The sequence below is a fragment of the Thamnophis sirtalis genome, unplaced genomic scaffold (assembly GCF_051295495.1).
Source record: "Thamnophis sirtalis isolate CommonGarterSnake01/CBP01778 unplaced genomic scaffold, rThaSir2_p1.2 scaffold_3, whole genome shotgun sequence".
Classification (NCBI taxonomy): Eukaryota; Metazoa; Chordata; class Lepidosauria; order Squamata; family Natricidae; genus Thamnophis; species Thamnophis sirtalis.
The window spans coordinates 160,183,646-160,327,824 of record NW_028261383.1 but is presented as its reverse complement, the minus strand read 5'-3'; the positions used below and the strand labels follow the sequence as shown (position 1 = coordinate 160,327,824).

General features: G+C 43.0%; 2 protein-coding genes across 2 annotated transcripts in view; both read left to right on the top strand.

Annotated features, from left to right (window-relative positions):
- The window catches only part of LRP1 (LDL receptor related protein 1), a 338,552-nt gene extending 336,925 nt beyond the window's left edge, over positions 1 to 1,627 (top strand). Inside the window, exon 90 of the mRNA XM_087710610.1 lies at positions 1 to 1,627. This exon is cut by the window's left edge and continues 404 nt beyond it. The gene's annotated coding sequence lies outside the window, so the exon portion shown is untranslated.
- Positions 1,628 to 28,199: 26,572 nt separating this feature from the next.
- Positions 28,200 to 135,164, top strand: NXPH4 (neurexophilin 4). Its single transcript, XM_014061738.2, has 2 exons — positions 28,200 to 28,401; positions 133,999 to 135,164. The coding sequence occupies exons 1-2, from the start codon at positions 28,348 to 28,350 to the stop codon at positions 134,764 to 134,766; spliced, it is 822 nt and encodes a 273-aa protein (XP_013917213.1). The 5' UTR covers positions 28,200 to 28,347; the 3' UTR covers positions 134,767 to 135,164.
- Positions 135,165 to 144,179: the final 9,015 nt, after the last annotated feature.

The following is a 144,179-nucleotide window of genomic DNA, read 5'->3' as shown; positions in this document are numbered from 1 at the left end:
TAAAGGGCTGGATCTTTTTGCTTGCTGCACAAAACAATCCACTTCTGCTTCTTCTTCTGCAGGCAGCTTTAGGTTGCTAGCCTTTTAAAAGTTTGGCAATAGTTTCCCACCCTTCTCAGGATGCTGTTGACGAATCCAGGGACATGTTTGGGGAAGACTTTCTCTTGCCACGAAGTTGGAGATGAACCATATTGAAAAGTGCATGTTTGAAACCTGTAGGGAAGGGGGAACGTCTTCCTTCCTTCTCATGCACACTGAAACTTGGTTTCGCTGAATGTGGATCCCAATATGATCCCAATGTTGACAATGGCTCAATGTAGGTTTGTTGGACAAGAGGCACCCATGACAGGCACACCAGTGATCCTTTAAATCTGGGGCACTGGGGGAGGGAACCATGATTTTAAGTTTGCTCATTTTCATTTGCCCCTAATGTGCAAGGCAACTTGAACATTGCTTTCTCCCCTCCCTTCGCAGATTGATCCATTTGGGGAAGAAAATGGGGAGTGGGTCAGTAGCTGCACATCCATCACAAACTTTTGGGTTGGGAAAATCCCAGAGTAACCTGTGGATGTAACCTACTTTATGCGAACAAATTCTTGTAAAAAAACAAACAAAAAACAAGCCTTATATCAGAATGTCTTAAGGAGCAGAGTTCTCTGCAGTGCGCAGATGTGGCAATAGCTTATCCTGGCCTGCTCCTCCTTCCCTTTCGTGCAGCAGTTCCATTTGCTCAGTGAGCAAAAGGAGCTGACTCTTAATTTGACCATTTGTCATTAAAAAGAGAAGAAAAACCCCAAACCAACCTTTCAACGTTCCCTGTGTTCCATCAGGCCCTTGCAGATCACCCGAAAGTCCACAAAAGGCCCTTTTGGCTACCTAAGAATTGAATTAAAGAACCACTGGTGTAAATGTTCTTCCCATCAAGTGCATTCTTATTCTTTTTCCCCCCCCCAGCAGTTTTTCCTGTGTATTTCCAACAATGGCCTTTTCTCTCTCAGCACCCAGCCAGTCTAATCTTCTCTTTGCAGCGCCTTAATCATTTTTTTTCTACCAGTATGATTTTAATCTACTCTTATCCCATCAGCCACCAACCAAACTGGTTTTCTCGTATCTTTTCACCTCTCCACTAATTTTTTTCCCCCCAAAAGCATTTTATTTCCAGAAATCGTATTCTTTTTGGAGAATTATTACTTTGACTGTATCTCACTTTATTTTAGTGTCTGTGTCTTAAGACTAAGCAGAGTTTACAAATTGTGAATTGCAACAAAGGTCCCATTTCTTCCCCCCTTTTCTGACCTTCCCCCCTCCTCCCTCCATCACCACAATTTCCATCATTCCTATTTCGGGAAAGAGGTTCAAATGTTATTTCAACTTTCATTTCTTTCCAACCTGTTTTTTTTTTTTAAAAAAAAGATGAAATCAGATCAGAAGTAAATAAGATGAACTAGCTTTTATAGTAGAAATTACATGCATGTAGGGGGGAGGGAAGGAGGTCTCCTCAACATTTTTTTCCCTGGGAAGGGGGCCCAAATGTTTTAATAATTTTTGCCAGATTACTTTACAACTAAAAACAAAACATTAAAAATAAAAAACAGATATTGTTATAAATAAAATTTTTAAAAACTAATGCTTTTAAACATTTTCTTTATTTCATTTGGGGCTGATTTTATTCCATGGGAAATTGCAAATTCTGAACAGTTTTGTCATGTGTTATCTAAACAACAGGAGAGCCAACTTGGTCCGGTAGTTAAAGAACGGGGCTAGAGACTGGGAGTTAGTGAGTTCTAGCCCCACCTTAGACACAGAGCCAGATGTTTGACCTTGGGCCAGTCACTCACTCTTAGCCCTAAGAAGGAGGCAAGCACAAACCACTTATGAAAAAACTTGCTAAGAAAACTGTAGGGACTTGTTTAGGCAGCTGCTAAGAGTCAACTTGAAGGCACAAAAAGAAAAAGGAAACCCAACTAAACAGCAGATGCGCCTATCTCTGCAAAGCAAGACGTCTGGGAAGCCTCAGCCTAGGAAAAGACCTTTCCAAAGTTTTGCTCTGCTTCAATTTGGCATCAGGCAGGCAGAGAAATTACCTTCCCAATTTTCCTATCCTTTCTCTTGAGTTGAGATTTAAACCACTTGCTGTAACCTTTTCTCCCTGTCCACAATTATTTAGAGAAGATTTTATAATTGTCAGGTTACTTTGTGGGGGTAATATGGGACTAAATTGAGAAGTCAGAAAGTATTCCAGAAAATGAAAAGACGCTTCTGCACTGTTGGCCATAACACACATACATACATACACACACATGTACATGCAGTTACCAAGAATCAACCAGGAGCGTCTACCTTTTGTGTGATTAATAGCATTCCTCCTCAACTTGGTGTCTTGTGTGTAGAGAAGCCACAATTCTCAGAATCCCCTGTCTAGTATAACAAACGTACCTGGAGATTGATGAAGGCTGTTTCACAGAACTTTGATTTCTTCTACAGATGGTATCCCCAAAGATGGTAGAAGGTTCAAACAGCTTTTATGAAGCTTCATACTACCTCATCTTAAATATGGATGGAGTATCCCAGTAAATTCAATATCCCCCCCCCCCCTTTTAACATCAGATTCTATGAGTGATTGCAAGAACAAGAAGCCAAGTGTAAAGAGACCACTCCAGCAAACAACGGCAAATTCTACTATAGCTCTACGAAATGCAAACCTGCCTTCTGCCTCTTGCCAGCTTGGTTTGAAAACTCCACCCTGCTAATCTAATAATATTCATGTTAATAGGCATTGTATTTTTCCCTTCATCTCTCTTAACAACCCATCACTTGCTTTAGATAAAATTAGATTCCTTTTGTAAGGCAAGCGGTAGTTAGGAAGGACAAAGTTGAGGGAAGAATTCTGCTATTGGCTACCACAGCTCACTTGGATGAAACTGATGGTGGGAAGATCACAAAAGGAATTTTGTCACAAAATGTAGGTTCTGAGCCGTATTCCTGTTGGACTCCTTAAAATGAGGTCTTTAAAAACCCTCTTAAGGTCCCTTCCAGCACAGTGATCCCCTGATTATGATCATGATGCATTCCTCCATTTCTAAATTTATTCTAGAGATTGAACTAAATCTTCAAACTAAATCTTGATAAATATTGACCCATGTTTTTGATTCACACCTCTGCCCCATATTTCCTCTATTTTGCATAAGCCTTATGGAAGATCAACATGATTTGAAGCTCCATATTGGTCACCAGGTGGCACTAACAACCAAATAAAGATTGTGGAGACCAAAGCTGAACCTAATAGGAAATTAAAGTTTACAGTTGCTTTGTTGAAAATAAGATCCTTATGTACAATATCCCCACAACGAAGAATTATCCAATTGAGTCAAATTTCTTAAATATGCTCCAAACTCTTTCATTTTCTGAGTGGTTAGTTTTGGTTCCTTTGAAAAAAGATATATCTCCACTCAAAACAACCATACTGAATTTATATGGCACTCCCAATTTTCAACTTTGCAATGGTGACATCCAAAATAAGAGGGGTTTGAGCAAGGAGACTTCTGCGAGGGCTTCCCTATTAATGGTAAGATGGCCATGTACATACAATTCACTTCCAGTTTTAGGGAATGACGAAGACAGCATCTCAGACATTTCCAGATAAGCTCGACTTCTGCAATAAAATCTAGGACTTCCCTGGTTCAGAAGTTGTCAAAGTTGGTAACTTTGCCATGCCTCATTACCTAGCATTGTATGAGTTGCCATCTTGGGGATTCGATTGTTCTTCATGCTGAGAATATGACCTGCAAATTGAAGCCAAATTAAGGAATTTGTCCTGATGTCAGTGAAAGAACTCTTCATCACTAAATAATAATCTCAGGAAAAAATGAGGCTAGAATCATCTGTTCTCAGCACCAAAGGAGTGTTGGATTTTTAATTGTCAAAATGGTAGCATCTCTCATCTGTGCAGTTGACTAACATCCTGAACCTTTACCATCTTCTAATCCAAGCACAAACCAGGTTTCAATCTGCACAATCTACCTTTTACGGGCTACTCAGGTCCACCAAGAATGTTCTTTCCAAATCATCATTAGAAATGCACCTCTAGACTACAAGCCCATCCAGGTAACAAAATTTTTATCATTCCATTTTTCTCCCCTCTTCTCACAATCTACATATACTGTAAATGCTTAATAGACCCCAATCCTTAACCAGGCCTTTTCTTAGCTTATAAAATCCCCAACATTCCTCATACAGTCTCTGGCAGTGATCCCACGCTTAATATGTATATTTAGAGATTTGCCTTATCTTTTCTGAACCTACAAATTCCCCAAAGACAACCCTGTTTTTATTCTCTCAACACCTACAACAAATCTCAAGATTACTGTTCACAAATTTTCAGACTAGAAAAGCAGAGCTGCCTTTGTACGATCAGATTACTTCTTACTGTGTCCTCAGTTCTGGCTGACAGTGTTAAATAGTAGAATATTGGAAGAAAATTGAGTAATTGGCTTCGCTGACAACCTATGATTCTATCAAAAAGGTTTGCAATTCTGTCAACAGATGATTACCCACATCTGCATGTTTGGTGAGGTGAGAATAAAACTCACTAGATGCTTTTCATTGTTATATTAAGGCATAGTTTGTTGAAAAATTAGGACTAGTATTACAGAATATGCTAATCACAGATGAGAAACCACAGGCAGTGATAAAGCAAGATGACACTATAACCTAGTTCAGAGGGGGACAGGCCATGAGTTATGTGTGCAGTGCTCCCCAATATGCATTCATTTTGTAGAAATTGTGTAGAACCCATTTTGCAGAACCCAAAGACCTGGAGTGAGCAAGAATAGAATAGAATAGAATAACAGAGTTGGAAGGGACCTTGGAGGTCTTCTAGTCCAACCCCCTGCTTAGGCAAGAAACCCTACACCACTTCAGACAAATGATTATCCAACATCTTCTTAAAAACTTCCAGTGTTGGAGCATTCACAACTTCTGCAGGCAAGTTGTTCCACTGATTAATTGGTCTAACTGTCAGGAAATTTCTCCTTAGTTCTAAGTTGCTTTTCTCCTTGATTAGTTTCCACCCATTGCTTCTTGTTCTACCCTCAGGTGGCTTGGAGAATTGTTTGACACCCTCTTCTTTGTGGCAACCCCTGAGATATTGGAACACTGCTATCATGTCACCCCCTAGCCCTTCTTTTCATTAAACTAGATATATCCAGTTCCTGCAACCGTTCTTCATATATTTTAGGCTCCGGTCCCCTGGAGTTAGAGGATGAGATTGTTGGTGACTTGGTTGATGCTTTGGAAATGTTCAAAGAATGAATTTGGTGCCCTAAAACTTGCAGCTTAAGTAATCTTCACGTCTATGTCCTCTGTCAAGAGTTGATGAGTTTAGTTTTTCCTGGGTTGGAGTGGTTTAAGAAGCAAAAAGGATATTTTAGGTATTTCCCCCCATTCCCAATTCCAATGATAACATGCTGTCCCCAGACACAGTGCCAATTTTTTAAAAAATAAATAAATACAATTCTTATCAGTATGAAGGTTCTCTATCCTTGACTTGTATGTTATGTCATGCAGGACATATTGTGAGAGCTTATGCATAGCAACAATCGTTGTTTGAAACACCTTCAAGGCAATATCTAGAATATAATATTTGTACTAATCCCACCTCAGCCGCTGCCAATTTATCATCGTGGACACAGTCAGTTGACCTTTTTCAACTGAAATGTTGTCCTGTGATGAATGCTTCATCCGCAATATTGTCAAATATTTTATATCCTTCTGTGTCTTCCTTACATATTCCAAGGCACGTGCAAAGTTGCTCTTCTTCAGCTTGCATAGTTGTTGTTTCCTACAATTCCCTCTTAAGTTAATATTTTATATGTTTGGTTATTGTGTTTGGCAGAGAGCCAACTTCCTCTACCAAGAAGCCCCCACAGGACCAACCCAAATCTGGAATATGGAGAAAGCCAATGCAGATCAGTCCAAGAGCTGGCGTTAGTGCTTTTCAGATGTTTTGGACCACAACTTCTAAAGTCTTATGAAATCTAGGGCTGATGGGTAGAGCATAGATAACTTAATAAACACTTAGTGTTTACTAATTGTCTATCTGTTCTTTAGAAGATTAGATCCTGAAGATGAAACTCAAATCCTTTACCCACCTAATGAGAAGGAAGGACTCACTGGAGAAGAGCCTAATGCTGGGAAAGACTGAGGGCAAAAGAAGAAGGGGACAACAGAGAATGAGGTGGCTGGATGGAGTCACCGAAGCAGTAGGCATGAGCTTAAATGGACTCCAGAGGATGGTAGAGGACAGGAAGGCCTGGAGGAACATTGTCCATGGGGTCACGATGGGTCAGACACAACTTTGCAATTAACAACAACAACAAGTTGTCTATACCTGGATCAAATCTAGATGGAAAGAAGTTTGGGGAGTAACAATAGTTGGACCATCTTGCCTGAAGTATAGATGGTTACATAATTCAGAGAGACATTCCCTGTTAGTGTATCAGAAGTTCCCTTCACTTATTTCAGTAGGATTTATTTTTAGGAAGTATGTATATAAAACTGTAGGCTACAATTGCCTTTCACAATCTGGATGATAGATGTAAACCTGAGAAACATTCTGCTTTCTGACAGGAAAAAAAAAAGATTCACTTTTTCAAGGGGAAAGACTCTGATGGAAAAAGGTGCTTAAGATTCTGTTGGAAGATGCCAGCTTCAGAGATCTGCAAATAACATTCCTCCCCTATATTTTTTTAAAATGGTATGAGGAAATGGGAGAGGGGAACTTATTTCCCCTTCATCCCCAGAAAATTCGGTTGTGTCACACAAATCCTGGCCTAATCTGACAAATCCTGGCCTAATCTGAATGCCTAATGGCTATGATCATTGCACCAGTGTGGTGCAACAGTCAACATGTTGTTCTAGCACCAGGGAAACTCTGGTTCAAACTCACCCTCAGCCACAGAACTCCCTGGTGGTTTTGGGCCACACACGCTCTCTTAGTCCCGATCACCTTGCAATGTGGCCAAATTGTGGGGAAAACGGGAGAAGAGAATGCTACCTGGGTAGCCTTGAGCTCTTGGAGGAAAGGCAGGACATAAATCTACCAAATAATTGAATAAAGACGGTGAATAGCCACAAGATGCATCAGGGAGACAATACAATGTCTGCGGGCCCCAGCTGGTGTTTTCACCCATGCTTTCTTTCCATCTAGGTCCACCTATGCCTGAGGTAAGCAAACAAGACAACTTTCCCCACTTCTCTTTTATAGCTGCCTCGCTTGAGAACCTGAAGGACAAGGACAAAGGGAATCTGGCTTTGTCAGTGGGGTGGATGGATAGCTCACAAAAGCCCAGAGGGGCGTGCTCCACCCTACAGGTCATTTATCTAGTTTCTGCTCCGTCCTCCTTGAAGAGGTTGTGCATCCCCGGTATACATCTTGCTCTCACATGACTCTGCAACTCGTAACAGCAAATTGTTTCCCACTGGAAGTTAAAAATCAATACATGATGGATTGGGTAGTGCTATATATTAATATGGAATGGTGTCTTGTCACTCCTGTTAAGGTGACCCTCCCAATATAAGTCCAGCAAAGCCAAGGAATCAGGAAGGTCACAAGAACCCTGATGTTAATTGTCCAAAAGGGATGTCTGGATGGAAGAAATGTGTCTCCTGCTAGCACAATGATCAGCCCAGATGGAAAATGAACAGCGAAGCAAATATTAACTCTGTAAAATCTGGGAAGGAAGGAAGGAAGCCTACTAGAGATCCTCATTGAATGAGAGAGCAGAATGAAAACTTCTAGATTTAATACAGTGTTTCTCAACCTTGGCGACTTTAAGTCCTGAGGACTTCAACTCCCAGAATTCCCCAGCCAGCTGTGCTGGCTGGGGGATTCTGGGAGTTGAAGTCCACAGGACTTAAAGTCGCCGAGGTTGAGAAACACTGATTTAATATAATGCTGCAATTAATAGGTGTAGTAAGAATCTTGTGCGTTCTGAACAAAACCTCTCCATCTTTTTGCTATTTTTCTTCTCCTGAAGTCTTCACCTCCCTCCAGAATCCAGCTTGGATCTTTATCAACATTGCACTTGAATTTTACACCTTTATGTATCCTCTCTACAATTTCTCCTCTCTCCCAACAGCCAACAGGCACCTGTTGCCTTTAACAGACAGAAGTTCAACAGCTGTTTCCTTTCTTAGTTAATGGTGTGACAGAAATGACAAGCGTGCCACCCAAAAAATCAGTCTGTCACGGAATTGCTAAAGGCACAACAGGTGGGTGTGTGATAAGAGCGTGACTGGGAGCAAGCAGGAGAAATGTGTGTCATCCTGAATCCCGCTCCAAAGTTTTAATTTCTTCACTTGTAAAGCAGGAAAAGAAAAGACAACCAATTTGAAATGCACCAACCACGTTCCGTAGCTGCCTGATTTCAGCATTTACAGTGTTGTCGGGTGGTGTAATATTCTTCTGAGGCATACATGCCAAGCCAAGATTGTATTTCCATAAAGGCTTTTTTTTAAAACATATTTGTGGATAAGGACTTTATTGTCCCCATATTCAGAGCCTATCCAGCTTCCATACGCAAACAAGTTAGACTACGGTTTCCCACATTCTCAATCAATAATCAAAACAGTGTGAGAAGGGACCTTGGAGGTTTTCTAGTCCAACCCCATTCTCAAGCAGGAGACCCTATATCATTTCACACAAGTGAAGAGGTCCAGTCTCTTCTTTAAAATCTCCAGTGATGGAGCACCCACAACTTCTGAAGGCAAGCCATCCTACTGGTTAATTGTTCTCACTGTTAGGAAGTTAGGAACCTTAATTCAGGTTGCTTCTCTCCTTGATTAGTTTCCATCCATTGTTTCTTGTCCTGCCCTTTAGTGCTTTGGAAAATAAATTAACCCCCTCCTTTTTGTGGCAACCTCTCAAATACTGGAATATTGCTATCATGTCCCACTCAATTCTTCTTTTCTCTAGACTAGCCAAACCCAAATCCTGCAATATTCTTCATACATTTTAGTCTCCACACTTTCAATCATCTTAGTTGCTCTTCTCTGCACTTTTCCCAAAGCCTCAACATCTTTTTTGTAAAGTGATCAAAACTGGATGCAGTATTCCAGGTGTGGCCTTATTAAGGCTTTATAAAGCGGTACTAATACTTCACATGGTTTTGATTCTATGCCTCTGTTTATACAACCAAGGATTGCATTAGCTTTTTTGGCTGCTGCCACACACTCTGGCTCATATTTAAGTGATTGTTCACTAGGACTCAAACCCTTTCAAGTGACTGTTTGGTTATTCCTGCCTAAGTGTAAAACCTTGCTTTTCTCCGATATAATCCATAAAACTACAACAACACAGTCACTCCAGATTTTAACCTTTTCCCAATGTGTAGATTTTGGCAAGACCTACTCAATACTTGCGGAAAAGACCTTACCGTTAAAATTGGGCTTTGCTTTTCCAGTTAAAAGCACAGGATAAAAATAAGTGACAGTCAGTGGGTCACTCTCTTAGCCTCTGAATGCAAAGCCTATGAAATTCTTCCCCTCTCCATGCAAGGGAAACATAGACTGTTCTAATCTTCACTCTTTTTCCCCCAGTGTGGGTAGATTAAATGAAAGGGGAAGGGTCAACAACGCCTAGCGTGCAGAAGGCATTAAATATGTGATTAAAAATCATAACAAAGGAAACTGATTTTGTCCAGAATGGAATCGTTTTCTATAAGTGTCCAAGAAGAAAGCTATCAGTTCTATGGATACTGTAAATAAAAGTTAACTATACTAGATATTAGTATAGAACAAAAATTATACAATAGCTGGAAGGAACATTTCCATAATTAGGGAATTGTTTTTTCCCTACTGAGGTAAATATAATTTAAGACAAAAAGAAGATGAATGGAAAAAAGAGAGAAGATAGATAGATAGATTGGATTGGATTTATTTCATTTATATGCCGCCCTTTTCCCCGAAGGGGACTCAGGGCGGCTCACAATTCGGTCAAGGAAGGGGGTACAGACAGGGGATAAAAAGACAAACATAAATATACAATTTAAAAACACACAACAACCATACCATTCGAGGAGGGGGGCAAAAGCTCTTTAGCCCCAGGCCTGTCGGAACAGCCAGGTTTTAAGGGCTTTGCGAAAGGCCTGGAGGGTGGTGAGGGTTCGAATCTCCACGGGGAGCTCGTTCCAGAGGGTCGGAGCAGCCACAGAGAAGGCTCTCCTCCGGGTAGTCGCCAGTCGGCATTGGCCGGCGGATGGAATTTGGAGGAGGCCTAATCTGTGAGATCTGATCGGTCTATTGGAGGCAATTGGCAGCAGGTGGTCTCTCAAGTACCCAGGTCCAATACCATGAAGGGCTTTATAAGTGATGACTAGCGCCTTGAAGTGCCTTGATAGATAGATAGATAGATAGATAGATAGACAGACAGACAGACAGACAGACAGACAGACAGACAGACGGATGATGGATGGATGTTTAGGCAGGCCAACAGACAGACAGACAGACAGCACCCCAGATAGAATCCAGAGTTGAAGAGTTCTTACACAATGAAGACCCAGATTGTTGGGGGCAATAGGCTGACTCTGTAAACCGCTTAGAGAGGGCTGTAAAAGCACTGTGAAGTGGTATATAAGTCTAAGGGCTATTGTTATTTGCTCTAAGATACCAGCCTTGGATCAGGTTGTTCGGCTTGATCTGACACAGCCAGGAAGTTATCGGGCATCATTCCATGGCTGACAGGATATAGCCATTTCTGGAGAAAGTTTTTATCTCCTCTGCCACAAACACACATCCAAACTTTCCACAGTAAACTGCCTCAAAGTCAAAGGCTTCTTCCCAGCAGTCTTTTCTAATGCGCCTCGCTTTGAACAGAGACAAGTTAAGCCAGCTTTCTTGAAATGGCTGGATGGGCTGGAGTATCACCATCACAATGGCAGCCTATCCATTAGTTGAAGAAACATGATGTAGGTAATATTGGGCTAGCTCACACAGCCCTGTGTGATGACACCTGGGACAAGGTGGACTCCTGAATTCATGCACCCCTCCCCAGTGCCGGCACCTTAAATCACCCCTCTAACTAGTTTCTCAGAGGGCTTGCATGGCCATGGAAAGGCAGATGGTGACAGCCAATCCCACAGGTAAATAATGACACTCTTGGAAATGAAGCTTGTCTGTATTCTCATTGCCCCTGAATGAACCTGCTTGGGTGAAATTGGGAAATTATACCTGTTATGTCGCCAACTGCAGCCTCCTGACTTGAGAAATCTGGTGAGATGAATTTGGAAGTTCTGACCAAGGACAACTACTTGAAGAACCACAAGAAATAAAACCTCAGGGGCTTTTCACCAGGTTCTCATTCTCCCATATTCTTGTGTGTGGAGGGGTTCGCAGGGGTTCGGGAGAATCTCTAGCTAAGATTCTGTGCAGTTCAGAGAACCCCCAAATCCCACTCCTGGCTGGCCCCGCCCATCCCACCCCTCCCAGAAGTCCCCATGAGGCCATTTTGGATGCAGGTAAGTGGAGGGTGTGCATGGAGGCTTGGGGAGAGAGTAAAATGGGCCTACCAGAAGTTTGGGAAGGCCGGAAATGGAGGCTTGAGTTTTGGTCCTCTGGGAGGCTCAAGAAAAGCCTCTGGAGCCCGGGGAGGGCAACCCCCCCTCCCACCATGGTACAGACCACCAATTACCAGTAGACCATCCCCACTATGGCCACCCAGCAACTGGGCAGAGGACCCCTTACTAAAAGTTTTGAAGCCCACCCCTGTGTGGAAGTGGCCTTGACAGAATTGAGGATTTAAGTCCCATTGTGTATCTTCTCTCAGAAATTGTCTATCTGGGGGCTCCCCAGATGAGGCCAAAGCAAGAAGCACGTGTCACATTTGTTGACCAGAAGAAGACTAGAACTGCACCATCACAAGTGAGACTAAATGCAGCGTGCAGCTCCCACCTCTGGTCTAGCGCCTTGGTTCCCACCTCTGTCTCCCTAACCTCAGCGTTTCCTGAGCTGAAGGTGGGTGAAAATTAAACATTTGTCTGCTGCTGCAATTCTTTGCCGCCTGAAACCCTGGAATATGCAATGAGGCTTTAATGTCACCGTAGCTTAATATTCCAAAAGAGGCTGGAGATTATTGAATTAAAAAGATTCTAAGAAAACATCTGAAGATTTAAAAAGGGAAGGAAATAAACGAGGAGGAGGAAAAATACGCAGTCTCTCTCTCCCCCCCATTTCCCCCTAAAATAAACCCTTTAAAAGAGATTTACAGAGCCGATAACCGAACAAAGAGCTGAGATGAAAATAGATCTGAGGCTCAGGGCTGCTGTCGATCCATTTAATATAAGTATTTGTTACTTTTGAAAGACAAGAGGGAAAGCTTCAGCAATGTATTAATGGGGTACCCAGTCAACCCAGAAAAAAAAATCAGGTGAGGGGAACCAAAAAACGAAGAGGTACCAAGCAGCCAACGCAACTGAGGCACTTGCTGAAATGCCAGGCAGCATTTTCGGCTCGCTGGAGATCAAATGATTGGGGGGGGGGGGATGCTATCAGAATGGAGATTGCAAGTATTTTCTTCCTCCGTTCCTTTCCCTAGGGTTTTTTTTGCGGGGGGGGGGGATTTCTGTTATTTGCTGGTTAACTCAGGGAAGCTGGCAAGGTCATGCTTGAGGAAAAGACAAGAACATAAATTGGCATCTCCTTTGCTGCCAAGGCATCTCACAAACGCTCACAAACAGCACTGTGGTTTGGATGCCCTTAGCCTGATATTTGAAAACGTCACACACTTATCTGGATCAGCAACCAGGCAAGCCCCGGGGTGAGCTCGGCCATAATTGCAAACAGGTCACAGGGCTTAATCAATATTGGTTACCTGAGTCATGCCTTGTGAGTTCAGCCCTTCTTATATGTTATAGCAATAGCACTTAGATTTATATACCGCTTCACAGTGCTTTACAGCCCTCTCTAAGTGGTTTTACAGAGTCAGTATACTGTCCCCAACAATTTGGGTTCTCATTTTACTGGTCTCGTAAGGATGGAAGGCGGAGTCAACCTTGAGGTGGTCAGGATCGAACTGCTGGCTGGCAGTCAGCAAAGTTAGCCTGCAATACTGCATTTTAACCACTGCTGCACCAGGGCTCTTACTCATTTAATAAAATGCCAATAAAATGCTTGTTCCTCTGTGATTCTTTCAACTGCATTCTTTTTTTAAAAAAAATAGTTTTTATTAAACATTTTCACCTTTAAAAACAGGAAAAAAAACACACACAAGAAAAAAAACCAAGACAAACATAACAATATAAAATAATTATACGGCCTTCTGTATCGGCCTTTATGTTTAGCCTTTGTAATTCTCCATTCTATATTGCCTTCCTATCAATTTTAACTTCTGTAACAGTGTAATAACAGCTTTCTACTGCATTCTTATTGGCTTGATTTTGATTGAAGGAATTGAACTGGCAATATGGACAGAGTTAGCCTGCAATACTGTATTCTAACCACTGCGCCACCACAGCTCATAAGTGTTCAATATAGATGTTTTAAAGAACACAGAGAATGCCATCTCTCCTTTTGTGCCATCTTGTCTAACAAAAATATTGCTCTTTTATGGCATCTTGTACTTTTGGCTGGGATATCCAAATCACCAGGACTTGATGAATTGAGAATCCGGGACTGTAAAGAGGAGGATGCTGGCCTGGACTCTAAGGAGACCAAGGTCAAATACACCTGCAGCAGTGGTGGGTTCCCGGTGCAACTGGTATGGTGCAACGGGGCCGGGCATCCCCCACATGCACGTGCGCAGCACGCACGCAGTACGCTCATGTATACTTACTGCCGGCGATGGTCCACAATGCTCCGCAACACTCCAGCTGCTCAGTGGAGCATCGCACAGGCACTGTACGCTCCGTGCGCGTGTGCTGAAGCCCCGATCGGCTCAAATACAGGTAAGGACGGCCGGCGGGCGGGTACCTGGTGCTCCCAGCATGCACCGGTATGCCTGTACCAGGGCGTACCGATTGTATCCCACCACTGACCTGCAGATTCTGAGCCAGCAAAGCTTTCTCAACACACTTTACTCATAAATTGTCATCACGGGATAAAATTAGAGGAGGGAGTGTTATCTATGCTATCTCAGCCTCCTGGTTGAAATCTCACATAGAAATGGTTCAGATCTTTTCAAGAGTGTATCTATAATCAGTGAATTCTATATGTGATAAAAATGTGCTTGCAATTCATTCTAATCTCATCTCGTGGACCTTAAGGAGCCCACCACACATCTGGCTTGAACTCCAACTTCTGTTATGTGTGAAATGCTGGAGAACCTAAGGCCTTGCTAAAGCGATGAAAGCCGGTCTGATTATTCTTGAAATCTCTTTTGAATGGGGTATCTTGCCTCAATATACCTACCTAATAAACATTTGGTGACTTCCTCTAATCAGTGATGTGGATGGACTTCCTTCTTCTGTTTTTTCTCACCCCACACAGGCCTTTCTATGTAGCAATTTCATGCTGCTCGCTCCTTTCCCATCTGTCACACCCAATTTGACATTGCTGCTTCCAGGGGAGAGATGCCCGCTATGATTTTTGTCTGCAGCTCCATCCGCAGCTTGTCCCCAAACTGAGATTCATCGTCACCCACCTACAGAGGCTGCAGCTGTCATGCTGAATTCCACTGCCCACACCGGCCAGGAAGTCAATTCAGAAGGAAGGTCAACAACAATCTTATCTCTTACCGTGGCGGGGCCACGACATTCAGTTGGCCAGGGCCGAGGACAAATTGGGCATGGGACAGAAGTTGATCAGACAGTTGACACTTTCTTCTGCTCAGTGGTGGGTTGATTCTTTCACTCCACCTGAGGCCACCTGAAGCCAATTGAGGAGATTCATGGGAGGCCCAAAACACACATAAATATACCCATCCCTAAAACCAAGTATACATATGAGCTGTGGTGGCACAATGGTTAGAATGCAGTACTGCAAGCTACTTCGGCTGATTGCTGTCTGTCTACAATTTGGCAGTTCAATTCTCACCAGCCCCAGGTTGACTCAGCCTTCCATCCTTCCAAGGTTGGTAAAATGAGGACCCAGATTGTTGGGGGTAATAGGCTGGCTCTGTAAACCTTTTAGAGAGGGCTGTAAAGCAGTAGATAAGTCTAAGTGCTATTGTTATTTCTATATTGGCATCTCAACAACCAGCATTGCAACCAATGCTGGCTAGGAATTCTGAATTCTAATAGCTGGTCTGGTCTTACTATCTCCTACATTGATATGTATTGATATTTATTTATTTATCACATTTATATATTTTTCAGTTGCATAAAATAAGAGACATATTGAAGTCAATATTTATCTAATGCAACCAGTTTTTAAGTCAATAATCCTTAATAGGTATCTGTTACAATTAAGAAACAACTCCCCCCCCCAAACTTTAGAAAAGTATTTATGGTATAATGCCCCTCACTGGCCCACCTTGAATATCATGTGTTCAGGTATGCTCTAGATTAGTCTTTTACCAAGTTACTTGGTAACTTAAAGTAGTTTTAAGGTATGTCCGCAATCTTAAAGTTGACAAGTAAAAAAAAAAACTGCTTTAGATGGATGCCAATATTTTTCTTTTTCTTTTCCCAGAGAAACTTCGAACACTTTCAAGGGTGGGGCCCAGAGGTGGCAAGGTAGAGCAAAACAAACAAAAACTGTCCCAAGTTTCTCACCCAACCCCAAACTCCAGAGTTCCTTTGGAAAGCTATGGTTGACAATGTCATATAACTTCTATGCACTGATGTGCTTGGACGCAAAATTCAGGTATCTCATTATTCATGAGTCCATGTTTTGAAGGCATTTCCTTTACCTTGGCACATTCAGAACTCTGATATACTTGCATTGCAAGACATCAAAGATACAATTTGAAAGGACCCCATATATAAATGAATCGTAAAGGAAGTTATTCAGAAAGTTATGAAACGGCGGGGCATTGTTAACTATATTATTTATTACTATTGCATTTTTACTGGCAGGGAGGGAAAGCGATGCTGCTTCAGAGCCAGAATAATTTCATTGGATTTAGCAGATGGGCATTTTTACGGGCTGGGATGACACCAAATGCCTGAGAAGCTCCTGCAATGCCTGCTACAATCCTCTCAACACCGTCGCTACCTGAGTCGCTGGAGGCATACAGCTGTGAAGGTTTTTTTTTTTAAAAAAATAATCAGATAATATGATCCACAGCTCTTTCCTTCGGGTAATTATTCCATTCATTGTAAAACACATCTGAGGACATATAGCAATAGCACTTAGACTTATACGCCGCTTCACAGTGCTTTACAGCCCTCTCTAAGCGGTTTTCAGAGTCAGCAATATTGCCCCCAACAATCTGGGTCCTCATTTTACCCACCTCGGAAGGATTGAAGGCTGAGTCAATCTTGAGCCTGGTGAGATTCGATCTGCCAAACTGCTGGCAGCCAGCAATCAGCAAAAGTAGCCTGCAATACTGCACTGCGCCACCGCGGCTCTCTATCTATATGCTACCACCACTTTGACTCTCTAAACCTGTGGAATTGGCTAAAACTCCCTTGCATGTTCTTGTGGTGCTTTCACCGCTGAAAATCTTAACAGCCAGAGAGCTGTCCCTCCAGCCAAGCAATTACAGAGAGGGAAAATTATAGGTAGTCCTCAACTTACGACCATAATTGAGCCCCAACATTTCTGTTGCTCAGTGAGATATTTGTTAAGTGAGTTTTGCTCTCATTTTTATGGCCTTTCTTGTGGTATTCAGCTGGTTCTCTCTAGTTCGGGTGAACTGGTAATGGCGACCATGGGAGGCTCCGCCCATCCACCCCAATGTAATGCGCAAACAATGCGCATGTGCAGAAATGTGTTCACATTTGTGAACCAGTAGGGAACGTAAGTGAATCCCATTGCTGCCGCAGTTGTTAAGTGAATCCCTGCAGTTGTTAATAACATGGTTGTTAAGTGAATCTGGCTTCTCCACTGACGTTGCTTGTCAGAAGGTCGTAAAAAGGGATCACAGGACCCTGGGAGATGCCAACCATCAGAAATGGGAGTCAGTTCCCAAACGTCTGAATCTTGATCGTTTGACCATGGGGATGCTGCAACAATTACACGCGTGGGAAAAAATGAACTGTTATAAGTTGAGGACTACCTGCATAGCACCTTTTGATCATCCCGCCTCCCTCCACATTGCTTTGGTTTTCTTTGGTGATTTTGAAAACATTAAATGCAGACGTTCTTGGGAGGAGGGGTCAGGGGGGCAAAGGGAATGGCACCATCTCCCTGCTTAGTACAGGACATTTCGGGGTGGGCTGCTATGAGTTCGGAAGAACCTGTAGCTAATGTTATGGCCGGTTCGGAGAACCTCCAAATCCCACCCCTGGCTGGACCTACCCACCACGTCCCACTGCTGCCACCCCTCCATGCCCATCCCAGGAGTCTCCACGCAGCCCATTTTTGATGCCAGGTAAGTGCAGGGCCCGCACGGAGGCTCGGGGAGGGGGGAAAATGGGCCTCCTGGAAGGCCCGGGAGAGGCAGTTTTTGCCCTCCCAGAGGCTCGAGGAAAGCCTCCGGAGCCTGGGGAAGGCGAAAATGCCCCACTTGCTGTGGTGCAGGAGGCCAACTAGGCCATGCCAGTTCGCTTGCTTGCACGCTTTGTGTGCAGTTCAGTTAAAATTGTTCTGCGCATGCGCAGATTCCAGTGACCTAGGCCGCCGTACCACTACCGGTTCAGCCGCCCAGGCTAAACTGGTAGGAACCCACCACTGATGCTCACCATGGCCACGCCCACCCAGCAACCATTGTTGAAGTCCACTCCTGACATGCATTCAAAAGGTGAGTGAAGTCTTTGTGGTGGTGGGGAGGCCTGGTGTTAGTCCTTCCTTTCCCAAAACTCTGAGGAATTCCAGTAACGCCCCTGCCCCTTCTTGTAATTTCTGTCACACCACAACTGCATTGCAAATAATTCAGCAGGGAAAGCAGAAATGGTAGTCAAAATCATAAACAGTAGGGGGAAAAAATTAAGATGCCCAGAGGGCTGCATCTATTCCTGAGCAGTGCAGTTCCAAAGGTCCCTGTGGAAGGACCTTCCCCCCAACCATCTCTTCCATTTCCTAAATGCTTCTGTGGCCTGTTGCATGCTTTTGGAGATCCGCTCGATTCAATAGGAATGGGAACGAAACCCAGATGTGGATCTGCAATATTCAATGCATATTTTTACGCCAATTTTACACAAGACAAGGCAGCCTGCAAAAATCTGTCTGGATGCAGAGAAGGGAAATTAAAATAACAACATCAATATAATCACCGTTGAAAGAGCAACATTGACTGTCCGAGACCAAAAATAGATTAAGCTGGAAAGAAAACAACACCTACCTACCTGTCTGTCAGCAGATCTTAAAGGTTGAAACTCACAAGAAGAACCATAATATATTATTTTTCAACAATCGCCACTCTGAAGTCAGCCCCTGTTCGTGATTTTAAGATTCTCCTTTAGCATCTTTATCTCTTTTAGCACACAAAAGCATTAATTCCCCCCCCCCTCCTTTTTCCTCTACTTTTGAATCAGGCCAAAGGGTCAAAGATAAAATCCTTGGCCTTTAGGCCTTGGGAATTCTGAACCTGTCCTCCTTTTACTAGGCTCTGTAGATTTATTTCAGTCATTACAATGTGCCGATCAGATGAACAAATGATTGAATAAAAGGAGACAGATGTCTCGGATTCTACAGCTACTTCAGCTGAAAACTCGCAGTGTGATTTTTGAACATGTCATCTTAGTTGCTGGAAGTAACACATCTTCCAATGTGTTTGGATGTCCAATGCATCATATGTCTGGTCAGGACTCAGTCTATGGAACTGTTGAAAAAGAGTGCTTTTGATATTTGGGGAAAGACTTCTGATTTATTGCTTTGGGGAAATTTACTCAAATTTACACTCAAGATGCACGATTACAGGGACAGAATTGTTTCAACAAGCATGTTTTCATTTGTAGGCAACAAGGAAGATCCAGTTTAAATAAATATCAACGTTTTGACAAGGTAAGCATGTTTCATGCAACACACATCATGATGAGGAGGTAGTCATTTCATTTGCAAAAATAAATAAATGAATAACTTCATTGACTCAGCCAGCAAATTACTTCTGTATCTCCTTACGTTGACAACAAAGATGGAACAGCATCTGCTGCGCATTGTGAGGAAGGTGAAGTTAGAGAAAGCCTGGGAGAGACAAACTAAGAGAAGCTTAGTTGCTCTGGAAAATATGTAACCGGGGAGCAAAATTAATAGACTTCTAGATGAGAAATAGAAGATGCCGAGCAAAAACTGGCTATAATTACTTATGCCAGAGAAATGCAACTTAATATCGTTTGGAGATCCCTGACTAAAAGTGAGCCTGACCTGTGACCCCACCAGCTGGCTTTGAGGAAACGTTTTCTATTCCATCCACAAAATGTATTTAGAATTTGAAAATGGAACCTCTAAGAAAATGGGGCAACAGCCAATCCCAAAGGGCAACTGGACTTAGGGCGCTGATGGCTAAGCTTTTTGTCACCGTGTGCCCATAATGCAATACGCGTGCAACACATCCCCGTACCCTGCCCCCCTGTGCATGCACACCTGACCCCCACCCCCGTGCCTCGTTTTGGGCCTAGTAGGCCTCCCTGCAGCCTCCTGCGACCAAAAATGGGCTGTGAGGGGGCATGCTTCCCCCTGCCCTCTGTACACGCATGTGTGACCCCCTGCCTCCCCCACGCATATGCATGTGTTTCATGCACGGCAGGGACCCGAAAATCAGCTGGCTGGCGGGAGGCACGCGCACATGTGTGGTGCAACTGACCTGGGGCAACAGCTTGCGTGCCCACAGAGAGGGCTCTGCGTGCCACCTGTGGCACGCGTGCCATAGGTTCGCCATCATAGATTTGTTTTGTTTTTTTAAAGTCTTTTCGCTTCTCAACCAAGAAGCTTCTTCAGTTCCAGTCAGAACTGAAGAAGCTTCTTGGATGTGAAGTGAAACGTCTTTAAAGAAAAAACAAAGTCCGGTCTCTTTTTGGAAAAAAAAAAGCATCTTTGGGACAATCATGACCTGGATGACTGAGAATCTTCATAGACACTTTTGACAACAATCAATGCTCTCCAGGATTCTTGCTCCCTTTTTTTCAGGCTATGCCACCCCCAATTTCCCTAGATTTTTTTTTGTGCCTTCCTTTACATCTTGTGCTATTTGTGACTAGTAACCATGGTTCAGCCTTCATTGGAATGTCCTGGGGTTTAAGAGGATTCCCACCCAGCCTCTCCTTTCGGCTCCTTATTTTGTTCTGTGATTTTGCAGACCTCAAATTTTCCCAAACACACACCGGTTCCCTCTTGTTCCTCGCTTATTCTTTCAGCTGCATTCTTATTGGCTTGTCTTACTACCTGACTTTGCAGGTATACAGTTAACACTGGCTCTTCCTAGGAGTTTATGAAAAGATTTGCTCAGTAGGGATGTATTTGAGCTCTTAACAGTACTGATTAATTTAATGTCTCTATTTTGTACGTATGTTATGTAGGTATTTCTACCACATTTTTTCCATTAGTAAATGCAATAATCCCAAAGTGACATAATTAAAAAAAACCAATGCATTATTTTTAAAAGATGCAAACTCAATAAAATAGCAATAGCACTTAAGACCTATATACTATACTGCTACAAAGTACTTTACAGCCCTCTTTAAGTGGTTTACAAAGTCAGCCTATTGCACCAGTGGTGGGATTCAGCTGGTTCGCACCTATTCGGGAGAACCGGTTGGTAACTTTCGGAGAACCGGTTGTTGGAAGAAATCTCCTTTTGTTTTTCCCCCCTTTACAGGGCTAATCCTGTAAGGAAGGCAGGAAGGAAACATTCTGGTGTTGTTTCTAGCCTCATCTTTGTTGACCTGCTTACAGAAACTGTCTCTCTGGTTAACCCTGATTACATTGTAAGAGCTAAGGCGAAGCACCCATCAACGGGAGTGATGTTGAGTTGGCCACACTCACCCAGTCACATGACCACTGAGCTCCGCCTATCCAACTGGCCATTAGGGCAGAGAACCGGTTGTTAAATTACTTGAATCCCACCACTGTACTGCACCCAATAATCTGGGCCTCATTTTACCAACTTCAGAAGGATCGAAGGCTGAGTCAACTTTGAGCCGGTCAGGATCAAACTGCTGGCAGTTGATTGGCAGTCAGCAGTTAGCTTGCAATACTGCATTCTAACCACTGCGCCACCGCGGCTCTTACTGTTTTAATAAAATGCCAATAAAATGTTTGTTCCTTAGTGATTCTTTCAGCTGCATTCTTATTGGCTCGACGTAATACTTGACTTTGCCTCTTCCTAAGAGGTTATGAGAAGATATAAGTAGGGATGCATTTGAGCTCTTAACAGTATTGATTAATTTAGACAATATGATTTAGTCAATACTTTATTTTGTATGTATGTATGTATTGTATATATTTATTTCTACCCAAAGGTGCTTTTTTTCAAAAGGAAACTGGAATTTCTGGACTTTTTCCAGAAACTCCAATTGCCTTTTGAAAAAAGCACCTTTGGGCAACCATGACCAGGATGACTGAGAATCTCCATAGATATGTATTTCTCCCATTTATACTGTATCTTTTCATTATTAAATGTAATAATCCCAAAGTGACATAATTTAAAAAAATAACTGCATTATTTTCAAAAGGTGCAAACCTGACAAAATAATCTTGGGTAAGATATCAAAACAGGTAGATGTACATTTATTTATTTGTTGATTGTTTCACTTTACTTAGCTGGCCATCGCAAATGCACGACTCTGGAAATGCATATTCAGCCTATGCTCGCAATACAGTTGTCGAAAAGTGGTGAGATTCAAAAATGTTTACTACTGGTTCTGTGGGCGTGGCAGGGGAAGGATACTGTAAAATTTCCATTCCTAACGCACTCCAGGGGAAGATTACTGCAAAATCCCCATTTCCTCCCGATCAGCTGGGACTCGGGAGGCAGAGAATAGATGGGGGCGGGGCCAGGCAGTGGTGGTATTTACTGGTTCTCCGAACTACTCAAAATTTCCACTACTGGTTCTCCAGAACTGGTCAGAATCTGGTGAATGCCACCTCTGTTGTCGACCCAGACAGAATTCCTGTCTTTTTAGATCTGGCAGGGCACAATCATTCTCACTGAAAAAGAGCAGTTTGGAAAACCAGAGTCTTCATGTTCTAAATTACTGCCGCATGAGCATCACTGCCCTTTTGCTTCTGCTGCTCTATACCTTTAATTTTCTGGGAGGAGTAATGAGACGAGGAGTGGATAGTTCAAAGTTAACTGAGGTTTGCACAAACCCTGCTGATGGGCCAGAGTAGTTTACAACTATCCTTCGATACAGGTATCCCTCGACTTATAACTGTTTATTTAATGACTGTTCAAAGTTAAAACGGTCCTGAAAAAAGGGACTTACGACAGTTTTTCACACTTATGACCATTGCAGCCTCCCCGTGGTGCAAAATTCAGGCACGGCAACTGTCTCCTATTTATGACGGTTGCAATGTCCCAGGATCATGGGATCCCCTTTTGCGACCTTCTGACCAGCAAAGTAATGAGGAAGCCTGATTCACTGAACAACGGTGTTAATTTATTTAGCAACTGCAGTGATTCACTTAACCACTGGGGCAAGAAAGATAGTAAAATGGGGCAAAATTCATTTAACAAACGTCCCACTGAACAACAGAAATTTTGGGCTCAGTTATGGTTGTAAGTCGAGGACTGTCTGTAGTTTAACATTATAACTGTACCCATCTCCTTGAATTCTTCGTATCTGCTCATTCTTTCATAGGACTATGATTCATGTTGTATGAATAAGAATGGAGAGGTTTTAGCCCACAGGCTTAATCTGATTGGCCAAGTTGTCCCACAGGGTTCCAAGTAACACCCCCAATGAAAGAAGACTCAAAGGCTTGAGGTTCCTCAAAGTTCCATTTTATTAGAGATGTCATATTGGCACATCTGGGAAAACCCAAATCTGAAAGCCCCTGGGTTTCCCCCACCCAAACCAAAGTCCAAGTCCCTGCCCAGCACCCACATGTCCATCACATAGTCCAATCAAGCACCCCCCCCACCTTACTGGAGATGCATCCCAATCATGCCACTCCAGGTGCAGGGCAAGATATCCTTGACTCACACAGAAAGGAATGTTATTTTGACTATATCTACCTCACTCCATACATTGCCCCCCCTCACAGCAAAAAATGTGGCAGGCCTGAAGGCCTAAACCAAAAGATGGTTTCCAGGCTTGAAAACCTGGCTCGCTAATTCAGGAAAGTTCTGACTTTTGAAATCCCGTCATTTCCTTTTAACCCAAAGAAAAATGAAATGGTTCTAATTTGGATTGCTTGTCAGCAGAATATAACTCTTTTCCACCCTCACAAAACAGGCTTCAAGAGTACTATAAAGAAAAGGTCCATCTAGGGATAGTCTTAGATCAAATACACCTGAGGCTGCCATCTTGAGGTTCGCCAAACTAAACTCATGTACAGGTGATCCTCGACTTACGATACCAATTGAGCCCCAATTTATGTTGCTAAGTGGGAAATGTGTTGTGAGTTTTGCCCCATTTTACGACTTTTCCTACCATATTTATTAAGTGAATCACTGCAGTTGATAAGTGAGTCATATGGTTGTTAAGTGAATCTGGCTTCCCCATTGACTTTGCTTGTCAGAAGATCGCATAGGGGGACACGGCCACCATCATAAATATGAACTGCTTGTCAAGCATCCAAATGTAAATCATGTGACCATGGGGGAACGGTCATAAGTGTGAAAAAGGGTGATAATTTTTCAGTGCCGTTGTTACATCAAACTGTCATTAAATGAACTGTTTGTAAGTCAAGGACTAACTGTACTTCTGTGGTGGACTAGAATACGAGTCTCCACTTAGCATGGTTAAGAAATAGGAAAGCACAAATGCAACAGGCTAGCTGGAGTCAAGGAGATCCCTGGGAAATTATTGGAAGAACTGTGGCTTATCATCAGAGAGACCAAGATTGCAGTCAAGAGTCAGGCATGACTTCGTGGCACCAAACAGCTTGCTCCTGGGGAGGAAAGCCATGGCAAAGCTAGACAGCATACTAAAAAGCAGAGATATTACCCTCACAACAAACATAATCACGGCTATGGTTTTCCCACTTGCAATGTATGGCTATGAAAGTTGGACCATAAGAAAGGCTGAGCGCCAAAGAATTGAGGCCTTTGAACTATGGTGCTGGAGAAGATTCCTGTGAGTCCCTTGGACTGCAAGGCGATTAAACCAGTCAATCCTAGAGGAGATCAACCCTGACTGCTCTTTGGAAGGCCAGATCCTGAAGATGAAACTCAAGTACTTTGGCCACCTAATGAGAAGGAAGGACTCACTGGAGAAGAGCCTAATACTGGGAAATATTAAGGGCAAAAGAAGAAGGGGACGGCAAAGAATGAGGTGGCTCGAGGGAGTCACCGAAACAGTAGGCATGAGCTTAAATGGACTCCAGAGGATGGTAGAGGACAGGAAGGCCTGGAGGAACATTGTCCAGACAGTCGCAATGGGTCAAACACGACTTCGTATCTAACAACAACAACAAACAGCTGTGATGAATAGTGGCTCCAGGGTCAGGCTGAGGTCTTTTGGGCACAGCCGCTTTTTTATCTAGTCATGCTAAGAGTCCCTCTGAATGCAAGGCATGTGCTGTATCCAAGCCCCAGCCCTGCCTTAGCTCAATATTTCATACTCGGGCTATTCATATGTATCTTTGGACAAAGGTCTCTCACGATCTTTATTGTATTTATATTCTTAGGCCTGCATTTGTAAGATTGACGCACGGCAATTAGCTCATCTATTCAGAGAGGAAAGCTGAGCTCCAAGCGAGCGAAACATCAATTTAATGTTATGTTTTCCACTCCGAATGGAATAAATATACCCCTGGCAAATGCAGAACGTTAAAAAAAAAAAGTAATACAAAACCCTTTGATATATATCCAGTGGCTACCAACTGAAATACATTCCTGCTTGGAAATTGTGGGAGCTGTAATTTCAAGGCATTTACAGGACCTCCGGTTTGGGATGGTTACTAGAATGCTATCCTGACCTACGGGCAGATTTCTAGACAATATCCGAGAGCAGAATTCAGTCTGTTTCAAGATATGTACCGTATCTTGAACTGCACCAAAGACTTTATAGATGGCTCATATTTTCCCAGGGCATTTAAATTTCATTAGATATGATCAAAAAGTTGGAACTTTATATCAAAAGCAATGCATGAGTAGGACCATACCTGAGACAGGCCTGGAATATAATGAGATCTCAATGTGAGGTCAATATCAACAAATTTGCTTCATTTACATTTTTTTTTGTATCCCTTCTGATAACGAGACACTTTAGATCAGTCTGTCCAACCTTGGCAGGTTAGACCACAGGTCTTTAAGTTGCCAAGGTTGGACACTCCTGCTTTAGATAGTGAGGATAAAGGCAATAAAATGAACTCCCAAGTAATAACTATGAATTAGGGTGAACTTTAGAAGTTTTAGAAGAAATGAAGAGGATGATAAAACCAAAACAAGAAGCATTTGTCGGTAGATGCCACAGCACTAGGAAAACATCTTAAGAGGCCATAATTCCACCAACAAAAAGGCCAGTTGCCTTTTGCCTTTCTTTCTCCTCCAGCTGTGCCCCTGGAAAGACGCAACTAACACTGCTCAAAGTGTGTGTCTCTTGCAACCAAGCCTTTCTGAGGGAAACAACTGAGATTTTAAAAAGAAAACACACTGAAGGATGTAAGGATTCACCTTGGCCATATTGTAACATGGAGATTCCAGCTGCCCAAGATGCAAATGTTAAATTCTTCCATCTGCCACTCTGCTGCTAGTGTGTCCCAAAAGTTGCTTTGCGGAAGTTTGTCATGGCCTCTTTTCCCCAAGGTCGGCTCAGTGAAACAAATAAGCAGCAAGTGAAATGGTCCACTGGCAGGATCCCTAATCTCTCCCAAACAATGTTCCGGATTAGATGAATAGCCAATCCTGATCACGTTAGACTCTGAATCTGGTTTGTACTGCACCCAGTAGCATTCGATACATGTCCATCCATCAGCTTTTTATTTTAGGAGCAGGTCATATTCCTCTCCAACAATTAAAGAAATAGAAATGCTGGATAACCTGGGTATTCAGTAAGAACACTAACAAACGTGGACAGTTTGATGATACTTGGAACCAGCTAAGCAAGTTCCCAGATCTAAAAGCATCCAGTTTTACCAATAGGAACACATTCATTCATTCATTCATTGGCTGCAATCAGATAGAACATCCAGTCCTTTTCTGTCTAGCGGATGGTTCATGACCCCCTGGGCTAAAAGCTAGTGATTTGCCACACAAAATACACCCAGCATTGAGAAAGTGAGTTGTTGCCACCTCAAGCTGCATCTGAGCTTTTTCTCGAGCTCCATGCTTTCCTTGCCTGGAAAACTGCTGAATGGGAGATCTATTGTTCAGCTTGGGCATGAGCTCCCCAACAAACATTTCCAAACGCCAAGCAGGTTGGACAGCCACCGTTGGGGTAACAGCATGCCTGCTGCACCAGCTGCCAACCAACCAGCTGGCCAATTAAAGGCTAAGCACCTGCTGGTGCCAGCAGCCAAAAGACCTGAGACTTGGGGGCAGAGGCTTCTCCGTCTTTCTGCCCCCCATTTCTATTTCCTTTCCCACCCTCCCAGTCACCCTCTGCCTCCGCTGCTTATGCACTCCAAACAGCCAAGTCAGCCTTCAAGGGGAGGGAAAAGAAAAATAACCCTTGAATACCTATTTGGGCTGAAATGAAAGAATTACTGCCTGCCAATGAGACAGCACCTTCCGCATATGCAAAAGGCAACCTTTTCATGCTGCTTGGAGGACAGGAATGGGCAGACTAAGAGTCTGCAATAATTATACTCTGAATTAGAAGGACTGGCATCTAAATACCTCTCTGTAGTACGTGTGTCTGCCTGCATTTGAAGATCCAGGGGGATGCCACATTCTTTATGTGACCTGGGGTATAACCAGGTGGATGTATAGTCACTTTGCTTTAAGCCTAAATATACCCCATTCTCTGCTGGGGAAGCTGAATTCCAGAATTTTTTTATAATATCTCAAAGGCGAAGGAAGCTCTCCACAAGCTGGAGAATACAGTTTGTTAACCGAGAGTCTGGTGGCAGATGAACAAATTTATCATAATGCCCTTCTGGTCATTGTTTTCTTAATTGTTACTCTTCTGAAATCTCAAATACGCCAGATGTTATAGAAAGTGAGGTGTGTGTCTCAAAGAGGCTTTGATTGAGTGCTGTTACTAAGGTAAAGTCTCCTTAAAATGTAGGGCTCTCTCTCTCACACACACACACACCTGAGTCAGGATAGAAGGCATGGGAGAAACTCATCCACAGTTTTCATACCCTGGAAAGAAAACCGGGATGAAAATGTGCTTTTATACATTTCTTTGATATGACCTTAGGCTGAAAACAGCCTCCAAAGCTCAAAGCCTACTTTTTTCTATTTGTGGATCCCTCTGACTCCCTCCAATATTTCTTCTGCCAGTTGGAATAAAGGGTTGGACACCAAGCAGTCTTCCCACCTCAGGCAAGAGTTATGCCAAGTATCCTATATATGGGTGAGGGTAAACTTTGACACACACACAGCCCTCCTTTGAGATCACATGTTCAGAACCAACCCAGCTACCTATAGATCTTCCTTTGCAAAATCCCCTACTGCTGCACCCCTTATCTTAAGAAACACCCCCTCCCCATTTTCTTGCTCTCACCCACCCGTGCCTCTTCTTAACAGGGTAAGAGAGGATCCTTTCCTTAATCCCTCCCCCTTCCAGATCGGCCGTGGGAAGTGGGAAGGGTGGGATTGGTGAAACTCGGGATTTTTAAGGTCCGCACCCCGCCCCTTTCTTTCCCTGGGCAGGGCACGTGGAACTCAACGCCCGCCTGTGCAGGCGCCCCCCCCCCGCTTCCCCCCCCAGTCCCCAATCAAGTGCAGAGTCAACTTTCTGCATTTGTCCCCCTCCCTTCCTGTCAGGGCTCGGTGCATCTTGGGCTGCTGCTCCGAGAACCTGCTGCTCATCCTTCTTCTCCCGCTCAGCTCTTTCGCGCTCCCCACCCCGAGGGTTGCTTCTCTCTCTCTCTTTTTTTGAGGAGGAGGGGGGGGTCTTTCTTAAGCAGCAGCGCTCGGCCTCCCCACATCTTTCCCTCCAACCTCTCCTTCTCTCTTCCTCCCTCCCTCTGGCTCTCCAGTTTTTCCTCCTCTCCTTCCCGCTCTCAATGCTGGTGAAAAGATCTCCATTCCCTTGAAACATGAAGGTCCTCAGCTGGGTACGGCTCGCCCTCAGCCAGTGGCTTGTGCGAGAGGTAAGGCGCGTCGGAGGACGACCGCGGGCGGGAGCCGACTGGCTGACGCGGGGAAGCGCCGGGCGAGGGAGGGGAAGTTGGCGGTGGCCGGGGACGGCAACCTCGCAGCGGGAGCAAAAGGGAGCGGGGCGTCGAGAAGCCGCGTACGATCGGGAACTAGCCGGCAGCTTTCCCCCGACGACACTCTTTTCCTAACTTTGACTCGACTCTGCGTTTGCTAAGAAGCGAACGGAGGAGACTCGACGCGACTCTCCAAAGTTCCGCGCGTGACGCTGATGTCTGGGGGGACCGGTCTGGCGGGAAGAAGCGCGTTTGGGTGGGAGAAGCGTATGTGTGTGGGGGGGGGGGGGAGTGCCGTTCCCTTCGCGCGGGGCGCAAACCGCCTAGGCAGCTAGCAAGCCGTCTGCTCCTCCGGCGCGATCCGAGCTGTTTAAAAAAAAACACCTCCTGGCGGGCGACGATCTGTCTGGCGGCTCGCGAAAACATCGCCTGGGCTGCCGGATCGGGTTTTCCTCCTCGCCTGCAGATCGGCGGGGCGTGGGGCAGTTGAGGTGGAAGCCCGGGTGGAAACGCGCTCTCTCCCCTCGCGTCTCTTGGCCGAAAGCAAAACACCCGCGCGTCCCCTTCGAGCAGCCGCGGCGGAAAGCCAGCCAACCGAGGGCGGCAATGCGACTTTTGCACGCCTTCGTGCCCCGGGACGTCCTCGTGGAGCGGCGGTCGGGTTCCGCTCGGCTGGGAATAGGCTACCGTTACTTTTCGGGCCCCGCGGGTACAACTGTTGAAGCTCGGCTGCGCCGTCACGTACTACTGGTTGTGTGTACAAACGCAGGCACGTGGCCGGTGCGCTTCCCGCTAGCTTGTTGTGCGGGCCTGGGTTGATCCGTGCCTTGTGGTAATGATAAGGCGGTGTTGATACGTGGGGAAATGACCGTTTTTGAGGTACCGTGGATGGCTCGTGTGCGTGAATATACCGTGCGGCGACCACGCAAGCTCATAGTGGACAGGCAGTGTGTGATATACTTGTATGGGTGAGCCCGCCCACCGAAATGCCAATCGATGTATTCTGGGGAAGGGTTGCGTGGAAGTGCCCTGCATCCCACATATATACATATAACGTGTAGTAGGATTTCCTAGGAGGTATGGAACGGATCACCTCGCCAGATCCCCAACGCAGTCCAAGACGTTGTTTAAATTCCAATTCGTGATTTATCAGACCATCACTTTTTCCCCCCCAGAGCAGAGCTCCAGCCAGGGGTTAGAAGAGGGGCGCAAGCTTTTTTCTGATGCCGTTCCTGGCCTTTCTCCAACCTAATAGTTATTCCTGGCATCCGAATTAAACAAGAGTAATTTTAAGCAAAGCATTGATCTTTCCTGCCTCTTTTTTTTTACTAATTGTGAATTTAGTTCTACCAGCCTCAGGTGTGGCGAAGCCTTTGATCCATTGTTTAGTCTCCCCAGGAGATTTTCCAGGCCAGCTCCTAGATTTCCTTAGGGAAGAATTTTGGCTAGGCAGAGACAAACAAATCAGGGGATCCAAGAGCTGGCTTTGTATATGCAAGCCTCTTCCTGGCACAAAACCTGGTTGCCTCCCTCCTGATCTTATGAGCCACTTGCGCCCATTTTCTGAAGCAACAGGGATGAAAAAGGAGATGCACCCCCCCTCCCTGAGCAAACCATTTCCTCTATTACACGCACACACACAAAAGAGAGGCGATTGTGTTGCTGCAGACAATATGCTTCCAGGTTAGTTTGCTTATAAGACAACACACCAAGTGCTTTATAAATAGGTTAGCCTGGAAATATTGTTCTGTTGTTGTTAAACCGAGGATATACTTTCCCCACTAACTGTTTACCTGGAGGCCTGTGCCTCCAATTTATCCAATTAAGCTGAATAAAGAAGCACTTAATGGAAGTGATATTAAATAATTGCAGGGGCCTTTTTACCCAGACTTTTTGCTTTTTTTCTGCCAACATCCCCATAGGCTTTGAATATTTTTCTTCCTTCCACCAAATCAGCTGCCATGTTTTTAAAAAGTATTTTTTTTAAAAAAAACAACGAACCAACTCTTATCTCGCACTCCTTTTCTGGTGGTGGTTTGGAACTTTATAAGTTCCTTATTTCTTCTTAGAACCGACAAATAATAACACCCAGAAAGGATCATAAAATTTTGATTCTTCTCCTCTGCCTGCTGCATCCACAGCTGCCTGTGTGCAAGATAATTCTTTCACAGGTAAATGGCATTGCCATTTTTAGTGCTTGCAAATCAGGAGTTGAAGCAGCGCCTCAGCTTCATTTTTAATTTTTCTCTCTGTGTGTCTTATTTTTCTTTTTACGGCATTATAATGTTGCAGGGAGGAATAAGGAATGGGCTCATTAAGCACTGGGCGGGTGAGAATCGGATTTCATAACAATCAATTTTTACTTTTCAACAATTTCATGAAGGCTGATTCGCTCCCCCCCTCCCCTTTCAAGGAATTGCATTTAGATTTCCAGAAGGTAAGATCTCACTACTAGGTTGAGGTTCTTTGGCTGATCCTGTTCTTTAAGGCAGGAAGAGGAGGAGAAAAATCTTGAGAGGCCACCTCTAGCCTTTTTCATTAGCAGAAGAGATTGCTTGTAAGGTGATAAAACCCTTTGTTTTAAGAAGATAATCAGTTATTTTTATTTTTTTGGAGGGGGCAGTGGTCTGAAAGGAAAGAGATCAAAGGAACAAGATCTGTGCTGGGTTTGAAAAAGAGATGTAGCTCCTAATGCAGACATTTATTATTTGCTTACTTCTTTTAGGATTTATTTCTTTATTTATACCTTGCATTAAAAAAAGAGCATCCAAGGGAAAGTGTGAATGAGATTATTTTCCTGCTTTTCAAACCAGCTTGTGTATATGGGTGTAGAAACACAAACTATTAGCTCAGACACCCTCTCCCCTTTCCTGGCAAGGGGACCCACCTTCCCCACGTACATCTAATTAAATTGGAAAATGGCTGGCAACTGGTTCTTATTTTAAACCAAGTTATAAGAAATGGAAAAAAAGCCCTGCTAGATATTGAAACATTCGTGAATATGTTTGGTCTGCATGACCTTTCTTAGTTGTAATCCTCAATCTAATTTTTGTAAAGGTGTGTTATGAAGACATTGTTTATTTCCTTTCTAGCGGCCAATCCCCTGTATTCCAATTCTCTGCATTTTTCCTGTCTTCCATATTTTTGGGGGGGAACAAATAAGTGGGGGTCCTCACCTAAGAAAAAGGAGATGCTTTTGTCTGAGAATACAGTTGCTGTTCAAATCCACTGGAACCCCATCTAACAATAATGAAGGAAGAATGTAAAGCCTCAGTCTTGCATTGTAGAATCTAAAACAGTCCAATATGATCATGTGGAATCCAGTAGTTTTCACACAATGTTGACAATCTATAATGACATCTCCTTTCGGTCCATGTAAGAAAAAGACCAACTTTTTAGTCTTCAGGAAGTAGAATCCATCCTTAAAACAGTATATTGGCATCTACCTATTTCCTCTTAGTTAATAATTTTGTTATTAATTTTCATTAAGAAGATAATTTTCAATAACCACTTTTTCTTTTACAAAAAGTCTAGAACAACGTCCATGGGAGGTGATGTCTCTTTTAAGGCACATGAGGTGATAAACTGAACTCAGTGCAGTGAACTCAGAATTTGGGTTTCTGGGTTCTGGAGTGCTCCCTTCCTGTTCAATTCAAAAATTCCAATTACTTTTATGTAGAGTTTGATGTGGGTTTTGTTTTGTTTAGATTACCGATGAATGAGTCAGAACCAGTTTCATGCATTATAAATCTAGGAGGCTAACTTGTATTAGATTTGACTATATGGCCACCATGGAGTGCCAGAATGTCAGCTTTTTCTATATCATTCCTACGTTTTTAAAAACAAAAATGAGAGTCAACCAGCTTAGAATCTTTGGCATGCAAAGTGTGTTATCTTCTATTGATCAGTAGTCACTCTGCTGGCTACATCTGTTGACTAATATAAAAGATAGAACTTACTTTTTATTCCAGTGATGAAGTAAAGCTAAATTTTATTAATGATATTGCTCAAAAGAGATCATTTGCAAAACTCAAGATGACTCTCTAGGATTTATCCTCTGTCTCAAATAAGCCCCGTAACAGTGCCTTGTTACAAACGCCCCGTTCTTTACCTGGCACAAAAGTGTGTTGCTGAGAGAAGGGCAGAGGGGGTACTACAAGGCAATTGCTAACAAGCAGATGTCCATCCACTTTCCAAAGAGGGCAGCAGCATCCTGGCATAACTGCAAGGTGATTCTGCTGGACGCCTTTTGACTCTGAGCCCAGGGTCCAATTGCCATCGTGATCTGCCTTCAAACTGAGATGAAATGGGTAGACCAACTGGCAATCATACACTGATCATAGGGAATCGGGCAGTTTAGAAATATGAAATAAATAAAAACTAAATTAGGCATTTTTGCTATACGATTGGGTGCTGTTTTGCAAGCTGTTCAGGTGAGGTTTACTTTATACCCAGTTGGTTACTTAACCAGGGAATCAACTTTTGAAAAGTTTCTAATTTTACTTATGTCAGCTGGTAGTTAAAGAAAGTATGTGACAGCCTTAGTTCTCTCAGGGTTCTGCATCTTTAGGTGTTTTTTTTTTAAACGTACCTTGATTTTGTGCAGCTACTGTCAGCAGATGTTTGCAGACTATGAGAGAAAGATCCAGAGCTTGTGGCTAATAAAATAAATTTAAAACACCCCAAACACTACAAAGAGAAAGAAGCATGCAGTTTTGCTTTATAGCACATACTTTGTACGTGTAGTGGAGACTACCCAATTTTGAATTTACTTAGCCAGGCAATGCTGTGGGGAGGGGATATTAGTGACTGATTAAGTAAAGAAGAGCCAAGGTGGCGCAGTGGGTAGAGTGCAGTACTGCAGGCCACTTCAGCTGACTGCTATCTGCAGTTCAGCGGTTCAAATCTCACCTGCTCAGGGTTGACTCAGCCTTCCATCCTTCCAAGGTGGGTAAAATGAGGACCCAGATTGTGGGGGCGATATGCTGACTCTGTAAACCGCTTAGAGAGGGCTGAAAGCCCTATGAAGCGGTATATAAGTCTAACTGCTATTGCTATTGCTATAAAGGCCTCAGAAAGGGCATGATTAGAAGATGTGTGGCTGAGCTTTTAGAAAAAGGCATTTGTTTTTACATAATAGAGAACATTATCTGGGTAGTGGATCTGGGTACTTGAGAGACCGCCTCCTGCCAATTACCTCCTCACCACCGATTAGATCACACAGATTAGGCCTCCTCCGAGTTCCATCTGCCAGCCAGTGCCGACTGGCAACTACGCGGAGGAGAGCCTTTTCAGTAGTAGCTCCGACCCTTTGGAACGACCTCCCCGTGGAGATTCGTACCCTCACCACCCTCCAGACCTTCCGCACAGCCCTTAAGATCTGGCTATCCCGCCAGGCCTGGGGTTAAAGATTAGGATCTGTCCCCACCCGAATGATGAATGTTGCTTCTATTTTTTAATTATGTATTGTCTGTATATGTCATTACGTGTATCCCCTCCCTATAGGTTGTAAGCCGCCCTGAGTCCCCTCAGGGAAAAGGGCGGCCTATAAATAAAAGCAATCTAATCTGATCTGATCTAATCTAATCTATCTGTGTTTGGAGGAATGTCATTATTATTTTTTGCAAAATAAAGGCATAGTTGAACTAAAAGCAAGCCAGTTTGGTCTAGTTCAGTGTTTCTCAACCTTGTCAACTTGAAGATGTCTGGACTTCAACTCCCAGAATTCCCCAGCCAGCATTCGCTGGCTGGGGAATTCTGGGAGTTGAAGTCCAGACATCTTCAAGTTGACAAGGTTGAGAAACACTGGTCTAGTTAATGGGCCAGCCTAGAAACCAGGAGAGTGTAAATTCTAGGCCTTTCTTAGTCATGAAAACCACTTGGGTGACTTCACCCTCTCACAGCCCAACCAAGCCTCGCAGGGCTGTTGTGTAGAAAATGGAGGAGGAAAGAGTATTAGGTATGTTTGCCACCTTGAGGTGTTTATAAAAATAATAAAGGTAGGATTTTAAAAAAAAATCTTAAAAAAGAAGAAACACTCCAGAAAACCTAGTTCTATACCTGCAGTGAAGCCGTTTTCTGAAATCTGTCCTCATGTATATTAACTCAACATTATGAGACAGCGTTATAAGAGAACTGCCTTAAGAAAAGAAAAAAAAAACAAGCCAAGTTAAACCAGAGACATTTGCAGCTGGTCCATTACTTTGATTCTGCTACACCAAGTCCTCCCCCCCACCCTTGAATCCAGCTTCCTGTGACCCTCTTCCTCCCTGTAATCACATTTAAGTGTCGAAGGTGTGATGGACTGAGACACTCTTGGCATGGCTGGGAAGAATGAGTAAGCTCTTGTCTCAATTGCATCGAAGCGCCTTGGTGATACAATTTGAATTTGCATCAAAGCAGACTGGCACGCTTCCAATCTTGCTCTGCAAGGGGAATTTTTGATGCTGTTGCCTGATTGCATTTCTCGCTCTCCCCTGTATCCCCTTGGTGAGCGTTTGGGGGGGGGGGCTTTAGATACATTGATACCCCAATTCATCAGGCAGAGCATAACTTGGAGGGAAAGGTTAATTTTATCTTCAGTTCTCAAGGGCGAGGGAGGGCTGTAACTGATCTTGAGTTTCTTGGGGTTTCTTCTTCCTGGTTCCACTTAAACAGGTTCCATCCTGGGGCAGCCTCTACAGCTGGGCCTTGACTCATGAGTACAGTGGAGCCCAGAATTTCGATTGCTGAGACATTTGTTAAATGAGTTGCTCCATTTAACGAACCTTCTTGCCACAGTTGTTAAATGAATGCCTGAAGTTGTTAAATTAGTAACACGGCTGTCAAGTGAACTACGCTGACTTTGCTTGCCAAAAGGTCGCCAAAGGGGATCCCGGGACACTACGGCCATCATAAATATGAGTCGGTTGCCAAGCATCTGAATTTTGATCCCGGGGATGCTGCAAAGGTCGTAACTTTGAAAAAACGGGGTCCCGAGTCACTTTTTTCAGTGCCGGTGTAAGTACAAATGGCCACTAAGTGAACTGTTCTAAGTCGAGGACTGCCTGTATTGAGGCTTGTGAATTTGCTGCAAGACCTGTTTTTCGGAAAGCAGGTTTTCTCCCTATGAAAATGGGGCAGTCTGCACTTACTGGCCATGAAGTAAACTTTCTAAAATCGTGGCAAATAGCCATCTTTGTCTACTTCTGATCCTTGGACAAGGACATATGTCCTCCTTCCCAGATAATTCAGCTTGTCCTCTTCCTGAGTCTGCTCACTTGCTGCGTTCAGCACTGCCCTGTTCTGGGGGGAAAGAACTGGCTCTCGTCTTTTTCCCCCATTTATTATGCTCAATAGCCACTTAAAGTAGCTGATGGGTGCCTGGAGCCCCTTTTGGCCCTGCTGCTTCACAGGGTCAGGCGACTGCCAGATGTTCCTGCATTTAAACAGCTGTCATAGCCTCATTTTGATAAAATAGTAAATTCCCCCCTCTTTAGCTTTTAACTACTTCCTGGCTCTTTCTGCTCTCAGCCATGGCTATGGAAGAGCATGATTGCAACCACATATACACACTGCACTGCAAAGGGTCCTGGAGAGGCAGAGGGTTTTTTTTTTTAAAGAAACCCATAGAAAAAAATGGGGCTGGTTTTTAACTGGATGAATCGAGGCACTGAAGTTGGCAGGTGCACCATAAGACGCGGTATAGGGGCCTTGACGTATGTAATGTGGTGAAGGTGGTTGTATAGAAACGTCCATCGCTGTCCCCCATTTCGGTAGTATTAGATCCGTTAAAATTATTCTGCCCCTAATGCAGGGGCCCTTTCTGAACTGGGCTGCTTGCCGAATTGTGCGGCTCTCGTCTACAAGCTCCCAAGTTCACACACACCCTGCTTGGGAGGGAAGCCACGTTTGACACAACTACATTAGAATGACGATTGTCAAGAAAACAGCACCCAGCAAGCAGCTCTTAGCTGGAGGAGAGGGGCACTTATGTCCCATATAAAGCAACCTTGTTAACCGAGTGGTTTCAGCCTGTTCGGATGATGAGGAAAAGGAGAAGAATAAGGGGAGGGGGGACTTAGTTTTAAGCCAGGATGTGACTAGTGCCTCCTATTGGGCAGGCTGACTGTATATGCATGGCCTAGGACAGGGATGGCTAAGCTTTTTGTCCTTGCGTGCCGAAGGCGTGTGTGTGCGTGTGTGATAATGTCCATGCGTGTGCCCACACCCACAATGCAATGTGCCCTGTGCATGCAACCTCCACACATGTGCGCACAAACTCTCCCCCCCCCCCCATGGCAGACAGGGCATTTTCGCCTTCCCCAGGTTTCAGAGGCCCTGCCTGAAGCATCCTGGCACCAAAAATGGAGTGTAGGGAGGCGCCGCATCCCCCACGCTTCACCCGTGCATGGGCGTATGCCCCCCCTGTGTATGCATGCGTGTCTCCCGCATACACGGTAGAGACTCGGCGGGACAGTTTGCGTGCCTGCAGAGAGGGCTCCTCGTGCCACTTGTGGCACTCATGCCATAGATTCACCATCACGGGCCTAGAATTAATCTCTGCACATTGGGCATCTTATTCAAACAGCACTTCTTGCTCAAAAGAGTTTTCACTCTCCTAATGTTTGTTCTGTTGCTTCAAATTCTTCACCTTGAGCAAATGTCAACCCTGTAGAACATGGATGTCAAACAGGCGGCAGACATCAACTCCGGGAATGGGAAAAACATTGGGAAACATCGCATGATGACAACGTGACACGGCGAGTTTGATACCCGTGCTGCAGAACAATGCTTCTCAATCTTGGGCTTCTTTAAGATATGTGGACTTCAACTCCCAGAATTCCATGGTGGCTAGGGAATCCTGGGAACTGAAGTCCGCATATCTTAAAATAGCTAGCCGTAGTTGAGAAGCACCTCTGTAGAAAATGGAGGTCTGTAGGATACAGAGGCTGAATTAAAATCCAGCTTAATTGCGGAGAGATGACTGGTGGGGCTTTGGTGCTAGATTCTTTTTTCAGACTCAGGATCCATTCCAAATAACCATTAATGATACCTTGTTCTGAAGGGTTATTGGGAGGACTGGAATAAAGACAGAGACGGCTTCGTGTTTGAAATAAACACTGCATTGTAAAATAATTACTAGAAAAGGAGATAGTCCTGAATTTAAGATGGCCCCCTGCCAGAGGAAGATTAGTTTTTTTTTTTTTTTTTAAATAGCCTCCTTTCCTCCCTTGCTATATTTTCGGTGAATTTAAGACAATCCTCCCATTTTAATGATAAAGTATTTAGAACAAAACAGCTTGCCTTCCTTTCAGGTAAATACAATGCGCGCATTTAGGAAGCATAATGGGCTTTCAGCCGAATTTAGTCCACCCTCTTTCCAGCCTGATCTTGGAGTTCATTTCTCATCTTAGTCTCTCTGTTAGATCATCAGTGAGCAGAAGGTAGATTGAGGTTTACCATAATAATAGTCTTGGGAGGGATTTGCAATTCTTAAGCAGGCTTTTCTGACTCCCTAGTTTCTTTGAGCACTTGCAACAGCAACAAAGAGAACCCCCAAATGCTACTCACAAATTATGTTGTTGAAATACATTTTTAAAGGCACAGTTAGCCAGAAGTATTTTTTTTTAAACTTGCAATTCATTTAACGTTCCAAAATACAGTCCTGGGCTTTGCAGTTCTTTACTTATTAGTGTGTTTCTTGATCCAGGCTCGCCTTGGGGCATCTTGGGATCCAGGTAAAAAAATAAAATGGGACCTGTATATTTGTAATTTGATCAACCCGCACTTGACCTGAATTCATGCAAATGTACTGCTAAAGAAAATAAGAATACATATGTGTCTAGGATGAGTTAGGAGATAACACTGTGAAATGGCTTCTTCACCCTTGAAACCCAGGAGCTGCTAACCGAAGCCACCCCTGTTCTTTAGATTAGCCAAGATTTAAGCCATTGTCTCTCTAGTTACTGAGAAGGTTCCTCTTTGAGTTTCTTTTCCATTATGCACTGTTCCCTGCCTGCTCCGTGTCTGTCCATTAGGGGGAGCTCTTGATTTCCATTCCTTTCAATCTTCATTCCAGCCTCTCTCTCTCCCCCCTCCCGCCCCTCTTTAACTTTTTCCCTAGAAGTTTCTTGAGAATAATTTTCCATTTTTCCCCCCAATATGGAATATAGATACATGGATACTAAATAGAATATACGTAAATTCTGAATAGAATATAATGAGAGTTGATTCTAATATAACATTGTTACATAACACATTTTAAAAATAAATTTCTAGCCCCCATGAGGTTTGAAAGAAATGCTTCAAAGCATATTGGCCTTCAGAAGGAAAGCAACCTCTCCCCCCATTTCCTGTGCATGTATTTTTAATTGGCCTTAGTTGTTCTCTTGCCCCTGCCCTACAGTGAAGTTTTCTATCCAAAATATAATTGATTCCGAATTGAACAAATATCGAATTTCTGTTGTGTGCACAGATTACTATCAAATTTGGCAATAAGCTGAGTTTAAAAGTTATCCAGTTGACTGAATAACTGTGGAATTGGTCTCTTCTCCATTGCCAGATTACCTCAGTGCCTATCTGGGATTGCCAAATATGTCAGGTATATTCAATTGGGGGGGGGGAGCTATCCATTTAGATAAATAAATAAATAAACAATAGCAGCTAATTTAAGGAGAATATTCTTTTGTAGATCTGATTTTATTTATTTGTTTATTTAAAAAAAACCTTTTATTAGTTTTAAAAATATGTGTATGTGTGGTGAACATATTCAACCCACACCATCCTCCCCCACTTTTCCCACCTCAATTCTGTGAGGTGAGTAGGGCTGAGAGTGATGGGTCCAAGACCCCCCAGGTGCCTTTCATAGCTAAAGCCAGACTTGCACTCAAGGGGTCCTATTTTCCAGCCTAGTGCCATAACTCTTAGACCAGATTGGCTTTCTCAATCAGTAGTGGGATTCAAAATTTTTTACTACCGGTTCTGTGGGCATGGCTTGGTGGGCATGGCAGAGGAAGGATACTATAAATTCCCCATTTCCTCCCAATCATCTGGGACTCGGGAGGCAGAGAATAGATGGGGGCAGGCCAGTCAGAGGTGGTATTTACTGGTTCTCAGAACTACTCAAACTTTCTGCCACTGGTTCCCTAGAACTGGTCAGAACCTGCTGAATACCACCTCTGCTCTCAATCCAAGTTACAGAGTAGCCTGTTGGGGCATCTCTTAACACACTGGCATCCTGGGAAATAATGACAAACAGCAACTGAATGTTGCCAAATCTTTACCGACTCTTGCAACTTCTTGCCTCTCCGGTTTCAGGTTTTTTCCTCTGCGTCTTGCACATAACTAGACTTCTAAAGATAAAATCTGTTTGCAGGGTAAGCGAAATGATTGGTTCCTGAGGATATACCCGTTTCATTCTGTGTAGCCGTTGCTTTCTTATCCCACTACTTTCCCTAGATTGTGTTCCTAAAAGAGAGAGAATGTTGTTGACTTTTCCATTCCAAGAGGGTCTCTTGGTAAGCCCCTGCCCATTTCCTGGAGCAGGAAATACCTAACTTCACTCAGCTGGTATGTTTTCCCTCTCTCTGACAAAAAAGAGACAATTCATAACAAAGAGTAATAAACTATTTAAATCTGTTATTTAATAAATAGATATATAAAGGTAGAGGTTCCCCTCGCACATATGTGCTAGTCATTCCCAACTCTAGGGGCCGGTGCTCATCTCCATTTCTAAATCAAAGAGCCAGCGCTGTCTGAAGATGTCTCTGAGGTCATGTGGCCGGCATGACTAAACGCCAAAGGTGCATGGAACGCTGTTACCTTCCCACCAAAGGCGGTCCCTATTTTTCTGCTTGCATTTTTATATGCTTTCAAACTGCGAGGTTAGCAGAAGCTGGGCCAAGTAACGGGAGCTCACTCTGTTACGTGGCGCTAGGGATTTAAACTGCCGAACTGCCGACCTTTCTGATCGACAAGCTCAGCATCTTAGCCACTGAGCCACCGTGTCCCTTAAATAAATACATCATTGTAAATTATTTTCAATTTATCTGTTTCTCAAGAAAAAAGAAATGCCTATCCGAGGCAGCTCTGGGTTGTCCAAGGTCTGGAAACTTCAATGAATGCTCTTGTGTGGTCTTTCAGCCTCCAGAAAATATGATCCATTCATGTTTGATTTTCAGACATTCCCAAGGTGGCATCTTTTCCTATACCTTCTAGAGGTTCTGTAGGTATGGCATGTCACCAAAAATGACATGGTGTGTCATCTGTGACATGCATGTCATAGGTTCACCATCACTATCCAAAAGGAATGACCGGAGGAACAACTTTTATAGATAAATATATTGATAATGAAGTTATATAACGGAGGGCTGGATTTCAGTTTTTACCTTAAAAACAGCTGAGTACTGCGGAATTATTTACAAAGAAAATTCTGAGGATACTTCTAAGTTCAGTGCTGAAAGTGTATAATGTTTGGGAATCATAGTTGCTGACTGTGCCATGAATTCCCTGCTGGTCTTAGTGAGGCAACTGTCCCCTGAGGCATTTTTGTAAATGATTCAACAAGTATTTGAGTCTCCATATTCTAATGGATGTGGATTTGGTTAGTACTCAGTAAAATAATAATAATTAATAAATAATAATAACAACAACAACAACAATAATATCAAGAGCACAATGTTGAAAACTTACTTACATTCTAAGCGATGTTAGTTTAATACTGACATTGCAGACAAAGGACACAGAACAAATGTATTTACTGTATTGGAAAAATGCCTATATAGTAAAAAAAACACACCCTGCAATCCTTCTGGTTTAAGTTGGAGATTTCTTGTGAGAATGAAAAACATGGAAAATGCTTCTACCCTTATTGATGGGCATAGGAAGTCTGGGGTAGGAGAAGTTCCATGAATATTTATTTATTTAGAAAATTTATATTTCCACCTATTCACACTTGGGAATTCAAGGAGGCTTACAGGACATTTCACAAAAGCATAAATTTGTGCAGAATTTACTATCCTCTATTTTTTAAAAAATGTTTAAAGCATGTTTCTAGCCCTCAGGGTTGATAGTGCATGGGTAGCACTAGGTAAAATCTCATAGGTTAAAGCAGCGCCCCCTAACCTTTTGGGCACCGGGGATTGGTTCTGTGGAGAGAGGTTTTTCGTAGACTGGAAAGGGTGTGCTGCCTGCAGATGGGGCTTCGCTGGTTTGTGTGGCCCAGTTCTGACATGCTGTGGACTGGTGTTGGTCCACAGGCTGGGGGTTGGGAATCCCCGAGGTAAAGGATAGCAGTTTAAATAAAATTCGACCTAGTCAAGCTTTCTAGTCAATGCCTATTTTATTTCTCCTTTCCATCATTAAACAAAAAAAATAATAATACAAAAGACCTAAATGTATTATGCAAATAAGGTCAAATAGGCAAAACTAACCACATTTGTATAAATTTATTCTGATTAGAGAATCTTTGTTTTGTTGGTGGGGATTTTCTTTTCTTTTTTGACCAACTATGCTTGCAAGCAAAGGAATACAACAGGCCCTGGGCCCTGTTACATACTCAGTAAATAATAATTATTTTTCTAAGCAGTGCATGCTGCCTTGATTTCTGCCTCTGTGGGTGCTGGCCAAGGTGCTGATGCGAAGGGCTACTCTTGATTGAAAAGTTGTCTCTAAGAGACTCCAGCGCTGAATCTCTTTTCAGGTTCTCTCCAGAGCTAATATATTGCCGAACAAACACACTTTAATTCAGATTGAAGCTTTCCAATATGACTCATTTCCCTCCTTTAATAATACTCCCCCTGCTGTGGCCTTTAAACCCTTGGCTGCAAGCAATTCAATAAAGAGGCACAGGACCCCGTCTGCTACATTCATTGAGAATGGAAATGAACTACTAGCTAACGTGGGGAGGGGGCTGCCTACGCCGGGGCAAAATAATCTCTCCCGTGAAAAACACGGTGGGCTTTTTAATAAGAAGGAAATATACTCCCTTCGCTGCTGCTCCCCCCTTGTTCCCCCTTCCTTCTGCAGCTGATTATATTTGAAAGCAATTCAGGAATCGGAATCAGCAGGGAGGCTGGAGGTCAGAGCTGAGGAGACCCATCTGAAGGAGGTTATGAAAAGTTGCAGCAAGAGATTGACAGCACGGAGGATGTGGTGGGAAGCAGAGCACGGTAGCTTGGGGCAGGCCATCAGGCAGTATAGTCCACAGTGGCTGTTTGGCTTACTCCATAATGTGGCAACATCATAGGCATGATTTCCAGCATCCCTGAGGGGAGCTGGTGAGAAAAGCCAAACATTCAGACAGAATGGTTTAAATTTCCTGGAAGAATTTGGGAAAAAACAAGAATGGGGACTGGTGTTGTTGTGCCATTCCAGCCACCCATCTATCCATTGTGCTTTGGCGTTAAGATTTGCTAATGATTGAGACTATCAGTCACATCATTTTTATTGAAGATGGTTCAGGAAAAGTTCTTTAGATATTAATCTGGACTTCTGTTGTCCATGAATGGGTGCTGTTCATTTAGAGAAGCTGTAGAAGAAAAGTTTATGAGGGGAAAACAAGTGTGTTTGTGCTGTGTGTATATGTATACATACAGACTATATATATGTATATAGTATATGTATATGTATACATACAGACTATTTACGTACAGCCAGCATATTTCCCCCAACAATCTGAGTCCTCATTTTAGCACTCTCCGAAGGATAGAAGGCTGAGTCAACCTTGACTCGGTCAGGATCAAACTCCTGGCAGTGGAATGCAGAATTCGCCTGCAATACTGCAATCTAACCACTGCGCCATCATGGCTCTCATATATAGTGACTACTTAAGTATATATGCTAGATATTTCACAAAATAATGATGCTTTTTTCTCTATAAGCATATTCACCTAAGAGCTCTCCAGTTTCTTAAATAAGAAGTGAGAAACTTAGGTTTGGTATATATCGTGCGCAAAAAAAGATTTGAGTTGATTCTGGACAGTAGTAAGAGCATTTAATTAATGACACACAACCAGCACTGCAGTGAACAGCTAACTACTCTGCACCTTCTAGGAAACAGGCCAAAATACACTATAATTGTGAGTACAGGACAGGAGTTAGGCAAAAGTCCTCTGCACTTTTTCCGTATTGCAGTGACTCGGCTTGCTTCTATTTCTTCTGTAAAGATATTCATGGATTCCAGCTTTCTTTGATTTATATGGTTTGGAAACAATAATTTCTGCACACCTGGAGAGTACAACCATGGAATAGGTAGATGCATAGGATGAAACCTGACTGGCAGTTCCTCTGTGAGGCTCATTTAGGTGGCTTCTTGGTTCTGCCAACATTTATAAGGCTGTCTTGCCAGGTTCCTTTTCTGAGCAGCATGATCATCAGCCACAAATGAATTTTGAAGGTAAAATTATTATCCCTCTTTAGCAAAATCTTGTGCATTGGTGACACCAGCTTTTAAAGGTCACACACATCGGTGTGAGAGACCCTTAGAACAAATGACCCAATGTCTCCTTTCCTGTGTAGTTATTGGAAAGCTGTTCCTTCTCCTTCTCTCTCTCTCTCCCCCACCCCAATTGCTTCTCCTGTTCAGCATTCTCCTCTGTCTCTAAAGCCTAAATGGCCCTGGGAAGATGAAAACTTTTCTCCGCGCCTGGCTGGATTGATGCTAAAGAAATAATCAACCCTCAGATTGCTGGGTGAAAAGCCATTCGGCAAAAAACAAGAGCAAGAATTAGAGGAAAATATGGGAATGCAAATAGTAAAAAAAGTAAAATATTTAGGAATTTGGCTGACAGGGAAATACTCAACAATTAGGGAAGATAATTATGTTAAAATGATTCAGAAAATTAAGAAAGATCTGGAAAATTGGAGGAAACTACAAATATCATTAATGGGAAGAATTGCCAGCATTAAAATGAATATACTACCAAAATTTTTATTTTTATTTCAAGTGGTAGCAATTAGCCTAGGGAAAAACTTTTGTATAGATTTAAAATTTAAACAAATTAATTGCACATTTTATTTGGTCAGGGGAAAAAACCACAAATTAAATTGAAATTGCTACAGGACAGTAGAGAAAGAGGAGGATTTGGACTTCCTGATTGGGAGATTTATTATCAAGCAGCGGCTCTCACCTGGATAAGGGACTGGATCAATTTAAAAAACAGAAGATTATTAACAATAGGAGGTTATAATTTGGAACTGGGCTGGCACGCCTTCATCTGGGATGGAAAAGACAAAATTCATAGCAATTTCCAAAAACATTTAATTAGAAAAGCTCTACTACAAACTTGGTTAAAAATCAAAACAAAACACTACAACAAAATCCCAATCTGGCTATCCACCATGGAAGCTCTGATATACCCGAACGTATTTGACATAAGCAAGCTAATAAGATATAAAGATATATTAGACAACCAAGAAAGACTGAAAACAAGGCAAGAACTGAAAGATGAGGGAATAGATATAGGCTGGTGGCCCTATTTACAAATACAATATAAAAAAAGACAGGGAAAGGGATGGATTCTATAAGGAGCTGCAAGAGCTGGATAAAATTCTACAGGGAACCGAAGAAAAATTGATTAAAAATATATATCACAATTTATTAAAATTCAAAATGGAAGAAGAAAATGTGAAAGAAACGATGATAAAATGGGCGATAAATTTTGGGTATAGTATAGAATTGGCGGAATGGGGAAAAAATTGGGAAATAAATTACAAATTTACGATGGCAATGACATATAGAGAAAACATGTACAAGATGTTCTACAGATGGCACCTTCCACCAGCGAAAATTGCGAAAATGTTCCCGGAGCGTTCACCTATCTATTGGAAATACAACAAACGACATGGAACCTACTACCATATGTGGTGGATGTGCACATCTGCGAAAAAGTATTGGAAAAAAATTAATGATTGGCTAGAGGAGATTATTAAACACCAAATTGCACTAAAACCTGAACTATTTTTTGTTAGGAATAATAAAAGGAAATTATGAAAAAAAAATTAGATACTTCTACACATAATTACGGCAGCGAGAATTACATTCGCTCAAAACTGAAAAAATAATTACACACCAACAAAAGAAAACGTAATAAAAAAATATTGGAATGTGCAGAGATGGATAGGCTCATGAAAGAACTAAAAGAGAAAGAAGAATCAGAATACGACTCCGTATGGGATTTATTGTACAATTGGCTAGAGGAAAGGGGGTGGGGAAAGCCGGAAAGCCAAAAAGAAAGGAAGAAAGATTAACAAATCAATAGACAATGACAAAATCGGAAAATGATTAAAAGATAGAAATATAAGATAGACTATTCCAAATAAATAATATACAAAACAACTTAAATGTAGTAAAAAATTGTTATATATAGAATATATAGATTATTACATATAGAATGAAAAAATGTATGAAATAATGTAAATGCACAAATATACAAAGCTATAGTTATAAAATACTTACTTGTATAAATTTTAAAAAATCACAACAGATGTGTAAAAAAATGTCATGTGTTGCAAAGATGTGAAGTTTGTACAAACAATTAAAAAAAAAAAAGCCATTCGGCAGAACGAGTGCCGAGACTGCAATCTTGGCTATTAAGAGCTGCCAAGCCCTATTCTTGGATTGGAATTAATTTTCCTCTTCTTCCTCTCATGGTGGGGGTGCCATAAAAACTGCTGCTTTCGCTCTTGAGGGATTGGGGGATGATGCAGTAGGGACTGCCCCGTTGCAGCCCAACGTATCCCAGGTACCAGCTGGAGGCAGCTGGGTTCACATTTGTCCTTCACAGTGGACAAATCCATCTTTCTTTTGTTCAGTGGAAGAGAAGAAAAATATGTGCCCCCTCCCACGCCTCATATATGCTGAGCAGACTAGATTTTGAAAGCCTCAGGCTACCATAGGGATGTGCAAATTTTTCTATGCACAGACCATTCCATGCCTGGAACAGCTGGCCTGTGCCTGAACTGAAATGTCTGTGTTTTGCACAGTTTGGCATACATATGGAATAAAATAGTTTGGTTGTGTTCCAGGTATTAGATTCTGGGCGGAAATAATGGTGGGGGAGAAGACCGGGAAAAACTCATGTCTTCATGACACTGGCGGTGGCTCAAGATAAAAAGGTAAAGAAAAAAAAGCATTGGAATTTATGGGATGGGTGAGCTGCACAGGTCAGGAAGAAGTGTGGCAAGACAGATCAAGATACACTGTCCTAGGTAAAGATAAAGGTTTCCCTGCACATGCATGCTAGTTGTTCCCAACTCTAGGGGGCGGTGCTCATCTCCGTTTCAAAGCCGACGAGCAAGCGCTGTCCAAAGACGTCTCTGTGGTCATGTGACTGGCATGACTAAATATCAAAGGCGCACGGAAAACTGTTACCTTCTCGCCAAAGTGGTCCCTGTTTTTCTACTTGCATTTTTTACATGCTTTTTGAACTGCTAGGTTAGCAGAAGCTGGGACAAATAACGGGAGTTCACCCTGTTACACAGCACTAGGGATTTGAAACTGCCAATCTTCTGATCGACAAGCTCAGCGACTTAGCCATTGAGCCACTGCATCCCATTCCCCCTCTAATATCCCCCCAGGACCCTTTTAGAGTTTGTTTCAGTCAGGACCAGGAACAAAACCTTTTCTAGCACTGATGATGTTAGCTAGTTTGGATAATGAAACGTCTGTAAGAAAACAACCAAGCTCAGAGAGCACCAAGGATCCCTCAAAACCTTTCCAGATTTTATTTCTGCCAAGCCATAGCCAACCAAAAAAGATTCCACAGGACTTCAAGAACACAATGGCTTTAGAAATAAGAAATAGGTTAGAAATAAAGCACATTTTCTATTTCATACTTACTCCTAAGCTTCCATTTGGTTGCTCAAAATTCAGATGGCAGCAAGAGTCTCTTATCATTTTAGTGCTAGCTAGTGGACCCCTGCAGTTTTGCAGGCCTGATTTGGTAGCCCCGTGTAAGGCAATTTCTTAGTATCCAGTATGGTAAGGAATGTGATGGGGGTAACGAGTAGATTTCTTTGTGTGTATATTTTGGAATAGTATATGGCAGGGGTGAAATCAACTCACTTTCGCTACCGGTTTGCTTCGCTTAGCTCGCACGTGCCACCTCAGCGCATGCGCAGGACCTTCCGTGCATGCACAGAGCTTCAAAGACGGGGCATGATGACGTCTGGGTGGATGGGTGGAGCCTGCTACCGAGTGCGCCTGCAAAGGTAAATAGAAAGGTAGGGGGGGAAAATCCGCTGTGCCATGCAATTTAGATTAACTAGAAAGCAGGAAATCCGATGATTCTAGCTAATATAAATCGTGCGTCACAGCCGATCGTCGGAAATACTGGTTCACCCGAACTGGTAGCATTTTTACTACTGGTTTGAGTGTCCAAACTGGTAGTATTTCACCCCTGGTATAAGGTTACATGTTTTGCTTTTGAAAGGTATCACAAGCTTTCTCTCAACCAGGAGATTCTCAAGGTAGTGAATTACCTTCTATAAGCATTTCTACTCAACAAAGTCAAATCTGAATTGCAATAGGCTGGATGCGTCACCCACAGGCCATGGCCACCCCAGCTCCGTGAAGGGGGAAAACATCGTGATACATCACGTGATGGCAATGTGACACCGAGTGTTTGATGCCCGTTTACTAGACTACCATATAAGGGTGACCTGTAAAGGGGAAATTTAGCTGTCAGGATATCCAACCTGATTGAGGTGAAAAGTCCAGACTGGTCTGTTGCATCAAATCTCATTATGTCCAACCGACATCTCTGCCCATATAACGTAGCCATTTCCTCATTTCAATCCATCAGTGCTGTCAACGAATAAAGGGACATGTTGTTAGAGAGGGCCACTAGTAAGTGCCAAGCAACAGATCAGTTTTGAGAAGTTCCCCTTTAGAGCATTTCAAGGGAAGAGTAGAGCTGGAAGGTTGATCTGGCCCTCAAGACATAAAAAGCTAAAGGAACAATTTCTCCCTTGGAGCTTGATGAACTTGTCAAGATCAGCTAAGACATTATTAAAAGTTTGCTACTTTGTGCTTGGAAAGAATTTGCCTATATTGTTTTGAGACCCCATCTGATAGTATTTAGGAAGCTTAAACTAAGGATGCGAGAGAATTTTGTGCAGGCAAACTTCCTACCAATTTATAAAAATAAAATGAGTGTGGGGAGTATAATCTCCAAATGCCCCCATTCATATCTTTGCTTTGCTATGAATCAAGAGTAGATGAATCTGGTGGATCAGTTATCATTGCTCAGCCCAATTCACTTCATGCATTTATTTTGTAGATAAAAAAAGAAAGTTGTACTTTTAAGTGCTATCTCGTAGAAAAATTGAGATGGGGAAAAATAAGGGAATAAACTTTTTTTGTTGAGCCCAACTCTACAAATAAAATATCAATGAAGATACCAATGAATTGCATATTACTCTTCCAATGCTTCTGTGCTTCAGGCGGGCGATCCATCTTATTTTTAAAAGAGCTGCAAAATAACATTTATGTATGCATCTATTTATTCCTTTGCCCTGCCTTCTTTCCTTCGTTATTACACATTGGCGACAGATGTTGTCAGCAGAATCAGTTATATTTCAGAATTTGACTTTTTATTATCATTGTTTTTTTTTTTAAAAAAAAATCACAACCAATCACATGGATTCGAGATTCGAATATGCAGAATCATTCTTTCCTTCCCTCCTTCTGCCCTGGAATCACATCGCCTGGGGTAAAACATTCCACAAGGTGTGGCTAGGATAATGCACACATTAGAATTAGGTTAGGCAAACTTACGAATGCAATGAATACACTTTTTTGGGGGGGTCAGTGGAAGTCATGCAAAATAAATAAGTAGCTCACAAATATTTCATTTCAAAATGTTTTGAGGTCGAAATTTTGTGAAATGGGTCGCCCGAAGCTTTTTGGAATGATCTCGAGCTCAAAACCAAGCGCTTGGAACGCTCTAGCTTGTGATCTGAAACGCTTTCAATATTCTTGAAATGGTTGGTATCACACTTGAAACGAGACATTTTGCAAGCGCTGTGCTTGATATGCCAAATGTTTGGCAGTCTCTAATGGAGAAAATCTCTGTGATTGCGATGAATTGAGAATAACTTGATGGCACATAATCAAACCATCAATAGTTAAGATATATGGATTTGGATTTGTTTCCCATAATCTTTTGCCTTTGATATTTCCAGGTTACTCAGTGTTCTGGGCTGACTTAGCTCACACTGAGCACACATCCCTCTGTTCAGACCCCTCTTCCTGGCCTGTAACTATGAGATTACTAATACCATTTCATGCTTTATTTAAGTCCACAAGACATAAGGCCTATTGCCTTGAGCTAACACAAGATGCCTTTTCTCTATTCGATAAACACATGACAAATGAATAGAAACATGTCTTATGGTCATAGTCACTAATATTGTAGCAATATGCTCGCTGGTAACATCTCCCCAAGCCCAATCTCTGCATTAGTATTATTGTGAAGAGGGTCTTTCAGACTATCTGACAAAGGTAGAACTATTGAAACTGTGGCCAATTGGCATGCTGGTGTCTCCTTGTATGCTCAAACCGCGTATATACTTAACACTTTTGGTTCGGATGATAATGCAAGTGTAGAGTTAAGCTGTGGGAGAGAAAGAAAGGAACGCAAACTCTTGGCAGAGAGTTTGTGAAGCTCAGCATTTTTCAAACTTGGCAACTTTTAAGACGTATGGACTTCAGTTACCAGAATTCCTCAGTAGGTATGCTCACTGAGGTATTCTGGGAGTTGAAGTCCATCTTAAAGTTGCTAAATTTGTAAAATAGGGATGCAGCCCAATGGTAGAAATAAAGCTCAGGCTCATCTCTAGCCTCTCCAAATGAATAAGGAGAGGCCAGGTGATGGTAAGAAAGCCTGGAAGCCTTTGCAAATCAGAGTGAACAATATTGACCTAAATAGGCAAGGGGAGTCTGACCTGGTATAAGAAGAATTTGGATCCCATGATATGGAGTACCTCATTATCCTTGCTTGAGTCCTCTCTTATCTGTCATCACTTTACTCTTCATGGAAGGTCTAGATCTCTGAGACTTTGTCAGGGATTAGAATAATCCATGGCTTATTTTCCAAATCAGGAAGGGAATGTTTCTGTATACAAAAGCAGCAGCCAGAAATCAGCCCCCATCTATTCGCTGCAGACTGGATTACTTTGGCTGAACAAACCTTGGGGACGGAATTCAGTCTGGATAGATGGGGAAACCATGAGGCTGAATCACCCCCTTTGAAAGGTTTGGACCTGTGCAGTGCCCAGGTGACCCCTTTGGTATTCAGCTTCCTTACTGAAATGCTCATAGGAACCTTTTTCCAAGGAACCAGGATAAACATTAAAGGTTCACAATAAGGTAAAGGTTCCCCTTGCACATATGTGCTAGTCGTTCCCGACTCTAGTGGGGCGGTGCTCATCTCCGTTTCAAAGCTGAAGAGCCAGTGCTGTCTGAAGATGTCTCTGTGGTCATGTGGCCGGCATGACTAAACGCCAAGAACGATTACCTTCCCACCAAAGGTGGTCCCTATTTTTCTACTTGCATTTTTTACGTGCTTTCGAACTGCTAGGTTGGCAGAAGCTGGGACAAGTAACGGGAGCTCACTTTGTTATGCGGCGCTAGGGATTCGAACTGCCAACCTTTCTGATCGACAAGCTCAGCCTCTGAGCCACCGTGTCCCTTAAAGGTTCACAATGCAGCTGGACAATTGCAGAATCTGGTCCTCTGCTTATCCTGCCTAGAAAATAGCACAGAAACCATCCCATTCTGCAAAGAGAACTTTGAACCACTAAGGGATGCACATGCATTCTGGCATATATTCAGTCCAGGATTGCTTATTTGTACCACACAAGCAGCCTATCTTCAGCCACAGACGACAGAGTGGCCTTCTTTTAACCCCAGATGCATCCTCTTCTTTCGACAGAATCCATTAAGAGAAATTCCAGTCACATCCAGGCCCGGTGGGCTTAATTTCTTCCATTCCTTGGATCCTGGCCTATGTTAGGCTCCAGTAACCTAGCAACCGCAATCCCTCTATGGGCACCCTTCTGAACATCCATTTGAGAACCTTTCTATAGATGCTTCTTTCTTTAGGGCTTGAGACTGAAACCTGGTTGTATCAGATCAGGGGCAAGAAAGTTTGAAGAGACTGTCTTACAACTTGTCCTTAACCGGAATAGAAAAAAAAGGAGATTTTTTTTCTGCCAATGTGGGCCTGTGCCTCAAAAAACCCTGGGCCTGTTTTGTTGGAATAATGGGACCTGCGTAGTTTAATACAGCTCACTTGTCTACCTCGAATATGTTTGCCAAACATATGGCCTTGTGTTCCCAGAGTCATTGTTTGCAATTTCATCTAGTGAAGGCTCCATTTCTCAGACAGCAAAATAGAGGCTTTGGGTCCCTACCACCACTTTGAGTTTTGAGCAAAATGCTTCCAGGCTGATTGGTGAGAAATGATTGTATTACAGTGTTGGGACTGGTTCCCTGAGGCGGGCTTCTGGCTGATGTAGGAGCTAATTATGTCAGCCTTGTCATTTCATTGTCCCTTTCCTCTCTAATCCTGCAGTATCACGGGAAGCAACCCTGAGGGGGGGGGAGAGACACTCCTGTAACATCTTATTTAATATGAAGCGTCTGCATCAGAGAACCTTTCAGTTTTTCACTTCTAGTAATTCTTGAACTTTTCCTGCAAAGGCTAATGAAATGAAGCCAATTCCTATGACTTTGTTTGCACTATCACGAGTTCAAAAACTCCACTGAATTTGGTGGGGCTTCTGGGTGGGTGGAATAATTTGCTCTTTCCATTGCAGATCCCTCCCTGCTGTCAATAAGGCAAGGGCCACCTGCAGCATACATGCTGGAAGGGAACGCAACTCTCTGACACCATCGTGAGTTTCAGGGGGAGAGAATCAGAACAGTTGGGCTTTCCAGCCCCTTCCACAACATTTCACTGTTTTAGTTAAACATATTATGTCCTGAAGGTGTTACCTTAAGGAGAGTCCTCCTTTGGCTGAGGGATTAATCTGTAGAAGTTGGTCCTAAGATTTATAGAGACTTGTGATGGATTGTTGCTGTTATTTGTTTCTGACATGAGAGCGTGCAGAGATCTGTTCTTCTTATTTTGGCCAGTGGGAAGATCAAACAGAAGCATTGATAAATCCAGGCAAGGGCATTTATCTTGTTGTGGGATCTATCTATCTATCTATCTATCTATCTATCTATCTATCTATCTATCTATCTATCTATCTATCTATCTCTATCCATCACTCACTCACTCACTCACTCACTCACTCTATCTATCTATCTATCTATCTATCTATCTATCTATCTATCTATCTATCTCTATCCATCACTCACTCACTCACTCTATCTATCTATCTATCTATCTATCTATCTATCTATCTATCTATCTATCTATCTATCTCCATCCATCTGTCACTTTCTCTCATCTATTTATCTATCTAGCTATCCCTATCCATCAATCTCTCTCTCCCTCTTTTTTCTATTTATCGGTCTATCTATCCATCTATCTATCTCTATTCATCCATCTCTCACTTTCTCTCATCCAATTAGCTATCTAGCTATCTAGCTATTCCTATCCATCAATCTCTCTCTTTTTTCTATTTATCTGTCTATCTATCCATCTATCTACCTCTATCTATCTATCTATCTATCTATCTATCTATCTATCTATCTATCTATCTATCTATCATCTATCTATCATCTATCTATCTATCTATCTATCTATTTATCTATCTATCATCTATCTATCATCTATCTATCTATCTATCTATCTATCTATCTATCTATCTATCTATCTATCTCCATCCATCTCTCTCTCCCTCCCTCCCTCCCTCCCTCCCTCCCTCTCTACATTTTCTCTACCTACCTACCTACTACCTACCTACCTATCTACCTAATTTAGAAACCATCCATCTCCCTCACTTAGCAACTCTGAGTGGTTTAAAAATTCAGAAACAAATCACAGCTGTATGCAGACAATAACTTTTTTCTTCCACCTTTCATCTTAGGATTCTGTTCCATCATAATATTTGGTCTTGCCATGAGAATAAGAAAGTTCCCTTTATTTCCTCACTATCTTTCCAGCATCTTCTAAAACTCTCATTTCATTCTAGGAGCAAAGCAGGGAGAAATAACAAACAAACAAAGACAAGGTAACAGCACTGTCCCCTGCCTCATTTTCCCAAATGCCTCAGGCTCCACCCCTTCCCATTCTTTCAAACTCAGCCATTTTTGTTTTGACTATATTTTCAGCAAAACAAATTCTCCCTCTGGCTCCTCTGCTTTGATTGTCTTTTTAGCAAGACTTCTCCCATGGTGATTTTCATCTGTGTTCCTATTTTCCTTCCTCCTGCCCCAAGGGAGAGCGGGTTATATAGACAGAAGGTGTGCAAATATTTCAGTCCACCTATGCAAGCAAATTTATGTTCCCTAACAGGCCTTTACAATGCAACGGGCTCAGAAATATTCTCCCACCCTTCCAAGCTGCTGGCACAGAAACCTTTCATCACAATGGGCAAACATGGTTGGATGAGGTCTCACATCAGGGGCTGCGTTATACTGACCTTTAGCCCAGCTTTTCCCAATCCACACCCTTCCGAATGTCTTTAGATTGTATCCCTTAGAAAGACCAGCCAGCTTGGCTTTTGCCAACCCAATGCATCTAGAGGGCATCAAATTTACTTTAGCTACTAGCAATGGCTCTCTTATATTTTGTGTATAGGTTTTTCCCAGCCCTGCTCCTATTATGTGGAGTGGGAAATGCAAGGGTCTGATCCTGAGATCTTTTGCAGGCAAAGTATGTTCTCTGCGATTGATAATCAGTCCTTCCTTAGCGGAATAAAAGATGGAGACAGAATGCAGGGCAAACAGTGGAGTATAGATAATCCTTGAGTTAGGACCTTACTTGACTTCCCCACAATTACAGTCGTACGTTGTGACAGCGATAAAGTGGGTCACCGTGTGATCACAGGTGATTTTACAACCTGTTTTTGTGGTGGCTTTAAAGTGAATGCCACAGTCATTAAGTGAACATTGCAGTTGTTAAGTCGACCCCTTGTTCACAGTGGCACATTCCTTATCAGAAACTGGAAGGAAATGCTGGTTTCCAGCAAAACCATGATAAATCACAGTCACATCTTCAGAAGGGGCTGAAAATTGCTATAAATGTGAACTGATTGCCAAAGGCCCAAAATGCAATGCAGTCACGTGAACATGGGTGGGGGGAGGCATGTTGGATTTTTGAAACCAGGTCGTAAGTAGCCTTTGGGGAAATCAGTCATAACTTTAAATGGTCACTAAGAGGCTGGTCATAAGTTGAAGATTTATGGGCAACCCATCGAAAATAATGTGTGAGAAGTTAATCTGGCTAGATTTCCAGGATTATTTGGGGCAAAGGTGCTGCAGTTACAGCATTTAATTTGTTCCTCATCTTGAAATTCTTTAGGGAATAGGAGGCAGCTGATGCCCCTTTTCATCCCCACTGTTTCATTCCCACATCTAAGCTTATATATACCATCCACAGTCGGCTTTCGGACAAATCAAGGGACGTGCAGCATGATGCGAGGAAAGGCAACTCAGAAATGCAATTTATGATCCTTCCTGATAAGATCTTATAAAATTTCCTGGGCACAGTTGAAATTACATTTCCATAGCTCTCTCGCACTGATCTCCTTGAGTAGATGATACTTGCCATTTTTACGGCTACATTTATTGCAATAATAAAATGAAAGGGTGAGCTTGGTGATACAACAGAGAAAACCAGAAACACTGGGGCATTTGTCCCCCCACCAAAACCCTTTTAGCACCAGGCAAAAGTTTGGCGTTTCCTTGGCAAGAATGACCCAGGTGTTGGGCACAGAGGTGCCTTATATTGGAGAAAAATGCTTTTGCATTCCAAGGCACTTGCTGTTCCTTATCACAATTGTTGTTTAATGGTTTGCAAAAATGAAGGTGACAAAGAGGAGAAGCGCTGCTTTTATTTTCCTGGGTTTTTCCCTGAGCCTTTAGTGGTAAGACAATTGCGGAGAACCAGGAGCACGGGCAGTTTCTGTTCAGTCTTGCTGCAAATTGGTGCTAGGGGCTATTCATTAATGTCTACTTATTAAACTTGCACTCGGTCTGCCCAACATGTGATCCAATGCAATCATGAAAAGAGTGCTCTTTAGCATATGCAGAGCTCATTTTCCATTGCCAAGCGACCAGAATTTGACAGCTAGAACCTGGGATTAGCGACAGCTAGTGTGCGCCTTCAGTAAAGGATTGTTGTGTATTTCGGATATCGATGCACATCACAGTATTTAAACTTATAAATTAGGTTGAATACAAAGTCTGGCATTCAATAGCAATAGCACTTAGACCAGGCCTGTTGGATGCGTCACACGCAGGCCACGCACACTCCAGCTCTGCAAAGGCAAAAAATATCACGTCACATGTTGTGATCGAATTTGACACCTGTGACTTAGACTTTATTATTATTTTTTTAGTATATTTTTTATTTTATTTTCATTTTCATACACCATACATGTATACACCATACAGTATTAAACAATAATTGCATCAATTCCTCTTGTCAACAATGCTCCAGAAAATAAAAGCCCAATATACCTCTTCCATTCTCCATACACCTCTTTCTTCCACCACCCTCCTACTCTCCATCATCCCCCTCTACCCTACTTCCCCTCCCCCTCTACCACTCCTCTCTCCAGATCCGCTCCCCACCTTCCTTTTTACCTCCCTCCCCACCCTCTCTCCCATCCCTCTCTACCCATCTTTCTTCTTTCCTCCTCCTCCTCCCCTTGGTGTATTTCCACTATATGTTAATGTACTTGGCTTATCCTATTTTTAAAGAAAAATTAAAGAAAAACAGTATACATGTGAAGTCACATTGCATTGAGATCTAACACATCGTGTCTAGCCTAATATATATCCCTCCCTCCCCCCCCGACCCTCTGACCCCCCACCTCCTCCCCCCCCGACTTCCCAGAACCCATACACAGTGTAGATTTTTAACAAACACAATCTAAAATCTATTGAGAAAAAAGAAATAAAAAAATTAATAACAAAAAAAAATATCACGTCACATATCGTGATCGAATTTGACACCTGTGACTTAGACTTATATACCGCTTCACAGTGCTTTATATCCCTCTCTAAGTGGTTTACAGAGTAATTGCCCCCAACAATCTGGGTCCTTATTTTACCAACCTTGGAAGGATGGAAGACTAAATCAACCTTGAGCTGATCTGGAATGAACTGCTGGCAGTCGGCAGAGTTAGCCTGCAATACTGTATTCTAATCACTGCGCTACTCTGGCTCATCCACAAGGAGGTTGCCGATTTATAGTTTGGTCTTAGATCATATGCCAACTTCTGGTTTGAATACTGGAAGAGGCAGCCCATCTACATTCAAGAAGATGCAAGCTGAGATTGTAGAATGCTTGATTTTTGTTAGCAATTGGGCTTTGGGAACAAACTGAAGTACATGGGGTGCTTTATTTACTATCATTCAAAGGGGCACTGAAAAAAGTGGTTGGTTTGGTTTGGTTTATTGGCTTTGTATGCCGCCCACTCCCGAAGGACTCCGGGCGGCTCACAATAAACAGGGGAGGGAATAAATAAGACAGTACAATGGTGTATAACTGGTCTTTGCACTTACAATATAATTACTACATCCCACAGTCACATGATCAAAATTTGGGCCTTGGGCAATCTGTGTGTATATACAAGAGTTGCAGCATCCTGCAGTCGTGTGATTGCCATTTACAATCTTCCCAGCCAATTTCCAAAAAGCAAAGTCACTGAGGGAAACTGGATTTGTTTAACAACCACGAGATTCACTGAACAATTGCAGTGATTCACTTAACGGTGGTTAAAAAAAAGATTGTGAAATTGGGTGCGACTCACTTAACAACCACCTTGCTTAGCAATGGAAATTCTGATCCCCAAATGTTGGTTGTAAATTGAGAACTACTTGTTGTCCAGCTTTGCCAAACTCTCAGCCCCATTTATGGTCTACAATACCATAGACTGGAATATTATCAGCAGTGACTCTCTCAACAAAGCAGTGCAACTTCTGAAATGGCTACAGCAGTAAAATAAGGGTAATCCTCGACATGACCACAATTGAGGCCAAAATTTATGTTGCTAAGTCAGACATTTGTTAAGTGAGTTTTGCCCCATTTAACGACCATTCTTGGCACATTTGCTGAGTGAATCACTGCAGTTGTTAAATTGGTAACACCGTTGTTAAATGAATCTGGTTCCCCATTGATTTTGCTTGTCAGGAGGTCGCAAAAGGGGATCACATGACCCCAGGGCACTGCAACCGTCATAAAAGTGAGTCAGTTGCCAAGCATCAAAATGTAAATCACATGACCACGGGGATGCTGCCACTGTCATAAGTGTGAAAAACAGGCATAAGTCACTTTTTTCAGTGTCTTTGTAACTTCCAATGGTCACTAAATGGACTGTTGGAAGTCGAGGACCATCTGTAAGCTCTTTGGCCCAGGCTGTAGCACAGAGACAGAAATAATATGTCAACATTGCTTCACTCTTTCATCTTCAGTCAATCCCTGACTTTTAACTGGACAACACTCTAGAATTATGGAAAAGGAATTGGAGACTCATCTCCTGTGTTTGGTATATGTAGCAGCCAAAAGTTGTTAATTTGCAAAAACCCAGGCAATCTGTAGGTGGCAGCAAAGGCGATATATGACAGGGGTGGGCTTCAAAATTTTTAGCAAGGGGTTCTCTGCCTGGGTGTTGGGTGGGTGTGGCCATGGTGGGCATGGCCTAGTCGCCTCCTGCAGTCGGCAGGAGGTGGTGTCAGTTTTGGTCTCTCTGAGCTCCAGAGGCTTTCCATGAGCGTCTCCAGAAAGGCTAAAACGGCCTCCCCAGCCTCTGGAGACCCTCTGGAGGCTGGAAATGGGGTCATTTCTGAACCCCCGGTAGGTCCAGTTTTTGCCCCCCTTAAACAATTAAAATTAAAAATTAAAATTGTTCTGTGCATGTGCAAAACTGAAAAACAAGATGGCGGCGCCTATGGCGCTGTCTGGAAAACCAATTTGAGGCATGGCAGGCCAAACCACTAACAGTTTGGCCGAACCGGTAGCAACCCACACTGGTGCACACCCTGCATTTACCTGCATCCAAAAAGGGCCATGTGGGACTCCTGGTAGGGGCGGGGTAGGGCCAGCCAGGAGCGGGATTTGGGGGTTCTTTGAACTGCACAGAATCTTAGCTAGAGGTTCTCCCAAACCCCTGGGAACCCCCAGCAGCCCACTCCTGGAAACCAACTTGTTTTCTATCCCTGATCTGGTAGCTGCTTATTAGTGTACCTACTCTAATTTCTCTGCTCTGGTCCTTTCCACTCTTCAGTATCAAGAATGCCTTGAATTTTCTTTTTAGACCATGCACTGGCCTTTCATTAAGAATCTTTTTGCCTTAAAGAATGGAGTGAAAAAGAGCTTCAATGCTACCACCATTGAGGGGTGAGTGGAGGCATTGATTTCTTCACTGTAGTCAGAGGCACTGTGAGCGTCGGTCTCTGAGATATTAGTGCAAGACAGGAAATTAGCTATCCGGATAATAAGGTGCTTCAGTCTATCTGTTTTATTTCTGTTTCTTTTTCCTCTCCATTTTGCGCCAGTTCAGTCAATTATCCCTTCTATTCAGAGTGGCCCCTCACCCCATTGCCTCATGATCAGTCTTCCATTTTAGAAATAAAAGATGTTCCCTGTTAGCATTCAGCCTAGAGATCTTTCTGTTCCACCCTGCTTCATGTGCTTCATTCTCTTTTTAAAAAAACTTAGGCTTAAAAATCATTGGGAAATGAAGTTTAACATTTACATAGGCTGTCAGAAAGTTTAGAGTGTTCTGATCTCTTGAGAGGCATAATCTTGGTGGTCCTTTCCTGCGGTCAGCATTCCTTCCTTCTCCATATTTAAGTTTTCTGGATTAGGCATCACATCATCCTCACAGTGGCCAGTAAGAATTCCACAAGCAAGAATATTTCAGGATCCAATCTGGATCGGTCCCTGGGAACAGAGGTTTAGAATAGAATAGAATAACAGAGTTGAAAGGGACCTTGGAGGTCTTCTAGTCCAACCCCCTACTTAGGTAGGAAACACTACACCACTTCAGATAAATGGTTATCCAACAACTTCTTAAAAACTTCCAATGTTGGAGCATTCACAACTTCTGGAAGCAAGTTGTTCCACTGATTAATTGTTCTGTCAGGAAATTTCTCCTTAGTTCTAAGTTGCTTCTCTCCTTGATTACTTTCCACCCATTGCTTCTTGTTCTACCCTCAGGTGCCTTGGAGAATAGTTTGACTCCCTCTTCTTTGGGGCAGCTCCTGAGATATTGGAACACTGCTATCATTTCTCCCCTAATCCTTTTTTCTATTAAACTAGACATACCCAGTTCCTGCAACCGTTCTTCATATGTTTTAGTCTCTGGTCCCCTAATAATCTTTGTTGCTCTTCTCTGCATTCTTTCTAGAGTCTCCACATCTTTACTACATCGTGGTGACCCAAACTGGATGCAGTTTTAGTCATCCAAACTTTGGGATTCGTGCTGGAGCCCATGGGCTCTAGCACGAGTCAGAAAACTCAGTTGTCAACATCTCTGGTTCTGGTGACCGACCCAGGTTGGATTCTGCAACATTATCCTGGCATATATATTTGCCTTCATTTGTAAGAATGTTTCAGATGGGATCCCAAAGGTGCTTTTTCAGGAGGCACCTGGATTTCCTAGTTTTTTTTTTTTGAAGACGTTTTGCTTCTCATCCAAGAAGCTTCTTCAGCTCTGACAGAATAGTGGGGAGTAGAAGGATTTCTATTCCATGCAGACAGCTGGTAATTACCAGGGTTACCTTTAGAGGGTGGTTGAAACACTTGGAGGTTTATCTGTGTCCTCAGGGTCACCTCTGTAGCGCTCCTGGTTCCTGTAGTCTGCAATTTCTTTCTCTGGAAATCCATTCCCACTCCCACACACCATTCAAAGGGTGTTCATCCCAAATTGATTCTCAGTCATCCAGGTCATGGTTGTTCCTAAGGAGTTTTTTTCTGGAGGCAACTGGACTTTCTTGGTTTTTTTCCCCTCTTTTCTTTACAGACTTTCAGATGGGGAGGCAAACACTCTGCTAAATTTGGTGAAGATTACCAGCCTATCTCATACCTGTGTAGCATTAAGTCTTCTTGATTGCAAAGGGGTTTATTTTTATTCCCCGGAAAATGTGTGCAAGATTGCAACCTGATATGGTTATGCTTGTTTCCAGATGCCATTTTTTCTGTTAGCTTTCCAACTCAAGTACATGGCTGGGCTGTTGATGAGAGAGTTGGCTCTAGTGAAGCACACAGTCATGATTGCTTCTCAAATCATCTGACTCCTGGATATTCAACTCACAGCAGGGAAACTTGCCCGAAGGAGATTAAGGTCCCGCTTTGGCAACTCCAGAATCAAGCCGGGATGAATCAGGCCATTGCCTCCTTGCCTTCTCACAAGGATAAGCAAAAGTCTTAAGAAGCTTCCAAGGTGTGCGCACAGAGGAGAGGGTGGATTTATAAGTGATGAGACTCACATTACTACTGGGGATAAAGGGACAGAGGAGGCCTGCTTTCTGGAACCTACCCACGACCATCAGACAGGAGACCTGGTTTAGGGGATTCTCTTCCCTCCTTTTTCAGCCATCCACATTAGCTGAGGATTCACACAGCCGCTTTCATCTCTGATGCTTTCACATGTTTAGCCCTGAGTTTTCCTGTCATTTCCAGCTTTGATATCCTTTCTCCCATCTCCAGGTAGAACATTGTAGAAATGGATACCCCGAATTCCTCCATTCCAATAGGGCCACGTCCACTTGACAGATCAAAGAAATCTGGAGTGGAAGAACATTTCCCACATTAAAGCAGGAATTTGCTGCTTTAAGGCACGTGCAGCTTGAATTGCCTTGCAATTCAAGGATTAATTCTGTGCCTATTATTAAACTTCGCTTAAAGTAAAGCCATTCTAAGAAATCTGCTCTCCCAGTCATACGATTTGAACCATGAAAAAAAGGTTGGCTCCCAATTACTATTTTTTTGCTTCTATAATGTTTTAGGAATTAAGATCAGGATTCAAAACCTGCAAAGAATCACCTGAGGATGTTGAAATGTACTAGATAGACATTTTAACCTTTGTAAGTAATGGTTCTTGTCTCCATCACCCATACAGACCCTACATTCTCAAAAGCTGCTAATGGGATATGGATATTCTCAGTCATCCCGGTCATAGTTGTCCCAAAGGTGCTTTTTCAAAAGACCACCGAACTTCCTTGTTTTTCTTTGAAGACGTTTCACTTCTCATCCAAGAAGCTTCTTCAGCTCTGGGATGCTAATGGGATAGCTCTTGTTTTGGGGCCAGTGGAGCTCTTGAGTCCCCTTCCGTTTCTGATTTACCAATTTTTACCAATCCATGAAGTTCAGTTAGATTAGCCAATTAACATGCCCATGGTACTTAACATTTTGATCTTGATTTACAGGTGCCTCTTTTCAATTAGTTATGAGTCTATTTACTCACCCAGATAGTACAATACAGCACATTCGGTTCATTTGCTTTGCAATCCCTTTGGCCTGGTTTTCTTGTTTCATTATGTTGATTGATTGATTGATTGATTGATTACATTTATATGCCGCCCTTTTCCCCGAAGGGGACTCAGGGCGGCTCACAATTCAATCAGGGAAGGAGGTACAGACAGGGGGATAAAAAAGACGAGACATAACAATACAAAATTTACAAACACACAACAACCATACCATTCGAGAAGGGGGGCAACAGCTCTTTAGCCCCAGGCCTGTCGGAACAGCCAGGTTTTAAGGGCTTTGCGGAATGCCTGGAGGGTGGTGAGGGTTCGAATCTCCACGGGGAGCTCGTTCCAGAGGGTCGGAGCAGCCACAGAGAAGGCTCTCCTCCGGGTAGTCGCCAGTCGGCATTGGCCGGCGGATGGAATTCGGAGGAGGCCTAATCTGTGGGATCTGATCGGTCTATTGGAGGTAATTGGCAGCAGGCGGTCTCTCATGTTACCACTGAATCTGTGTTAATAGTTGTGGTATTTCTTATGTGATCAAGTCACTGATGATGTGTATATGGTCTCACTGATATGGAAGCATACTCCTAACCAAGACTGACACGCTACTATTTTTAGGAGATGCATGAGAAAAATGTGGCATCATGTTAGCTAAAATGCAGGCCTTTAATTTCTCATTAGATTTCCTCTTAATCCCCTAACACTTAATAAAAGTACAAAGGATTGCAAACAATATGCTTCCCTCTTTTTTAAGTACACTAAATTATAATACTGTGATAGTGTACTGTATATACTCCAGTTTAGACCTTTGTAGTAGTTCTCAAAGAAGGACTCAGCTGGTCAACCCTGCAAATAAGGAATCCTGAACAGAACAAAGAAAAACAGAAGAGGATATTAGAATCCTATAGCCATAGTTTCAGTAAGATAGTTCAAATTAGTTAAGTGAGATTTGGCACCCCTTCTTGCTGCCTTTTTAATATTGGATTTCTAGCTCTCTATCTGCAGTGACAGCAGAAGCCACATCATCAGATGCTCTTTTTATATTATTACAGACATAAGACTTTTATTATTCCTTTATCTCATTTCCCTGCTCAGTTTTCCCTTTCTTTCATCTTGGCTCATGAATAGTTGAAATGTTTTAAGACCATCCCTTTCTATCACACCAGCTCAATCAGTGTTCGTTTCTTTAATGGGGTAAATGCCTTATAATATAGGTTTAATCTATATTCCTTTGAATTTTAGTCATAGGGGTGGGAGCCATATCAGTCACTAGAGGCATTTCAGAAATTTTAACCGCGATCAGCCGAGAGATTGGAGAAGTTGATTTTTCATACGGAATTGGATTATCTCTTCCTGCGGGTAATCAACTAACATAAAAATTTAGAAAACACCTCTGGCTGGCTGGATATAGGCTTCTTCCCCTACTTATGCAAATGGATGTCTGGGACCAAACCTTAATCTATGGTATTGCTTTTAGTGTCTATCACACTGTCTTGTAGAAATGTGACAAATTTTTCCATCTCCCTTATTTTGTGTGCTATTTCCGATTGGGTGTTAAGCAGATTCATAGCAACTGTTAGGTAAGCTCCCCGTTGGGAGACCGAGTACGTTCAGAGAAGCATTGTGAGAGTGTTGTTGGAGAACACACAAACCAGCATACAGAGACACTGCAGTTTAAATAGGCTTTTACTTTCGTGGAAATAGAGGTATCAGAGTCGATCAAACAGTCCAGGTCATACACAGATAAGACAGTCAGTCATCAATGTCTTTCAGTTAAGGGATAATCCAAATAACATTGTCCATAATCATACAAACAGTCCGGTACTCAAAGTTTGCTAGCAGTTGCAAAACTTACAATAGCTCACGGCACTTTCTAACAGCCAGCTTCCAAAACACTCAGATCAGATCAGCCCAGCCCAGCATCTAACAAACAGAGAGCTAACAGTCATTCTGCTCCCTCTTATGGCCGATTGAGGAAAACAGCAACCAATCACATTTTACAGTATGATTTAAAGAAACAGGTACAGCATTGCTATATGATTTATATATTGCCAACCCAACCATTAGATTATATTCCTAACAGCAACCTCTCTTATCTTGAAAGTGTCCATGAGGACCTTGCGCTGTGTTGTTCTTTCTACATGTGGGAGGCGTAAGTACGCCTCGATTTAACAACAGTTCGTTTACTGACTATTCAAAGTTACAACAGCACTGAAAAAAGTGACTTGGGACCATTTTTCACAGCTATGATCTTTGAAGCATCCAGAGGAGGGCGGCACTTAAGTTCACAAGTAATTCGCTGGTTGTGAATGCGCGTGCATGTGCGCGCTAGCTTCGCACACGCCCCTTTGAGAGTGAAATGGAGCTTCAAAGAAGCAGGTAATCAATTCAGGCAGATCCGGTGAGTAAAGCAGGGTGGCATGAAACTCAGCTGGGCAGCGAGGGTGGAGGGAACGAGCCAGAAAGTTAGTTATAAATGGATAACTTAACACAAGGGCAGGTGGATGGGCCCAGCCAGCAATCAAAGCTAAGGGTTCGCCCGAACCCATGCGATCACCCAGCAGCCTACCATTGGCAGCATCCCCATGCCCATGTGATCAAAATTCAAATGCTTGGCCACTGGTTCATATTTATGACTATTGCAGAGTCCCAAGGTCACGTGTTCCCCTTTTGCCACCTCCTGACAAGCAAAGTCAATGGGGAAGCCAGATTCGCTTAACAATTGGATTACCAGCTTATCAACCGCAGAGGTTCAGTTGGAAGTGAGGCAAGGAAGTTTGTAAAATGGGGCAAGACTCCTTTAACAAATGTCTCACTTAACGACAGAAAATTGAGGCTCAATTATGGTTGGAAGTCAATGACTTCCTGTACTACCCTTCTTCTCTGGTTTACTAGGCTTACTGACCATATATGTCATGGTTTTTCTATATAAATTTACCAAATAAAACTTACAGAAATGGCCAGTGGACACCTACTACATCTGTATATCTGTAGCTTTTCCATGCACAAAGAGAGCCATCATTGACTGAGTTTTCTCCTCAAAAAATCCTTTTCAATTATATTTCAAAATATATTCTCTTGACTTGTCTGATTCATGTGAAGTGCATCACTTATCCCCAAATACTAGGCACATTTCCCCCACTACCTAAAGAGCATAAAATAATTATTTGGCGACCCACCAATATGTTTTCCCCCAGCATAATACGACACGGGATTAGCTGGGATGTGCTGCCTGCATGCATATGCATGTTGGACCATGCATGAATATTCAGAGACAGCCTGTAATAGCTCACCTAATTCTTTGTCCCTCTAATGTGCGCTGACATGAATTGAAAGATTAATGAACCACCTAATATTTATTTACTTTAGATATATAACCTGCCTTTCTTTCAGGAATTTAAATTGGCATACTTAGCATCACCACCACCAAGAACCCTCAGAAGTAGCTTGGGTTAAGAGTGTGACTGGTCTAAATTTAACCAATAAGGATCAGTGGCTAAGGAGGGATTTGAACCAGGCTTTCTGTGGTCATAGTCCAATATGGGACTTCAGAAATTTTCTTATGTATTGATTAAGACTCACCAGTGTTTGGTCAGAAAAAGAAGCTACTTGATTCTAACAGTTGTATAAAACCCTTGGCCTTGGCCAAGATGGTTCTTCTTTCATATAGGAGACAAAAATGGTGTTGTTTTCTTGGGAAAAGACAATATAGTTAATTGTTCTGTCTCCCTAGGTCAGTGATGGCTAACCTTTTTGCCATTATGTGTCAAAAGCGGGGGGAGCATGGGGGGGCATGCGCGGGCATGCTCAGATTCATAATTCTATGCGCACAACCCCCTCCCTGTGAATACAGATGTGACCCCCACCCTTCTCTTGCTTTTGCCATGCGATAGACCCATTTTTTGACAAGGGGAAAACGGCCTGCTCCGTGCCCCTGGAGGCCTTCAGGAGGCTTCCCTGAAGCCCCCGGAGGGAGAAAAACGTCCCAATGCACAAACAGGAAGTCTGTTCCCGAACTTCCTCTTTGTGCGTTGGGTTGTTTTTAACCCCCGGAGGTTTCAGGGAAGTCTTCAGAGGGCGAAAAACAGCCGAAAAGGAAGGCCGAAGTCAGCTGGCCAGCGCGTGCATGTGTGCTGTAGCTGACCGGGCAACGCTTTGCGTGCCCTAATAAATGGCTCCATCTGCCACCTGTGGCATGCATGCCATAGGTTCGCCATCACAACCCTAGATTCGGCCAGGCAAACTAGCTGCCCCCTTATAGTCCCCAAATTTGTACATATCTTCTTTGCCTTGCAAATTCCTTACAAAAGACTGTTCGGGAAGGTTAGGGCTCCTTCTCTTTGTCTAGAAAATTACCTTTGAAACAGGTTATGGGTTCAGCAAGGTTGCTTAAGACATGCAGGATAGATTACATAGTACCAGGCTGGCTTTGAAAAAAGGCTAAGCATGTTCAGGCCAAATTAAGCTGTATGAATGGGCACCACTAGGATATCTAAGGGCTACATAAAGGCTGGACTTGGACATTTAAAAATTTAAAAGAATCCCATTAGTACTGCAGGAAAAAAAAACCCATGGATGTGCCCAAATATTCATCCAGAGCTGAAGTTGACTCAAGCAAAGTCTTATCTTTATTTGGCTGCGGGCCTTGCTTCACTTAGACCCATAATAAGGCAGATCCCAGGAGTATCTGTAGGGTATGGCTGAAAATGCCAAGTTGATAACTGTGATTCACCATCAAATGCACGCTGGACAAAAGCGCGCTGACGAAACTGTGGGGAAAAAACCCACGAGTTCAAAATCGCGCTGACGAATGAGCCCAGAATCGCGCCGACAACCGCACGCCGACAGAAGTGCACTCTAAATCTAACCGTAAAGGTAACCCTAACCCTAAACCTAAATCTAACCCTAAACCTAACCTTAAACCTAACCCTGAACCTAAACCTAACCCTTACCCTTACCTTAACTGTAATCACGCTTCTGTCACCGCTCTTTTGTCGGCGTGCCTTTGTGGGCGCGCTGTCGATGTCGCGGTTTTATCACCGCGGTTTTGTCGGTGTGCTGTTGTCGGGTGCGCATTTGTCGGGTCACGGATGACTGTGGCTATCTGACCAAAGCCGGGCCTGTTTTTATGCACAGCGTTTCCATAACACCTGCCCAGTCTCCATCTTGACTTTTTTTATTATTATTATGGCTGATCCTATTTACTTTTGAGCCAAGGGGCCTCTTTTCGGTCAGCCAAGGCCACTTCCCCAATACGGATTTCCCGTCATCTATTTGACAACCTGAAGCTGCAAAGCTCCCCTGATGAGTCAAACTGGGATCCCCATTGGAGCTTTAAATTAAAAACAAAAAAACAGGAAGAAATTGTGTTTTCCTCAGCCTACTTAAATCTGGGCTCCAGTTCTCCTGTTTCTGTGGGAGGAGGCGTGCCTGTAGCCAAACATACCACGCTTCTTTTGACCCGTTGCCCGCTCGCTCTTGCCAGCTTCGGCGTATCCCGTCCCTGCCTTTCTTCTACCGCCGTTGACTGTACATTTATTCCTTATATTTTTCTCCTTTATGTCTTCATTTTTTTTTTTAAAAGCACCCAATGAGTCACCCAGCCCCAGCCCAGATTCATTGTCCTCTTTGTGACTGCATTTCCTCCGCTCGCCCACCCCAATTTTCCATTTCCAGACTTTGGTGCTTGATAATGTTGAGGAGGGGGGGGGGAGTTAAATCAAGCGCTGCTTCCCCCCTCCTCCTTCTCCCCGAGTTACCTCCCAGCCACGATGTTCAAACAGAGAGAGAGAGAGAGAAATAAAGGGAAAGGAAAGAGGCAGAAAACGAGTGGCAGAAATAAAGCGCTGGAGAAATTGGGGAGCGGGGTGGGAGTAGAGATGAAATATTTATTAGCTGGCGTGCGTGCCGGGCACATTAATAACAGTGCCACTTTGGGGCTCCTGTCGGAGATGCTGCCGTGTGTATATATGGGGTGGAGGGCAGGGGGAGAATGGCAATACATTCAGATGGAGTCCAGGAGGGGGAGAGGCCACTTCTGCACTGGAGTGGATAGGAAAATTGCTTTGCCAACAGTGCAGCAGGCTGGTGGATGGATGGCTCTCCGGCCTACAGGCTTTGTGGAAGCTGGAGCCTCAGTAAGCCATTTAATATGAGGTGCGGAGGGATAACATATGACTGAGAGGCCTCTGGTTTGTCCCTGGGGAAATAGGTTCTAGGTTAGGCCGGTTTTGTGTGTGATTCATTACATCAGTGGTTCCCAAACTTGGCTACTTTAAGACTTGTGGACTTCAACACCCAGAATTCTCCAGCCAGCTCTGCTGGCTGGAGAATTCTGGGAGTTGAAGTCCACAAGTCTTAAAGTGGCCAAGTTTGGGAATCACTGCATTACATCTTATAAGTGGGCGGGGCTTGTTCTGAAGCAGCATTCTGTAGCTTTTTTTGGAGAGGTGCCTTCAAGTCATTGTCGACTCCTGGCAACTGCCTGGATACATTAACAGATTAACCGAGTTGGAAGGGACCTTGCAGGCCATCTAGTCCAACCCCCAAAGCCAAGCAGGAGATTCTACATCTGCCTCTACTTAGGATCGAACTCACAACCTCCTGCACCATCTCTAAGCCACAGCAGCAAGTGCAACCACATCACTGCGGTTTTCTTGGCAAGCTTTTTCACAAGTGGTTTGCCCTTGCCTCCTTCTTAGGACTGAAGAGAGAGGGACTTGTCCAAGGTCACCCGGCTATAGCTTTGTGCCTGAGGTGGGACTAGAATCCCCTGTCTCTAGCCTGGTGATTTAATCACTTGTAATAATATGTGGGAATGACGCCAGCTGATGGGAGAGCCATTGTCTGGATAACCAGTTTGTAAGAGGTAGCCTATAGAAAGAAGGAGGGTGTGAGAAACTTTTCAGAACAGACCCTCCCTAATTTTCCAGGCATTAAAAAAAAAAGAGGGGGAGAAATACTTTTGGTCTTGCAAGATTAGTTAATATAACCTTACAATAAAGGTAGAGTTAGTATTGCTGGTCGTGCTTCTTGCCTGGACTACCTCACAGGGCTAACACCACACCAACCTGACTCAGTTTCCCAATTTGAGTGCCTTTAAATGTGACATCGCCGGGCTCCGTCTGGAGTGTTCTGAGCATTGGAAGACTTCATGTTTGTGGGGCATGGACAAGGGAAGGGAGAATACAAGCAAATGGGAGAGTTGGAATTTTTTCCCCAAAATGGTCCTTTGCTCTCTGAAAATAAGCATGTTCTGCTGGCAGAGTTCATGCACTATTATCATTCATGGGCTTTAGTGCATAGATTTCACAGGTAATTCAAAGCATGCAGGTTCCTTCAGGTGCCTCCCAAATAGCCGAAAAAGCTTTATGAAATTTGACCCATTTCCTAGGTAAAGGAAAGGGTAGAGATTACTACCGTAGCAGAAATCCTAAAGAAATGAACCAACAAAATGATAATCAATACAATTGTATTATAGTAATAGAACACCTGCAATTTCAGCCCCTTCAAGGGGGGCTGTTTTCAGCATCTGATCTCTGGCAGGACTAGCCACAGAACACGCCTCTCCCCATACACATGTTTCTTATCTGGAACCCAAGTGTGGGAAGGAGGTGGGGACGAGTAGAAGAGTTTGTTTGTTTGATTAAACCAGGGCTGTCCAACCTTAGCAACTTTAAAACATTTGTATGGCCTCCCCTTTAAAAACAAATCTCTGGCTGGCTCACAGGCAGTCTACACAAGGAGAGGCAACATGTTTCCAAAGATTCTGCCTTAATTGGCTTAGTATAAAATCTGTCTAGGAATTTACTCTTAAAGGTAAATTATGTCTTAAAGGTGAATTATATCTCTTAAAGGTTATGTTTTGACCCCAACTAGCATTGAAGTTGCCTTTCTGAAACTTGTACAGTTCTTGCACCAGTGTTGGAAATGAAAATCTCCATACTTTACGATTATTGTTCAGCATCATGACTTGATTATCATATATCAAAATTATATTCCAAAACTATTATATTTCCAAAATGATATTGCTGTGTAGTATGATTTTGAAAACAAAAAACAAATGTATAGCTGAATAAGACTATCAATTTGAGTTAGAGATTTCAATGTTTTTAAAATGCCAGTACACATACAAAAAATAAATAAATCTAATGTTGAACAATTTTTAAACACTTTTTGAGGAGCTCAGTAGATGTGAAACAACATTTTGATGAATTCATTTCATTTTAAAATGAAACAGGTCTGTTTCGTGTTTTTAAAAACTTGGACCCTTTTGATTTTCTGAAATTCAATACTCCAAGTCTTCATTCTACAATACAGTCATTGAATTAATTATAGAATTGATGCTAACTTTTATTCTGCCTTATAGTTTCCTATAAAATTAGATTGTTGTTTTCAGTTCAAGGGCTGCATCTCTTAAAGATTCTAAGATTGCAGGTACCTCTGAGGCTATTAAGCATCCGAGCCACACTGTTTAGTCAGTCCATATTTCAGTTTTATGTATTGAAAAGCAGATATTACAGGTAAATCATATTCATAGCACAATCTCTCAAAAATCTTTAAAGCAACCATAATAAATCAAATAGTTCAAAGTATTGATCTCTTGTTTGTCCCAAACATTCCAATAAAACCCCTACTCCACTCCTTTCAAATTTAAGTTATTTCACAGCATCAGTTTCTCATGTGATCTGGATCAAATTTTAACACCTTATCCATTAATAACCAACTGCATCTGGCAGCTTTCAAGGTGGAACATAAAGATCCATATTTAATATATTTGGACCTAAACTTTGCTAAGATTTCAGAAGGGTTGCAAACTTGTTCTCCACAAACTTGCTCTCCATATTCCTAAAAATCCCCCCCCCTTCCCACTCCTACAAAACAGATTCAAAAACAGCCAAAGCAGAAATAACCACTCTAGGGGGACAAAGCGCCCCAGTAGGAGGGGGCAGTCTTGCAATCAGCCAGTTGGAACCTGGACTGTCATTTTGTGTTTAGAGCAGAGTGGAGACCACGCCCATTCTCTGCAGATGTCCTGGATTGAGAACCCAGGAATCCTTTCAATTAATTAATTAAAAGTATATGCTACCCATCTCACTGTCACACAACTCTGGGCACCGACATTACAAAGTAATAAAAACAGTATTATAAAACAATAAATGTAGGAGCTCTGGTGGTGCAGCGGTTAGAATGAAGTATTGCAGGCTAACTCTGCCCAGAGTCTGGAATTCAATCCTCATGGAGCTTGAATTTGATTCAGTCTTCCATCTTTGTGAGGTAGGTAAAATCTAGATTGTTGGGGGCAATAAGCTGACATTGTAAACCGCCCAGAGAATGCTGTAAACAAGGGTCCCCAACTCCCAGGCCACGGACTGGTGCCGGTCTGATGGTCCTTGGCCTTTTAGGAATGGGCTGCACAGCTGGAGTTGAGTGATGGGCAAGCGAGTGAAGCTTCATCTATATTTGCAGCAGCTCCCTATAGCGCTAGCATCATTGCCTCAGCTGCACCTCAGATCATTAGGCATTAGATTCTCATAGGAGCGCAGACCCTACTATAAACTGTGCCTGTGAGGGATGTAGGTTGCGTGCATCTTCCCCTTCCCCCCTCCCCAGTCTGTGGAAAAACTGTCTTCCACGAAACCGGTCCCTGGTGCCAAAAAGGTTGGGGGACTGCTGCTGTAAAACACTATGGGACAATCTTTCAAAGTCTTTGAAGTTGGGGTCTGCCATGGTTGTGAATAAGCAGATCCAGCACTCAATGGCGAGGCCATGCTTCTTGGCAAGAAGCGATTAAAATATTGACATGGAATGGGGAGTTGAAGTAGATGACTGGTTCCATACATACCCAGAGGCTGACTACCTATCAAATGTCTTTGATTGCAGATGTACTTTACTAGGGATTAGCTCTGTGTCTGTATTTTTAGCCCCCCCCCCCCAATTTAATTATGTTGCATCTGCCTCTCCCACTTTTTTTGTTTTTAGATAGTAAGCTTTTTCTCACTTCCTGCAAAACCCAGTAAACTGGCTACCCTGAACTGAGAATTTTTGTGTGTGCCTTTTGCCAAGCAGGCTCTGAGATGATGTCCCAATGGTCTGTCTTGGGGGCGGGAGGGAATGGAGGGGATCATGCAAGAGGATCTTTGGGATGAGGGGATGGAGAACTGAAAGTTTTGTATAGGGGAAGCTGATCAGAGGGAAACTTTGAGAATAGACCAGTGGTTCCCAAACTTGGCAACTTTAAGACTTGTGGACTTCAACTCCCAGAATTCTCCAGCCAGCAGAGCTGGCTGGAGAATTCTGGGAGTTGAAGTCCACAAGTCTTAAAGTTACCAAGTTTGGGAACCACTGATGTAATGAATCACACACAAAACCGGCCTAACCTAGAACCTATTTCCCCAGGGACAAACCAGAGGTCTCTCAGTCATATGTTATCCCTCCGCACCTCATATTAAATGGCTTACTGAGGCTCCAGAGCTGGCTGGAGAATTCTGGGAGTTGAAGTCCACAAGTCTTAAAGTTGCCAAGTTTGGGAACCACTGGAATAGACTGAAGTGCAGGAAATCTGTAGCTATTGCTGTTAACACCAAGGAGTTTAAGATGTAGGAAAAGCTGAAGAGGGTTTCCCAAAGAATAAGCGTGTGAAGTTTACAAATAGCTCTCTGGGTTGGGCTTGCATGCCTTTGTTGTGGCCATACAAAGTGCTGCACGCAGCAAGTGAAGGGAAGCCTTCAAGAAGTAGGCTGGATCTACAATAAATCTTTAATCCACTCTTCAGGGCTAGCAGATTTGAGCTGCAAAGGTGTGAGTCAGCACTAGAAGGCAGCAAGAAGACAGAGAAAACTATTTAACTCTTTGCTGCCCTCTAGTAATTGTAAACTGTTTTCGACCCAGAACTTTTCCCTTTGAACATATTCCAAGAAAAGAATTTACTTTCACTTACTGGAGCTGTGTTTACTGTTCATTCATTTGTGAAGAAACTTATTCACTGTTATGCTATCTAAAATCTAGCAGTAGATCCCAATCTCAATTCTGCTCATTCTGGTTTCAAAGGGCTGAGCTTTTAGGTTGTTTGTTTGTTTGTTTGTTTGCTTAGGTATCACAACTTTGTTGCTCCACAGTCCCAATTCACTGAAAGTGAAGCCCTGCCCTGACTGAGGCAGCTTCTCTTTATGCACTCTGGTTCTGGGCCTCATGCTTGTCTAAAAGTGAATATTAAAGAAGAAAAAAACCTCTGTGTAAACTCAGAGGCACTCTGCAACACTTTGTTAGTAAACCCACAAGCTTGTCCCTAGCCACAGCAAACACTTAAATCAAACTGTTTTCTTAAGAAGTATTATCTTTGGGTAAATGTTCATAATTGTTCTAACTAGAATGACTTTGGAAGGGTAATTAAAAACTGGAAATAAAGCAGGCATCAGATGCTGAAAGTCTTCTCAGATGGTCCTATCTCAGATTATGGCCCCATCTAGCCAACGTTCTCCTCCTCCTCCTCTACTTCCGCTTCCACTCTCTTTGCTTGGGAATGTTCTTCCTTTAGTGTCATCTTTCCCATAGATCACAATATAGGACACTCCTATTTTTTGTGATACAGATCTCCTGCTTCTTTCCCTGACTCCTTCACAATTTCCAGGCCAAGTTCTAAACCTGATGAGCTTGTCAGGCCACAGCCTCTGCTGAATGGCAATTAACTGTGAATATTGCGTAGATGAAATAAATATTTGGCCCTGGTAATGGACTGGGTTGGTTTAATCTATAATTTACCACAGAAGGTGATTATAAGTATTATAACATATCATCAACTCCCCCGTGTAGCTTTTATTCTGTGATTGCTTTGCATTGTGTTCTTCCTGTTTTACTCTTCTGTTTTATTTTCACCCCGAAAGAAAGAGAGAAATAACATAATCGCTCCATAATGTCTTTTTCCAAAGAGTTCAAAGAACCTTCCATTTCAAATTTGCAATATTTTTTATGTACTAGAATTCTCCCCTCTTAGAAGACTGGCCCTATCTTTTAGCATAGGGAGGCAGCTGCCCTAAGAATTAAGATATAGAGAAATCACAAGGTTTTAAAGAACCAAATCTTATCCTGGGTTTCTGTGATACCCAGCATTAAGTAATAGTCAGTTGTTGCTGACTTTTTTCTCTCAGGAAAGTTGGTTGCCTGGCTGATGTCCCAGAGTCATTTGTCGCCTTGAAGGCAACTTCCAACTTGGCAGTAAGTTGGGATTTTCTATTTGATGGAAGGGGAAAATTATTAAATACGTATGTGGAACTGAATGATTATTTCAAGTCTTGAAAAAACGCACACACACCTTTTAGGAAGAAATGGGTGGGTGTTAATTGTAGGAGATATATTAAAATGCAGTAATGGTACACAAATTGCTATATACCCAAAAGGACCGATTTGTGGTTGTGTGCTCCTTTTGGGAATACAGCAATTTTACATTCATTTTCTTTGGGAAGACTTGCTGAACTGAAGTTGTTTAGAAGAAATGGGATAGATATATACAGCAGTATTAGCAATATTGTACACTGTGGTTTCAAAACAAAATAAAGATAGACAGAAAGAAAGAAAGGACAGAAAGAAAAACAGAAAAGTAAAATTCTTGAAAATTGTATTACAAACAGAATAATTGAAAAACATTTAACCATACTGCTGTTCCTTGGTCCATCGTTGAAAAACAAATTACAGTATTCAGACATGAGCAAACAGTGCATCTCAGCAATTCACTGCTGCACATCAAATGTCAATCACTTTTACAATAATTCTTTCAGCCATTTTCATCACCAAAAAAACCCATTGGTAGCTTCCAAATGCAAGGAATATGTCAAAAATTCTGGTTTGCATCTATGCCTGTGATCTTTTGAATTTCATACCAACATTTTGGAAAACAACATGAATGGACACTACACATTTTTATGATGGCAGATATGGATGAGAAAGATACTTGATAGTAATAAAATCTGAAGAACTCTCTCCTTTTGGCATATTAGAATAAGGATTGTATTGAGTAGTTTCAGGATTATTTAGAATTTTGGACTGTATAAAAGGTAAAGGTAAAGGTTCCCTTTGCAAATATGTGCTGTCATTCTCGACTCTAGGGGGCGGTGTTCATCTCCGTTTCAAAGCCAAAGAGCCGGCGCTGTCTGAAGACATCTCTGTGGTCATGTGACTGGCATGACTAAACGGCAAAGGTGCACAGAACTCTGTTACCTACCTACCAAAGGTGGTCCCTATTTTTCTACTTGCATTTTTACATGCTTTCGAACTACTAGGTTGGCAGAAGCTGGGACAAGTAATGGGAGCTCACTCTGTTACACGGCGCTAGGGATTCGAACCACCGACCTTTTTGATCAACAAGCTCAGCGTTCTTAAACCAATTTTAGAGAATGTCATGAAGATAAGTAAAACTAGTTTTATTTTGTATGTAGGAGATGTAGGTTTTTGTGGCCTTTGCCCTCTTGTTTTCTTTTCTTTCTCTGTAATACAATAAATAGGTTGGGAGTACTCTATTAAATTTAATACATTTATTTTTAATTACTTAACAAATGCATCTTTATACAGGTAATCCTTGATTTATGACCACAATTGGGAATAGAATTTCCATTGCTAAGCAAGGCAGTTTTTAAACGAGTTGTACCTGATTTTACAACTTTTAACCGAATCACTCTAGTTCTTAAATGAACCACATGGTTGTTAAGCAAACCCAGCTTCTCCCATTGACTTTGCTTGTCGGAATCCAGCTGGCAAGGTCACTCATGACCCAAGGATGCTGAAATTGTTGTAAATACATGCTGGTTGCCAAGCAACCAACTTTTGATCACATGACTGTGGGGTTGTGAATCATAAATCATTTTTTTTCAGTGACGTTGTAACTTTGAACGGTCATTAAAAGGATGGATGTAAGTCGATGACATTGATACTTGGCTGATTTCATCCTGTCCTCATGACGAAGGATTATTTTGCAATGAAAAAAAACAAGTATGCAAAGTTGATTTTCAGTGTTCTTATTCTTTCTTTGACTTATCGTTTCAACGTTCCGTTTTCTTCTAAGAGATGGTATATTGAAATAAAATGTAGCTCACTCATATAGTACTAACATTTGAAAGGTATTATCTTCAGTAAATATGAAAAGGCCTTTGTGTTCAGATCAGCTCCTTACCTAATAAAAATATTGAAATGGTTTACCATTGCATTGTCGGGAAACCTTTTATCTTCCTAGCTTAGTCTACTACAAGCCTGAGATTTCCTGGTAGTGTTCCTTCCCATGACTAAAAGGTGATGGGAAGGAACAGCTCTCTACAGTAGTCCTTTTCAAAGCTTGTTACACCCAGCTGTACACTGCCATCCACCCAAATGCTGTCCAGGAGAATGATTAAGAAACAATGCTTAGAGAGAGCCGAGGTGGCGCAGTGGTTAGGGTGCAGTACTGCAGCCATTTCAGCTGACTGCTAGTTCTGCAGCTCGGCGGTTCAAATCTCACCGACTCAGAGTTGACTCAGCCTTCCATCCTTCCAAGGTGGGTAAAATGAGGACCCAGATTGTGGGGGCAATATGCCAACTCTGTAAACCGCTTAGAGAGGGCTGAAAGCCCTATGAAGCGGTATATAAGTCTAACTGCTAACTGCTAACTAACTTAGACATGATTTAATCATTAGAAAAAGGAAAAGTAAATAAACTATAATATTGGATAGGAAGAAATGCTTAAATGGTTTTCTGTGTTACCGGAAAACAACCCGCAAGTAGAAAAAAAGGCAGACTTGGAGAAAATCTTTCTCTTTGATGTGTAAATTATGCTTGTTTTTTTCTGGAATCTGTTTTTCTGAAGCATCCTGAAGTGGGACAGTCCAGCTCAGCATTTATTAATGTTTATTTCTTTATCTTTTGCTAGTGTAAATCAGATCTTATAGTCAGATTAGATGTTTGGTTATAAGTCAGGAATCTAAGAAACCTCTGTAAACCCAGAAATGAATAGGTCAGATCAGTCCCCTTTCTTGTTGCTTAGCAGGCTCCAGGCAATATTTGAATTATTTTAGAGTCTTTTAAATTCCCCCCCCCCAAAAAAAAATATCCCAGGAAATCCGTATTTTTCTGAAGCAAAGCACCAGTCTTTAGCATCATCTTTATTTACATCTCCGGGACCTACATACCTCTTTAGGCATGATTGGAAACAGAAAATGGTAATTGGCTGCAGCTCCATGCTCTGTTTAAAAATGGGCCTCCTTGCCCAGAAACAAACGTCAAAAAGACAGAAAGTTACAGTATATATTTTTGTTGTTGTTGAAAGGGCATTTTGTGACATAACATCCATTTTTTTTAAATTAGCACTCCCACCTCCCCATACTTATCAAAGCTGTTTTTTTTAAAGAAATACCCACAACATACTCTCCGAATTCCCCATCTCTTTGCCAGTCCCAAGAGGCCGTGCAGAACTGAGAGCAGAATGGGCCCATTTTTTTTTCCTTGCATCCCCATCCATCTAACCAAGAATTTCAGACATATTTGCTGAGGTAAGAACAAAATATGGTTTTTAAAGGAGGGGAGAGAGAACGGTGTTCGTGCTTGTTTGCAGAAAGGCTTAAGGGATCTTCCCAAGCCTGTCACCTCCAAATGGCAAGTTTTCCAGGTAGCTTTTGAGACGGATGACAAACACCTGTATTCCTAGCCCTGAGTCCCTGGAGACATCTGTTTCAACCTCAGAAGGTCTTATCTTAGGATGCACATTTCAACCAGCAGGAAAATGTGTCCTGATTTCAGGAGACCCCAATATAAATGTGCCTGGTTGGGAGTGTGTGTGTGTGTGTGTGTGTGTGTGTGTGTGTGTGTGATTTGTGTGCACACACTTTGTACCTAGATAATTTAGACAGCTTTCCTGGGTTGCTAATGTATCTCTTCAGTGAATTCTACAAAGACCCAATGCCTGCATGAAACTTCCAGGAGCATAGAGTGAGAGCTAATGAAATATCTTTCTTTTCCTGCTTTTCTGCATGTTTCCTGATCTTTGATGGGATGTATACATCGGGGTATCTTGACACAAGCTGCTGATGTACGAAGCGTGCATTAGCTGATTGCCAGGCACTGAAATGGCAAGTCAGGATTGACAAGCCTGCTAGGGTGGCTGAAAACCAAAATGAATTACGAGGAATTCATTGCATAGCAATATCCCTTTGCAAAGAAGCTCTTATCACGGTCTTGCTTTATCACAACATGGGTTCTCGGCTTGGGACACTGTGCTTCCTTCACGCTGATGCCCATGTTCTATACCAGCTTAGCATGATAAATGTCCCCCATGAAAAATAATTAAAAAACCCTCCATGCTCTCAGAAGACTAGCTTGCCAACAAGATGGTTAACACTTCCGAACTATGCCCCTTGGACTACCTGTAGGCCTTTGGGAGTTTTTCTGCTGTGTTAGAGTTGCTCATTCCAAAATTGGGTATTTGCAGTTCCCTCCCTCTCCACCACCTTGGAAAATGCATAAGGTTCTGTCAAGATTTGATAGAGTAAATGTTTATGGGGGAGAAATAATTCAACTCTGGAGTACCCTTTGATTTCAATCACTTTGAGCCCATGTTGAAATTCCTTCAATCTCTCTTCTTGTTCCTGGAGGAGTGTACCATCTCCTTTCCCTGAGCTATGCTCGGGATTTCTGGTGTACCATCCCAGACCCTCTCTTTTGATTGACATGGCTACGCTGACTTGCATTGATGTCCCCTCTTGGTGGACAGTCCCCAGTCTGGAAGTCTTTGCTGCAGTCCTGCATTTAAAACTGCAAGGCTTCTGCACCTTATTTCCTTCTTTGGGTGGGGGGCATTGGGCCGTCAAGAGAGCAGATATCAGCCTTACTTTGGTTCTTTCCGGGTGTACCCACAACAGGACTCCCCTCTGTCTTACTCCTTTCTTCCTCCTCCCCTGGTTCCATATCTCACCAAGGCTTGTTCTTGGTCTGCTCTTGTCAGGCCCTGACAGATGTGCCTTGTTGTGCCATTTCTTCTGGCCTCATTGAGGCGATCGCATTAAAGCACTCTCTGGCGTCCTTGCTCGAGCCAAGATAAATGGTATCTGTCAACTGTTGTGTGTTCACTCCTAACCTTTGGATCTACCACAGTGCTTGGCTCTGAATTGCGCCTGAAGCCACAGGGAGTGGAGGGGGGGGGGCAGGCAGAAGAAAGGACCAAACAGAGCAGGGGGCTTGGATTGTGAGGGATTTCTCCTTGCAAGCCTCAATTAATTTAATCACACTAATTTAGGGAGAAGTATTAAGGTTCCACTGGCTTAGGATGAAAACTAATCTAAGTTTTTGTATAGTGCCCGGGAATGGAGTGTGCAGCCATTTGGGGGAAACAGTCTTGTAAAATGTGTCTAAAATTGCACTCAAAAACATATCTGGGGGGCAGGAGTGGGGGGAGGGAATGAAAGCAAATGGCAAAATCTGTCCTATGGTGTCTCAACAAAACCCCGTTCTATATATTTAGTGGGACATTCAGCCATCGGTTACATTACAACATGTTTCATCTTCATAGTTTGTACTGAGACCTATGTCCAAAAGTGGGTGGGGCATAAAAGGAGGAAATGGGTGTTAAGCCCCACCCAGCTGGGCAAAATTAAGGAAGCAAACACTACATGTAGTCCTGTTAGAAATTCTGTATATAGCTCTACAGAATAAACAGTGCACTGTCCACATGTGCTTTTCTGCTTAACTGGGACCAGGAAGAGAAAACTTTTATACAGAGAAAAAGCGTAGCCATAGAGTGTATACTATAGATGCAACTACCAACTCATAAACACTGCATTGCCATCTATTGGTTGAGGAATATTGCTGTAGTTGTACAAAATACATGAACGCTGTATTCCAACAGGTCATTGACTTACAACCACAACTGATTCCAGAATTAGAATCATAAAGTTGTCGCTGTCATTAAGCAAGACACTCTGCAATCCCTGATCTCCCCTTTGCAGTCATTATGTGGAGCATAGAGTGCCTCAGGAAGGTGGAAGAGGCTCTGGGTTCCTGAATGAATGGTCATAATTTGAGAGCTCCCTGTAATCAGATTTCGGTCAGACATCTTTAATGCTAGTCTGTGGTAACTGGAAAAACCTGGAAACTTTTAAGAATTTTCCATCTTCCTTTGAGGGCAGTAGATGAAGGCTGAGTCTCTGATTGTTCTGAGCTGCTTCTCCACAGGTTCCTTGGTACCTGGGCTGAATTGTTGCTTGTGAGATAAGCTGCCAACTGACTCAGCCTCTTTCTCCTGATTGCTTATCTGTACTTACCCTTTTGTTCCTTTTTCCACCCCTCCACCCATCCCTGAAAACAAGGCCAAAGTCGCTTTTAAAAGGATAGAGATGAATATTTAGTTCACTAAAGATTAGGGCTAGGTGGCACCGTAGATTTGAAAGGAAAAAGCAGATTTCAGTGTGCAGGGATGCCTGCTTAGCTAACATTTGTCCCCAATGCCTTGGAACAGCTGCATCTTAACCTGGGATCAGGCACCTGCTTTTTGCAGTTTGATCCCTGGAAAAGACACTTTTGGTTTGAGGAGATATTAGCAAATGCTTCATATGTGGACTGAACCTCCTTTTTCTGTTCAAACTCCAACTGCTGCACAATCTTATTAGGTATGCAAATAAACCAAATAAATATTCTGTCTTACCCACACCACAGCCTTCTAAGAAGTCATGAAAAAGACACTGGGAACCTCATAAATACTTTTTGCTGTTTTGCTCATTCCCTCCCACCCTGCCCGTAAGATACAACGAAGCACATACACATACATATACATTTTGTGAGCAACCTTCTTCCTCTTTGAGATTTCAGTGAGGCCCTGAAATCTCAAGAGAGAGAGGATACATTGCTCAGAGAGGCAATGTGTTGCTCAGAAAATCTAGACTCCCTCCATTGTGTTGAAAAAGAGAGAACTCTATAAGGGAGAAGATTGTATGGAGACAAGGATGAAAGGAAAAAGTCAATGAAATACCCGTTTGATATCTGGAGCTAATAATTTTCACGCGTACACATACACACACACACACACACACAAACACACAAACACACAAACACACACACACCTGTCACTATTAGTCTGTGTTGCCATCTGCCAAACAACTGACTAGTGTCCTGGTAGCAGTGACCCAACTCCACAACTGACACCAACTCTTTAGATGGCCTCTTTGTTGTCCCCAAGTCATTTGACAATGCACCTCTTGTCTAAATTCAGGGCTGATCACCCTGCTTTTGCTACACCACTCTATATTTGAATTATTTTCTTCAAAATTGAGCCTGTACATTACATACATGCTTAGATAGATCTATTCCCATGGAGCTGATTTTTTGAGAATTATAGCTCCCATCATCCCTGGCCATCGTTTAAAATGATGTCCAACCTGGTGTTCAACTTATTCAGAAAATTAATACAGAATAAGAATGTGCTTCGTTCTGCATTTTTCTGCCCACGGACAGAAAAGCAAGATAAAAAAAATAAGCAACACCTAAGCAGCCACCTAGGTCAAGAAAATATCCATATTGGATAAGAAACATAGCCTTGATCTGCTTTGTGTGTGTGTGTGTGTGTGTGTGTGTGTGTGTGTTTTACAACTGAAATTTGCAAGTGCCAAAGCCATGGTTAGGATCACCATTCCTTGTCTTTTTCTTCCCCGTAACCGATGCTTAGAAACACAATCCCATTTGAGTGTGGATGTTTGTATAACAGCGTGCTATGTCTATATTATCGTAATAAGCAGAGCGTTACAAATTATTGATTGAAAAGCCTATTACAGAACTTACAGGCATTAAATTCCGTTCTGTGAGCGAGTGGAGCCAGCAGTTTTACTATAACGAGGTTACCCAATCAGGACAGGAAAAAACAGAATGTGGTTTTTATGTGTTTGATTATGTTATAAAATAGGGGACTTTGCACTCTTTTATTATTAATTTTAATCAAAAAGAAATTTGCAGAATAAAAACTATAAATTTTAAAAAAGGAAAATAAGGTAAAAAGTAAATAAGAGATAAAAGGAAGAAAAAGAAAAGAATAAAAGATACAAAGAGCAGCTTCTGATCTTCTTTACCGCAGTCATAAATGCATTTTATTTTATCCCCCCCTCCTCTCTAAGGTTACTGTACATCGTGGCTCTCTTCTTTCCATCTAGAACCCTTTCTAATCATCAGTTCCATAAATCACAAGTCCCTTTTTTCCCCTTTTTCAGCAAAAAGTCTGCAAAGGATTTCCAATCACTAAGAAATGTAGTTGTTGTCTTTTCCCTAATCAGGCAAGTCAGTTTTGCCACCTCTGCAAATTCTGTCACCTTCAGCAACCATTGTGGGTATTTCGGAGTCTTTCCATTGTTGTGCACATAATAATCTCGCTCCAATTGTCATGTACAAAAACAATATTCTGCCAGTCTTTTCTACTTGCCTGTCAAATAGTCTCAGCAACCAAGTTCTGGTTTCAGGTAATATTTAAAATTATTAGTATCGCTGTAGGGATTTTACACTTTTGAAGCCCCCTGCCCTTTTAATGAGGGAATAAGCACCTCCTCAAAACAGTAGCATCCATATACCTGAGGAAGCATATGCAAAAATCTGCAATTTGTTCAGGGTAAGAAAAGTTCTGTGTCCAAGTTTCCAGGCCATTTTACTAAGTAGGAACTTTCCTACTTTATAGGAATTCTAATATGAAGATTCTAGACTTTATATAAAGATCCTGCCAGCATCCTTAACCTGTTGAAACGTTCAGCAGAAATTTGACCTGCTTAGGACCCATTTGGTTATCAGGATGTAGTGGTTAGAGAGGCTACAGGGCTCATAACACTCCTGTGAGTAGTTGCACTTAACAGAATAACAGAGTTAAAAGGGACCTTGGAGGTCTTCTAGTCCAACCCCATTCTCAAGCAGGAGGCCTTATACCATTTTAGACAAGTGGCTATCCAGTCTCTTCTTAAAAGCCTCCAGTGTTGGAGCACCCACAACCTCTAGAGGCAAGCTGTTCCACTGATTAATTGTTCTCAGTGATAGGAAATTTCTCCTTAGTTGTAGGTTGTCCTCTCTTTGGTTAGTTTCCATCCATTGTTTCATGTCTGGCCTTCTGGTGCTTTGGAGAATACTGTCGGTTGTCGCCCTCTTCAAGCAAAGGGTAGAACTGCTTATCTAACCAGTTCTGTTTTCCAGTTGTTCATTAAAAATGCAGATCACTTTTAGGACACTCAGACAAAAGAGGAGCCTAACCTTAAAACTAACAACCACAACAAAATTAATTGGTGGTGACTCTTCCAAAATGGAAGATGTCAGCACGTGGTGGCTTCCTAGTTCAGAAGGTAAATGTGGTGTGAGAGCAGTGGTGGGTTGCAAATCCCGTTCCAATCAGTACTGTTGGAACGAGGCTGTCAATGTCCTCATGGACGTGCACAGTGCTCCGCGACACTCCAGCTGCTCCATGGAGCATCGCGCAGGCACTGTATGCACCATGCACCTGCGCGGAAGCCTTTAAACACTGGTACGGAGCGCACCCTCGGCGGGCCCTCCGGAGCACCATACTGGAACGGTATTCTGTGCTCCGGGCTGGCTCCGGTATGCCCGTACCGGGGCGTACCGCCTCTAACCCACCATTGTGTGAGAGATAAGATAGCTTCTTGGCTAGTAGTAATAGATGAGTAAAAAAAAAAGCTTTGGTTCTTAAATGAAACTTATTTTTTTTAAGATTCATTTTATTTTAAATGTCACCTTTATTATTTTTATAAACAACTCAAGATGGTGAATATCTAATAATACTCCTCCCTCCTCCTATTTTCATTACAGCAATAGTCCTCTGAGGTGAGTTGGGCTGAGAAAAAGTGACTGGCCCAAACTCCCTCAGCTGGCTCTCCTGTCCATGGTGGAACTAGAACTCCCAATCCCCTGGTTTCTAGCCACTAGACCAAACTGCCTTTTGAATTGTCCTGATTCTTCTAACTACAGCCCCATTCAATTCAAGCACCAACACCTAATCTTCTAAGTCTCAGCCAAAACATACATAGCAGATATTTAAGGATCAGCTCTATGTTAAAAAAGGTGATATATTAAAAATGTGCAAGCAACAGCATCAACCTTTCATGAGCTCTGCTGGCCAGGCAATTAGGACTTTCCACCCGCCTTCTTCAATAACATTGGAGCACTGATACATTTGCATATGCCATGGAATCTCAAAGCGCATGGTTTTTTTTACTCAGAAAGAGTGGCAAAGGCAGAGTTTGTGAACAAAGCCACCATAACTCTTAAGGAAAGTGGCTCTTCATTGTCCACGTAGTGAGCTTCACTGGATTAAATATTGAAGTGGGTTGTAGTCTTGTGGTAGAGGTTGGTGAGCTTTGAGATCAATTCCTGTCACTGGTGAACAGGTGTGTGTGCACAGCCATAGTTTTTAAGAGGCTTAACTCTGTTTTAACAACCCTTTAGAATGCTTTAATAAAATCAATATGATGTGGGAGTTAAATACAGGGACTTTGAGCATAACAGATCCTTCTGGAGTGGGCTTGCTCAGGGAAAAAAGTACATGGGTGAAAAGCATATCCGACTCAGTGTTGTGAGTGGAGGAAGAGGCTGGAAATTTGCAGCGTTTGCTAATTTGGGGACTGAGTAGAGCAGGCAGTCACATCTGTTTTTTCCACAAGCTTGTAGCCTGGCAGTTTCCCCCAAGGCTGCTGCTTGTCATCCAGATGCAAAGCCCAAGCATGATTTTTTTCCCCACTCTGTCTGGCTTGGTGCCAAACTGCCAAATTGCTGCTTTCAGATCTACTCACAAGCAGATGGGAGAAGCTGGTAGTTACCAGACTTCAAAGGCTGTTAGGCAAATGTCTTCCACTAGAAAAGGTGACATTTTAAGATGGCTCCATCATTAATATCGACTCTCTCCTGCGCCTGGTGGTTTCTATTTTTTAAAAAAATGACTTTTATATTTTAATAATGATTGTTTTATATGTTTATTTTTTATTTAATTGTTGCATACCAGCCATAGTCACTTTAATTTTTTAAATTAAATAAGCGTTAAGGAAAAAAACTTGAGAGATGATAACTTTGTGCATCTCCAAGAATATGCTTGCATTGCTATGCTGCTATTTTCTGAAAACACATGAAGGGTAATAGGCAAATATAGTTATGAGTGGCTTTCTTTGGAATGAAAGAATGGTGTGTGTATGTAGATACATTATTTATTCAAAAATATTTTAGTGTGAAAGCAAAGTGATAATAATGAATTCTGATATGAATTATCACATCAGCTCCTTCTTTGGCTTCATAGTGGGGTATCCTAGCTTTTTCGTCTTCTATGTTAATATCTGGGGTTTCATCCTGTGGTCCTCAGTGACCTATGTTTATCAAGCATTATTGAAGGAAAGTATCTTTTACTGTCCATCTCAAATCTGCTACCAACTCATTTCATTGAGTGGCCTTGAGGTCTATGTAATGTATGTGAGAATCACCTTGGGAGACAGGAGGAAGAGCTGCAATCTAGACATTGGTCTGATAAATGAAATCTAAGTCCAGAGGAGAGGTGTGGATGGATAAAGTGTCTTGGACTCTCCCTAGTTTTCAAGAGAGTAAAAGCAAGAACAGAGAGAGATACTTTCAGACTTGAAAGATTGTTTTCTTCCTTCAATATAGTCCAGAAGAGAAACATCAAACATGAATATTTACACTACTTTGGGTGGGTGGCAGAGTTGGGTTCCTACCAGTTCGCACCTATTCGGTAGAACCTGTTCATCAAATCTACCGAACCGTTTAGAAGAGGTTCCACCAGTGGATCCAGAAAGCAGGCCACGCCTACAGAAGAGGTTCCAAAAATTTTTGAAACCCACCACTGGTCCTTGGATATGATTATTCTACACTATCATGCACATATATATAAAACTCAGGGCCTCTGTGAAAGGTAAGGATGACTACTGCGTTTGTGGTGAAATCAGAACATTGCGTGTGTTGAAGTTGTTTTAACGCAAACCAAAGATGCCTTTTAAAAAACAAGTTTCCATCATATTCTTATGCATGCCAGTGCTGTGTGTTGGGTAATTTAAGGTGGTTCAGACAAGTGTCGTCGGCATCTTCATATCTGGTCACATGGGCGGCAAGCCACTCCCATCTGGTCACATGGGTGGCAAGCCACTCTCACAAAGGAGGCCACACCCACAGAGTAGTTCGAACAATTTTTGACACCCACCACTGGTGGGGGGGGGGGGGAGTCTGGTCTGGTTCCAAGGCAGGAGAAAGGCGCTGGGAATAAAATGGAAGCTGACTGCAAGGAAAGAAGGTTTATTTGGCTTCCAGAAACTTCAGTGAGAGCAGCACGTTTCTGGGGTGGCTGACCAAATGGCTGAGTGATTAGATGGATCTTTATAAGGTGATTGAGATGCTCCAGGGGGTTGTGCAATATAATGAGCATTGTGCCTTTTACTATTTCAATGGTGGTGGGTTAATCCTATTATATCCTAAAGGTTATGACCTGTCCTTAGAATTTAGGTGTGGTGTGTAAATTCTTAATCCCATCAGCTCAGCCTGGTTGAAAGTGGTTTTTTAATGAATATATTGGCCCAGTCTTTCTTAATAAGTACAAAATATCCATTTCTAAATATTTGAGGCTATTAAGAAAGACTGGGGCTGCTTTCTGCCTTTGTTAAGATTTTTCTCTATTTCTCCTTTGCGGAAATATAATATTCTAACTCATTTAATATTCCCCAAAATGTGTCTTTTTTGGAGGGGGGGCTTCCCACACTACCTTTATTATAAGGTTGCAGTAAAAGAATCATAGTTTAACTCTCCCAACCTTCTCAAGCACTTCCTCCACCCACCTTCTCCTTCAGATTCAGATTTTGTATATCAGACTGTGGTATAGGCTGCAATTCTTCCACCTGTCTACCAAGGTCATTCCTACATACCATTATGGGCTAGTATTAAAAAGAGGAAAACCTTGTCCTAAATCCCTATTCCACACTGTTCATAATTTTACTGAGCCCAACAGTATCTCTCTCATAACTGCCTTTACTTTTTTAACCTTCAGAAGTTAAAAAAAAAAGTTTGCCCCCAAATGTCAGCCTTTCTTTGCAGAGAAGAGGCTATAATTCTATTCTTTTTGTGACCTTTCCAGCATTATGATACTTTCGGGGAGGCTAAGCAGAATATTCTCAATTATTGCCGCGTAGCAACCCTAAAACTCTGGCATGGAATTTAACTTCTGTTCTCATCGCCATTGCATGCTATCTTGATTGATCTCGCCATCAAACAATTAAACAAAAAACAATAACAGCATAAAGCAGGATGACATACGATTAAAAGCACAGAAAAAGGTACAGTGGTAAAACAAATTGATTGTGCCATCAATATCTTGTGGAAAAAAATTGTCAGTAGAAAATAGACCAGAGGGTTTAACAGATAGACAGGCTGAGATTTTGTAATTTTGGTGGGACCTCCAAGAAGGGCCTTTTTCATGTCCCAGCTCACCTGTGCTCTTCCACCAAGAAGAGGGGGCTGATAAATGAAATCTCCCATGGGGAAGGAGCTGTGCACTGCTTTTGCTCAGTTTAAAAGGGTAGGAGGAAGGGGTTACCAACACAAAAGTAGGAGAATGCTTATATATGGCTAAAATCTCTCTTTGTGTTAAGAAAGCAAGCAACCACGATTTCTCGTATTCCTCCTTCTTTCCTCCCGTCATTCACCCCACCCCCTGTGCCCAACCATTTCTAATGGGAGGGTGACAGTTGCCACAAAGCAGGAGAGGGAATTGGCAGAAGAACCGATGCCTCCCTTGCTTTGGTGCTTCTGATAGTGAATATGGGTATGGATTTCCCAGTCTTCCCTCCATGTCTGAGGTTTCCATGAATTGAGTGATATCCACCAAGGGCCAGTTCATACTATCTGGCAAAGAAACGTATGGAATATCAGGAAGCAAATGCCATCTTTCCTGAAGAACGGAGAGCCATCCCATCATTACTGGGCTTTTGGATTATGGTAGCCAAGATAAGATCTCCACCATGTTAAATCGGCCCTTCCCAAATGATGCCGTCCAGATGCATTGCATGACATAATCCAGGCTGGCCATGACAGTACTGGAATTAGGGGGTTTGTGGTCCAATATATGTCAAGAGCACTGAGTTGGGGAAGACTGATATAGGAATATACGCAATAGACAGGTGGCCGAGGTGCCTGCCAAGAAAAAAAGGACGGCAGGCCTGGCTGGGAAGCTGACTTAGCCAGCATTGCCATCTGTCCTGTTGAACTGCCAGTCTTCGGCCTCCCAGGGTTCTCTAAGAAGATACAGCACAGATACAGCTATTGTCTCCACCAATATGATGCATTTTAAGCGAGAAAGGCCCTGGATAACGGAAGCCTTGATCGCATATCAGCGCCAATGCTAATTTCCTGGTAATTTCCTGTGCTGTTGGCAGGGTCCCCTGCACCAGGTATTGAAAAGGCCCCATAAATATGCATAAACGGGAACTTTAATAACTGCAGAAAGATTACGGCAGATTATCTTTCTAGTCCCTGCTCATCCACTTTATTATTTGTTCACATGGTGAGTCTGCTTTTTTCAAGCTTTCGGCTGACAGTTACGCCTGCTTGTTGCCTCAGGCAGAGAAAGATCTGTGGTCACCAGCCTTCTTAAACTCGCCAGGCCAGGCCTATATAATTTGTCACCCAGCAAGTGAAAGGCAGCTCTGCCACCATATATTGCAGCCTGTCAAATATTTGCTGCCCTCTGCTTTGCACTGCCAGGCTGGTAGATTGATTTAGCCACCAAGAGCACTGCATACAAAATGGCCGAAGTTTTGCAGGGCCAAGCTTCTTTTTTTCTGTCTCCACAGCTAAAACAAGCTCAGCAGCTCTGCTTCAGCCCATGTGTTCAGATCTTCCTGCTTTCTCTTCGAGCAATAGCCTTAAGAGGAAGACCTCCGATATCAAGCTCAGCTTGATGGGGATTGCCATAAACTTCTTCTTCAGTGTTTGTCTTGACTTTCCCGCTTAGCCTGAAACCCTGAGATGTTAGTGCTGCTGGTTCTGCAAGTCCACATCTGAGATGGCATGTGATTCTTCACTGCAAACCATAGCAGCACCAAGCCAAGTTCTGCCCCTTAGCAGAGTCAGCAACAATCCTTTCTGAAGACATTCATTGACTCTTTGATATAACCAAATTACAGGATTTATTGTGTGCAGTTGTTCTGGAAGCCCTGCTTTGTCCACAGTGGCTAGTCCTGAGCTCAAGAAACTGTCCTTTAATCCCCACCCCCACCCAATAAGATTCTTTGTCAACTTTCCCCCCCCTTATTCCTATCCACAACACTACTTTCAATGTCTCTGCTGACAACTCAAACCAACATGGAGGTCTAAGAGACATGTCCACTCCCTTCACGGATCTAGTTAGACACAGGAGATTTCTAGTTACGAAGAAAAGACACAGCTTTTCTTTCCAGCATTGAAAGCCAAAGGCTGAAAGCTTTGCTTTGCTACTTGTGTTAGACAATTAACAATACGGAACCTGTCACCGAAACTGCGCAAATGCGAGAATAATTTCATGCAGTCGTTCAAGAACCTGGAATCTCAATGACTGTAGATTTGCTCAATGTCTCTGTCGCTCCACAATTTTCTGAAATAGGAAATATTGGTAATCCTCAACTTATGACCACAACTGAGCCCAAAGTTTCTGTTGCTAAGTGAGACATTTGTTCAGTGAGTTTTGCCCTAGATTATGACCTTTGTCGCCATAGGTGAATCAATGTAGTTGTTAAGTTAGTAACATGGTTGTTAAGTGAATCTGGCTTCCCCATTGACTTTGCTTGTCAGAAGGTCATAAAAGATAAACGCATGACACCGGGACACTGTAATGGTCATAAATATGAGTCAGTTACCAAGCACCTGAATTTTGTTCATATGACCATGGGGATAGCGCAACAGTTGTAAGTGTGAAAAACAGCAATGAGTTACCTTTTTCAGTGCTGTTGTAACTTTGCTCATTAAACGAATTATTGTACCTGTAGGTTTTCCAGCACGCAAGTATATACACAGCAATCCATCTCTTCACCTAGCTAGATGGCTCAGCCATAGCTGTTTTGCAAAAAAAAAAAAAAAAAAAGTCTATCTTTTAGTGATCTGAAAATTCTTGGAACTACTTGCTGCTTCTGGCCCCAACCTGCTCACCTGCTCCTTGTCTTTAACAATTCAAACTGCCCTCTCAGCTATTGCACAAAGGACATGTAGCCTTCAGTTTTCTCCCAGCCTGGGGTGGGATTCAGCCTGTTCAGACTGGTTCGGGCAAACCGGTAGCTCCGACGATCAGCCCGCCGACCCGCCCCTGCGCTTTATTGACCTATATTCACTCAGCTGATTCACCTGGCAGAGCAGATTGCCGCACCTCAGCTGTTACACCCCAAAAGTGACGTGGAAGGTAAGTTTTGTTAAAACTGAGCATGCATGGGATCACCGAACCAGTTGTTAAACTGGCAGGATCCCACCACTGCTCCCAGCCAACATACTGACCAGTTCCCTCCACAGGGTGAGCTTGCTAGGATGCCACCAGGGTCCATAGGTCAGTGAGGAGGAATACCTCTTGAATGTTTTCTTTTTTCTTCCTGCTCAAAAATTGTCCTTCTGACTCTCTCTGAAGTCTGAACTCAAGCACTTTGTTTCTTATCTCCCTTTTTCCCCCCTTCTTAAGCTACCTAACCTTTTCCTTTGCCTCTTTCCTCTCTTATTCTCATGCCCTCTTATCTCCTGAAGAGGCTTTCCTACACTAGCCAATTCCTTTCCTTTCTCCCATTCTGGGCTGCAATCTCCGAATCAAAAGTGTCTAGCACAATTAGAGCAACATGGTCTGACTCCTGCTCTTTCATTTGGGTTTCCACATCTCATTGCGTCACATCTTTTGTTTCTTCTATGCTTCCCCTTCCCAAGGTCCCCAATTATGTTTTTTATGCTGACTCCACTTGGCTACGAAAAAGCACCTGGTCTTCTCCTCTGACTTAATTATCTTAGTTTCCCCCAATTATATTTACATTTGCCTTGCACATCCATTTTGGGCTTTTAAATTCCTAGCACCCCCGTTATTTCCTTGTGTCTCATAGCAAACCTCTGCATCTCATATCATCATATTATTTTGCCAACTTACTGTAGCCCCCTAGATTGTTTAGGCAGCGATTCCGAGAGTCGAAGTCCACATATCTTAAAAGTTACTAGGTTTGTGAAACCCAGCGTAAGCCTACATGTTTTGTAGTGTATATGAAAGCTGGTGTAATGTAGTGGTTAATGTGCTGGACTAGGAGGAGGGAGATCTTCTTTTCTTAGGATGGAAGCCAGCCGGATCACTCTGGACCAATAAAAAATGTCTTAATCTTCGCTGAATCATCTAATTATAATCAACAGTGAGAGTCATAAGCAGATTATGACCCATTATTCTCAGTGGCGAGGCCTTCTTCCTATATGGATTGATTTTTCCTGCAGTTAGCAATGATACGTTAGGGGCTAACTCAGAAGAGGAAAAAAGTATTTGGGAGAATAAAGTTGGCAGCTGCTACAAAATTGTCCAGCTCAATAATGCTGTGTTCAGGACCAAACCTTTGAAAGAAAGAAAGAAAAAAAGATGAGCTATAACAACATTCCTAAGTTAATTGTTTAACTAATTTAAAATCCCTTTTTTTGCTCAATTCTTATTACTCATGAATGTTGTTGGAAACGGTGACTGTGTGTATGTGTGTTTGCATTGCTTTCTTGTTGTCAGCTCCACTAGGTAGATTGGACCATGAACACAACTCCACAGGAAGACTAAACTTATTTTTATTGAGCTTGATTATAATAACAGACTCTCATCAGCAGGGGTGTCAAACTCGATTTCATTGAAGGGGCCGCATCACAGTTGTGTTTGACCTCAGGGGTGGCTGTGGCCTGGGTGGGCGTGTCCAGCTTTACATCACTCATGTTGGGGGTGCCTACGGGGGCCTGATACTCTGCCAGCAAAAACAGCAGCCCTCCCGAGCTCTGTTTTTCCTGGCAGAGGGTTGCAGGAGGCCGTCACAGCCAAAAACGGAGCTCAGGAGCCCATTTTCGCTAGTAGAGGCATTGCGGGCCAGTCTGCTGTTTCCAGGGTAGCCCTGAGAACCAGATCTAAGCACCCTGCAGGCTGGATCCGGCCCCTGAGCCTTGAGTTTGACATTCCTGCTCATAAGCCTAACTGTGCTTTATCTCCTCCTGCTTCTTACACTCCTGTGAATTAGGGAGGCAGCTGTCTGAGCTACTTCTGAATGTCATTGTGATGTTCTGGACTTTAGAAATGTTTCATGCCCCCCCCCCTTTTTTTTTTTGCCTAAATAAGAGTTCCGGCATACAGTCCTCGACCTTCAAAAATTCATTTAGTGACATTTCAAAATTGCAACAGCACTGAAAAAAGTAACGGATGACCGTTCTCCTTACTTACGACTGTTGCGGTATCTCCGTGCAGACGCTTGGCCAATGACTCTCATTTATGACAGCTGCTGTGTTCCCAAGGTCACATGATCCCCTTTTGCGACCTCCTGACAAGCAAAATCAATGGGGAAGCCCGATTCACTTAACAACCGTGTTGCTAACTGAACAACTGCAGTGATTCACTTAACAATGGTGGCAAGGAAAATCGTAAGATGGGGCAAAGTTCACTTAACAACTGTCTCACTTAGCAGCAGAAACGTTGGGCTCAGTTGTGGTTGTAAGTTGAGGAGTACTAGTGTTTCCATCAAGGCCGTTCGTTTTTCTTACTCTCCGCACCTGTCTGGAGTCTCCAGACTCTGTTTGTGGGTCTAATTCACCCTCCTCTTTGATCTCTCTCTATCCTTATGGAACATGAAGGTAAGGATAATGGTCCCCTGCTCATCCAGCTCTGTTTTTGGATGAACCCACATATTTTTGTCCTTTTCCCTCCAAGTGAGTATTGGAAAGACAGCAGCTACAACACAGTCTTCCTGCTTCTCTCCGTTTCTCTTACATTTGGCTCTTTTCTCTGTTCCTAATCAGTTTTGCTGTACCGTATTTTTCTCTTCCACTTTCCCTCGGCATAATTAAATTCTTTTCTCAGCTCTTCAATTAGCTATTAACCTCGCCTGCACCCCCTTCTCCCCACTCCTTTATCTCTCTCTATCTTCCAAACTGCCTCTCTCTTCAGACACCTGCCTTTGAAGATGCATTGAAATATAGATAAGGCCCAGTGCAGCAGAGGGAGAGAACATGCAGAAAAGCAGAAATGGAAAGAGATGGGCAGAGAGCAGGCTTAGTGGGGAACTCTCTGTACTTGGTTGGCCTGCTTAGTGCCACGATCCCCGACTCCCATCGTTCCTTCATAAACGCCTTAGAATAATAGCCAGTCCCTAAACAATTCGGTAGAGTACAAGCCGAGGTTCCTGGGTTACTGTGCGAGACTGCGTGGAGGCTGGAAAGGAATGGAAGGAAGCAGGCTTATCAATAAGAAATAGAGGGTGAGCCAGTTGACAGCTGATCTCACGAATGGCATCTCAGCCCAGGTGGGAAGAAACCTGCGAAGAAGCGTTTCAAATCTTCCAAAGAGGCTCCACCTTAACGAGCACAGCGATAAACGAAGGCTGCAGATTCCTCTTGCTTTTCCAAAGTTCGGTATTTATCTATAATCCTAGTCTCGGTGGTCCTCGATTTACGACCACTTTTGAGCCCAAAGTTTTTGTTGCTAAGTATGACCTTTGTTAAGTGAATTTTGCCCCATTTTACGACCTTGTCACAATTGTTAAGGGAATCACTGCAGTTGTAAAGTTAGCAACTTAAGTTGAATCTGGCTTCCCCATTGACTTTGATTGTCAGAAGCTCGCAAAAGGGGATCACATGACCTTGGGAACACAGCAACGATCATGAATATGAACCAGTTGCCAAGCATATGAATTTTGATCACATGATCATAGGGATGCTGTAAAAGTTATAATTGTTTTTGTTGTTAGTTACGAAGTTGTGTCCGACCCATCACAACCCCATGGTCAACATTCTTCCAGGCCTTCCTGTCCTCTACCGTCCCCCGGAGTCCATTTAAGCTGATCCCTACGGCTTCGGTGACTCCATCCAGCCACCTCATTCTCTGTCGTCCCCTTCTTCTTTTGCCCTCAATCGTTCCCAGCATTAGGCTCTTCTCCAGTGAGTCCTTCCTTCTCATTAGGTGGTCAAGGTAGTTGAGTTGTTATAACTATAACTGTAAAAAAAACCCGCCCATGTCACTTTTTTCATTGCCATTGTAAGTTTGAAGGGTCGCTAAATGAACGGTTGTAAGTTGAGTCCTACCTGTATTAAAACCCCTTCCCTGGAGACGGCATCGTTTTTGTTCCCCTGATCTTGCCCAACTGAGTATCTCACCTAGAAATGGATGGCTTTTAATTGATGAAGAAATTATTACATGGAGGACAACGATGCCAACGTTATAATTTCATTGTGTCGTAACCCCCCCCCCCTTTTTTTTTTCCTGGATCTGCCCATTTGTGGGAATGTTCCTTCCCTGATCCTTAAAAGTCTGGTGTTGCCCTCAGTCTGAAAAACATGCTGGGCCTCTGCTGTCTTGTGGACAAGCAACTCTGTAAGCCTTTGTTCTTTCATGGAGTAGGAAGCTGGATATGCTGGAGGGTTGTACTCATCTCCTGTCCTTCCTCTAGGACAGTGTTTTTCAACCACTGTGCTGTGGCACACTAGTGTGCCGTGACATAGTGTAAGGTGTGCCGTGGGAAAAACACTTTATATATAGTCAATATAGGCACAGTTAAATTTTTTTAACATTTTCTAATGGTGGTGTGCCTCGTGATTTTTTTCATGAAAAAAGTGTGCCTTTGCACAAAAAAGGTTGAAAAACACTGCTCTAGGATCCATAGAGGTCCTATCAGTGCTGGGAATAAAAAAAAAATATTGCTAGTTCTGTGAGTGTGGCTTGGTGGCTTGGTGCACTGGCTGCCTATTGGTCTTCGGATACGCTTCAAGGCGCTAGTCGTCACTTATAAAGCCCTTCATGGTATTGGGCCTGGGTACTTGAGAGACCGCCTACTGCCAATTACCTCCAATAGACCGATTAGATCCCACAGATTAGGCCTCCTCCGAATTCCATCTACTGGCCAATGCCGACTGGCGACCACTCGGAGGAGGGCCTTCTCTGTGGCTGCTCCGGCCCTCTGGAACGAGCTCCCCGTGGAGATTCGGACCCTCACCACCCTCCAGGCCTTCCGCAAAGCCCTTAAAACCTGGCTGTTCCGACAGGCCTGGGGCTAATGAGTTTTTTGTCCGCTCTCGAATGGTATGGTTGCTGAGTGTTTTAAATTGTAGTATTGTTTTGTTTGTGTTCTTTTTTTCTTATTTGTACCCCCCCCCCCCCCGACTTGGTTGTGAGCCACCCTGAGTCCCCTCCGGGGAATAGGGCGGCATAGAAATATAATAAACTCAACTCAACTCAACTCATGGCAGGGGAAGGATACTGTAAAATCACAATTCCCACCCCACTCCAGGGGAAGGTTACTGCAAAATCCCCATTCCCTCCCAATGAGCTGGGACTCAGGAGGCAGAGAATAGATGGGGGCGGAGCCAGTCAGAGGTGGTATTTCCCGGTTCTTCTAACTACTCAAAATTTCTGCTACTGGTTCTCCAGAACTGGTCAGAACCTGCTGAATACCACCTCTGGGTCCTATGATGAAAGGCTGGCCTTCTCTTCCATGGGAAGAAGACACAATGTCCATATGGACGGATGCTGAGAAGAACCCAACTTCTCCTGTGTGGCTTGACCTGCATTGCAATGGACACAGTGGTATCAGAACATGGAGCATGCAAAGCATATTATGCCACTCCCTGAAAACTCTTGTAACATAGTGCCTTTCCTCCTCATCACCTACTTTAATGAAGGACATTTTGCAGCCAAAAGAATACGAAAGCAAATGGCTCTTTTGATCGTATGCAGTGCTTATTTCTCCCAAGTACCACCCGCTTGCTTTTGCACAGAAAAGCTTACACTTCAGCGCCGGTATCTCATTTTAATGTATTTAAAGAAATTGGCCTCTTCAAGAAGCTCAGGTTCTGTGATCAGAAGGAATCACAGAGATTAAATATATATGCATACATTTACCTGGCTGTGAATGATTCATTGTGCTTCCATTCGTCGGGTTTTCAATCAGAAGTTTTTATTTTATGTTATTAGGGTGTTTGCCAAGAGAAACACGTCAAAAGGAAAGGCCACAATCGATTCAGAATGAAATCCCAAGCCCCCCAAGAGCCATAGTTGCCTTTGTTGTAACAAATAAATAGCCACAATCAGAGTATGCATAGCCACATTCATTGGCAAATGGGAGAGAGAGGATCTCTGTCCTTCACAGAGTGGCCTTAGGCTGTCCAGCAAACTCATGCTCTAGTCTCCAGTCATCATTACCTCGGATTGGAGGAAGGACCGTATAAATACCATAGTTTTTGGAATATTAGACCTTCTCCCCCCCCCCAAAAGAAGGGGAAAATGTGGGTGCGTCTTATACACAGAATGTAGCCTTGCCCACCCACTGGCCTCCACCCTTTGGCCTCTGCCTCCCAGCAGTTTGCCTCCTTGCAGCAAACAGCAAACAGCCTGTTTCAGTTTCAGCACAGCCTGATTAACACAAGCAGCTGATTGTCGGTTGGATTGGCCTCCCGACCAAGGGATTGCCATGGCAGGGATTGCCATTGCCTATTGCTGTCTCTGTGTGCCCTATTTTTGGCCCATTCTGATCCCCGCTTCCTGGAATGGGCAGAAAATGGGGCATGTGGAGGTGGCAATAGGCTGTGGCAATCCCTGCAGCCTGAAACAGCTGAGGCCAATCCAACCGACAATCAGCTGCCTGTGTTAATCAGGCTGTGCTGAAACTGAAATGGACTGTTTGCTGCAAGGAGGCAAATTGCTGGGAGGCAGATTTTTTTTCTTGTTTTCCTCCCCAAAAGCTAGGTGCATCTTATACTTCGGAACGTCTTATACTCTGAAAAATACGGTAAATCCATCTGTTTGTTTAATCCATCCATTTATAAGGTTTTTCTACCACTTCTTGGCTGATGCTCTCCAAGTGGCCTACAAGTTATATAAAGCGTATTTAGAATCAATATCCGTGTGCCATTAACACTGTGTTCTAAATCAATAAAAAGAACTTAAAAACAACAAGCAATGAAAGTAGAAGAAAGCTGGCTATAACCGGCTAGTACCTCAAAGTTAAACCAAACGGAACAAAAGAAAGAGATTTTATGTTTAAATACTTACTTACTTGACTTTTAAAGCCGCCTATTTCTTACAGTGATTTGTAAATGTAAAGAACCACCTGGAAAAGATGAAGGGCTATTGAGAGAGATTGCATATTGCTAATACAATCTGGTTACTCTCTTCCTTCATAAAAGTGCTTAATTCAAAGCTACTTGGCTTGGAGGCCTGTTCACTACAGGAAAGGCGGGGTGGGTGGGTTGCACATTGTCCTTAGTTGGTCAGTTACAAGGGAGCAAAGAAATTTGCCACAGGAACATCTCATCAAACTTAGAAGGTAGAAATCCTCCACCAGCATTAGTTCCACCAGTGAAATATACCATTAGGCTCCAAAATAGAGCATTATTGGGGCTTAGCTATTTGGTATATTAATATAAATGTTCCACCAATGAAGGCAAATATCCATGTCCCAGGTTAATGATGTGAGATCGAATTTGGTTCACCAGAAATTTACTCTTTTCCGGAGTGAGGGACAGGAGGCTCCAGTTGTGGTATTATCACGCCCAATTGGCCTGAGACTGGGATGAAGCTGAAGCCACGCCTCTGTGCTCCACCCTGCTGACTTCCAGTTTCATCTCAGTCTGGCCAGTCTGAAGAGACGCATTTTACTACTTCGTGATTATCACACTTCTGGACCCTCCTCACCTTTATCTCGAGCCTCTCTTCCAAGTCCTTCCCTCCTTTCTGTAAGTTCCCTGAGGGTGCCTGCCTTGGCTGGCCACTAGGTAGAAGCAGACTGCTGCTGGAGGCTCGGGAGGCCCGGTCGCAACTTCAGTGGCCATTTTGAGCCGCGCTGGCCATATGGAACCAGCTACAGCGGGCGAAGAAGCTGGGGGGCTAAGGGGCTTCCCAAAGGGCTCCGAAGACTACGGGCTGCATCGGCGGCTGGAATCGAGCCACGGCGTCCACGGGAGCACTAGGAAGAGCACAAAGAGTTTTTTCACGGCGAGGCGAGCTGCGGAGACGACATGAGGGCTTGAAGCAACTGGGAGCCAGAGGAAGTGGTTGCAGTGGTCTCTGGAGCGCACTGAGCTTGGTGTTTGCATGGGGGGCTCCCTGCAAGGTGTGGAACAGACTTTTTCCTTTGGTTTTTCTTGTTGCTGCAGCCGAAGAGGAGGTGAGGAGGATCTTGCTGAGGCGTTTCAGAGGAGGGTCATGAGTATAAGGGTGCACGTGGCTTCCAAGATGGCGGAGGGTGCTGGGAGGTCCCCTTCTCCACTTTCACCTGGGAAGGTTCCTCTTCTAGGCAGCGCCCCAATGCTTCTGCCAGGAGGCAAAAGGCTTCTGCTGCCACCCGCCCTTCCCGGGCCACCCAGAGGGATGAACTTAGGAGGCATAAGGCTCTCACTAAGACCTTCTCCAGGGCAGAGGAGCTGCGGGCCCAACAGGGCAGGCTCAGTTCTTCCCCCTCTCGCTCGAGATCTGGAGGTTTCTGCAATGGAGGTTTCTGCAATGCAGGAGGGTGCACTTAGGGATCTGGCCTCGCCTAGGCCTCCTTTAGCTCCCCAGGCCGGGGGGGATACGGCCCCAGAGAATTCCGGCTGGGATTCACTGGATGTGGATATCTACCCGTGGGGTTGCAGAACCTCATTGAGAGGGCCATTTCCAATGGCATTGCCGCAGGTTTGCAGCAGCAGGCCGCTCGGGCCTTAGCGTTTGATAAGAACAGGGCTCCTGGCGTCACTTCTTCTCAGGGACACCCTCTCTCACGCTCTGTTAGCCGTCCTGTGTTACCTTCACTGGCTAGTGAGGGTTCAATCTTAGGGGATAAGGCTCAGAGGGACCCTGATCTGTCTGAAGATGAGGAAGATTCCAAACCGGATCCCCCAGCTTTCACTGGTTTATTTCCCCCAAATTTTTTCCAGTCCCTCCTGCGCAAGGCGAGGGCCACTGTGCAGCCTGGGGGGGGCGGGGGGGCTAGGGGATTATGGAGGGGACTAAGGAGGGGTCTGTACCAGAGAGCCAACTCCAGCAACTCCGTCCAAGATCCCTGCCACCCCACAGATACTGGTTTCTATCAAGTGGTAGCCGTGTTCAAGGGTTGCGACTTCAGGGACCAGGAACACCTGGTCCTCACCATGGACGCCAGTCTGTTTGGCTGTGGGGCGAGCCTGGAGTCGCAGTTAGCACAAGGCAGATGGACATGGAGAGATCTCCAATACAACATCAATTGGCTGGAGCTGTGGGCGGTCCACCTGGCTCTGAGACACTTCCAGAGCACGGTCGAGGGTCATCACATCCTGGTCTTGACTGACAACACGGCGGCAAAGGCCCACATAAATCGGCAGGGCGGCACCCTCCTGTCCCAACTCCTAAAATAACAGTTCAGATAAGACCAACTGCCATTCTGAGCTTTCAGACTCACACTAGAGCCCAACTTCAGGGAATTTCTCTACTGGAATACGTGCTTTGGGCTGTTCTGTGACTCATGCTTATGTGCTGCTTTCTTATTGGCTGATTAGTGTGTTGATGGCTGGTGATTGGCTGTCATTCCCTTGCACTGCCAAGCCCTTTGCTCCTAAGTATTTTATAAGCTGGTGGTAAATCAGCATTCCTGTTAACTGACAAGGGGCCCATTTCCCAGGCTTCAATCATTTCTCTGGCTATCTTTGTACCCCCATAGCCAATGATCTTAGTTGCTGCAAAATTAAATGTGTGTCCTTGTTCATTGCAATGTGAGGCTATCAATAAGATCAGGTCTCCTCATCTGACTGCTCGCTTGTATTTTTGCAATCTGGTGATTAGCTTCCTCCCCGTTTGTCCTATGCAGTCACAGGGGCAATCCATGCAAGAGATCCAGTAGATTACATTGGAAGTATCACACACCTCCAAACGATTTTTACAATGCATAATTTGTCCTCTATTGGTAGCCTCTAGGCAGTGTGCAATGCCTACTTGCAGGCCTCGAAAGCTGAGCTTGGGCCTCTTCAGAGGTAGATTTCAAATCATGGCGCTACCGGTTCACTTGTGCTCGTGTGCGCACAAGTGTCCAGGCAGATGGGCAGAGCCTCCCGCCACCGCCACTACCAGTTCGGACAAACCAGGAGCAACCCACCTTTGGGCCTCTTTTCAGTTAATAGGAGTGCTGGGCTCCAGTATGAGTCTGAAAGCTCGGAAGAATAAACCTCTAGACCCGGTGACTTGAACCAAATTCGATCTCGTATAAATCTTCCCTCTAAAAGAGAAGATAAAAATTAATGCAAATTAATATAAACTAAGAGGGAAAAAATAAAAGAAACAGCAAAATAAAATGGAAAATAGAAAAGAAAAAAGATATAAAGAAATAACTAATATTCTTCCTGGCACTAATAAGTCCAAGTATATTTCAACTTCTTTCTAAAGTTAAATCATGATACTTTTATTTTTATAATCTATCCTGTCTATTCATCAAAGCCATAAATTATACGTTGTTTTTTTTCATTTTTATGCAAAAAGTCCATAAGAGGTTTCCAGGCACTAATATAGATAATGTCTTTTCTCTATTTAAAGAAGTTAGTTTACCCATCTCCATCAGTTTCACATTCTTCCACTGTAGGTAGTATTGAATCTTTCAGTTTAGGCGTATCACAATCTCATTGAAGTAATCATATATTGAAGTAATTTTTTCTGACTTTTTTCTAATTTTATATATCAGTCTTAAAAGGAAAATTCCTGGCTTCACTTGAATATTGAACTTTAAAATCCTCTGTGTCAATGCATATGTTTGAATCAATTTTTAAGCCTTTTTATATGTCAACCAAGCATGATAAAATGTACTTTCATGTTATTCACATTACCAAATATATTTGAAATGTCTTTAGATTCTAAATAATTTATCTGGTGATATGACAACATGGCATTTTATTTAAAAAATTCTTTGACATTATAATAGAATATAAATTTCAACAGTTTTATCCACATATTTTCCCAGGGATCCATCGATATATTATAACCAGAAGTCTTAATCCATGTTATCATACATTCTTTAACCTGTTTTTTCTCTACTTCAAATTTCAGCAAAAGTTTATACACTTTAGCAATTACACAATGCAAACATCAGTGCACAAATATACCTCCAATTTTCTTACTTTGCTCCGTGCTGTGTCTTTTTGTCCATTTTGAATCTTTCTGATAACTGTAAATGGGAAAACCATTGACAATAATATACTTCTGCTATTAATTGCTCTCTTGCTTTAGTTTTAAATTCCCCTTGATGGTTTTCCAATAATTCCAGGAATATCAACCATTTATCTTTGTCTGCTGTTTCTCTTTTATGATACGCTTCTTGAACTGTGATACATAAAACTGTTTTTGGGCACAACCTGAAGTTATATCTATTCTCAATATGCCAGATCTAATATAGTGATTTCAAATCCTTGTCATTTTTTAATGGGCTGTTAAACTGGATCTCTTTCAGGCTGGCATAAGCATTGTTTAAAATAAAAATGCAAATAAGTAATTTTTTATGATCCTATGCTCTTCCATCTTGATATCTCATCTTTTTGAAGGACTACTTTGGGGCATATAATTTTGTTTAATGTGTTTTATCCTATCTTTTATGACACGTGCTAACCAAACAGCTTATGATTTCTAAAAGATGTTAAAAGCTAGTCTAACACTACTGATGTACTTTAGGGGAAATGTGGCCTCTCTCCTCCTTTGTTTTTTCTGCCCTTCTTTGCCAGGCAATGCTCATTATACCTTGCTAGACCATTCCTTCCAGATTCAAAGGTTTGTCTTCTGGATGTTTTAACAGGAGCCTGCTTATCAGAGGTGGTATTCAGCAGGTTCTGACCAGTTCTGGAGAACCAGTAGCGGAAATTTTGAGTAATTTGGAGAATCGGTAAATACCACCTCTGGCTGGCCCCGCCCCCATCTATTCTCTGCCTCCCGAGTCCCAGCTGATCGGTAGGAAATGGGGATTTTGCAGTAACATTCCCATGCTACGCCCATCAAGCCACGCCCACTAACAGTCATTCTGGCTCCCTCTTATGGCCGATTGAGGAAAACAGCAACCAATCACATTTTACAGTATGATTTAAAGAAACAGGTACAACATTGTTATATGATTTATATATTGCCAACCCAACTATTAGAACATATTCCTAACACCCACCAAGCCACGCCCACCAAGCCACATCACGTCCACCAAGCCATGCCCACAGAACCAGTAGTACAATTTTTTTGAATCCTACCACTGCTGCTTATTACAGTTGGAAGTCATGATGGTTGTAAAGTCACATGACCGACCTGATTTTATCATCTTTTTTTGTGATGGTTGTTAAGTGAATTTCCATGATTGTTAAGTGAATCATTATTAAGTTATTAAGCAAATGCTGCAGTCATTAACCAAACCCATTGTTTGCTATGGGCCATTTTACCCAAAACCAAAAGTAACTGCCAGTTTTCAGCAAAAACGTAAATTGCAGTCACATGGCTGTGGGATGCCGCGAATGGCCATAAATGCACCCAAAATGGCCGCCACATGATTGGGGCGGGGAGTTTTTGGAACCAGCTTGTAAGTACCTTTTGGAGGAGTGTGTTGAAACTTCCAATGATTGTTAAATGACTGATCTTAAGTCGAGGGCTACCTATAATTTCATGTCATATTTGTAAGAAAACATAAGGACTCTAAAACAGATGCATATTTTCTTTTTCAGTAAAGCTCAGTGGCATAAAAATTACATAGAGTTGGAGCCATGGTGGCACAGTAGTTAGAATGTAGCATTGCAGGCAAACTCTGCCCACAGCATGGAGTTCGACCCTGACAGGGCTCGAGGTTAATTCAATCTTCAATTCTTCCAAGGTCATTAAAATGAGGACCCAGATTGTTGGGGGCAATGGGCTGACTCTAAACTGCTCAGACGGGGCAGTAAAGCACTGTGAAATGTTATATAGGTTTAAGTGCTATTGCTATAAAATTAGAGCAAAATAAAGGCAGAATTATTTGTCCTGGATGTGAAAAAAAAAGGGTTAGGGTTAGGCAATTGATCATTAAAGTAGTGAAGTTCATTGTATTTGTGTGTGATATGTGTGTGCTTGTGTGAGTGTGAGCATGCACGCATCCAAGTCAGTATTGACGCCTTGACAAATCCCTGCAGCTTTCTTGGCAAGATCTTGGAAGTGATTGGCCCTTATCTCCTTCCTAGGGCTCCGAGAGTAACTGGTCCCAAGTCACCCAGCTGGCTTTGTGCCTAAGGCAGGACCAGAATCCATGGACCCCTGATATATAATCTAGTACATTAGCTAAGGGCAATTTTTAGTTAGGACAGTGGCTAGAGATAAGTTGCTGAAAAGAAACAATTATATAAGCTCCAATCTTAGCAATATACTCTGCATATTGACAACATTCCCATTTGTCAACTATAGCAAGGCCACACTATTTGGATTTGCGAATCTACTGGGCTGACAGATTACTCCTAGTTTCTAAAACTCATTGCATATGGAAGACCAATAAAGACCTGGCAGCAATGATTCTACATTATTGTGTGTATAATAATAAATATAGTATACCAGCAGCAGCTGTTAGCCTTGCAGGGCAGTCCAGACCAGACAGGAAGCACATCCAGATGAACTAATTCTACTTTATTGTAAAGCTACATTGATAGAATCTTGCAAATCTGGAAGTGCATTTCTCCCCTGTTGCTTTTGTAGCTCAAGAAACTAATGGAAGCATCCCTTCTGAAATGGAGTTCTGGGGATCTACATTCCTTCTGTGGTCTAAGTTGCCTCTTAGCCAAACATTCTCCTGGCCTTTGGCTCTTCCTCATAGTAATTCCCACATACTATTACATCAGCATGTACTATAAGGAACTGTGATACCATTTCAATCATAGTGCCTCATGATATCATCACACAAATGTTGCAATTACACGTTTGTGTCATGTGGCATTTGTATGAGGGCATGTTGTTACATAATTGTTGTCCTTTGCCTACACTCCCCAAGTAGTCCATTGCCACGGCTGGTAACAAAAATTATAAAGAGATGGCCATCAAGAAAAGCATCCACAAACTAAAAATATTTGTTGACAGATGCATATGTTCAGATGCTCCCGAAATTCCACCCTCCCCAAATAACCCTTTGAATTACAATATGGAAGGCTGAAATTTGAGAAGTTCATCATCGTCTTATGTTCAGTAATCAAATGGGATTTAATTTGAGAAAATGTACTTGAGGGCTTGCCTCATTGAGTACCTGCCATAGGGAACATAATACTTCTGTTATGAGCCATTTGGAACCACCGTTTAATTTCTGTTCCCCGCTGATTGGAGAAAGACCAATGATACTCTTTTGGAAATCCTGAGTGGAATTATTACTTGCAATTGATTCCCATCTCTCTTTATGAATTTGTTCTCTACGCAGCACCGCTGACCAGGGGCTCTGGCTTCTTCCCCTTCAGAAAGTATTTGTCACCAAAAGGTTAGCGCGTTCACACCCACACCCACACCCCTCTGTGGCAGGCAAGCTGCACGCAATGGAAGCAGGAGCATTTGGATTGGAGAGCGCAATTGAGTTGGGAGCAAGGAACATTATCCCCCCTGTTTAAGAAGATGTAGGTCAAAAAGCAGGTGATTGCTTCAACGGGTCACCTGGCTGAAAGCCAAGCCAGCAATCTTTATTTTGAGCTCCTCTGCCAGTAACTCAGTCATCCAATTGTTGAAATCGGGTTTTTCAATCCACTTTAATTGCAAAAACGTGGATAGGATTATGTCATTAATGACTTGTAATAATATAATGTAATGAGAGGTGATAGGGTGTAGTGCTTAGGGTGCTAGTCTAGGACTGTGAGATCCAGGGTCTTGCCCACCCTCAGCCCCCAAAGGTTTGTAGGTGATTTGGGGCCAGTCCCTCTTCAATCCTAACCCACTTCATATGATTATTTTGGAGATGAAGGAAGATTCTCAATGCAAGGAAAGTTAAGTGATATGTAACACACGGTTCATGGTATCTGTAGCTCAGTTTTCTCAAAATGATCTGGCAAGTGTTTCTCGTGGCGGGATGAAAATCTTCCCAGGTGCACCTCTGTAGTTCATGGGTCCCTACCTCAATTCCTCCAGATCCCCTCCTCCGTTCCTTTGATCTGTTATGGTAGTTTTATAGATCCCACTTCTTTATCATGCGGTTAGAACTTAACCTAACATGACTCCTCTAAAGCTCCTCTCACGCCTGCTAGTTCAGGACTGAGCACATCCTAAATCCTACTTGACTGATTATATTAAATATAAAAGTTGTTTTACATAATGGCATAAAGCACCTTGGCTCCGACTCACTTGCATATCTGTTCATATGGGTGATTTCTTTTTCTTTTCTTTTTTTGTTACAAATGTAGTGGCAGGCTAAAATACAGAGGACATGGCAGGGGATACCTATCCTCTCTAATCAAGGTGATTTTATTTAAATCACGATTTAAATCAATAGTAAAAGGACTTGATTTAAATCAACTCGATTTAAATCATAATTTTTAAAGAGCAACTGTCATCTTTCCTGCAGCAGCTCCTCCTCTGATCCACCATTGATTCACTGACAGTCCCAATATTGCAGAATATACAGCCTCAGGCTACATAACTAAGCTCCATTTCATGCTGAATAACCTAAATTATTAATGTATCTTAAACAGAAAACTATCTTTAGATAGATTTTTACTCCAAAAGCATTTTATAACAAAATAAATTTGATAAAAATAAAAAAAATCCAATTTAAATTTTAAAGCATCCTATTTAAAATTTTAAAAATCAGATTTTTAAATTTTAAAAAAAATCATCGTTTTTTTATCCACCCTGTCTCTAATCCACATCTTCTCAAGAATATGAAGAAAACACACAATGGACCAGATCCTGCCTGGAATTCTTGCCACACTCTTTTTCATTGCTTGTTTGCGAGTGGAGTAAATCCCAAGAGCATTGGTGCTACGTACCATATTGTTTGATAGGATGCCAGTTGGCAGAGTTACACATCCCTATAAAATCATACCTCAACTACACTCATCAAATGGTATGAAGTGTTTCCCAGCCAGTGTCTTGGAAATTTCTATTTACTTTCAAGATACAAAATTATGGATCTGTTCCATCCCAGTCCCATAAGCATATAATATATGGGCAGTGTAACCCAGTGTTTTTCAACCACTGTGCCGCGGCACACTAGTGTGCCGTGACATAGTGTAAGGTGTGCCGTGGGAAAAACACTTTATATATAGTCAATATAGGCACAGAGTTAAATTTTTTAAACATTTTCTAATGGTGGTGTGCCTCGTGATTTTTTTCATGAAAAAAATGTGCCTTTGCACAAAAAAGGTTGAAAAACACTGGTGTAACCCTTCATGACTGCATTAAAACGTATTTCTCCTATCCCTATATCCAGTGATGGGATTCAAATAATTTAACAACCGATTCTCTGCCCTAATGATTTCTTCCAACAACCAGTTCACCAAACTGCTCAGAAACTTAACCAGTTCTCCCGAAGTGGTGTGAACTGGCTGAACCAAAAAGCACACCAATCTCATTTGTGCTGCCTCCAGTTGGTTGCGTCTTTCTGAGCCTCAGCAGTGACTGATGGAAGAAGGCTGGCCTTAGAGATGTTTTAGGATAGAAGTGGTGAGTACGATCTCTGGAATAAAGTGATCACAATCTTATGAATTAATACTTCAGCCATTTTTAAGATTTCAGAATTATTTTTAATTTCATGCGATTGCTCTGGCGCCTTGATACACTGAGCTGTGTCATTTGGACTGGGGTTGGGATGGGATGAGTGTTGGCTGGTTTATCTTCATTACATATGATCAGGCCAGGGGTGGGTTCCAGCAGAGATTCGCCCAGGGACACGCCCCACGCATGCACATGTACAGTACAACTAAAATTTCTTTGTGCATACGCAGAAGCAAAAAACAAGATGGTGGCACCTACGCCGCCACCGGGAGAACCGGTTCGGGGACATGGCAGGCCTGGGTCGCTGCTGGTTCCAATGACTCAGGCTGCCAAGCTACTACCAGTTTGGCCGAACTGAGCCGAGCCGATAGGAACCCGTCACTGGTTCAAGCAGAGGCTGAATCTTCTTGCTAGATGCTTTAAGTAGAATTTCTGCATTGAACAGAGTGTTGCTTGATATACTAAAAGATTCTTTCCAGTTATGTGATTCTGTGGACAAGATGTGTTTCAAATTGGTGTTGGTTACAGACCTTAATCACCAGAGTTTTTGTTGATAGGGAGAGGCAGGTGACTTATCATGCCAGCAGGAAAACAAGTTCTAGTCAAGAGAACAAATTAGAATTGATACAGCTGCTAAGCTACCTTATTTCCAAGTCTTGCTCCAGTGACAATCCAGTTCTTCTGCTACTTTTCCATTTCTAAAAAGCTCCAACACATCAGTTTCTGAGATGACGGGCTGCCTATGATCAAGCCTAGGGATTTTTAAAAGAAAGAAAAAAAGTTAAAAGTCTGCCAAGTCAGATGTGACAGTGGTTGACATTGATTGACGAAGCTGACACAGACCTACATGATGATCAAAAGCCATCAGAGCACAGCCAAGAAAACAAGCAGGAGGAACCAGCTGGAAGCGGGGAGGACGATGCTTTATGGGGAGGGGTGGGAGGGGGAGAAGTATGGCATCAGAGCAGATGCCTGTATGATGGAGAGGGTGAACGGAGAGTTACTGTAGCCAGCAATCTCCAAGTGATGGATGGGAGAGTAAGAGGCCAAGGTGGAGAATGGAAAAAGTCTTGCCTGTAGCTGGCTTGCAGGAAGAAGTAGCGGGCCAGAGCAGTGAGTGGTATAAATTAAGATTGATAAATAGTCTACAGAGTGAGGTGTTGATGGATTATCTAGACATTGCTTAACCCTAGATTGATTTAGTCCCTTTGTGTATGTTTTATGACTCCATTGTACTCCTTGGAAAAGAAAAGAGCTGGAAATATTTATGTTTGCTTTAAGTGTAGTAGGTGAGATTTAGGAATTAAGGGTGGGTTGTTGTTGTTTGTGGGTAGAGGAACTTAATTGTAACCTATCAAGGATCACTGAGAAATAAGTTAAATGTAAAGGCAGACTGTCTTTTCTTAGATAAGCAGAAGAATTTTGTTCCAACATCCCTGTCTAGAAAATAGCTATTTTTTTCTTCAGTTATTTTAAAAGAAAGAATTCTGTTTTTCCTTTCTCATTCCCTTGCTTTTTTTATCTGCCTCCCTCATGGTATCTGATGCACCTTACTGCTTATACCACCATTTCAGAGAAAGATGGAGTTGGAGGTTTTAAACTGGGTGTAGCAATAGCAATAGCACTTAGGCCTATATACTATCCACAGCACTCTCTGGGCAGTTTATAATGCATATTGCTCCCAACAATCTGGGTGCTCATTTTATCGACCTCGGGAAGATAGAAGGCTCAGTCAACCTTGAGCCAGTCAGGATCGAACTCCAGGCTGTGGGCATAGTTCTGCCTGCAATGCTGCAGTTTAATCACTGTGCCATCAGGGCTCCACAAGTATCGAACAAGTATCAGTCTATGCCTAACTATACTTAAAGAGTACTGAGTTGGGGCCTATCAAGCCTCTCCAATGGTAATATGCCATTCTTATAAAGTCACATTAATTATCTCTTGGCTCTTATACTCTTATCTGATCTCTTTCTGATTTCCTCATTCTTCCCAGTACCATGTTTCTGGTTCATTGTACACTTGAATCACCTGTTCAAAATACTAAGCTTCTGCTTTCCTAGTTTTCAATTTAAGGTAGCACTCAGTTTTATTTGCCCCTGAATTTTTAATTGACTAGTCTTCAGCCCATGGTATTCTTCAATAATTGCCCCCAAATGCAGCATTCAAAGACATCTGTCTCCCCACCCCTCGTTCTCAAACTATTATTGGAAAACTCTTGCTTTAGATATTCTGATCTTTGTTATCATAAAAGCATCCCTATTCTTCTTGATTTTGTCTGCCGTTTCCTTCTTCTGTAAAATTAATCTCTTCTTCACTGTCAGCCTTAGGTTCTTTGCTGTCAGTTGTAAGTTCCTAAACATTACCTTTATCTTTTTAATATTTAATATTAACCCAGAATTATCACTTTCCATTTTTACTTTCATAATGAGCTCTTCTAAATGTTCTTTACTTCCAGCTAACAAAATGCTGTCATCTTCATATCTCACATTCTTAGAATTTAAACCTCCAGTTTTGATTTCAGCTGTCCCCTCTCCCAATTCTGCTATTCTTAAATTTTCTGTATAATTAAACATGCATGGAGATAATATTCATCCTTGCCTCACTCCCTTCTCTATTCTGAACTACTTTGATTTTTTTTTAATCCAATTCTTACAACACCTTCTGGCTCACTGTAATGGTTCCTTCTGCTTATATTCACTTGCTGTCTCGATTCTTCCTCTTCTTTTATCTTTCTGATTTCATGTCCCTCTACCTTTTTTCAAAACTCACATTCATTTGACATTACTTTCTGTATTCTTTGTACATTCTGAAGAAATCACTTCTTGCGTGATGGATTAGTGCAATGGGTAGCTAATCTGCACATTCACTCGCACCCCTTTCACTTGTACTCTGTGTGCCTGTCTCTTTTTCAATCTCTTGCCTTCATAGAGCTCCATGTTTGTTGACAGGGAGCTGTTAGTGCTTAAATGGCCTCTTCTCCTGCAACTTTAAACATTTCCTCTATGTCTGATGCTATCCCTTTTGACACCTAGTCTATCATCTTTCTCACTTCCCTTAATAGTGTTGCTTCTTAAACATCAGTTTTTTCATTATGTAATCCCATTTTTGAAAGTTTTGGAGTATAGTCTTTTCATTTTCCTTTAATTTCATTTGCCTCCATTAGATTGCTTTCATGATTAACCTTGGGAAGCCCTCCCTTGGCTGTAAATTTTCCTAAGATTCTGTTGAGCTTCTCAAAAATGCCTCTCCTTTTCCTTTGTCTTGCTATTGCTTAGGATGGCATGACAAATGGATGCAAAGGGGCAGGTGAAGTGGCCAGTGGACAAATGCCATTGTCTTTGTCTCCTTTGAGCCCATAGTTGAGGCAACTTGAAGTCATCTACATTTACCCCCATAGTAGGCTGTATTGCTATTATCCTTGTCATCTTCTCATCTTTTTCATCTCACAACTCTCCTACTACCTTCTCCTATTGGTATAATGATTTATCAATTGTATCTTATGATTTATTATTGTACCTTACAATTTATGATCTATGACTTATCACTTAAGAGCCGAGGTGGCGCAGTGGTTAAATGCAGCACTGCAGGCTACTTCAGCTGACTGCAGTTCTGCAGTTCGGCTGTTCAAATCTCACCGGCTCAGGGTTGACTCAGCCTTCCATCCTTCCGAGGTGGGTAAAATGAGGACCCGGATTGTTGTTGGGGGCAATATGCTGACTCTGTTAACCGCTTAGAGGGGGCTGAAAGCCCTATGAAGCGGTATATAAGTCTAACTGCTATTGCTATTGCTATTGCTACTTGTTTTGCATGTACACTGAAAGCTTATGCACTGGAGACAAATTTCTTGTTTGTCCAATCACACTTGGTCAGTAAAGTATTCTATTCTATTCTATCCTATTCTACTCTACCTTACCCTACCCTACCCTACCCTACCCTACCCTACCCTACTCTACTCTACTCTACTCTACTCTACTCTATTTTCCATTCCATCCCACCCCACCCCATGCCATTCATCATTAGCTTTTCTAGTTTTCACCAATCCCCCAATATTTTTGCTGTGGATGCAATGTGTTTCATCAACAGTCTGGTTAATGATATGGTCAGGGTCTGTTGCCTGCCCATCTTCTATAAGCCAATTTGATTTACCGTAGGCATGCCCCTGTTCTCTTGGCTGCTGGGAACAGCTCTTGGTAGGCTGAATCCCTGGGTTTCACAAAACCTCTGATTGGCACTTTTTTATGATTTGGGAAACAGATTTGTGCTGTAAAAGAAAACGTTGTGAAAAGGAAGCATCATATGTAAGAACCCTTTCTTTTAATTGGACAGCTTCCCAATAGCACCGATCTAAATTTGGGAATTGGGTGCCAGACAGTTTTTTTTTAAAAAAAAAAGGAGTTGTGGATATGTTCTTAAAAGCAGTTGCAAAATTAATTCTTTATTCAAAGATTGTTACCATCCAGATTTAGACCTCGCAAGTAGAACTTATATGAGTAGTATGAAGGTTGTGTGTCCTTGTATGTGCATGGATGGATGGATGGATGGAGACAGACAGACAGACAGACAGACAGACAGACAAGCTCTTGAGGTTCTCATTTTCCTGGATGAAATTATGTCATTTTACAGATCCAGCAGTGTAAGAATTAACAGAATAACAAATTTGAAAGTGTTGTGGCCCGCCAGTGGCCAGCAGAGCTGGCAGAAGGTTCGGACAGTGAGGAGGTTGGGAAGGAACATGGGCAAGTCCTGGAGTCTGGGAAAGGCTTGGATGAGGACTCGGCATCAGAGAAAGGAGCCTCCGGAGTCTGACGTCAGCGAGGCAGAAGAACAGCAGGAGCCTGTTCCCAGTGTGTGCATGCACAGAGCTGCCAGAAGGCAAGAACGATTAAGAAAACAGGGTCAACTTGGGAGTAAGGCTTGGGGATGATTGGCCCCTCCCATAAGACATAAAAGAGGTTGAAGTTTTGAAAAGTTCTGTTTGACTCTGTGCTAAGTTTGGCCTTGTTCTGCATTTGGCAATTAGGTCTCTGGCAGTATTCCAAGGGAGATAAGGTGGGTGTTGTGGCCCAGCAGGTGCCGTTGGAGCTGCAAACTGACTCCGACAGCGAGGGGCCTTATGAGTCGGCTCTGGAAGAGGTGGAGGACCCTGGACTGGGTTCCGACTCCGAGCAGGGCGCAGAGAGGCTGGTTGGCCACCAGGAGGCGCCTGAGGCATGGAGCAGCAGTGAGAGCCGAAGGGAGTGTGCTCATGACGTCAGGCCTTGGAGTAGTGAGGAGGAGACAAGGGAGGTGGTCCTGGATGCCAGGCAATGCAATGTTACAAAAGATAATTGGACTCAGCTGGTTGTAATTAGGCTCCTTTCAAGATTGTATTTAAGGAAGGACGGGGAGGAGTCTGATTTGCAGGATTCAACTTCATTCATAACCCTGGAGAAGCTGTTATCTGTCTATGTCGAAGTCTGAGTTGCTGCCAAGGTTCTTACCTGTTTGTTTATGCTTGGGCTTTCAGCCATCGAAGTTTATGTTTCCTGTTAATTAAAGTGCTGTAAAATTCCAGTTAAGCTTGTCTCAGCATTTGTTACTGGACGGAGGAAGGGGTCAGAATAGTGGGTGTTTATCAACATTCCCCTGAAAGACTGTGGCAACTTGAGCAGACATCTGTCAGAATCTTCACAGACTGTGAAGCCTTGCGGACTGTAAATAACCACAATTTACAGACGTATAAATAAAAGAGGGTTTTTGGGACTAAGATTGTGATTTATGCTTTCTCAGGAAGCCTAGGTCAGAACAGGAAGGGATCTGGGAGGTCTTCTAGACCAGCCTGCCATTCTAGACAAATGGCTGTCCAGTCTCTTATTGAAAACCTCCAGGGCTACAGGCAAGCAGGTATTATTTTATTATGTTATTAGTTTTAAGATACATTTGTTTGTTTGCTTGAAGCATTAATTCCCCTTATTGAAAAGAGACGAGTGACTTATATACGGCTTTAAAAAAAAAAGACTAGTCTTGCAGTCAGAATTAGATGATATAAAAGGAAAAAGAGGAGAGGAAAGAAGAGGAAAAAGAAGCAAACTCACCCGTTAGTGGTTCTTGCAATGACCACCCCCTAAGGCAGGGATGTCAAACTCAAGGCCCGGAGCCTGGATCCGGCTCGCAGGGTGCTTAGATCTGGCCCATGGGACCATCCTGGAAACAGTGAAGGACCGACCCACGGTGCTTCTCCCAGCAAAAAAGGAGCTCCCAAGGGCTGTAGGCAGTCCTCCCAAGCTCCGTTTTCACTGGCAGAGGGTTGTAGGAGGCCATCGCAGCCGAAAATGGAACTCGGGAACCCATTTTCGCTGGCAGAGTGCCTGGTCGCCACAGGCGCCGCTGACACAAGTGATGTTGAGCTGGCCATACCTCCCCTGCCTCCCGCCCCCCAGGTCAAACACAATCCTAATGCAGCCCTCAATGGAATTAGGGCACCCCTGCCCTAAGCCAATCACATAATGCACATTCAAAGATATGACCTCTCTCTGAAACTGCCTTGGATTGAATGCGACTTGGAGGAATCAAAGAGCCTGGAGGAGGATATGAGAGCAAATACCAATGGGGCTGTCAAGAGAAGAGGACAAGAATGAATATTTTGCTGCCTCGGGGAAAGTATTTGTTCTGAAGTAATGGGAGAAACCTCTTGATGGTCAGAACAATTGGCTACAAAGCCAGCTTACCTAGATGCATGCTGAGCTATCTCTTGCTGGAGGCTAAAAAGTCGTCCCTTGAAGCTTTTTTAAGCACTGGTTTTGCTGTGTTGCTACAGTTTGGACTACATAGCCTATAAAGTGTCTGCTCCTTTTAAGGATCTTTGGTGCAGCCCTGTGCCAATTTAGTACCTTCAAAGTGGGGGTTATGATTGCATGTTTGAATACAAATGAAAAGCTCCCTCCATATGGAAAGCTAGTATCTTAGCCTACTAGGCTAGTCTCTTATTTCCCCTTTTCCTGATACGTTTCTTCTTCTTCCTCCTCCTCCTCCTCCTCCTCCTCTTCCTCCTCCTCCTCCTCCTCCTCCTCCTCCTCCTCCTCCTCCTCCTCCTCCTCCTCCTCCTCCTCCTCCTCCTCCTCCTCCTCCTCCTCCTCCTCCTCCTCCTCTTCTTCTTCTTCTTCTTCTTCTTCTTCTTCTTCTTCTTCTTCTTCCACCGTCTCCTCCTCCTCTTCTTCTTTTAAATGAAAAGTCTGTTGTTTGAATTGGATAAAACATCCATACCTATATTGCTACAGCTAGGAATATATGGTATTAACAGCCACGTTCTTTGTGCCTTAAACTCTCTCAGCGCGGAGAATGCATTTGCCCTATTACTTCAGAAACTTTTAGAACAGTGTTTCTCAACCTTGGCCACTTGAAGATGTCTGGACTTCAACTCCCAGAATTCCCCAGCCAGCATTCGCTGGCTGGGGAATTCTGGGAGTTGAAGTCCGGACATCTTCAAGTGGCCAAGGTTGAGAAACACTGTTTTAGAAGAAGAAAAAAAATGAGCAGTTCTGAAGATGGGGCTGGTGCCCTCCAGCATAAGACGGGAAGGTGTAGGCAGCGTCCTTCTGTGGAAAGATTTAAAGACTTCGGAGCTTAAAAGCTTAGCTATAATGAGCTGTTGGATATTGTCACAGAGACCGGTGCTTTGTCTGATATACTGCAATGGCCCCTCAGTGGCTTCCTGAGTCTTGATGTAGGGAATCGCCTATGTGCTTCTCTCCAAGATCTTTTCCTTGGGGATACTGGAAAATTATGTTTGCAAACATTCATGGTTTAGTGACATACAAGTAGTCCTCGACTTAGGACCAATTGCTAAGCGACCATTTGAAGTTAACAATGGTCCTCTCTGGGGGGTACTTACGAAGTAGTTCTGAAGTTCTGAGAGCTCCTCCTATGATCACATTACTGCATTTCAGGTACTCCATAATCAGCCGGCATTTGTGGCCATCTGCAGCATCCTGTGGTCCTGTGACTATATTTTATGATGCTTTTGCCAAAACCTGGCATTTATTTCTGGCTTTCAGCAACACGAGCCCAGAGCGAACAATTGGTTCACTTACTGACTGCTGCCTTCACTTAATGATAACAGCAGTTACTTTACAACTGCATCTGTCAAGCACAGGAAAATCAGGAAGTCCAGCCTGTTTAAAATGAATGTAAAGGTTTATTACAAGCTCATGCTCTCTACGAGAATCTGAACTACTAATGGTCAAAGCAAATTGGTGGTAGATAAGAGTCCAAGGAGGTGGGTTGGACTTAGATCTCTTGTGAGTGCGAAAGGACTCGGGACTTATCAACATTACTGTAACGCGCTCTACATGGGGCTGCCCTTGAAGAGTGTTCGAAGACTTCAGTTAGTCCAGAACGCAGCCGTGCGAGCGATCGTGGGTGCACCCAGGTACACCCACGTTACACCTATCCTCCGCGAGCTGCACTGGCTGCCTATTAGTCTCCGGACTCGCTTCAAAGTGCTAGTTGTTACTTATAAAGCCCTACATGGCATCGGACCTGGGTACCTGAGAGACCGCCTCCTGCCAATTACCTCCCATAGACCGATCAGATCGCACAGACTAGGCCTCCTCTGGATCCCATCTGCCAGCCAATGTTGGCTGGCGACTCCCCGGGGGAGAGCCTTCTCTGTTGCAGCTCCAGCCCTCTGGAACGAGCTCCCCGTGGAGATCCGGACCCTTACTACTCTCCCGGCCTTCCGCAAAGCCACGAAGGCCTGGCTGCTCTGGCAGGCTGGGGGGCTGTTGAAATAGTCAGCCCCATGGGAACTATGAATGTTGTGTATTTTAAATTGTTGTTTGTCTATTGTCTATTTATCCCCTTCCTTTGTTTATTGTAAGCCGCCCGGAGTCCTTCAGGAGTGGGCGGCATACAAGACCAATAAATTCAATTCAATTCAATTCAACATTTGACCCATCCCTCGTGCTCAGCCTGGTCATCTTCTACAACCTCATATACTTAACAACTGCGAAAAAAAGATCATAAAATAGGGCGGTCACATGGGTGATCCCCTTTGCAACCGTCACAACTTACAACCATAAGGAGCAGGCTCAATTATAGTCGTAAGTCAGACTACCTGTACACTGATCACCTTGCTAGTCTCACTCTCAGGACGGATGCTGGAAGTTGTATTCAGCTACACCCAGAGGGCTGAAGCTTCCCCTCCCTGTGTTAAGAGTGGTCAGTATAAGTAAGTGTGATGTACAGAGCATGATTAACTGGACAGGTCATCTGTTTGGAGCTCCAAGTATGTGATGGAACATCATCACCCAGAAACTCAGGCCATAAGAGTAAAAATTGATTTGCAAGTGGTTTACCTAGATCCATTGATGCACTTTCTCGCCATGATATGAATGTAATGTACCACTGCTTTCTTGCAGGACCTTTTTTTCAGCATCCCACCTAGCTCTTCTCTGCCTATGACCTCATCCTCCTAAAAAAAGGGTGGGGTGGGGTGGGGTGAAGATTCTGGTATTGTGTCCAAGCTATGGAATGTTTTTGTGAAGGATGTGTGCCTGGTATTAATTTTTCACAAAACAATTTACTGGGGCTTTTTGAAAATAATCTTTGCATCGTTGCAGCTCTTGTGGTTTTTAATTACATTTCTCCCCACTATTAGATTTGTTTGCATTTACTGTTGCTTTTCTTGTTCACACAATATTTGCATCTCGCCTTGGAACCATTGGTGAAAGGTGACATATAAACTGCTTAAATGAATATTTCTCTAATTCCATGTAAAGTAAGGTGTGGTACTAATAAAAAAAATAGGAAGCAATAAGGATAGCAAAGGAAGTTCGAGACCGAGGGAAGGACACAGTGCAATACGATCTGGGATAACTGCAAATTAGTTAGCAATAAGTGGCAAAAACCATATTCTGCCAATGCTTCTGCGCAAAATCATTAATTTGAATCAGGAATCAGGAGAATCTATTATCCTAAATTAATTCTGTGTAATACAGTAACGAGACTCTTGAGAGTCCCCTAGACTGCAAGGAGATCAAATCAGTCGACCCTAAAGGAAATCAACTCTGATTGTTCTTTGAAAGGACAGATAAAGAATAGCATAGCAATAGCACTTAGACTTAGATACCGCTTCACAGTGCTTTACAGTCCTCTCCAAACGGTTTATAGAATCAGCCTATTGCCCTCAACAATTTGGGTCCTCAGTTTACAGACCTTGGAAGGATGGAAGGATGAGTCAACCTTGAGCTGGTGAGAATTGAATTGCCAAATTGCAGGCAGCCAGCAGTCAGCAGAAGTAACCTGCAGTACTGCATTTTAACCACTGCGCCACCACAGCTGAAGCTCAAATACTTTGGCCAACAAATGAGAAGACTCATTGGAAAAGGCCCTGATGTTGGGAAATATTGAAGACTATAGGAGACGGGGACGACAGGGGACGAGCTGGTTAGATAGTGTCATCGATGCAACAAACATGGGTTTGAGCAAACTCTGGGAGACAGTGGAGGGCAGGAGGATCTCAGGTGCTGTGGTCCATAGAATTGCAAAGAGTCGGACATGACTTAGCAACTAAACTACAACAAAAATACAATAGCTAGTATTTTAACCTTTTATTTAACTGGTATAAGAGCTGCGGTGGCGCAGTGGTTAGAGTGCAGTAGTGCAAGCTACTTCTGCTGACTGCCGGCTGCCCACAGTTTGGTAGTTTAAATCTCACCGGGCCCAGGGTTGACTCAGCCTTCCATCCTTCCAAGGGGGTTAAAATGAGGACCCAGATTGTTGGGGGCAATAGTCTGACTCTGTAAACCGCTTGGAGAGGGCTGTAAAGCACTGTGAAGCGTTATATAAGTTTAAGTGCTATTGCTAAGTGGTGTAATGCCCTGGGTTTACTTATATGATTTGTGAACCATAACAACTAAGTTAAAATGTAATGCTAAGTGAAAGTTCAATAAACCACATTATGGCACAATCTGATTAAGAACTTGATTATCAAAACAGGAAGGCCAGTGTATTTGTTCTTTAGCTACAGAAGAAACAATGGCCTATTCGAAAGGAGGATTGCTCCCTAGATCGAGGCGTTCTGATTATTTTCCTTATATTTTTCTTTTGGGCTGTTCTGCCACTGTGATGTTTGCGAGTTCCATATTTCAAAATAGTGGACTAAGGAAATGAAAATATTATTTTTTATAAAAGCTGTATTTCTTGCCAGTTTCCCAAGGCCAATCTCAGGCCATGGCAGTGCTGATTTAAATTTCAGCTCGGTCTGTTATTAAACCATGGTGGGCTGACAGCCAGATTTGAATCCTGATAGAGAAACACTCCTGACATGACATTCAAGGCAGCTGGAGCAGCCCTGATAAACCCAGTTTCATTTGGCAGTAAGCCCATTCATACAACTGCCTTGCCCTGACACAACTCCATAGCTGCAGGGAGGAATTGAAAAGTGTGATTGCCATAGACCAGTGGTTCTCAACCTGTGGGTCGGGACCCCTTTAGGGGTCGAACAACCCTTTCACAGGGGTCGCCTAAGACCATAGAAAAACACATATTTTCAAAAAAATACGGAAAACATAAAATAATTTTATGGTTGGGGGTCACCACAACATGAGGAACTGTAAAGAGTCGCGGCATTAGGAAGGTTGAACCCACTGCCATAGACAGAGGCAGAGGTGGGTTCTTATTGGTTCGGCCCAGTTTAGCCAAACTGGTAGTAACTTGGTGGCCTGAGTCGCTGGAACCAGCAGCAATCCAGGCATGCCACGCTCCCGAACTGGTTCTCTTGGTGGCACCATCTTGTTTTTGACTTCTGCGCATACCCAGAAGCATTCTAGTACTGTGCATGCTCATGTAGCACATGTGGCATGTCCCTGAGCAGACCGGCAGTAGCAGCAGCCGGAACTCACCCCTGGACAGAGTCCAGTGGTCAAGGAAACTGGGCCTCAGTGTTGAGGGAGTGAGGAAGGAGAATTGAGCTATAGAATTAAGTTTGATTTAGAGCTGCTTGCAACCATGCACAGGCATTATTGTATACATAACACTGCAGAGGGGTTGATGGGTAAGTAGGTTGCAAATGGCTGGAGGTGGGCCAATGCACACACTTCCCCAATCCCTACTGCGCATTGTGTAGTGGTTGCATCCTGTATGCTGATTGGTTGATCGGACTTCCGAAAATACTGGGAGCGATTGAGCGCCCCCTAGCCAGAAGGTTAACATTTGCAGATGTATAAACGCAACAGCTATGCAACCATCTCCCAAATGAGACTGATACATTACCTAACGTGCAGCGACTGAGAAATGTAATCCTGGCTTTAGGTTCCTCACCCAGCAATAGTTTTGCTGAATTCTTCAGTTCCATCCACAACTGTGTGAGCATTTGAACCAGGAAGACTTTGCAGATAAGAGAATACAGCAAAAAGGGCAGTCAGAGCACTAATTTCTACTCCGAGCAAGAAAGAACCTCCTTCAGCTCTGTGCCTTGGCTTGGTTTTTTTTTAATCCCTTCTGAAGTGGACCTCTGAGCAGGCCTTCTACCAAGAATTCAAAGACATTAATTAGAGATCTCCAGACACCTCCTCCTCCGCAAGTGGCAAAGGATGTGACTGATATGACTGAGATCCACTGCTTTGCTGCTGCCAGGAACCGATCCCTTCATCCTAATAGGAATTTCTGCTTTGGTTCTAGTTCAGGGGTGTCAAACTCGATTTCTTTGAGGGTCGCATCAGGGTTGTTTTTGACAACCCTCGGGTGGGGGGGGCAGGGGGGCATGGTCAACTCAACATCTCCTGGAAACAGTGAAGGACCAGCCCGTGGTGCCTCTGCCAGTGAAAATGGTGATTGGGAGGGCCACGCTTGGCCTCCCCATGCTCCCATTTTTGCTGGTAGAGGGCTGCAGGCTGAAAGCAGAGCTAGGGAGGCCCATGCACAGCCCTCCTGAGCTCTGTTTTCACTGGCAGAGACACTGTGTGCTGGTCCTTCACTGTTTCCAGGGTATTCCTGTAGGCCAGATCTAAGCACCCCGCGGGCCTTGATTTTGACACCCTTGTTCTAGTTCCATTTTTTTCTCCAGAGGGAAGAACCACGTATGGCCGTTTTACCTACTGGAGCATTCACGAGTCGGCTTCATGCAGGATTTCTTCAGAACTTGGGCCCTAGAGAGCTATAGCAATCTGCGGCCTTGCAGCTTCACATCTGCCTTGTGCCTCAGCCTCCCCCCCCACACACTCCAATTCTCTACATGTGATGTCCCCCACGAAAGCTTTTTGTCACACCGATGCTGCGCGCATTCGAGTTTTGTGGCTCAAGACACGACAGCTTTGGTAGAATAACACAATTAAAGGCTTTCGTGGCCTTCTCCTCAAGGCAATGCAGGCTGCTCCCCACTGCCTTTTAATGGGCTCTGCTCCCCTGAGCAGGTGTTAACACATTGCTCAGTGTCTTTTTTGCACTGATTGCCATGTGGTAAATCCGGCACTTGGGCTTCCTTGGAGTGCAGCTGAAATAAAGCCGCTCTCCCCACATCTCTTTTCAGTGTCTCGGAATACCATCAAGAGACCTTTTAGCATAATATCCAGACTCCCTATCAGTAAAGAGGACATTTGTTTCACCAATCCTGAAATTAGAAAGCCGAGGGCTTGTGGTAACTTCTCCTTGTTGGAGCTCAAGCTCAACATAAGCATGAATGTACATTGGAAAGGAGTAGAATCCTCGACTTACGATCACCATGAGCCCAAATTTGCAATTTATTTTCCCTTCTTTTTTTATCAGGGGAAGAAAAGGCTAGGTTCCCACATGGACATGGTGACCCGAAGATGGCAGGAAAAAGTGCTTGGTTGTTGGCCACCTTGAAAGGATAGCAAATGAGCAGAGTTGAGCTGGCTATTATCTTGAGTTCAGCAATTAGCCAACAAGGGCAAGCAAAAATTGGTGGTTTTGTGCAACTCTAGAGCAGTGTTTCTCCAGCTTGATAACTTTTAAGCTGTGGGGACTTTTAGAAATGTGGTTGGCTGGCTGGGGAATTCTGGGAGTTGAAGTCCACATGTCTTAACCAGTGGTGGTATTCAGCCGGTTCAGACCAGTTCTGGTGAACTGGTAGTGGCGGCTTGCAGCCCGCCCACCTACCCCGCCACTATGCTGTTCTATTTACCCATGTTTTCTAAGACGCGTGCATGCGTGCAAGCTGCACGCGTGAGCAAAGCGTATAGGTGGACGGCCACGCGCACGGTCATATTTTGGATGTGTGGCAAACTGGTGGTAAAATTATGTGAAACCCACCTTTGGTCTTAACATTGCCAAGGTTGAGAAATACTGCTCTTGAGTCACAGATTATCAGAATGGCCATGCTCAGTCTGAAGTATTTAAGTATTTGTCTGCAAATAGTTAAAAACAATTAAATTTTGAAGGCATTTTTAAGGTTGCCCCAAAAAGAACTGCTAAATATTGTCTGGAAAATCTGAAGGACCTGTAAAAAATTAGAGGGTGGAACAAACATAACATTTGCTATCATTTTGCTAATAAAAAATTGAGTGTACTTGCATCACTGCTGTTTTATAATAGGATTACTGTTCGAAGTCCTACTACTTCTGTTATATTGCATATTAGTGAAATCTTTGTCTCTGATACTCAAATATTCAGTACTCTTTGTTCTTGTAAAAGAGACACAGTTAACCTTCCAGATATGATGGGTAATAATTCCCATCATAGAATTGTGGTCCAATTCTTCTGGAAAGCATCAAGTTGAGAAAGTCTGGGAAAGCATTACTATTATACAATGAGATGGGAGAGCCCAACCCCATATTATCAGAGTAAAATTCTATCTACTGCATGGGAAGGTATTTGTCTATATGTACTCTAATAAACATGGGGATTAAATTGATTGCAATTAGATACCACTGTAGTAACTCCCCACCACCACCTCAAATGTAGTATCTTGTTGATGTTGGTGAGAATTAACTGCAGCTGACTTACCCAGCAAAAGCCCAATCAAAGATTTTGCTTGTCATCAAATGTTCCTTAAATACTACTTTCCCTCCAGGTCTTGGATTAGAATGGGTCCTTTAAATTGTATGTGAGTGTGGGTGGGTGTGGGAGAGAGGAGTTTAGTTGCTCCCTCGTACAAATGTTGTTTTCTGAAACGTTGTTGGTTTTTTTTTTGCAAAGCCACAGAGTCTAGAATTGTAGTGAGCAAATAGATATAACAGACTGAAGTTTTCTAGATTTGTCATGTCTATGGCGATTCTCAGTCATGCAGGTCGTGGTTATCCCAAAGGTGCTTTTTCCAAGAGGCAACTGAAATTTCTGGTTTTTCTTTGAAGACATTTGGCTTCTCATCCAAGAAGCTTCTTCAGTTCTGACTGGATGGTGGGAAATGGAAGGATTTATACTCCATGCAGACAGCTGGTCATTTGCATTCTCTTAGAGAGCAGTTGTTGCCACTTGGAAATGTATCTGTGTCCTCAGGGTCACCTGAGTAGTGCAAATAGGTGTGGAGCTTTCTTGGAACTGTTGAAAGGACTGTGTTGTAGACTGGAAATAAATGACCTCATCGTCCACCCCCTCTGTTGAGAAAGGGCTGTTCAATTTTGACATAGATGGCCTCTTTGATCCCTCTTTCAAAGATTTGTCATGTTTTTAACGGAAAGGGATTGGTCTGCCTCCATAGCCTGCAAAAACTTTTAGAAGTGATAGGATTGCCAGCTAACTATAAAGGCTGCTTTTCTTCCCACAAATGAAATTAGACTGAAAATAGATATTATAGCATTTCAATACATCACACTATTACATCACCATGAGATAAACAGCGTTGACAGTTATTGGTTTGCCTGAATTGTAATTGATTTTGGGACCAAGTGAGCATCTGAATCCAGGTTTGCCCCATTCGGTCCTAACAACAAATTCATGGTAACGTCTTTCTTAAGCCTGGCGCTCTTCATATACATTTGAACCTAGAATTCCAAACTAGCATGACTTCTCAGTACATCTGAAGGACATGAGGTTGAGGAAAGGGGAAGTTCAAGCATGTGGACTACCGGTATCAGATCCCAATTTTAGTGGGCATTTTATTTTGGCTTCACAAATCCCTCTATCACTAATCCCCCCTCCATTTGTCTCAGCTCCAGTGTGGCAACACTGAAGCTCCAATATGGCTCTGGTCAGGTCTGCTTTAGGGTTAACAAATGGATGATGAAGGATGGGAAATAGCAGGATGTTGAGGACAATAAGAATGCTCTTCCACTGAGACTTTCCATATCTTACTGCCTATAATGCTCATAAATCATTTCATATATAGAGATAAGGGAGGAGGAGAAGAAATAAGATAGGGTTATGTAATGGTATATGACAGTGATGGCGAACCTTTTCGGCACTGAGTGTCGAAAAGGGAGCATGTGCACATGCTCGTCTGGGCCACAACCCGGAAGAGAAGCTGCCCAGGACACATGCACATGCCCAAAAATGAACTTCTGGTTTCCGGCGCAAACATGCGTGCCGACCAGCTAATCTTCTGGGTTTCTGGAATGCATGCATGCACAACGATCAGCTGGCCGGTATGCATGCTCACGCAAGAAAACGGAAGACCGGTTCTTCCAGTTTCTGGCACTGTTGCCCACACAGCTGATCATTGCACATGTGCATGCGCACCAGAAGCCTGGAAGAGGAGCAGGTGACACCATGCATGCCAGGCGACATGGCTCCGCATGCCACTTCAGTCACACGTGCCATAGGTTCGCCATCATGGGTATACGAGAAAGACCTTGAGAGATGGGGCAAAAAAACGCTGTCTATGGAATAGTCAGATAAGAGAGGACATAGCCTGTTGCTGCATATTGGGTGAGAAAGAGGGACTTCCCTAGCTTCTTAAACTGTAAAGGTGACAGCAGGAAATCTGCCCTTCCAGACCTGCAAGATTCTGTTCACGTTGCCTTACAGTAAAGTGGGATTAGCTCATCTGGTTTGCATTGCCCCTCTGATCTATCAGGGAAGATGGACAGGTTCGGGGCCAAAATCAGAAATGTACTACTGATTTCAAGACCTAGTTTTAAAAAGCCTTTTTTTTTTTGTTAGCAGCAAAGAAAGCCCATGGTGGATGCTGGCCTGGCCAGTGATAGCTTAGGAAGTCTCTTGAGTTTGTGACCAGAGTTAAGTTACTGTTCTCCAGCTAGAGAGCAGAAAACTCTTGCCGGCATTAAATAAACTGCCCCTATTCTGCCTCTCTTGCCTCTGTTCAAAATCCCCGGCAAATGATGCTGTGGTGATTACGTGTGTGCAGTGTGTGATAGCTAAAGATGTTGGTTGATTCCTTTCTCTTTTCGGCACATTATCAGCCAGAGGGAAAAGTACCAGCAATTAAAGTCACAGCATTGCAGCAGGAAAGGGATGAGTCTGGCTGCAAGATACTGTCTGTCACCTCTAAGGTTCTTTCCTGTAGCCCTCCTACTAAACGTATCCTCGTGTAACCTGAATCGAGTAAAATAAGGTTACAAGTCACGAAAGGAGCCGAATCACAAGCATCACTTTTATTTAAGGTTCCCCTTTCTTTTATTTCTTTGAAATGAAAGACAACAAATGGTAGGCAACAAAAAATAAGTTCCATACTCTTCGACGTTCATTCCACAGTTATGAGCCATGGTCATATAGTGGTGAGAATGCAGTATTGCAGGCTAACTCTGCTGACTGCCAGCAGTTCGATTCCGACCAGAATCGAACCTTTACAACCTTCTCTAAGCAATTTACAGAGTCAACATATTGCTCCCCAACAATCTGGATCCTTATTTTACCGATGGATAAGCTAAGGAGGCTTAAGGTTGACTCAGCCTCCTTAGCTTATCCATCAGTAAAATAAGGATCCAGATTGTTGGAGGGCAATATGCTGACTCTGTAAATTGTTTAGAGAGGGTTGTAAAGCACTGTGAAGCGGTATATAAGTCTTAAGTGCTACTGCTATTATGCCATTTCAGCCTGATGCTAAATTGGCAAAGATCATAGAGTTCAACAATGTACAGTTGTCCTGGCTAAGCAACCTAGGGTGATTAAACAGTTCTAATAGATTACATTTACTAGTTGCCAGCTGCTTCTACTTTATCATGGAAGATTTAAAATAATGATCCTAATGTGTTGTGCTATAACACGGATGTCAGACTCGATTGCGTCACGTGATGACGTTTTTTACCTTTGTTGAGTTGGGATGGGTGGTCCTGTGCGTGATGCATCTGGCCGTGGGCCGCCAGTTTGACACCCCTGTGCTGTAAGGATAGACGTGCTTGCAGTATGTGTAGGAACTGAATTACACAGTGAGAGGGAAATTCCCACTTTCTGGTACAACACAACCAGCTTTTAACTGGGCTATTTTAAAACTCAGATTTAATGCTAAACCTGTGCTTATAAATCACCTGATAGCCTGAGAGGTGAGTTTTGTGGCGCAATAGTAGTGTTCCTCTTTCTGCAAGGTATCACCTTCTTTCCCAGACCTGTTTAGACTGATTATAACTGGCTAAACTGCACAGGTCAGCTATAAGTTGCCAAACAACTGCTATTGGCATGGTGGTTTCCTTACTTCTAGCCTGTTGTTCCCCTAAAAGTTGAAAATTAACCCTATATCAATCTGTAAGAAGGTTGAATGTAGATTTGAACATTCATCTCCCTCAGGGCTGGGTTCCTGCCAATTCTAACCTCTTCTATAGAAGAGGTTCCACAAATCTACAGTGCCGTTTAGAACCAGTTCCAGCTCCCTCCCTCCGACCATCCGCACATCATCAAGATGAAGAGCGAGAGGAGGAATTCTGGGAGTTTGAAGTCCACAAGTCTTAAAGCTGTCAAGTTTGAACACCCCTGGGGGTTTTATCTAAAGCTTTAGGGGTTCAAGGGTATTGTAACGTGACAGCTTTAAGACCTGCGTGCTTCAAATGCCAGAGTTTCTGAGCCAACATTTTGGTTGCTAAGCAAGAGCGTTGTTAAGTGAGTTTCACCACATTTTACAAGTTGGCCATGCCCACCCAGTCACATGGCTGGCAAGCCACTCCTACCCGGTCACATGGCTGGCAAGCCACTCCCACCTGGTCACATGGCTGGCAAGCCACTCCCACAAAGCAGGCCACACCTACAGGTTCTAAAAAATTTTGAAACTCACCACTGATCTCCCTAATCACTATGAAGATCATAGTGCTAAAATGAGCAACTTCTTAACCTGCAGCTTCCATGCTGAATGAATGTGATGGGAACTGAAGTCCACATGGAGGGCATTGGGCTGAAGAAAGTTACTATAGGCTGTTAGCTTTATTCTGAATGCAACTACTGGGGACACATTCTTTTCACTGAAGTGGGTTTTATTTAATAGTAAGCATGCATAACATTAGTTACACCCTGTTTGCAGATGTAACTCGTATCTCTTTATCAGTGGCTGCATAGACACATAATCATACTAGCTGCATTCCAAATAACCTATTTGGGTGTTACTTGAATCCTATCCTTTTCTCCAGAATTGGCTGGCATCCCATGGCTGGCATGAGAGTGCTGACAAACTCTTTTTCCTCTTTGCTGGGTAGCTGTAACCATGGCTAGATTGTTGAAGTCAATCCCTGTCTGTGAAGAGAGTTCTGTGCTGCCACCCATCATTCTGCAAAGAAGGTTTCCCTTCTCAACCCACACTTTTCTCTCTGTCTCTTTTTCTTGGAACACTCTATAGACAAGATGGGGCCAGGATCCAACCTGAGTCGATCACAAGTCATTCTCTGAGGATCAGGGGTGAGATTCAGCCAATTTGGACTGCACTTTCCCTGTTTTTTAGCTCAGTTGATTTGTGCAGCACAGTGGATTGCTGTGCATCAGCTGTTTTATTCATAGGCACTGACATAGAAGGTACATTTTGAAGCTTTAAAGGGTTGTTCTTCGAATGCTGCACGCGAGCACGAAGCATGCCCTCACCGAATCGGTTGTTAAACCAGTTGCACCCCACCACTGCTGAGGATGGGCTCCAGCCTGAGTTCAAAAGCTTGGAAGACCAAACCTCTGGTTTATCCTGGGACACGTATATTTGCCTTCATGCGTATGAAACTTAACTGCCTAGGTGGAGATAGCTTAACATTACGAATCAATGGATCTATTTGGAGTTAATTTTAATCTTTAGAGATAATAGACTAGGGATAATTTCAACAGTGCCACCCCTCCCATCCTCCCATTTAAATGTGTTGTTGTAAGAACACGACTTTACCGTAGTGTGTCGGAGAAAGACTTTCGTTCACGGATAAATTCCTACAGAACAATTGCTCTTCAGAGCTTTCTTCCCCTTCGTTTCCCTGAAACAAAGCGGTGAATTTCTTCCTTCACTGGCTCAGCTCATCTGTTATTGCAAAACCTTCTGCATTTGCTTTCCTTTCCCTCCCCAGCGATGATGAAGAAGAGATTGAAAACCCTTAACCACAACGATATTTTCTAAGGGTGCCCAGAATGTTGTCTGCTCTCAGTGAGACAATTTGATACAGGCCGTCCTCAACGTACGACCACAATTGAGCCCAAAGGTTTGGTGGCTAAGTGAGACATTTAAGTGAGTTTTGCCCCATTGAACAACCTTTCTTGCCGCCATTGTTAAGTGAATGGCTGCAGTTGTTAACCTAGTAACACGGTTGTTAAGCTTCCCCATTGACTTAGCTTGTCAGAAGTTCGCAAAAGGGGGATCACATGATCCCAGAACACTGCAACCGTCATAAATATGAACCAGTTGCCAAGCATCCGAATTTTGATCATGTAACCGGTATGTGTGTGTGTGTGCTGCAGTGGTTGCAAATGTGAAAAATGAACATAACTCATTTTTTTCACTGCCGTTGCAACTTTGAATGGTCACTAAACAAATGGTAGTAAGTTGAGGACTACCTGTAACACTCAGTGTTTTAGAACTAAAACAGGCTGAAAATTTAGTGTGCATGGAACTTGAAAACTGAACAGAGATTTGGGGGAGGAGGAAGTGGCCACATATCTAACTCGGTATGTTTCAGATCAGGGATGAAATGCTACCGTTTCGGACAAGTTCGCCTGAACCAGTGGTGGGATACGACCGGTACACCCCGGTATGGGCATACTGGTGCCTTCTGGGAGCACCAGGTACCGTTCCGGTACGGTGCTCCGGAGGGACTCTCCGCCCTCCTTATCTGCATATGAGCCGATTGGGGCTTACGTGCATGGAGCATACAGCGCCTACGCGACTCTCCACCGAGCAGCTGGAGCACATGCGTGCGTGCGTGCATGTGGTTGACGCTCATCCCCCTTTCACCATACTAGTTGCAATGGGATCCAGAACCCACCAGTATTTCCATCGATCAGCTGTGACGCATGATTTATATTAGCTAGACACAGCAGAATCACACACCCCCCCCGTTCTACTTACCTTTGCAGGCGCACTCAGTAGGAGGCTCATCCCGTTTTGACGCTCTGCATATGCGCAGAAGGTTCTGCGCACACGCTCACATTTGCAAACCAGTAGCAAAGATAAGTTGATTTCATCCCTGCTTCAGATGCCAAGACAAACTACATAGGCATTTGAGTAGCAGTAGCAATATAGAGTCAGTCTATTGCCTCCAACAATCTGGCTCCTCATTTTACCGATCTTGGAAGGATGGAAGGCTGAGTCAGTCTTGATCTGGTCAGGATTGAACTCCTGGCAGTCGGCAGAATTAGCCTGCAATATTCCATTCTAACAATTGCACCACCATGGAATAGTGACATCATTAACGTGTTGCCCTTTTGCTGTTATAAGAGTTTACTGTGGACACGGGTGGAAAAGAGGGGAAACTCACACGTGGTGGGGGGAAGAAGCAGGAAGTTTATGCACTTCAAAGATTATGTGAATTTTGTTTCTAGCCAAAGAGTGGAAAACAAGAAGGGCAAATTAAATACAAATTTTGAAACTCCAGAGCGGACTTGCTCTTTTTCTGGAAGAGAATTAAATGGTGAAAAAAGCAATGTTTAGAATGAGGATCTCTTCCTCTGTTGGCAGCTCCAGATATTTTAGTTTGGCATTTTAAGCGCATTAGGCTGCAATGTAAGTTAAAATGAAATCTCCCGTGGGTCATGGGTTAATTCGGAGTCCTTTCACCCAAGGTTGGATTGCCCCAGTTAAAGTGGGAGCAACATCCACTGTCTCACTTCCAAACGGTTTGCTAATTACAAGGAGACAGTAGCAAATCATTATGGAATATTATGCCTTTTGTCCCATGCCTGAATGATTCATTCATTGCTTTTCTTTTCTATCTGGCAGAGCAATGGGATTTTAATTTTACCTTGCATCAAGTAGGAGAAAATGCGGTGATGGTTGAATAAACTTACTTGAATGGAAGCAGCAAAAATACTGTCCTGTCCTTCTCCTTCAACTCCAGAATTGGGAGTAACAATGAAATAGATACATGCACACACATACACACAAGGGCAAAGACTAGGCTTTTAACACAGCTGAATCCAGTTGCTTGAGTTGCAGAGAAGGTGTTAAATGTCTATGGAGATTCTCAGCCATCCTGGTCATGGGTATCCCAAAGGTGCTTTTTCAACTGAACTTTCTGGTTTTTCTTTGAAGACGTTTCACTTCTCATCCGAGAAGCTTCTTCAGCTCTGACTACAAGCTGTCTGATAGGAGCTGTCTGCAAGGAGTATAAATCCTTCCATTCCCCACCATCCAGTCGGAACTGAAGAAGCTTCTTGGATGAGAAGTGAAACGTCTTCAAAGAAAGCCAAAAAGTCCAGTTGCCTCTTGAAAAAGCACCTTTGGGATATGATGTGTTTCTTGTGTGCATTGTTAATGTAGAAGTGGGGAGTTAGCAGTAGATCCAGGACTCAAGGCCCATAGATGTTGCCATATTAAGAATATTGGATTCTTTTTCTAATTTCTGTCGTGAAAGAAAAGGGAAGGAAGGCATTAAGTACTTTGTCAAGTTGTTCGGCGCACTCTGGAAGTGAACTCAACCTCATTAGTGTCTCCCTCATTAATATGTGCACTGGAATGCCTACAAATGTTGTGTTTCTCCAAATTTTTATGAGACTCTCTGATCAAGATGCTGGATGGCCAAGTAGGAGGAGATGCACACCATTTAAATGATAATTTTCACACAACTTATTTTTAAGAGTTCTAAAAAGACTGCAGGGAGTGGACCATATTTGAATGCTCAGAAAATTAATACTGACTGAAACTGACCAGATCTAGCTGTACCTAAATAAAACATACTGAGAATGCCTACTGTGAGTACCTCCATAATGTGCTTTTAAAGATAATGTTTTTAAAGTACTGAGGAGTATGAGGGAAGAATTTACTCTTCTAAAAACTATATGCCAAGCAGTTCTCTCTCCTGCCCGCCCACCTGTCCTCTTTCCCTCCCTCCCCACTCTCTCCCCCTCCCAAAGGGGGGGATACTAATACCACTCTATAAAGCCTTAGTAAAACCTGCATCCAGTTTTTGTCACCACACTATAAAAAGATGTTGAGACTCTAGAAAGAGTACAGAGAAGAGCAACCAGGATGATGAGGGGACTGGAGGCTAAAACATGCGATGAACGGTTGCAGGAACCGGGCAAGGCTAGTCTAGTGAAGAGAAAGACCAGGGGAGACACGATAGCAATCTTCCAATATTTGAGGGGCTGCTACAGAGAGGAGGGGTCAAACTATTTCCCAAAGCACCCGAAGGCCAGACAAGAATAATGGATGGAAACTGAATAAGGAGAGATTCAAACTAGAAATAAGGAGACATTTTCTGACAGAACGATCAACCAATGGAACAGAAGTTTCCTTCGGAAGTTGTGGGAGCTTCAACACTGGAAACTTTCAAGAAGAGACTGGACTGCCATCTGTCAGAAAGGGTGTATGGCCTCCTGCTTGGGCAGGGGATTGAACTAGATGACCTCCAAGGTTAATCTGTTAAAATTAATTGACCAGTGGAGCAATTTGCCTCTGTTAAAGAATTGGTGGCTAGGTATATTTGTAGTACGCAGATAGGCAAGTCGTTCTTTTCTTTGGGATGAACTACATTTGATGGTAAATAAAATGGGGGATTTAGATATGCGCTCATTTTATATCCTAGTTCAGAAGTCACCAGTATTGCCATTATGGACTGATTTAACCAGGTTTTGCACCAGAGCTGATCTTGCCCCTTCCAGTTTCCTCACTGCTTGGGCTTTAAACCGGCAAACTTTCCCTGCAGATTCAGTCATTGCTTTTCGCTGCTCTTGTCTCTCTTTTAATGAGTATCCCAGCATGGGCTCCCTGTAGTTGCGAACACCGCTGTCTCTTGTTACTCCTCTCCACCTGCTTAATCAGGACGGCTACACGACCTTGTTCATACTGAAGGGTGTAGCACTGAGATGGCTCCTCCTTGATGCTTCCTTCCTCAGGGTGGACTTGGTGGCCCAGCAAATATGGACTGGTTTGTTGTTCCATCACATTAAAGGAAGGGGGGGCGCATCTGTCATGGTTTTGCAGAACTTTCCTGGGGAGCTGCCCCAGGAAATTGAATTGAATTGAATTGAATAAGTTTATTTATAGGCCGCCCTTTTCCCTGAGGGGACTCAGGGCGGCTAACAACTTATATGGGAGGGGGAACATACAATGACATATAACACAATGTATAATTAAAAATGAGCAACATTCATTCAACATTCGGGTGGGGGCGGATTATACTCTTTACCCCCAGGCCTGACGGGATAGCCAGATCTTGAGGGCTGTGCGGAAGGTCTGAAGGGTGGTGAGGGTACGAATCTCCATGGGGAGATCGTTCCAGAGGGTCGGAGCTGCTACTGAAAAGGAAAGATGTCTCTAGCATCACGCTTATCAGGAAAAGAAGTGACCAAAGTTCACAGTGACCGAAGTTACAACAGCACTGAAAAAAATGAAGTATTGCAGGCGACTTCTGCTGACTGCCAGCTGACTGTAATTTAGCAGTTCAATTCTCACTGGCTCAAGGTTGACTCAGCCTTCCACCCTGTTCTGACCCAGCTCCCCAAATACGACAAACCCTCTGAAGCTAACTCAAATATTTTACTATTAGGAGCCCCAGCAAAAAGTTTCTCTCTCACCACAGGCTAACAAGTCCGGAAGATGAATAGTTGTCTGCCACATCTATTCATTTCCGTCCCCTGTTTTTTATCCTCAGAGCTGTGGTGGGGCTTTGCTAGCAGTGGTGGCTCTTCCTTCCCAAGGATCGGCCCACAGATTTCCGCTGCTCTCCTCTCCTTCTGTGCATTTGCGCGTCAGGCATTGGACCCAGACTTTCCGCCTCAGGCCCTGCCTCTGTGTGCCTCTCTCTGCCAGCTCGATTTCCTCTTTCCCCTTAGAGCTCTCAGGTTGTCTTGATGCTGATTCCCACAACTCCTCCTTCTCTGATTTGGCTGCTGGAAGGACTGGCAGCCAATAGGCCACAACACACCCTTCTGAGGTGGGTAAAATGAGGACCCAGATTGTTGGGGGCAATATGCTGACCCTGTAAACCGCTCTATGGTTGTGGGCCGGCTGCAATAGGGCCCACAACCCTAGAGTGGCCGCTGCTGGAAGAATTGGAAGCCGAGCTCTGGAGTTTGAAGCCGGAGACAAAGTTAAAACAAAACAAAGCAGTATTGCAGTCCCAGCTTTACCCAACCTTATCCATGAGTCTGTAGTTGCAACCTATGTTTGAAAGTCTACTTCCCCACCACCACCACCATCGGTCCTCTCACCAGACTTTCCACTTGGAAAGAATCATTCGCCTCTCCATGTGTGGCCAGCAAAACCTGCTGTTGTTGTGGTGGCAGCATGCCTGCAAATAAAATAATTCTGCTGTTGGGCAAAGGAACACTATTCATCCATCATGGGATGTCAGCCAGCTGTTGTGTTGGCAAAAAAAAATGGGGGGGGGGAGAGAAGGAGATGACAGATTCTATGAAACAAACTGAGCTCGAATGCAAATGAAAAAGGCAGGGGGAGTTGGAAAAACAGAAGAAGATGCCCCCCAAAAATGCAGAAAGCCAGTGTACTATAAGGATTGATTGCAGCAGATCTAAGCTGCTAGGCTTAGCCAGACTGCTGGTTCATTTAGCTTGGACTCCAGAATTGTGACAGAATTGGGTGCTTCTGAGAAATGATTAGGAGAAACAGAAACTGTTTACCGTTAGTTGCTTGTACCCAAAGTCCTACACGGTGGTGTCCACCTAGCCTGATGGCCACTCACATATGATATTCTGTTATTCTTTTGAATTTAACTTAATTTAATTTTGAATTTATGGGGCCATGGTGGCGCAGTGGTTAGAATGCAGTATTGCAGGCTTATTCTGCCGGTTTCCAGCCGTTCAATTCTCACCCGGCTCAAGGTTGACTCAGCCTTCCATCCTTCCAAGGTCAGTAAAATGAGGGCCCAGATTGTTGGGGGCAATAGGCTGACTCTGTAAACTGCTTAGAGAGGGCTGTAAAGGGCTGTGAAGTGGTATATAATTGCTATTAACTACTGTACTGTTGTGGGTATGAGTGCCAGGAACATTGTTCAGCAGCCTTAAACATATTGGTATTTTATCCAATAAAGGTCAAATTAAAACATGGCTTCTCATGGACCTTATTTATCACCACAGTTTTGGCAGCACTTCTGCGATCAAAAGCATGTAGTTTGATAAATATATGCACACTTTTGTTGCTGTGAAGTTTGATGCAGTTTTTAATTTGCGGTTGTGGGGGGTGTTTGTGGAGTTTTGGAATCTTTGTTACCAAGGCTTCAATATTTTCTGATAAGTCTATTCTTTTTTTCTAACCCACACTCTTCCAGATCTATTGAATTGGTTGAAAAGTGTCAAAGTTGGATTTCCTGAGGAACATTAGTTTGGGAAGACTAGCCCGGAGTGAGTCAGAGCATTGCAACCTCCCATTGAGATAGTAATATACTATGGCACATACTTTAAATCAGATTTCTCCAATTTGATGTCCTTCATGTGTATTAGACTGAAGTTCCTATAACTTCAGGTTATGGATGATGGGAGATTTTATTCTATGTATTTGGAAAGTGCCATGATGGAGGCAGCTCTTCCCTAGATTTCTGTTTGACTTGAACTCAGCATGATTTAGGCAAGGTGTACCATATGGATAACTGAAGAGTCACATAGTATGCATGATCTAGTATAACCTCCTTTGTTTACTCTTTGATAGGTTGTATGTGCCGAGGGCCATGGAACCAAGACCCTGAACTATCTTGAGATGAGTCCTTCAAGTGTCTTGAAGACTGGACCCTATGGTAGCTCTTTCAAACCCCACTCACTCAGCCCTGGCCGGATATTTTCCAATGAGCCATCCAAAGCCAAGCTGGACCCTTTTGTTGGAGCACTGAGTCCATGGGACTGGACCAAGAATCAGACAGCCATGGAGCACTTCAATCAGCGAGCCAAAAGGAAGCCCTCAATGAAGGCCGGTCGTACTAAGAAGATCTTTGGATGGGGGGACTTTTATTTCAACATCAAGACCTTGAAGTTTAGCCTCCTTGTGACAGGCAAGATTGTGGATCACATTAATGGTACCTTCAGTGTCTATTTCCGACACAACTCCTCCAGCCTGGGCAACGTCTCGGTGAGCATTGTGCCACCCACCAAAGTTGTAGAATTTGACGTCTTGGTTCCTCCTATCCCCACGCAACATCTCCATCCCCAGCAGTCCACCTTAGCTGAGCCGAAGGAATCCAAGACCTTCAATTGTCATGTGGAGTATGAGAAGACAAACCGGGCACGCAAGAATAAGCCCTGCCTGTATGATCCATCCAAGATCTGTTTCACTGAGCATACACAGAGCCACGCAGCCTGGCTCTGTGCTAAACCGTTCAAGGTCATCTGTATTTTCATCTCATTCTTCAGCATTGATTACAAGCTGGTTCAGAAAGTCTGTCCGGACTATAACTTCCAGAATGAGAATCCCTACTTTGGCTGATGGATGGACTGGGCCTTTGAGGGATGGGGATGTGGGGGATGAAATAAGTTGTGGTTTTTATCCAGCAAAGAGTCAGAACTTTGGATGACCGGGGAAGAAAAATACGAACTCCCTACCATGCTTGATAGGACAAAAACAGCTGGTTTGGTTTAGGAACTGGATGTTGTTCCATCAGACATTCCACTTCCAGTAGCCAGTGAATTTCCCAGGACATTAGGAAGATGAAGAGTGACCAGAAGGACAATATTGTTTTCACAACTCATTCATCCCCTTTCTGATGCCATTTGTGAGCATCTCACGGGGATTCCCTGCAAGATGAAGAAATAGCTTGCTGTGGCTGTATCTCTTTTGTGCATACATAACCCCTGCTGCTTTGGTAGGGTTCTTACACTGGCTACATGTTCACATCCCTCAGGATCATATTTCCCAGATGGAATGTGAAGGTTCAGGTAGCAGTAACAAATTCCTCCCTTTCTCAGACTGTCAAACACCATCCAGCTGAGTTCTCCTTGGAATTCCCATAGGCCTAACTGAGGGTGGGTGGGTGGGTGGGTGGGAATAGACTATTAACCAAGTGCACTAATTCAGGTCTCATCAGATAACATAGAAGAGCAAATGTCAGCAGGGTTGAGGGACACTTGTCTAGGGTGGGAAATCCAGCAGCATGAGCTTTCCTGTTCCAATAAGAAAAAATGAAATGTGGAGGTAGCATCATATGAAATATGGGAATCTCTATCAAGTGGAATTAAAGAGGGTACTTGAGATGTGAGTGAGATCATAGCATATGGCATATGCCTGAGCAGAACAGGAACAATTGGAAGTATGTAAGGTAGTATGTTGATGCAGTGAGAACAGTATTGTCTGTGTGTTCTGTGAGAGAGAGACAGACAGGGAGTGTGGGAGAAAGAGAGAGAGAGAAAGTAGAAGCATGACATCCAAGCCATGTGTAAGACAATGATTGAAATTAATCAAAAATAAGTATATGTGTGCAAAACCTAGAGCATGTATGTATAGAAATTTGTGTCCCATTAGGCGCCTACTTGTCACCTTAGTGACATACACCCACAAGATCATTTTGTATGAGTAGATAAGGAGAAACATAGAGTATGGGTTGAATTAGATCTGCAAATTTGCAGTGATTGATTCAGCAGATCACTTAACAAGATCCTTGATCACAGATTAAAAGTTGATTGACAGTCCCAAGATTGAAAGGCACCCCATGATCTAACCGGCACAAGTGTAGCAAGTTTTTTCTTCCACTGGATTGGTTGTCTCTCCAATTTCCCTCCTAAATGAACTGACTTTGGATTTAATTTAACAGAATAACAGAGTTGGAAGGGACCTTGGAGGTCTTCTAGCCCAACTCCCTGATCAGGCAGGAAACCTTATAACATTTTACTCAAATGGTTGTCCTATCTCACAACTTCTGGAGCCAAATTGTTCCACTGTGGAACAATCGGGTTTTCCCGATGGCAGGCAGAGTTCAGTGCAGATAGGATTGGGAGTCCTTACATTTAAGTGACAGCTGTCTTTTAAATGTAGATTCTCCACCACATATGAGATTGGAGCTTGCTCAGACTCAAAGTCATTTTGGTTCTGGTGTGCTGCTATATAGTTAGAGATGCTCTGTATTAGAGAGGTAATAAAGAGGCTCTTCGGAGCAAGAAACAATTATATTTGCTTATTAAATTGCAACCGTCCTCTTTTTTAATAGAAATCCAGGACATCCCAATTTTCAATAGGCGTAAATAATATTTTTTACAATTGGAGCAATGTTTCAGTCAGCAATTTAGTAAATTCCCAAGATGGAGGTTGGGTACTGACTATATCATTAGTACCAATGTTCCTGATACCAGTTTTCACTTAGTCTTAAGGGATGGAAAGGCTATTTTCTTAGAAAACATTCCACAGGATTGGATGGCTGTGTTATATAAAGCAGGTCATTGGGTTAAGCCAGACTATGATTTATTTTGTTTTTGGACATACCATATTCTGTAAACTTACAGACTAAGCTTCCTTAATTTAGGTTTAATTTAGGTTTAGTTTATAATGCAAGCCTTATCAGAAAATGATTGCTCGCTGCAACTCTGACAAAAAAGACCAAAAGAAATAAAAAATAAAACCATAGTCCCCTTCTATTTCTTCCCTTGCTCAATACACGACTGAAAGGAGCTTTATTTTTCTTGGAAGAGTTATTCTAAAAGCAATTTATTATATTTCTGCTCTGTTACTTTGTGGCAAAGAATGGTATGGAGGCTTTCAAAGACTATATGGGAGACATTTTTGGATTATCTGGTATTCGAGCAGCTGGATGACTAGATTATATTCTGGCTACTTCCAGTTCTTTGATGTTGAATTTTCTTTATATTTCTTCTTGATTATCAGCTGCTCTTCTTGCAACGACTACAAAAACCAGTTCTGGAAGTGTGTAAAGGCCAGATTTGTAAATCAACAGAGAAAGGATAAGTTTGTGTTTTGACAACATTATCTTCTGCTATACTAAAAAAAAAACCACTGTTTTTTTAAAGAACAAATTCGGTTTCTGAACAGGAAGAGTAGGTGAGAAATCACATGCTTGATTTCTCACATATTCCGCTCCTACATCACACATTTCTTACCTTTATAAATCTAGCACAACAAAGAGAAGAGACATACTTAGCCTTTTCCTGACATCTAATTTAAATGCAGAAGTTGGATTGGTTCATTTAGTTTTGCTGAAGTAGAATAATATCCAAGCATTTAATTATTTCCCAAAATTCCAAAATAAATGTAGTCCCCAGACTACATGATATTCCTAAATGTGTAGTTCAGCTACAGGAGTTAAAACACTAGAAATTATTTGCTGTTCAAATGTCCAGATCAAACCTAGGAACCTGACCTGATTTCTTGGAGGGTGACTTGAGTTTTAACTTACACTTTTATCGAAGGTAAGTTTGGCCTAGAAAAAAATTACTTTGCCTTCACCTAAATATACATATTTATTTCCACAAGTGAAGCATATGTGATACAATACTGGTTAGGCAAGTTCTATCATGTCAGGTTCAGACATGAGGAATTACAATATTAATGACAGGTGGTGAATCCGCAGACACTGTGACTTCCCGTTTAGGACTGATATCTCTGACAGCTTTGCGTGTGATATTTACAAATAAAGAAGAGATGCAAACAAAAGGCAGACATTGGAAATCATGGAATCAAATGTTTATGCCAAATGTTTATCCCAATGATGACAATGGTGAATCATCAAACCTACATGCTTTTAGTGCGCAAATTATACTGCTAGTTACATCAAAGTTAAAACAAAATTGCAAACAGCCAAAACTCTGTGAAAGATTGTCTCTCAGCTATTATATTTGGTGTGTCATACACATTTGCCATGAAAGGCAACTACCCTTATCTGAGATAATTGTGCTGGTGGTTGTGTCCATCACTGTCCAATAGCTTTTGACATTAAACAAGCAGGGTTAAGCAGTTTTATGGATGAATCTGCCTAATTCCACATAAGGTTTCCCACGCATTTTATTTAAAGGACACAATTTTCTTTTACTGTATCTGAATTCCAATTGCAGGCATAGTTCATTCACTGAATGTATTCCAAGAATACACATGTATTTTTTTAGATTTCAGATTTTACAGGGGATTTTACAAACCATTCAAAATAGTCCTGTTATTTTTATTTCTCAAAGTTGTATGCCACCCATCTCACCAAGGGCCACTCTATGCAGGTTACAGATGGAATAAAATGTACTATAAAACAGTAACACAAAAAATCATAAATTTAAAATTAAGTTAAAAGAGTCCTGTTGTGTTAGGTTAGAATGCTGTATTGCAGGCTAATTCTGCCAATTGCTAGAGGTTCAATCCTGACCGACGTCTGTCCTTCTGAGGTGGGTAAAATGAGCACCCACATTGTTAGAGGCAATATGCTTTGTAAACCGCTTGGAGAGGGCTGTAAACCTCTGTGGAGCAGTATATAAGTCTAAGTGCTATTGCTATTAGGCAATCCATGATATTGGGTACTAAGAAACTGAATGATGACTCTCTAATACAGATTGGAGCTAAGCAGCTACCTGGCTACATTGAAATATGTCGTATCATCATATAACCCCACCAGGGGAAGCAGACAAGATTGGCCCCTGCTAAAGCTCATAGATCCAGAAAGATGCTCAGTTATGCTGAATGCTGATGATAGACCAAGAATATAGCAATGATCCCTTTAAACAAAAGACAAGAATTGGATCTAGAACTGCATGAATACCACATATACACATCTCCCATTCAGTTATGGCACAAACTGGCTCTTAATCAGAGGTGAAATTCAAATTTTTTTTACTACTGGTTCTGTGGGCGTGGCTTGGTGGGCATCACAGGGGACAGATATTGCAAAAATCTCCATTCCCACCCCACTCTGGGGCCAGCCAGAGGTGGTATTTGCCAGTTCTCTAAACTACTCAAAATTTCCGCTACCGGTTCTCCAGAATTTATCAGAACCTGCTGAATTTCACCCCTGCTCCTAATGCTGTTTTCACCTTGAAAGAAATATAGGCCCTTAGTTGGCAAGGTAGCCAAACTTGGAAACAGGCCAGCAGTCACTAATACAGTTTACATCACTGACCTAGAAATACAATAAAATATACTTGCAAACATTTTCAGGAAGGAAACGCAAGGCTGAGTAAAGAGCTAAACTGGCAGTTGGTGGGCAAGTGAGAACTGCAGTGGTGCAGTATTGTCTGTGCACTGGGACAGGCAGCTGGAAAAGCCGCAGCCATCGCCAGGGACTTACTACAAGGTGGAGGAAGGGTCTCCTGTGAGGAAGTAAGTAGAGATGAGCTGAGGAGGATCCAGAGATGGTAAACTCAATCAGGAGTCAAGAAAAAGTACCGTAATCTCTTCTCGGCCAGACTGGATTGAAACTGGAGTCAGAAGGGAGGAGCTCAGAGGCATGGCTTCATCTTCAACCCAGTCTCGAGGCCAATCGGCTGTGATAATACTATCTCTGGACCATCCTGCAAACAATTCTTAAAATAACAGTCCAGGTAAGACCGTCATTTCTTGGTTGGCCTGTTCCATTCTTGCCTTATTTCTACATCTGGTCTCCTCCTGTCTGCTGCAGCTGATGGCATAAGAATCATCATTACCTAAGCTTTTGCTCTTGAGCTCCCATTACATTGCCTTTAACATCCATTTCATGCCTCAGATCATACCGAGCAATCGTATGGTGTGCTGAGAGTCTAAATCCTCTTAAGTGATTATTCCAATTGCATCTGTCTGGTTGCTACAACACTCATTTGTGAGACTATTGTGAGCGTGTATTGATGGGCATACGCAAGGGCAAGGATGCACGTACACGTCTACTTGTGTGTGAGCGAGCTTAGTTAAATGTAACTGCTGGATGAGGTGCACCAGAGAATGTTAAGGATGCTTCAAACAAAAAAACCTTGTTGTGACAGATTTGGCACCCCTCTTAGGGAAGTTGCCAGAGGTTTGTCTATGGGTAGAGAATATGGGGTCTTTTTGCTGGGAGGACAAGTCAAGAATTAGATATGGAAACGAGCCACAACCTCTTCTGCCTGGGATTAGCAGGAATTCTGTGCCTACAGTACAAATGAGATCAGATTAAGAGGAAGCGAGAGTGAACTGTCATTGACTCTCTTGTGGGTTCTCTTCCCATTCCATCTTTTGGGACCGTCAGTCATTTTCCGCTGTCATTCTAGCTATAAGAGTGTCTGCAGTCCATGAAGGAACTGGAAGCTGCTGAACCAGGAAAGCTAGCAAGGGGCCAGGTTTGAGCGTTACCAAGGACGGTCACACCCTCTGTGAAGTATCTCCCATTCCTTTGCCTTGACTGTGCCCTTTGCCTGGATGGGGGACTTCCTCATATTTTTATATATTTAAGTTAAATAAAAGGAATAAATGGAAGCCACGGTGTATTGTTTTTATGAGCGTACAATAGATAGCATATAGCTAAACTGGAAACTCGAAGCTACTGCACATCACCAAACTCAAGGCCTGTGGGCCAGATCCGACCCATGTGGTACTTAGGTCTGGCTCATGGGGTTGCTCTGGAAACAACAAAGGACCGCCCTGCGGTGTCTCTGCCAGCAAAAATGGAGCTCTGTTTTCGCTGGCAGAGGGTTGCGTTCTGACCTAGGCTTCTCCAAAAAGCACGAAGTGGATTTCTGGTCCCGACAAACCCCCTTTTATTAAATGAATGTGAATTCCTCTCATTTGCATTCAGCAAAAGACCGGTAAACAGTCTTTCAAAGGTGAATTTATGACCACAGACCTTATCTAGCTTGGAAAGCTGTCATGTAAATATTTTCCAAATGAGGGGTTGTGCAAGGAAAGACTGGGCACAGAGTCTCTGAGATTCACAGACAGATCTTCACACTCCTGAAATGAATGAACGTTGAAGGGTTGTTTCCTGCAAAAGCCCACTCTCCTTTTGCTCTTTTATTTCCTATGGGAGGGGCCATTCACCGTCCACCTGTGACTTTACTCCCAAGTCGACCCTTTCTTAGCTGTTCTTCTGGCTGCTCTACACATGCGCACACTGGGAACAGGCTCCAGCTGTTCCTCTGCCTCACTGCTGACTACCTCCGAAGGCAGCTGAGAACTGCCAGACGGCCTTGTCCCCATCTCTGCCTCTGACACAGAGCCCTCCTCCGTGCCTTCCCTAGCCTCCAGGACTGGCCCATTTTCCTCCCCAATCTCTTCACTATCTGACTGTGCTGCCAGCTCTGCTGGGCGCTGGCGGGCCACAACAGGTTGCAGGAGGCGTCGCAGCTGAAAATGGAGCTCAGGATCCCATTTTTTCTGGCAGAGCGCTCAGGCTACTACAGGTGTCATAAACACCTGCAGGTATCGTCCTATTTATCCCCTTCCCCTGTTTTATTGTGAGCCGTCCGGAGTCCTTCAGGAGCGGGCGGCATACAAAACTAATAAAACACAAACAAACAAAACACAACACAAGTAACACATGACCTGGCCATGGCCATCCTGGACACATACCCAAACCCCCCTGTGGTCAAACACAGCACTCATGTGGCCCTCAATAAAAACCCTGGTTTAGATGATGAGTCTATCAAGCTTAAGATGACCTTCCCTGCCTGGTATAGTACCACAGGACCTTCTGTGGACAAGACATTTGCTTTGTCCCCAAGTTCTTTGCCCTTTCATAAAGTTCAGATATTAACATATCATACTGCCTCAGGCAGGAGTGAGGTGACTTTCCTGTCAAGTGTTTTTTACTTGGACTTTTGTGACTTGAAACACTTTAACATGTACATAAAGCAAGGTGTGTGTGTGTGTGGGGGGAATTTAAGATCTTTTAATAGTCCAGATCAGAGGTGGGTTCCTACCAGTTCGCACCTATTCGGTAAAACCAGTTCGTCAAATCTACCGAACCGGTTAGAAGAGGTTCCACCAGTGGACCCGGAAAGCAGGCCACACCTACAGAAGAGGTTCCAAATTTTTTTGAAACCCACCACTGGTCCTTGGATATGATTATTCTACACTTTCATGCTTATATTTATAAAACTCAGGGCCTCTGTGAAAGGTAAGGATGACTACTGTGTTTGTGGTGCAATCAGAACATTGCGTGTGTTGAAGTTGTTTTAATGCAAACCAAAGATGCCTTTTAAAAAACAAGTTTGCATCATATTCTTATGCATGCCAGTGCTGTGTGTGAGATAATTTAAGGTGGTTCTGACAAGTGTCGTCGGCATCTTCATATCGGGTCACATGGGCAGCAAGCCACTCCCATTTGGTCACATGGGTGGCAAGCCACTCCCACAAAGGAGGCCACACCCACAGAGTAGGTTCGAACAATATTTGAAACCCACCACTGGTCCAGATGTATGTGGTTAATGGACCAGTTCATTTAATGACCATTCAAAGTTATACAGCGGCACTGAAAAAAACTAGTGTGGGACCATTTTCCCACAGTTACAACCTTTGAATCATCCCCATGATCATGTGATCAAAATTGAGATGCTTAGCAACTGGTTCACCCTTAGGAACCGTTGCTGTGTCTCCCAAGGTCATGTGATCCCCTTTTGTGACCACTTAACTAAGTCAATGGAGGAAGCCAGATTCACTTAATAACTGGGTTACTAACTTATTAACTGCAGTGATTCACGTAACAACTTGCAAGAAATGTGAAATTGGGCAAAAGTCATTTAATGAATGTCTCACTTAGCAATAGAAATGTTGGGGTCAACTGGTCGTAAGTTGAGGACTATCTGTTATTAATGCTTTTCCTGCCTTAAAACTAGTCCTTTGACTTGAAATCTTTAATTAGTACTTTTTATTATTATTTGAAATATGATACATGCTGACGTCTTTACCACATTACAGTAAGGCATTCGGATCAAATTAGCAAAGGAAAAAATGCACCTTTTTTTTTTTTAAAAAGCCTACAAATTAATTAACTATCAGGCTGATTAACTGGATAACAAAGTGACTTATGCTTTGAACAGGAAGAACAAGAGATTGGTTCCTAAACATTCACATAAATTCTAGCTTCTTTGCCATTCATATAATTTATCAAAAATGTTCCAAATTTCTTTAAATGGGTCCTTATTTCCATTTGTAGTTCAACAATTAATTGCATATGTTAATTTTTTTTTCCAAGAAGAAATATGAACTAGATTTTATTAGATTGCTAATTCAACTCTTTGAACTTTTCCCTCCAGAATCTAGCTATAGATAACAAGGATCTAATAAGTTTTGTCTTCCAAGGGTAGCATTAAAGCTGTTTTATTGTTATTGGGGAGACCCTTTCATAGATCATGAGGTAATGAGTTACCATCTTCAGGATATGAATGAAGGGAAACTTGACTTCAAACAGTAATGGTGGCGCAGTAGTTAAAGTGCCGGCAAACTCTGCCACAGCCTAGAGTTCGATCTGCAAATAATGCTGACATTGTAAACCACCCAGAGACTGCTATAAAGTGCTATGGGGTGGTATATAAGTCTTAAGTGTTATTGCTATTGCTTTTTTAACTACCGTCAAATATTCTTCAAGGCTTAAGCATATCAAAGACTTTGGATCTATTGCTATCTCTCTCAACTCCAAACTATCTCACTAGATTGTGCTTCCTTGGGTTCCTGAAGGAAAAATTGGCTATAAATCAAACAGATCTGAAGGTTAAAGGTACATTGAGACATTCCCCTGGTCTAAGAAATTCAAACTGGACTTCTGCCAATTCTCATTTCCTCACCATCTTTAAAAGCTTATTTTCCATCTCTGTCCCAAATACCCTGATGCTTTCTTCTCCCCCAATTTCCTGAGATAAGCAATGGTGACTGTCCCATCAGTGGCAAAAGGTAGAGAATGACAACATGTTCTACTCACACCTGTACCTGAAATGGCACAGTTGAAAGGAGGCGAAAGCACAGAGAAGACAATC

Excerpts from the sequence above, each read along its gene's own strand:
- NXPH4 (XM_014061738.2), top strand. The coding sequence starts at position 28,348 with ATGAAGGTCCTCAGCTGGGTACGGCTCGCCCTCAGCCAGTGGCTTGTG. Across the intron at positions 28,402-133,998 it reads GCCAGTGGCTTGTGCGAGAG|GTTGTATGTGCCGAGGGCCA; the intron begins GTAAGGCGCGTC and ends ACTCTTTGATAG.